This window comes from Acipenser ruthenus, chromosome 47 (genome assembly GCF_902713425.1).
Source record: "Acipenser ruthenus chromosome 47, fAciRut3.2 maternal haplotype, whole genome shotgun sequence".
Taxonomy (NCBI): Eukaryota; Metazoa; Chordata; class Actinopteri; order Acipenseriformes; family Acipenseridae; genus Acipenser; species Acipenser ruthenus.
In genome coordinates this window covers 8,475,929-8,614,563 of record NC_081235.1, presented here as the reverse complement: position 1 = coordinate 8,614,563, position 138,635 = coordinate 8,475,929, and the positions used below count along the sequence as shown (strand labels likewise).

General features: G+C 44.8%; 11 protein-coding genes across 20 annotated transcripts; 3 read left to right on the top strand and 8 right to left on the bottom strand.

Moving 5' to 3' along the window:
- Positions 1–24,206: 24,206 nt before the first annotated feature.
- Positions 24,207–29,114, bottom strand: LOC131721083 (C2 calcium-dependent domain-containing protein 4C-like). The gene is made up of 2 exons (XM_059014309.1): positions 29,000–29,114; positions 24,207–26,880 (listed from the first exon to the last, which is right to left on the bottom strand). Exon 2 carries the CDS (start codon positions 26,842–26,844, stop codon positions 25,552–25,554), a length of 1,293 nt encoding a protein of 430 aa, XP_058870292.1. The 5' UTR covers positions 26,845–26,880; positions 29,000–29,114; the 3' UTR covers positions 24,207–25,551.
- Positions 29,115–35,510: 6,396 nt separating this feature from the next.
- Positions 35,511–43,034, bottom strand: LOC117966197 (ubiquitin-conjugating enzyme E2 R1-like). Its single transcript, XM_059014060.1, has 6 exons — positions 42,862–43,034; positions 42,443–42,641; positions 37,047–37,133; positions 36,767–36,864; positions 35,900–36,034; positions 35,511–35,791 (listed from the first exon to the last, which is right to left on the bottom strand). Exons 2-6 carry the CDS (start codon positions 42,623–42,625, stop codon positions 35,584–35,586), a joined length of 711 nt encoding a protein of 236 aa, XP_058870043.1. The 5' UTR covers positions 42,626–42,641; positions 42,862–43,034; the 3' UTR covers positions 35,511–35,583.
- A 1,311-nt stretch (positions 43,035–44,345) lies between these two features.
- On the bottom strand, positions 44,346–47,684 carry LOC117401284 (tubulin polyglutamylase complex subunit 1). The gene is made up of 2 exons (XM_034912135.2): positions 47,350–47,684; positions 44,346–45,420 (listed from the first exon to the last, which is right to left on the bottom strand). The coding sequence occupies exons 1-2, from the start codon at positions 47,682–47,684 to the stop codon at positions 44,895–44,897; spliced, it is 861 nt and encodes a 286-aa protein (XP_034768026.2). The 3' UTR covers positions 44,346–44,894.
- Positions 47,685–47,915: 231 nt separating this feature from the next.
- On the top strand, positions 47,916–50,108 carry LOC117966304 (putative zinc finger protein 876). Of its 4 annotated transcripts, none has more exons than XM_034912134.2 (3): positions 47,916–48,049; positions 48,648–48,966; positions 49,443–50,108. In XM_034912134.2, the coding sequence occupies exons 2-3, from the start codon at positions 48,664–48,666 to the stop codon at positions 49,983–49,985; spliced, it is 846 nt and encodes a 281-aa protein (XP_034768025.2). In that variant the 5' UTR covers positions 47,916–48,049; positions 48,648–48,663; the 3' UTR covers positions 49,986–50,108. The 4 variants fall into 4 exon arrangements, with proteins under 4 accessions (XP_034768025.2, XP_034768024.2, XP_058870025.1 ...); XM_034912133.2 differs by lacking the exon at positions 47,916–48,049 and adding an exon at positions 48,062–48,208; XM_059014042.1 differs by lacking the exon at positions 47,916–48,049 and adding an exon at positions 48,195–48,273.
- A 36-nt stretch (positions 50,109–50,144) lies between these two features.
- LOC117401420 (SHC-transforming protein 2) lies at positions 50,145–63,762 on the bottom strand. 3 transcript variants are annotated; one of them, XM_059014040.1, is made up of 14 exons: positions 62,878–63,762; positions 60,593–60,871; positions 58,329–58,399; positions 56,394–56,454; positions 56,006–56,125; positions 55,702–55,755; positions 55,217–55,268; positions 54,508–54,634; positions 53,792–53,975; positions 53,615–53,705; positions 52,986–53,168; positions 52,317–52,609; positions 51,832–51,968; positions 50,145–51,420 (listed from the first exon to the last, which is right to left on the bottom strand). In XM_059014040.1, exons 1-13 carry the CDS (start codon positions 62,908–62,910, stop codon positions 51,840–51,842), a joined length of 1,677 nt encoding a protein of 558 aa, XP_058870023.1. In that variant the 5' UTR covers positions 62,911–63,762; the 3' UTR covers positions 50,145–51,420; positions 51,832–51,839. The 3 variants fall into 3 exon arrangements, with proteins under 3 accessions (XP_058870023.1, XP_058870024.1, XP_033858007.3); XM_059014041.1 differs by lacking the exon at positions 62,878–63,762 and adding an exon at positions 62,770–62,871; XM_034002116.3 differs by lacking the exon at positions 62,878–63,762 and having other exon boundaries at positions 60,593–62,728.
- Positions 63,763–64,758: 996 nt separating this feature from the next.
- LOC117962275 (cyclin-dependent kinases regulatory subunit 1-like) lies at positions 64,759–68,405 on the top strand. Its single transcript, XM_034911647.2, has 3 exons — positions 64,759–65,688; positions 66,726–66,853; positions 67,746–68,405. Exons 1-3 carry the CDS (start codon positions 65,630–65,632, stop codon positions 67,787–67,789), a joined length of 231 nt encoding a protein of 76 aa, XP_034767538.1. The 5' UTR covers positions 64,759–65,629; the 3' UTR covers positions 67,790–68,405.
- A 1,270-nt stretch (positions 68,406–69,675) lies between these two features.
- On the bottom strand, positions 69,676–72,702 carry LOC117401205 (outer dense fiber protein 3-like protein 2). The gene is made up of 5 exons (XM_034001725.3): positions 72,600–72,702; positions 72,039–72,141; positions 71,650–71,760; positions 71,029–71,142; positions 69,676–70,557 (listed from the first exon to the last, which is right to left on the bottom strand). The coding sequence occupies exons 2-5, from the start codon at positions 72,085–72,087 to the stop codon at positions 70,058–70,060; spliced, it is 774 nt and encodes a 257-aa protein (XP_033857616.2). The 5' UTR covers positions 72,088–72,141; positions 72,600–72,702; the 3' UTR covers positions 69,676–70,057.
- A 1,244-nt stretch (positions 72,703–73,946) lies between these two features.
- LOC131721045 (C3 and PZP-like alpha-2-macroglobulin domain-containing protein 8) lies at positions 73,947–108,091 on the bottom strand. Its single transcript, XM_059014061.1, has 43 exons — positions 107,543–108,091; positions 105,837–105,988; positions 105,285–105,307; positions 104,859–105,024; positions 104,478–104,530; positions 103,979–103,996; positions 103,672–103,726; positions 103,291–103,404; positions 102,882–102,966; positions 102,559–102,667; positions 102,100–102,327; positions 101,355–101,525; positions 100,966–101,094; positions 100,657–100,846; positions 100,012–100,187; positions 99,710–99,859; positions 99,412–99,573; positions 98,717–98,859; positions 98,263–98,325; positions 96,155–96,386; positions 95,709–95,862; positions 94,689–94,834; positions 94,389–94,440; positions 93,875–94,173; positions 93,502–93,727; positions 92,918–93,094; positions 92,303–92,384; positions 89,613–89,769; positions 89,205–89,279; positions 87,742–87,907; positions 87,386–87,472; positions 87,082–87,218; positions 86,718–86,873; positions 86,423–86,485; positions 85,278–85,525; positions 84,800–84,887; positions 82,978–83,052; positions 82,475–82,580; positions 82,136–82,246; positions 80,857–81,069; positions 79,640–79,708; positions 76,539–76,728; positions 73,947–76,066 (listed from the first exon to the last, which is right to left on the bottom strand). Coding segments are annotated over exons 1-43 (5,586 nt in total). The 5' UTR covers positions 107,632–108,091; the 3' UTR covers positions 73,947–76,065.
- A 1,564-nt stretch (positions 108,092–109,655) lies between these two features.
- On the bottom strand, positions 109,656–113,669 carry LOC117401369 (SAC3 domain-containing protein 1). Of its 3 annotated transcripts, none has more exons than XM_059014242.1 (4): positions 113,541–113,669; positions 112,021–112,345; positions 111,120–111,396; positions 109,656–110,827 (listed from the first exon to the last, which is right to left on the bottom strand). In XM_059014242.1, exons 1-4 carry the CDS (start codon positions 113,600–113,602, stop codon positions 110,367–110,369), a joined length of 1,125 nt encoding a protein of 374 aa, XP_058870225.1. In that variant the 5' UTR covers positions 113,603–113,669; the 3' UTR covers positions 109,656–110,366. The 3 variants fall into 3 exon arrangements, with proteins under 3 accessions (XP_058870225.1, XP_058870226.1, XP_058870224.1); XM_059014243.1 differs by lacking the exon at positions 113,541–113,669 and adding an exon at positions 113,443–113,526; XM_059014241.1 differs by having other exon boundaries at positions 109,657–110,827; positions 112,021–112,348; positions 113,541–113,668.
- Positions 113,670–114,385: 716 nt separating this feature from the next.
- Positions 114,386–118,155, bottom strand: LOC117401492 (HAUS augmin-like complex subunit 8). 2 transcript variants are annotated; one of them, XM_034002254.3, is made up of 10 exons: positions 118,040–118,155; positions 117,521–117,591; positions 117,221–117,282; positions 116,829–116,976; positions 116,464–116,574; positions 116,240–116,334; positions 115,894–116,052; positions 115,428–115,569; positions 114,842–114,983; positions 114,386–114,639 (listed from the first exon to the last, which is right to left on the bottom strand). In XM_034002254.3, exons 1-10 carry the CDS (start codon positions 118,096–118,098, stop codon positions 114,510–114,512), a joined length of 1,119 nt encoding a protein of 372 aa, XP_033858145.3. In that variant the 5' UTR covers positions 118,099–118,155; the 3' UTR covers positions 114,386–114,509. The 2 variants fall into 2 exon arrangements, with proteins under 2 accessions (XP_033858145.3, XP_058870263.1); XM_059014280.1 differs by lacking the exon at positions 117,221–117,282 and having other exon boundaries at positions 118,040–118,132.
- A 943-nt stretch (positions 118,156–119,098) lies between these two features.
- On the top strand, positions 119,099–132,680 carry LOC117401429 (RNA exonuclease 1 homolog). 2 transcript variants are annotated; one of them, XM_059013987.1, is made up of 16 exons: positions 119,099–119,473; positions 120,541–122,207; positions 122,644–122,745; positions 123,237–123,438; positions 124,220–124,377; positions 124,454–124,594; positions 124,782–124,905; positions 125,014–125,133; positions 125,521–125,658; positions 125,876–125,989; positions 126,718–126,791; positions 127,350–127,460; positions 127,886–128,001; positions 128,571–128,709; positions 129,339–129,459; positions 129,795–132,680. In XM_059013987.1, exons 1-16 carry the CDS (start codon positions 119,278–119,280, stop codon positions 129,881–129,883), a joined length of 3,612 nt encoding a protein of 1,203 aa, XP_058869970.1. In that variant the 5' UTR covers positions 119,099–119,277; the 3' UTR covers positions 129,884–132,680. The 2 variants fall into 2 exon arrangements, with proteins under 2 accessions (XP_058869970.1, XP_058869969.1); XM_059013986.1 differs by having other exon boundaries at positions 119,100–119,473; positions 123,237–123,441.
- The last annotated feature ends 5,955 nt before the right edge of the window (positions 132,681–138,635 follow it).

Here is a 138,635-nt window from a genome sequence, read left to right as displayed (position 1 = left end):
AATGAAAGAAACCTTCCTCCTTCCAGAGAAACTGCGAAGGAACAATCTGTCCTTCTCAGTTATCATATGCATGTGAACATATAATACAAATGTGTGCAACTGGAGTCTTTTTTTTTTTTTGGAGCAGCAGCAGCAGGTGATCTGATGTTTACAAGTAATAAAATGGAGCTTGTTCATATTTACGCAGGTGCAGCAGAGAGAGATTTCTAAAAGCAAACAGAACCGGACAGCTTGACACATTTATTACAGCAGCTGGCTTTATCATCCCTTCTCACGTTATCTAACAAGATCAACAAAGCTGGGTTTGGTTTGAAATCCCTCGCCTGCTGCTGTGTTCCTGGATTTTAATTTGCAAATCAGATTCAGTTCAGTGCTTGTTCTTCTTATTTACATGTCTTTGCTGTCTATGGAAGTTCCAAAAAAAAACAACAAAAACAGTCGTTGATTGCATTCCAGTTTGTTTATTCGTCCCACGTGTAAAAAAGACGAAACGTTTGTCATTTCATGTTTTAAATTTCTTATTTGTAAATTGAATTGGTTTTGGCAGTGCTGTATGCCGCTATTGCAGTGGTGGTCAAACAGTTCAATCTGCTGTATTCTGCAAAAGGGACGAGAGACAGGAATATACTCTCCTGTTATTTTCTCATCTCATCGGAATCGTTTTGAAACTTTGTTACCTCCATCCCTTCACACGCTGCTGCTGAGCTGCAGCCCTCTGCTGTCTTTTCATCTTGATTCGAATGCAGAAATCCTGGCTGACATATCGGAGCCCCAGGACAGCAGCTTTTAACACCCCTGAAATGCGCTGACTCAGCCTGGGCAAAGCACCACACCGCCATGCTCTAAATAACACTCGCGGGACAAGCTGACAGCTTTGTTATCGTTCAAAAGACATTAATGAAAATCTAGCTCCCCCCGACTCCAGTATCTCGCTTTGGCAGCTGGCCCCGAGTGAACCGCTTGGCTAGATTATCGCGGGAGGGAAGCAGCAGGATAGACAGCAGACTTGGTTTGATCAAGGCTACTGTTCATCTGTACTGTGTACTGTATTGAAATAGTGACAACTTATTTTTGTATAATTTTTTTTAACGTTGTGTAACACATGGTAGATATTGACATACAAATCCCATTGAAATGTGCATCTCGTTTTATTACTGCAGTATTGCTAATGTAAGTCTTTCGTGGACGGACACGGAGTCCGAGTTGCGGGGAGGGGGGGGGGGGCACTTTCACAACCCTGTTGCTGTAGGGATCGGATTCTGGAAGGTCTGAGTTCGGTTCGACCGACGGCAGACACTTCCAGGAAACTCTCAAAACGCAAACTTCGACCTGCGCTGATGCAGCCACAGGCTGTGAATCAGCAGCGACGGAAAGATGCGCTCAGTCGATCGGTCTGTGCCGCAGCATGCCTGATCAGGCAGGGCAGCCGTGCCTGCAGAGACAGCGCACAGGGGCTGTGTTTAAAATGGGAATCAATCGAAGGTATGGCAGCGTGTCAGCTCAGCTGTCAACCGCAGCTGTAGAGTTAAACCCAGTTACACAACTGGACCCAATGCCAAGCGCTTCCATTAACCGAGGCAGGAATACAATCTGCAAGTTGATGTTTGTGGACGCTAGTTATAAATCTGTGGGGTTTTTTTTCTGAGATGAGATTATTGCATGGCAGTTTTCTTAGTATTCATTAATAAGAAAAAAATAATATGGTAATTAATATGGTAATTAAGCATTTGAATAAAACCAGAGAATACACTCACTGATTAAATACTGACCCCAGATAATTGGAATGAAAAGTCATTCTCATCATAATGCAGCTTCGGATTTGAAAACACAGATTATTGCATATTTATAATAAGCAGTTGGTTAGACAAGCTGGTATGTGGATTCCTGGTGTGGTTACTGAACTTCAGCCAGGATTAGCAACATCATTATGTCTGTGTGTCTGTCAATATTATTTTCTGACTTACGGAGTTCTTGATAAACCATTGGTGATTAAAAAAAAAACAACATTCAACATTGGACTGGAATCCCCTCAGTTTAGATCCACAGCCTCTCATATCTGTCGCTCAAGTTTCTTTTTTGACAAGCAGTCTGTGGGGTGGAATGAATTCGTCAATAACAAGTAATTAGAAAAAGTGCAGCTTTGAAAGAAACACATATTACAGTCATCATTTCTGGCACGAGGTTACAGAAATTTCTCACTTTGCTTGCTTTGCTTGCGGCTGCAAAGGAGGCGGAGGGGAGGAGCTTCAAGAGATTGGGGTAAACCAATGAGGGGAGCAGAGGGGTGCTCATCTGCAAGCCTTTAAAGAGCTTTGAAAACTAGGCAATTCTAGTTATTCTAAAATGCAATTTATAAAGGAGTTCCACTTTTAGTTTCGCAGCCTGAATGGATTTGTGGAAGGGATGCGCTGAGAGGTCATTAAGCACTCACCTCTCCTCCTACATACAGCTGTGAATTCTCTGTTCCTGCTCCAGCACCAGCAGGTGGGTTTGTGAGCCAGGCTTAACTCTACTGCTGTCAACTAATTAGAAAAACACTGCAATATTGGAAAATAATATACAGTATATAAATACACACAGGGATGGAAATAAGACTCTCATTGCACAGCAGTTTGATCCATTCCTGAGTTTAATAAGACACACCTGAGCTTGTTATTATTATTATTATTATTATTATTATTATTATTTATTTCTTAGCTGACGCCCTTATCCAGGGCGACTTACAATTGTTACAAGATATCACATTATTTACATACAATTACCCATTTATACAGTTGGGTTTTTACTGGAGCAATCTAGGTAAAGTACCTTGCTTAAAGGTACAGCAGCAGTGTCCCCACCGGGCATTGAACCCACGACCTTCCGGTCAAGAGTCCAGAGCCCTAACCACTACTCCACACTGCTGCCCTATACTCTCAAGCTCGTAGTAAAACCTGGGTGAAACTGCTATGCAATAGGAGTCTTATTTCCATCCCTTTGATACATATAAAGCTACAAAGTTTTGGCTTCTTCAGGTTGCATGGATGGAATTAAGGTTGCAGGAGGAGCGGTTTTTGAACACAGTGTCTTTCTGTTTATCAGCTACTTCTTATCTGAAATGGTCCTGCTGTGATTGGTTTGCATCCTTTGGGATAGACATGGGATAGACCGTGCTGTTTCTGTGTTTAAATCTTTATTTGCAGACTGCTGATAACACCAGCTCTTCCTTTCCTATATTGAACAAGATTGATTGAGCTTTAAAAAACAAAAACAAAAAAAACAGAAGAAAAAACAGCCGTACTTTTTTTTTGTACAAAATTATAACAAGATACAAAGTAATATAATTGAAAGCGTTTTTAGCTTATTTTTTAGTTGGTGGAATTTTCAACAAAAAAAATTGCAGTTAGTTGAAGACTGGAGGAAACACCTGAAAAAATCTGGGTATTGCTTAGTCCTCTGGTCACCCCGCAACCCAGAAGAAAAGTGAAACCAAATCCTTGACAGGTTCACTGCGCTGCTCTGATGAAATAACAGGTAGATCTGGAGAAGTGACAGCCGCTATAAATACTCAAAACTAAATGTTTAAATGAAACCTTTAAATTTTGCTCTTCGGGGGATCAGCCATAATTACAAAGGCAGAGTCACGCTGCGATGGAGAGCAGTCGGACGCAGTGGGGTGAGGGATTTTGTAAAAAGTTCTCCTCACAGCCAGCGCCGTTTCTAACATATTGATTAAAAAATAAATGAGGCTCCACATGCCATTATAATGATTCTTTTTTCGTCTTTCTCTTACCCTTTGCAATCAAGCGCTTCTCAGTGCTGTTGCTCCTGACTTTGAATTCTCACAATTTTTACAAATTACTCTCCAACTAATGTCAGATAACTCAAGCCTCTTAAGGGGGTGAGGGAGCAGTTCAGTCTCTGCGCCTCAAGCCTGTCCTGGACTGGAGGGAGCACCCTTTCTCTTAGGGGATGAGGGAGGGAGGGAGCAGTTCAGTCTCCATGCCTCAAGCCTGCCCTGGACTGGAGGGAGCACCCTTTCTCTTAGGGGATGAGGTAGGGAGCGAGGGAGCAGTTCAGTCTCCGTGCCTCAAGCCTGCCCTGGACTGGAGGGAGCACCCTTTCTCTTAGGGGATGAGGGAGGGAGGGAGCAGTTCAGTTTCCGTGCCTCAAGCCTGCCCTGGACTGGAGGGAGCCCCCTTTCTCTTAGGGGATGAGGGAGGGAGCGAGGGAGCAGTTCAGTCTCCGTGCCTCAAGCCTGGAGTCTGCATTGAGACCCAATGATGAGGCTCAAGACAGATTTGAAGCCCAGTAAACCCCTTCAACCCCTGTGGTGTTTAGCTCTGCCTGAAACACAAACATTACACTGCAGAATATGCCTGTCCTTACTGCTGTTCCATAAAGCATGATAAATAATACAATTAAAAAATTATACCATTTACTTGATAATTACAACCAAGATAATTGGCAGCGTTTCCAGCGTTTTTCTGATGCGCTTAGTTGCCTCCTAATTAACAGGAGCTCTTTTTCAAAGAAAAAAATGTTTTTTTTCGCCGACGTTGGAAATGTGCCATCAAAAATGAACAGTTCAAACTGAAAACCAAAAAACAAAAACTTGCACTAATGACGATTTGGACGAGCTTTCAGGATCGAGTTACAAAGCTTTGTGAATAGGGAGCAGGTCGATTACATGCAATTCACATATCATTTCTGAGACGGATGTGAATAGGTCACGTAAGATCCGAATGTTGCTTCTACCAGGTTAGAGTATAAATCCAACCCAAGGTTTTATGAAGGAGCTGCACGCTTATTGACAGGAGAGTGACAGGAGATTGACAGGACATTGACAGGAGATTGACAGGACATTGACAGGAGATTGACAGGACATTGACAGGATACAGCCCAGTTCAGAATACCAAGCAACAACAATGGCGACTTCTCTTGACCTTCCTCTAACCGGAAGTTCCGCCTTCAATTAGTTCTCCAGTCGCATTAACCCGAGTGTCACTCATTCATGATTGCGATTACAATACCAGAAGAGGCGCACGGTCTAGTGGAGAAAAATAAGCGATGTTGACTCAACAAAATACAAACCTCCTATTCCGGTAATATTACAGAACTTCTGCTATGGGCAAATAAACAAAATCCTATTTGGTTAATTGGAAACTCTACTTGTAGCGGGATGGATCTGAATTTGGAATCACACACTAACGGGATAAAGGGCAGTCCAGTAAAGTCAACAGGCTTGTCAGGGGAGCTGAAGAACCGCCCCTCTGCCTGCCTCTCTCTTCTGCACAAGGGTCTTTCAAAGCACCCTCATCTTGCAGGCAGGTCGCGTGTTTAACCAATTCAAAGAGCGACTCGGCCCATTTTGATAAGACGTGGATTTTAAATTGATTCTCAAAAGCCTCCTTGACAGTCTTCAGCGGAGAAGGCCGCAGGAGAGATAGATGTTCTGATTGTGTGCGAGGGCCTGGGTTTAATCAATGTGCATTACCTCTTATTAACTCGAGTGACATTATCACTGCGTGTGTGTGTGTGTGTGTGTGTGTGTGTGTGAGCGCTCTGTGCTCTGTGTGTGTGTGTGCATGCTCTGTGCTGTGTGTGTGTGTGTGTGTGTGTGTGAGAGCACTCTGTGCTGTGCGTGTGTGTGTGTGAGCGCTCTGTGCTCTGTGTGTGTGTGTGTGCATGCTCTGTGCTGTGTGTGTGTGCATGCTCTGTGCTGTGCGTGTGTGTGTGAGCGCTCTGTGCTGTGCGTGTGTGTGTGTGCATGCTCTGTGCTGTGTGTGTGTGCATGCTCTGTGCTGTGCGTGTGTGTGTGAGCGCTCTGTGCTGTGCGTGTGTGTGTGTGCATGCTCTGTGCTGTGTGTGTGTGCATGCTCTGTGCTGTGTGTGTGTGTGAGAGCGTGTGTGTGTGTGTGTGAACGCTGTGTGTGTGTGTGTGCATGCTCTGTGCTGTGTGTGTGTGCATGCTCTGTGCTGTGTGTGTGTGTGTGTTTTAAAAGCATCTCAATGCTATTTATTAGATTTTGCTCTGACCAAATGTAATGATACTACTGTCCTATTGAAAGTGTCATTTTAAACATCACTTGTTTCTTTGCATTGCTTAATTAGGCATCCCTGTGGGGTTGGGTTACACGTCAGGGCAGCCTGGGTCCACCAGTGCAGCTGTGTGAACTGCATCTCAGGAAGAGCATTTAATCTAATGAAACATGTTGATCTGTGGAGGAGAGAAGCAAAGGAGAAAGAACAGCTGGGTGTTTGTCTCACCGAGCCGGGACCCAGGGCAGTCGCGGCTCCTGTCTCTCCTCTGCAGTCATTAATTACCGTGAACGCTGGTGGGGAAGTCACCGGAGCACGCGTGAACCAGCATACAGCCGCCCACAGCTACAGCTAACGATGCATCATTTAAAAACAGGAAAGGATTCATTTTCACGAGACACCTGAAGCAGGATCTCTGGCCTCCAGTCGCTAATGAATTTACCAATTCAAACTGGTAAAACAACAGTCACTTCACTTCTTGGGTCCATTATACTTTAGCCTTACCATCTCGATTGGCCAAAAAAAAAAAAAAAAAATCGATTTAAGGTTCTTTTACTTTCTAATTCCAAAGTCACGTGATTGCTATGCATGGTATGTAACGAATGTGATTGACATAGTTCTTAATGCAGCTGGCCAGCCCATTAGGAAACCAGAACGTGTGACATTTAGAAATCCCGTTCGCTCCCAGTTAATGATCTTGACTTGTGATCCACAGGGAGGATCGCTTTACCAGCGTTGCACTGGAATGAAAGTCTGACAGATGAAAATGACGGCGCAGTTAGCCATGAACTAATTAAAGAATGCATACCCAGGTAGGTTAAAAATAAAATCGAGTGGGTAGTTTTACATGGTTTTACAAACTCCAGCTTATCTGACTTGACCTAAGAACTCCGCTCCACAGCAGATACGGACCCTGCGCGGTGGAGTTAGACACGATTAGCCCAGGGGAACGCGCTGCAGCGTGCTCCCTCCATGCTCGCTGTCACTTTGAATTCTTCTCTCATTTGATGCAAAGTTACGAGGTGGGATCCGGAGCGAGAGTCTGTGTTCAGTCCTTTGGCCCCTCTGTGCAGAACCGGTAAGTTTCCCTATTAGAGAGGCTAGCTTTTAGAGAGGCTAGCGAAGGTGGATGTCACCTTTGAGGTGAGTGGGCGCTTCGCTACGCAATGCCGATAATGAACAGATAGTTTGGGGCGTCACGCACACCCAGCGCCGTGCACCGCTCTCCTGAAAAAGATCACAGATTAGGAGAGCCGGTTTTTCCAAGAAATACAAAAAACAAAACAAAAAAAAACAACATCTCTGGTTGAGCCTGTTTGCTGTAAGATTTGAAACGCCTGCCATAGAATTGTTAACAGTACGTTGGTATTAGCGCCTACTGGAAATGAGGGATTTCGTTACAGCTACAGTGGAACGCAGATTCAAATGCAAGGGCAGTTCGATCACAGTTACTTGATCAAACTATGACACATGCTTTATTGTTTTGCCACGCGTGTGTATTTTCCTGAGTCACGACTTGTTGTTCTTCTTCCTCTTAATACGGTTATATTCTGCACCCTTAAGCAGTCTAAAAAAAGCAACGGGAGGTAAAACGCAAGTGCCCTTCCTGCAATGAGCAATAACATTAAAAGTTATAAAAGCATCAAACCGGATAGTCTGTGTTTTTGTTTGTTTACAGTCTGGTACCATCTCCTGCTTTATTGGAATCGTAAAAACGGAAACTCCATCATCCGTCCCTGTTTGCAACAGCTGCCCGCTCGACGCTAGCAATTACACCCAAGCGTGATCCCAATACTGAGGCACGCAGAGACCAGCCTACCCTGTGTGAGCTCCCTTCGAGAGCCTTCCTTCTGCAGCGATATACTCTTGGGTGCAGGGGTGCTGAGGGTGCCGTAGCACCCCTTGACTTTGCATGGCAGTTTTGTTCAACGGCTTTCAGCACCCCCACTTTAAAAATGGTTCCAGCGCCACTGCTTAGGGCCTAATCTGCTCATATCGATTCAAATGTTCAAATCTTAGGCCAGGAGGCAGGTGGAATTGGGCAGTCACTGCGCAAATCTGAGAAATGTAACACCACAACCCTGTCCCCCACCTCCCTGCATGCTGTTGTCTTAACGAGGCACCTGACTGTAGAATCTACAGAGCGCTGATCAAGGCTTGTTCTTGAGATTCTACAACTACAGCGCTGGCCAAAAGCATCACCCAGAATTCTAGGATTGAGACTAAATCTAAAAAAAAATCTATATGAAGACAATTTAGAGATTTTATTTAACATCATGTAATCAAAGAAACTACAAAATGAAATCGCAATTGTAGTACAGTAGTATTTCATGTTAGATTTCGAAATTTTAAAATCGTTGTCATATGGAAAACTACAAAGCGGTGCGTGATTCAATATGTTAAGGTAACATTATTCAGCAGGTTTCATTCGACTTGATGAAGCTAAATGATTTGATTATATAGGGAGATGCTGTAGCTGTACTGCTAATTCACTGCATTCTAATAGATACTTTACAAATGATCCTCACAGCAAACAGACCTAAAGAAACAACATGTTGTATTATCTACAGGATTTTGTTCTGGCTGCAGGCGTACAGACTTGAGGTTTAACACTTTTGGTCTGTTCCCACTGTTAATAGCACTTGGGTAAATGGGTATGAAATATGAGAGTGTTTTTTTCTTATATTCACTGGGGGAGTGTTGCAGGAGGGACAGGTTAATGGTTACACTCTGGTGTACCAGACATGTTTGAGGGACTCTAGAGTCCACAGGGGTTCCATTTGTACTGCATGGAGCACTCAGCTTCTTTCTATTCACCTGCTGTCACTGTGCTACACTTCCTGTTGTGTTTCTGTTTTCATAATGGTATATACCAGCACCCCTCCAAAAAAAAGAAAAGTGAGCCAGTCTGTTTCCAGGGCAACACCCTCCACTTATTTTGCAAATAAATTATGTTCATAAGTTTACACAGGGTTATCTAAATAAGACTAGTTTTAAAAAGTCAGCAGGATGTGAGCAATGTTATACAAAGTGCTTTTAAACAACAAGAGAGAGAAAATCAGCAAAGATATTTTTGTAACAAGTTGCTCTTCAAATCTATGTTTCTTTACAAAATGCACGTCCACATATTTACATATTTTAAACGCAGTATAATTAGGCTGCATACAATGCAATTTTAAATATAAGCATTTCTGATGCTATAATTATATTTATGGCGGGCGGGGGGGGGGGGGGGGAGCACTTAAAAAAACATAACAACCTTCCACTTCAGAAGTCATCTTGTTCTGTTTTTAGATGATTACAGCGCAGCGACACAGCCCGCCTTGCATTCGCTAAATGCCATAACCATGGAAATGCGAGCGTCTTTTTCTCGGCCTCCTCTGCTAACATTGTCGGCTTTTTTTGTTGTGCTAATTACTCTTTATCATTCAGAGCACCCCGCGGGCTCATCAGGAATCTAACCAGCAGCCTGGGAAGCAAATACAAGCATGATAAAAGTACAGCACAGCTTTGAAAAAAAATAATCGTACAATATGTTAAACTGCAAAATTGCACCTTGCATGAACATCAAATCACCTGTCTTTTCATGTTTAACATTCACAGTGGCGTGTCAAATTGAAGATGCTTTTGTGATGGTATAACAGCAGCTATTTCTAGGGAAGTGAACTCAGCGTGAATATGAACGACAAGCTCTGGAATATATAATTCACCTCCACGACGCAATAATAATAATAATAATAATAATAATAATACAAAGAAGCCGTTTACAGCCGTGCATTCAGACTTAATAAGCACAAAGGAAATGAATGTGTCTGCTTTCCGAGTGCAAGGAGAATCAGGCTGTTCAATATCACAGCTGGCTGTTACACAAAGCAAAAAAAAAACTATTTGGATGGGATTTAAACGCTCAAAGAAACAAGGTGTTTTGGGCACAGGTAATCCTCCCAGTGCTTCTGTTTGATTCCTCTGTTGTTTCTGCTGCTCTGAGTGCAGTCGACACGCTCCACTGCAATCTGAAAATCAGGAGGCAAGCACAATTTTCCCATGCTTTTCCTATAGTTAGACTCTGACTCTAGTTTGCCATGTCTTTCCATTTGCTTTACCACACCTCTCTGGTCTTTACAATGCTGACCTCTGCTTTCGCTTGGCATTGCTTCCCTTTTGCTGTGGGTCCTGCCAGCTTCAAAGCGTAATGCTAAAACGTAAAGCCTCTGCTACGGTAATGGGTGAAAGCAAAGTTGGAAAAGACTTTAACGAAGATAGTTTTGTAATGCTTTGCTGGTGCTACCGAGTCCTGGTACTGTAAAGTGCTCTAAAGAAATCAAGCTGTGGGGTAAATCCAACTCGGGCGGGGTAAAAGCTGCTCAGATCAACCCCTAAGACTTCGCCACAGGCTACAGTACTATCTGTCAAGCTGCCAAACAGCTTGATGCATTATTACAAAGTGCCTGCCACACTGAACATAAAGACAAAACAGGAAGGGAACTGGCCTGCACCTCCGCGGTGCCCCGGCCTTTAAGTGTGCAATTGTGAAAGTACAGCAGAGTGTGCTTGCAAAGAAAAGACACAGCAATCACATTCTGGAGCGAGCAGTGGGTTTGCAAAGCCTCTGCTTTCAGCTGCTGCTGTCTGAAGGGCTTCTGCAGCTCCAGCCGAACTGCATTAAGAGACAAAGTGCAAATCCTGATGGGGTGGAATGTCAATCAATGTGTGTGTGTGTGTGTGTGTGTGTGTGTGTGTGTGTCTAAGTCTGTAACTTAGAGCATGGTAAATGTAACTGTTTGTGAAACGTTTCCCTTGAGATTCCCTCGTAACACGGATAAGGCTTTGTTTATGTGATACACTGAAGCATCATTACCGCTGTGTAATTGGATCTTCATATGAAAATTGGTCTGGTAAAAATGTTACGCATTGTTCAGCCTCTACCAGTGCAGAGTATCCTGATACTGGGAGCAAGGGTGCCTCCATCCAGCCCTGTAGTATTTTATTTGAAGTGTTGTTGCTAAACCAATTCAAACACTATTAAACCGCGCTGTAAAATAATTCCTAGCCCGTAAACCGCAGTATACATATTTTGATTAGCTCTGTCTCTTTGGGTTTCACATGCAAATAGAGGAGAATCCTTTTATCTTCCTCTCACAGCTCCCACAGACACCTGCCTGCCAGCTTTTCAAAGACTGTTATGATAATTCCCTTTGAAATGACTTAAAGATGGGCTTTAATTAGAAAAATAAAGCATGGTTGTGCATTGTGTGGCACTGTCTCCTGGCTATCTCTGCCTCTCAGTGATGGATACAGTGGCTCATGCTAATGCACAGGTGTTTGCGTCATCCCGTTACCATGACGACACTTGAAGAATCAGGGGTTATTGATGAGGGAGTTTTATTAGATTTGGAAGGAAAATGCAGACTCCTGTTTCTGTCCCTTTAATTCAACTGGCGAGCTCCAGCTTGGTTTGCTTCTTTGTTTGTTTTGTTGATTAATGTATTTATTCATCAGGGACACATGCAAATATAACATAAGTGTCACTTGCATGACACAAGATGCATTGCATTTTCAATTGAGCTAGGAGGCTCATTTCCATTGACAGTCCCCGGGCAGACATGGATGACAACTCTAATAAATCTCCATATTACATCTACTCTAAACTATAGCAATAACCTCCTATTGCATATTTGATTAAAAATACATACAACATTAAAATCATAAATTACCTATTAAAAGTGCATAACAAAGAATGGCTTACATAATCAAGCTACAGTACAATTTATATAATATAAATATCCAATATACGGAATTCAAATACATCCTGAATAAACGAGTGATTGCATAACTGATTATGTTTCAACCAAGCCTTAAGTTTATTACAAAATATTTTAAGATCCCTTAATAAAGTACCTCTTCTAGAGAGAGCTGTTTGGGCACGTGATGGTTCTATGCCTTTCCACTTTACAATTCCCACATACAGCGTCCCTTGTGAGCCTGTTAGTATCTTCAGAGAGCTTTTTCATGAATTCCTTTCAGGGTGGAGTACGTAATCCATGCACAGTTTTAAATACCATTTTTGCATAAGAAAAGTTGACATAATTATCAAAGCTCAACAAATGGTACTTAGTCAAAATGTTACAGTGACGATATCTCACAGGTTTTTTATCCAAGATTTTTATTATTATTATTTATTTATTAGCAGACGCCCTTATCCAGGGCGACGTACAATTGTTACAAGATATCACATTATTTTTTACATACACGTACCCATTTATACAGTTGGGTTTTTACTGGAGCAATCTAGGTAAAGTACCTTGCTCAAGGGTACAGCAGCAGTGTCCCCCACCTGGGATTGAACCCACGACCCTCCGGTCAAGAGTCCAGCACCCTAACCACTACTCCACAGAGCTTGCTTATAAAGAGAACGGATTGGTTTAATTACTGATTCACTTGAGACCAAGAGGTAATACAACCTGATATGTGAGAGAAGATCAGTGTGCATGAATAGTGTAGCAGCGTTGGTAGTTAAATTACCCCTAATATGTCTGAAAGTTGCTGGTGGTCTGCTGAGTCACCCTGGTAGCCTCGTTGGTATAGATGGAGTTCCTGTTTCTTCATCTCCAGCACTGGGTATGGCAGCAGTGTGTCTTCTCAGGGAAGGGAACCCTGGCTGATACAGTGAGAGGAGACGGCAGCAATGCAAACACACTAAATGCATAGCAACTGGGGCGGCTGAAACGCTCTGCCACTTTCTTCCTTGGTACCAATGAAATGTTAAGTGCATTCGTGTCTGAATGTACAGCTGTGAAGGTTTGGGCTACAGTACCTGTGTTTATACCTGGAGAGATCCGCCGAGAGGAGCTACGGGTCACAGCTGCACTATCAATGTCAACACAATGGACATGGAACCCCAAACGCCGATCCTGATGTGACAACAAGCTGTCATCAAATGAACCCTCGCAGAACCGATAAGACTAGTGGAACTTCCCTTCAGTTCAGCTGTGACCGATAACAGGGGACAAGATTGTTCATTTGATTTTATTTGGCAATTGAAGACAGTTAAGGTTGGCAACATTCTTCTCGTAACAAACACATTCAAACAGTGTGGAGGCTGCATGTCCTGTCTTTCCTTGATGCAATTTCACTTGTTAACCATTTCTCAGAGAAGCAGCTCCTCCTCCCTTAATCTCAACTAATCTTAACTAAATGCTGATTGATCGGCCAACACAGGCCCTTTCTCCAAGGCAAGCAAGTGTAAGACTAGCAAACTGTACTTGGGTATATTAACCTGGAACGCAGAGCTATTGTATATTTTAAGATTATGTAACATTTAAATACTCATTCCAGACAAACGGCACACGCAGGGTTAGGGCATCGTAGGTAACACTCCATTCAGCATTACACTCACAGTACTGAGAAGAGAAGACCTCACTACAATGTTTCTCCATTGGGGTTTGCGTTTACAATCAACCTGGAGAAGTCTGATTCACATAGTGTTCCAGGTAAGTGAATGAATGAACTAAATCAAAGCACACCTGTAACCACACACACACAGAGCAATCACAATGGTCTATTAAATATTGCTCTTTCAGGTGCTGTCGGCACTTGGAATGAGTCCATTTCATTGAGAGCAAATAATTATTTTCAGGGTTTTGTTTTCATTCCTCTCTCTCTCTCTCTCTCTCTCTCTCTCTCTCTCTCTCTCTCTCTCTCTCTCTCTCTCTCTCTCTCTCTCTCTCTCTCTCTCTCTCTCTCTCTCTCTCTCTCTCTCTCTCTCTCTTTCACACACACAGACCAGGCGATTTGCACATGTATAAATAGCAGTTGGTTGATTTGCATGTGAACAGCCGGACACACGTTCAGCTGTGTTTGATGCTGAAATTGCGATTGCTTGGTCGCTGATAAGCCTAACCCTTCCATCTGTGCTCTGGGGCCCGCTTTGATGAGGAGAGCCAGCCAGGAGGGAGTGGGCGGCTCAGGGTGTAAAAAGAGTCCAGGCTGGAAACACAGGGGAGGGACCACTGGAAGAATGGAAGTCTGTTCTGCGCACTGATCAAAGATTAAACAAGTGCTATCTTTAAAAGCCCATTCTCTCACCTCGTGTCTGAGCTCTACTGGGGCAGCAGTGCGGAGTAGTGGTTAGGGCTCTGGATTCTTGACCGGAGGGTCGTGGGTTCAATCCCTGGTGGGGACACTGCTGCTGTACCCTTGAGCAAGGTACTTTACCTAGATTGCTCCAGTAAAAACCCAACTGTATAAATGGGTAATTGTATGTAAAAATAATGTGATATCTTGTAACAATTGTAAGTCGCCCTGGATAAGGGCGTCTGCTAAGAAATAAATAATAATAATATTGGGCTCGGGATCTTTGGGATTTCACTCGTTGTGCTTTTTATGTTCAGAGTTTGCAAATGCATACAGCGCTCCCTCGCTATTTCATGATTCGATAATTGACTCATTTGGGTTATTCGCTGCCAGGCCATGTTGACAGCAAATTGTAAAAGCCCTGTATTTTACTGTGTAAGGGCTCTGCTAATTCACTGCTTCCTCTCCTGAAGAGAGAGAGAGCTCTCTACATGTCATTATTATTATAAACACAACCACCACAGATAAGCTGCAGACACCAGGAACCTGAAGTGTAAAATACAAGCAGCAAACCAACAAGAGGAGGAAGGACGGGCCCGGTAATAATATCGCGGGCGGAACTTTCTTTTGCTTTTTAATGTCTATCTATTCAAGGCACGTATTCGCTCTCCTTTGTGGAGGACCTGAAAGGCAGCCTCCCTTCGTTCAACCGCCAAAGAAATGCCCCTCTGACCCAGTCGGAAATATCTTGTCAGTTTCTTTATGCGAGTCACTATAATTAGCCCCTCGCTTGTCAACTGAAATGTTGAGCTAAATGCTATTAGTCAGGTTTGCAGGGTATTCCTGGAGATCACATTCGCACCCCTGTCGTAACGAACGGCCCGGGAATGATTGGCTCCCTGCGGCACGCTACAAAGCCACGATTCTGTGAGGAAAGATGGATTCGATTGAGTGTGCACCCACACATCAAGGAACCGCTGACCTTCCACAGTACCGGCAGACACTGCCACACAAGAAAGGGAAGCTCTTACTCACAAACCAAACCTCCGGTCTCCCCTTATGAAAGTTTACTGTGGAAAAGCACAGTGGAAGTATGGTAAAGCCGAGGTAAGGTAGAGACGTAAGGTAAAGCATGGCAAACCATGGTAACTGCCTAGTATAAAACTGCAGGAACAGCATGGCTTAGATCAGATTTACAAAAAAATAAATCAAATCTCTGTATGACATCAATAGCAGGGTCTGTGCTATATTACAAGCAGAACACACGAGCAGGATTCTGATAAGCATAAGAAGCTTGAGAAGCTGCTGTGATTGTAAAAATGATATTTCTGTGAGAGGCGGCAGTCTGTCACCGAGGGACAGGAGAAAGATAATGAGCATGAAAACACAAAGGAAATGCAATCACGCAACGCTCCACAGTGCTTCTTTCTTCGTCTCTTTCTCCGGGGCGAGCGACTTGTTCTTTAGATAGATTTAAAAACTCATTAAGGCTTTGCATTCCAGCAGCTTCGTGGTGTAGACTTGACTGCCAGCCATTTCAGCCTCACAATGAAAGAACAGCAGGTTACAGGCGGCCCAGCGTGGCAAGTGTTTCGGTTGGCTGCGTTTGTTGCCCTTTTGTTTTCATGAGCCGGAGTTTATCACGCTTACCAGCGCATTTCGCTACTAAATTAGTCAAGGCAAATGTTTGAACAGCGTTTGCCCGACACGATATTGGCAAATTGATTAGGAAACTGGGGTTTTCATTGCTATATACTGTGACAGTATATTAATTCATACACCAGAATACTATACAATCCTATATACTTTAGCATTATTCTATACAAGTGCATACACTAGAATACTTTGCAACCCTCCTAACACGACTCTGTCTGAATGCTACAGCTGTTTGTTAGTAAGAGCTAGGAATGCTCATCTCAATAGGGAGGTCATTCCATACAGGGTGGTATTTAATCAAGGCTTCACTGGACATTTTGACTAAACCACGGGGGCAGTGATACAATTCCCTGGGATGTTGTGATCAAGTCAGCAGTATTTATTTTTTAATGCTCTTTCTCCCCATGCTGGCACTGTCGGAGCTGAATTTCCATTCTTTGAAGGACTAGAAGAATCTCTCGAGTGTGATTAACCGAGACACACAGGGGCAGGAGCTGCAGTGAAGGATTTCATCAGTGCTCAACGAGATTAGACTCCTGCCTTTCTCTCTGTCACTGTACATACCTGCTAAATCTAGCTGTACTGTAAAACTCCACTTGACTGTTAATGTCCCTTTTTTTTTTTTGGTTTTGTTTAGCAGTGTTGCTTTGCTCCTATGGTGGTGTGGCGGGCAGTGTTGTGCGATGCAGTGCCGTGGCGGATCCTGCCCCCTGTTGGTGGAAAGGGGTAGGGGTTGAAGGCTGTAGGACCACGAATGCAGACGAGCCCGGCTCTTTTACACTGCGGTGTAGACGCTGTCATACAGTATTCAGTAAGATTCAGTATTAAGGCCACCATCAGCATCCCTAAACTTATCAAACCACTGTACACTACCCAGCCCTCTGAAAACTTGGATGCAACACAGTGCAAAACATTTGACTAAAAAAAAACACTAAGAACAAAAACATTAATTGTGTTGACTGCACATTAAACGAAGAGGAATGAGTCAGTGTGGCATCACTCCTGATCACGCCTCCATCACACCTCCTGATTAAAAGCTGTGATGCAAAACCGGTCCCTCGTTGTGACCTCCACCCACTGACCACACAAAGACCTACGGGGGTGCAAGCCATTCTCCCGATGCAGCCGACGCCTTTAACCCCTTCTTTACACCGCTGCTGCCTATTGGCTTTCGCGACAGTAAGAATCAGAATGCCGACCAATGGGAGAGGGTCTGGTATTCAAACATTCAGCTTTTCCAGAGGCATGCTTCTGTATACACAAGCTTGCATTGTAAAGCCCAGAGAGCTGTGGCACACTACAGTAAATGGAGAGCATAACCCTGGGAAATGCATGGGGGGGAAGCTGCAAAATGACATTGCGAATTCACTGTGGTCGCTTCACGCGACGACGCACACTTTTGATTGATAGGAGCCTATTTTTTTGCGTCTATCTGGGTTTTATTTATTTTTTTGAGTTAATGATTTTTAGTATTCCACTCACGCAAACCCTGAACCTGTAAATCATATTAAAAAAAAAAAACAATTTAAAAACCTAATTGCATCCACCCCAGAGTTTAATACTGCACAAGAAGCCTGTGCAGTTACAGGGAAGCAGGTCTCTCCACATGCACACAACCCAATCACCAGCCCTGTGTGCTTTCACCTTGCAAACCAGACTCATTCACTATTAATAGCCAGGGATTACTACACAGATCATACATATCACTATCGGGTGGAAATCACGCCAGAGAAATTGATTCCTATTAAACGTCTACAGTGGCTAATTAATGGAAATGAAGGATCTAGACGTAACAGTTATGATTTTTTTTTTTACACATCCTTTTACACAGAGCCACCGCACATTCCCTTGCAGATCGTGTGATGATCTGCAAACAGAGCGCTTGTGAAGCCCTGCACATTTAAAGAGTATGCTCCTAATTGTAAATGATGGTGTTTCCGCATCAGCCTCTTTCTGAGCGGACACCTGCCCCCTTGCGCGCTGTCCAAATGTTAATACCATTCATCTACTATAGTTTGCCATTGTTTTCAATGATTCCTTACCATACCGCTCTAGGCTTTATAATGCTTATCACTTCTGCTTCCTCTGTGCTTTATTACACTTTGCTAGGATTTTAATATAGTGAACTTTTGTTAGGGATGTATTATTATCCAGGATTAGTGCAAGTGTACAGTATTTATTTCAACTCCTTTTCCAGGAGGATGAACACAGCCAGGAGAGTGGCTGTGCTTATCAGGTAATAGTTTAGGAGCTGATTCATGTCAGCCTGTGTTGATGAGCGAGCGAATCTCTCCCTAGGCCTTTCTTTGTTCATTAAGCACGCAGTCAGAGGCAGTTCTTGGCGCAGGTAATGGTCCTTGACTTTGTTGTTATTCTCTTAAACTCCTCCAGTGCCTGTCAGACCGATCCCCTCCCTGCTGCCCCGGCTCACAAGGGACTAACCCCACTTAGGACTCGGATTTAGAGATCAAAGTGTATCCAAATCGAGACACGGGCCCTGCAATCAGGACAAAAGGGAAGCCAGGCAGGGGCTTAACAAGCGCCACGCGTTGCCAGGGCAACCGAGGGCTATTTCGCCCTGATAAAAGGTCTGCTCCTGTCCACCTCTTCTTGATTGTAAGTGCCTGCACTCTGGGTTTCTTTGTTTGTCAAGTAATTAAATTGTTCCTGAATATAAACCCCCTCTTTGACTCTCTCTTGGTGGTCGACTGCCCCGCATTCCCATCAGTCTGTTATAATGGACCTCAAAGCTCTCCTCTGCCAAAGCTACAACAGGCTCTGCCTTACACAAGTTCTTGAAGCCTTATACATTCTATAAGGTTGTATATTCTATCTAGCATGAGGACCTTCTATATAAAGTTATCATGGCTGACTTGAATGCCAGTTCTCACCTGCTTTTGCCATGCTCATGCTATTCCACGGTTCCATGTCTGGTCTCATTTGCAAGCATTTGCAATGTCTTCATTCAGATGCACCGGTAGCATCTACACTTAGAACTTAGCAGAGAGTGTAGATCTCTCGCTCAGAATGTCCACGACACATTCTAAATGTTCTGTGTTCTGTGTCACCAGATGGAATACGTTAGTTAATTAGGCTTTCTGTCTTTTCTTTTGATCTCGTTTCGTTCGCTGGCCTGAAACAACAAAGCCTGCGCGAGGAGGAGCACACTCTCAGGAGGATTAGAGGTAGCCAGCGAATACTTCGAAACATTCAACGTGACCGCGTCTTTCCATAAGAAAGAGGTTCCACATGGCAGGACAGGCTCGTAAAAACACAGGCAGTGCAGAGAATGGGCCGAGACAAAGGTGACTAGAAACACGAAGACTGACGCAACTGCAGAAGAGCTTTTGTGCGTTTGAACTTCAAACTCATTTCAGAGCGCAGTGGGAGCGCACAGCTTGAGACGCAGTCTAAAAGCAGAACCTTTTCAAGGGGAATGGTTTTGGAAAACCTTCACTTTCACCTGCCTGTGCTTGGGGGTAACTGTTGTCAGTTCCCAGAAATACTAAGTTGGTACGACTGCTTTTATCTTTCTGTTGGTACGACTGCTTTTTTTCTTTCTGCAGTCGCTGCGCGCTGCTCTTTCTCAGCTTTCTGAGCCTCTCTGGTTGAGCAGCCTGTGAATTGAAAAGGTTCATAATAGTGACTCCCCGGCTAGTCATTAGGGGAGTGCCCATGCTCCTACTCGGAATTCATCAGCAGGTATTCAAGGAATCCATTCACTAATGTGTGGAATTCAAACCAAGAAAAGCTGTCCTTCCCTCACCTTTACAACCAAATGCAATCAATGGTGATTAACTTCCACATTGAGAGTTTTAAAAGTGGATTGGAGCTGAAATTTCATTTTACAGCCTCGGTATGGCAGTGAAAATGTCAGGTTTTCAGAACAGTGTACAAGGATATAAAGAAAACGACATCATTATTTTTATTATTATTATTAAATATAGACAGGGTAGATTTTGATCAAGAGCTTTATTTTAATAGGAAGCACGTATAGTACAAACACTTTAACACAATATATGTGCTCTATTTTTTCAGACAAACTGCTATCGCTTTTTGCCATTACCAGTATTACAAATTCAGCATCTATTAAAGTGTGTCCTGTGCTATAAGAAGTTCATTTAAACCAAAAATATAAAACTGTTTTAAAAAAAAAAAAAAAAAAAAGATTTTGCCCCCTCCAGAAGCCAGACTCCTTTGTTTCAGCGCTTATTTCCAGGTAATTGCCCGCGCCACTCTACCATCTGAGAGCGTATATTTTTATCCAAGCAATTGCCCTGGCATTTGCTTTCCCGTGTTTAAAAATAAATAAGGGATGCAATGCGCGCACGAACGCACTTGAAGACAAAGGCTCCTTCGCTGAAATGGTATTGCAGACAGCGCCGTGTGCACTTGAGCAGATTGGTGACTGTGTTATTACAGATGACACACCGCAGTTTAATGTGAGTTTCAAACAGCATCCCGGTCTTCCTGGGATGTTTGCTAACTGTCTGGCTGGCTCTTAGCAGACCAGAATTGGAATTGTGGAATTCGGAGTTAATTGCAATTCCAGTGGTGATTTGCAGCGGAACCTTGGCACACCTGTGGAATTGTAATGATACTGTATAATTGATTGATTACAGTCCCATTACGTCTATTTGCACAACAGATCAAAATGCAAGACACGGGACAATACTCTCAGCTGATGGATCAGAAAAAGGGATAACATGTTAGGAATGCGTTGACCATATGTCTTACATATATGAAAAATGTGTTGGATATTTCAGAATACAAAAACTGCATTGCACGTCAGACACAGACATACATAATGAAGCCTGCAGAGGAATCAAAAAGCTTTCAAATGTTTAACAAGGAGTAGAGCCATTAGTGCTTCTGGAGTACTGCAGGCAAGGAAAGACCTGTTATTGTCTATGAGGTGCAGGGCAGGCGTGGGAGGAGGGGAGAGACTGGTTAACCGTGTCTCAAGGAGCTCATCCAATTAAGAGCCCACCAGCCTGCATGCCTGTCTGCCTGCCTCTGTGAATCCCCCCTCAGAGACCCTGCTGCACACAGTGCTGCTGCTTTATCGGTTTATTGATGACGATGGTTCGGCCCTGATGTTAGTTGTAAAAAGGAAGTCAGCTTTTCAGAATAAATTCTGTTACACAAGAGGTGTTCAATTAGTCCTGGAGGGCCATTATCCCTCTCCGGGTTTAACAGGTACAGTGAGATCATGAACTGCTCCAGGGGCTGGATGAAGCTGTAATCAGTTCAATTAAACAATTTGAACCGATTACAAAGACCAGGAGTGGAGGAGCGAGCTTCGGCTGTCCCTGTGTTACACAATGCCAGAAGACGGCAGCAAAGCAAACAGAGGACTCTGTTTAAAATGTTCACAGCAAAACAGCGTGGCTTTGTAAGAAATGACCAAAAAAAAACCAACTCTTAATTTAGCTCTAAAAGTATCCCGTTAGCGTGACTATTAACAAATAAAACCCACCACACATAAAAAGAAAAGAAAATGCCTTTTGTTTTACAGGAATCCTTTTGGAATATGAGTCCATAATTGGTTCCGCCAATTGACACTAAAAGTGAATCAGCATCAGCCACGAAATCATCAAGTAAGTGCCAAGCAGCCACAATCATGTTTAAAGCAATGCGAAAGACAAGTGCTGTAACTGAGTGCAATTTGTTTTGTGCTTAGACTGAGCTGAAAGATCAAACCCGATCCAAAACCCCCATCAATCGAGTCTTATTGAAAAACATTTCACCCAGCCCTCGCTGATAATAACGATGACGTCATCCTCGCTTTCAACGAAATTGAATGGAAGTAAATGCTTCACCGGATTCACATGAAGAGCCTTTCAGAAAGAGGTGTCTGTAAATCCAACCACAGCGGCAAAGCAACGTGACCACAATGCCCTCACCTGTTATTGTGAGCGTCTCCTCTTAATGCCCTCACCTGTTATTGTGAGCGTCTCCTCTTAATGCCCTCACCTGTTATTGTGAGCGTCTCCTCTTAATGCCCTCACCTGTTATTGTGAGCGTCTCCTCTTAATGCCCTCACCTGTTATTGTGAGCGTCTCCTCTTAATGCCCTCACCTGTTATTGTGAGCGTCTCCTCTTAATGCCCTCACCTGTTATTGTGAGCATCTCCTCTTAATGCCCTCACCTGTTATTGTGAGCGTCTCCTCTTAATGCCCTCACCTGTTATTGTGAGCGTCTCCTCTTAATGCCCTCACCTGTTATTGTGAGCGTCTCCTCTTAATGCCCTCACCTGTTATTGTGAGCGTCTCCTCTTAATGCCCTCACCTGTTATTGTGAGCGTCTCCTCTTAATGCCCTCACCTGTTATTGTGAGCGTCTCCTCTTAATGCCCTCACCTGTTATTGTGAGCTCCTCCTCTTAATGCCCTCACCTGTTATTGTGAGCGTCTCCTCTTAATGCCCTCACCTGTTATTGTGAGCTCCTCCTCTTAATGCCCTCACCTGTTATTGTGAGCGTCTCCTCTTAATGCCCTCACCTGTTATTGTGAGCGTCTCCTCTTAATGCCCTCACCTGTTATTGTGAGCGTCTCCTCTTAATGCCCTCACCTGTTATTGTGAGCGTCTCCTCTTAATGCCCTCACCTGTTATTGTGAGCGTCTCCTCTTAATGCCCTCACCTGTTATTGTGAGCGTCTCCTCTTAATGCCCTCACCTGTTATTGTGAGCTCCTCCTCTTAATGCCCTCACCTGTTATTATGAGCGTCTCCTCTTAATGCCCTCACCTGTTATTGTGAGCGTCTCCTCTTAATGCCCTCACCTGTTATTGTGAGCGTCTCCTCTTAATGCCCTCACCTGTTATTGTGAGCTCCTCCTCTTAATGCCCTCACCTGTTATTGTGAGCTCCTCCTCTTAATGCCCTCACCTGTTATTGTGAGCGTCTCCTCTTAATGCCCTCACCTGTTATTGTGAGCGTCTCCTCTTAATGCCCTCACCTGTTATTGTGAGCTCCTCCTCTTAATGCCCTCACCTGTTATTGTGAGTGTCTCCTCTTAATGCCCTCACCTGTTATTGTGAGCGTCTCCTCTTAATGCCCTCACCTGTTATTGTGAGCGTCTCCTCTTAATGCCCTCACCTGTTATTGTGAGCTCCTCCTCTTAATGCCCTCACCTGTTATTGTGAGTGTCTCCTCTTAATGCCCTCACCTGTTATTGTGAGAGTCTCCTCTTAATGCCCTCACCTGTTATTGTGAGCATCTCCTCTTAATGCCCTCACCTGTTATTGTGAGCGTCTCCTCTTAATGCCCTCACCTGTTATTGTGAGCTCCTCCTCTTAATGCCCTCACCTGTTATTGTGAGCGTCTCCTCTTAATGCCCTCACCTGTTATTGTGAGCGTCTCCTCTTAATGCCCTCACCTGTTATTGTGAGCGTCTCCTCTTAATGCCCTCACCTGTTATTGTGAGCGTCTCCTCTTAATGCCCTCACCTGTTATTGTGAGCGTCTCCTCTTAATGCCCTCACCTGTTATTGTGAGCGTCTCCTCTTAATGCCCTCACCTGTTATTGTGAGCGTCTCCTCTTAATGCCCTCACCTGTTATTGTGAGCGTCTCCTCTTAATGCCCTCACCTGTTATTGTGAGCGTCTCCTCTTAATGCCCTCACCTGTTATTGTGAAGCTCTCCTCTACTAAAGAAATGTGTGTCTAGTCTTTGATGTTGTTGATTCCCTCCCAACTCTAACCTAAAGTGCAATACACCTGCATAAACACAATTGTACATTTCTACAGAAACGGTGACTGGGAGTCTCTGTAATGTGTTTTTTTATCCAACCTGTACCATTTCCTGTTATCACACGGGAGGAACAGGATTTGGAATGAATTATTACTTACAGATTCTAAATAATATCACTGGTCCGGATTGCAAGATTAGAATATGCTTTTTAAATTATTTCTCTTTCTATAAGATGTGATCAGCATTCTACCGGTGTTTCATATATTATTACCTGGTTATAAAGATCTCAGACTCGTTTCCTGTTGTATAACTGTTAGTAGGCCTATTCAATTCATTCAGGGCTTCAGAGGTTCAGAGCTAACAGACTGTCATATACCACAAGTGTTGTTATCTTACAACGATCTCAATTGCTGGGCATGTGCTCACTGTCCACTGAACAAAGCGACAGCAGTGAGCAGCCGCTTGATTTGAACAGCCAGGCTTTATAGAAACACCAATTAGAGATTCGAAGTAAAGCGAGTGCGTTTCTGTTCTAGGAATGCCTGGTTTGAGCTGCCTGGCACAGGGTGTTGGTCTCCGGTCCGGGCTCTTGGGAATTAGCAGTTCGGTTTTGACAGAGTGCTTTCACCTGCTACAGTCACAGCCGATAGAAACAGGTGGGCGGTTTGTCCGTCTGTCCCCGCAGTATTACTCTCCCGGTACCCAGAAAAATGTGAAAACGCATTTATAAATAGAAAACCTAAAACAAAGATTAAAAATACAATGGGTTAATAAGACCCTGCAAATCCACCTTTTTATTGAGGATATCTCTTGTAGACAGACATTTACAAATTCATTCATTATATACATTACAAACAAATACAAAAAAAAAACCAACAAACACATCCCCCCTTTTTTTATATATATTTTTACATACACTGAGAACGTACACCAAAGTTATCAAAACCAAACCGAGAACATTGCTGGGACGTGCTTCGTGTAAAGTGTTGTGTGTGTGTGTGTGTGTATATATAAATTCTTCATGCGCTGACGTGTTCTCCTGCTTGAATGGTTTCGTTTATACGTTTATATTGAAGCGGTATTTCTGATCGAATAATTAGAAACTGACATTTGATATCAGACTAAAGGGAAATGGAATATGATCGCGTCTGTCGTGCTTTAATTGAAGCTGGGACATGAATGGAAACGTTAGCTTTGGTTGACTGAAACTGCAAAGAGGATTCTCTTCCTTATTTACACGTTAATATTGACATGTAATAACCATGTGCGCTTATTTCATTTTCATGAATTCATGACGTGTCATAAATTAATACTCCCCACTCTCAAGGGGGGGGGGGGTAATTAAGACAGATAAAAAAACAAAACCAAAGCTATAGAACCCAACGACGTCGATAGAACCCAATGACGTCTATAGAACCCAATAGTGAATAAAGAGCTTCCTGGACTGTAAGCGTCGTGCATGGTGCGGTATTTCTGATTTACCAGAGACACCAGAGCACAGCGGCTGGTTTTGTTTTTGAAACTCACCCAAAGAAGACAAAACGTTGCACAGTAATTATATCGTATAAACGAAACCATTCAATTACTAATGACACAACACAGGGAGTTAACTTTACCTTTTTTTAAGTGTGTTGACTTTTGTCTTTTGTCAATAATAGTGCTTAGCTTATCATACAAACATTACTGTTTTTTTGTGTGTAAATTTCCCGAATCACTGAGTTAAACAACCAAAATAATTACAATCACCTGCTTCCAATGACTTAAACAGTAAGTGGCAGGATTTTTTTCCCCCTCTTTACAATACTTTTCAGTAATTCTTATCAAAGCGGTTTTCAGTAACTCTTGCGTTTCCTTCACAGGTACCTCCATCACAAGTCCTTCATCACGACAACAGTCCGTTTCCAACAGTAACCATACATCAACACGGGCGCCTTTAAACCAACACATCAATAACGTGTACAAGGAACGTACATGCAGCATATGAGAGGCTATGTAGTCAGATGCTTTCGTTTTAATACATTCAATTGGGTTCAGGAGAGCCATCCGATAAAGGAGATCCTTGGAGGGGGAACCCATCTCCAGAGGGGTCAGTCTTCACAAAGCCAGGTTAGTTTACAACCCAGACAGCAGCTTGGCCAAGGGCAGCTCCCGCTCCCCTAACAAGGTATCCCTCTTGAGGCTGGTGCCCTTGTTGACCACCTTCAGCTTGAGGGAGAGGTTCTTGATCTGCACGGAGGGCACCCCGTCGAAGAAGAAGTCCTCGTTGAAGACGGGGTTGCGGCTGTTCTTGATGATAGTGCTCCTCTGCTTCTGCAGCTTGCCAGGGTTCAGGTAGAGAGCCACGCAGCAGTTGATGCTCTTGATGTCAAAGTGCTTGTCGTAGAGGTCCTCTGCAGCGATCACCCTGATCCGCAGCCGGGCGCTGCCGGCGTCGTACTCAGCGTAGAGCCGGGCGGTGCCGCCCTTGTGGAGGTTGACGGTGTGCTCCTTGAGAAGCCGCTCCTGGCAGTGCTGAAGGTCCGAGCCGCTCGCGCCCCCACCGGCTGACAGAGAGGCCAGACAGCGTACCCTCCGCGGCACGTTGGGGCTGGTGTCCGTGGAGCTGCACTCGTCCGTGGACAGCGAGCTGTGGCGGGCGAAGGGGTGCTTGGCCTTCGCCACCTTGGACTGGGCCTCGTGGGAGAAGATCTTGAGCAGGGAGGCGGAGCGGGAGAGGAGAGGGGAGTTGAAGGGGGATGACTCAGCGGAGGAGCAGGTGTCGCTCTCCCCGCCGCTGAAGTAGCGGTACGGGTTGACCAGGGAGATGTTGAAGTCGGGAGTGTTGAGGTGGTGGCTCTCGCCGTTCACCTTGGCGGTGGATTTCTTCCGCGGGGAGCTGGGAGACTGCACCGGGCTGGTGTGGTCGCTGTGGAAGAGGGACTCTTTCCTCCGGGTGTGGGGGCTCTCCATGAGGGTGGCAAAGCCGTAGGAGGTCTGGGTCTTGGGGATGTAAGGGAGGGACATGGCCGTCTGGGCCTGGGGGTCTGCGTTGGTGTTCAGGTCCCCTGAGTCGCCGTCCACCAGCTCGTCCGCGCTCTCGATCTGGATGATGTGTCTGTTGGCGGCTCTCAGAAGGTTCTTGGTGTCGCCGGCCAGCTTGCTCATGAGTCGCGGGCTGCTCGGGGGCTTCCTGGTGCTCACGTTCTGCTCGGAGCTGGAGGGCTTCAGGTTGGATTTGGGCTTGACGTCCGGAACCTCCGGCTCCGTGGGGATGCAGGTCAGCTTGGGAGGGATGAAGAAGTCGGGGATCTTGTCCGGGGTCAGGACGTTGCTGTACACGGGAGCCTTGCCCTGCTTGTCTGCAGACTCGCCCTGCCGGAGAATGTTCTCCTCCACAGACCCCCGGATCTTCTCCAGCATCCACATGGTTTGCGTTTCGTTCGTAGCGACGTAGCGGATTTCCTTTTAAAGAGAAAACGCAGCTGTTAATTTCCTTCGGCTTATTTTTTTTTTTTTGCTTTTATGATGCAACTTGTTTACAAAGGGGTACCATCCTATGCACATAAAACCAAGATTTAATAAACACCTCAACAAAGATTTATAGAAGCCAAATGTGATACCTAGTCTACAGCCTGAGACCAATTGCCCATTACAAAAGTTAACCATGGTAAATTTGCAAGGTAGTTTTATAGTTTCACCATGCATTTCTCAAGATCATGCTTTGCTTTTACCATAGCTATCTCTGATTTGCCATGTTTTTTTTTAATATGCTATACCTCTCTTGGGCTTACCAGTTTGATAACGGCTATTGAACCAGTACGATTCAGAACATAAAATATTATGAAAACACTGTCTTCAGCAACAAGTGTACAGTGAAACAGGTGGAAAAACCGTATCAGTGTGCCAGCTAGCTGCCTGCTACGTGCTAAAAGGCTTGTGAAAGTGGGTGAAACGGCTCTGATTTGTGTGCGTCTTGTACATCTCAATCCCTGCTGGGCAGCGCTGCTGTCTGCCATCAGACAGGGACTCAGCCTCAGCCAACAGATGGGTCTTTATGGGAAGATAAAACAATGAGGCAGAGCAGACCTCCCTCCCCAGCTCATTAGAGGTAATTGAAGGTCTCGCCTTACCCGTTTATCGAGTGTTTGTTCGCTGGATATTGAAGTGTGGCCGAAATGGAAAAGGGGAATGGGTAAATAGATGACTGCTTGCTATGAAATTTCAAGTATAAAAATATATATATATGTATAATTTCAGATACAGGAGTTGTATTTGTTGGCCCTGTGCTATATACAGTATGATATGCTGCATACAGGAGATGTAATCTCTTCTGGAATGTATTCTTCAAACACATTTAAGACATGTTGTATATGTTCAACTTATTTTAAAAAAATAGAGACACAGAGTGTGAGAATGTGAGTGTTTGCAGAGAGAGAGAGAGAGAGAGAGAGTGAGAGAGAGAGTGAGAGAGAGAGAGAGAGAGAGTGAGAGAGAGAGAGAGTGAGAGAGAGAGAGAGAGAGAGAGAGAGAGATCTATGTGTGTGTTCATAATTATCTTAGAAAATTTGAAAACAATTAGAGAAGTCCCCTTGGAGAAATCACTTTTTTAAAATTTTTATAGGGCTTGTCCGTGCACCACCAACACAGACGAGTCGATATGCGTTTGTCCGTGTTTTTGAAATGACTTAATTGATGTGCAAATTAACATTCCCAGTCAACTGTGTCTTTATTTACAATAGAAACCATGCATGTACTAACAGCATTGTAAGACCTGCACACAATGTATTAATTCTGAGTAATCCTTTTATCCTCTGTATGCATCTACCTCAGTTTTAATGTCTGTTTTGTAATTACTTATTTGATCTTAGGGGGGATTCAGTATTCCATTTTAATTACAACAGGACTTCATGATATTGTACCGTGTATAAATGTAAACATTATCAATAATATTTCTAGTCAAGAAAGCTAAACTTTTTTTAGCAACTGTTACGAGTTCTCTTTCCTATACTTCTAGAGTTATGACACCTAGCTTCATAAAACATTATTATATGTACTGTAAATATTAATATTGAAAATAACTACAGTAAAATGTACCTGTCAGTTTCCAGGAAAACAATTCTTATTATTTACAAGAGATTGCATGTTTGCAGTGGATTGTCATTATTAGCACTCAATAACCACTACAAAATTAACTCAGTGTTATATATTCATGAAAAACACGATACAATGAATACATTTTTCCACATGTAATCTCCAGCTGATCCTAATCTTGCATTATTTTGCCTCTGTACTTTATACAGAGCATTAGAATACATTGCAATTAACTTTACCAGGACAGGCATTAAAAAAAAAAAAAAAGTTATTTAATATAGCTGCAAAAAAAAAAAAGATCTATCGCTTCATTTATTACTAAACCAAGCTAGTAAATAACAAAAAAAACACTTAACAATATGAATAAGATTTGCACTTCAAACCTGTCCCCCTGTGCTGTTGCTGTATACTCTGTATATGATGCTGCAGTGCTGGGTTCATCCCCATTAGGAGGGCTTCAGACATGCCGAGACATCCCTGCTGTACTTACTGTGGTGCAGCTGTGTAGCTTTAGGGTTCAGGCAGATTGAATCAGGAGTCCGTCGCTCTCTGGGCTGTGAGAACTGCTTGACAGAATGACACTCCAGCACCTGCAGTACCTTCATATAGACACGCAAGTACCCCTGTTTGTTAAAAGCAGCCAATGGCAGGCTGCGTCACCACAGCTACCGTATTCCTCCTAATAGTTTTTCTTGCACTTGCTGTGGCATGCTTCGCTAAGCTCGATGGCTTGTGCTTGCTTTCATTGCATGCTGTTTGTTATGGTATGGTTTGGTTGTGTTGATCAGGGAGATAGTGATGCACACTCAGTCGGAGCGAGTATTCACAAATATCATTTCTGGTGCTTTGACTTCGGCATCTCTGGTGCAGATCATTTTGAAGACTTGATACTGTTTATCAGATTAGCTGTGATATACAGTACAATAGACATTTTGCAGGTGTGGAAAATTAAAGAAACAGGTACTGTCAGAACAGGTATGGTCAAATATTTGATTTCCAAAAACCTGACAATTTCTCAATGTTTTGTGCACTGCATATTTTCATAAGGACCATGTCAATAAACAGTTCAGGGTCAAACTGCCAGAGGCTTTATTTCTCATTAATCATGAGGATCAATATGTGCTGTTCTAAAAAAAAAATCATTTAAATATGTGATTGATACAAAGTTTACCTAAAGTGTTTTTAATGACATTCCAAGAAATGTAAAATACATGGCGGGTGAGGCCGTAATCCTTTTCAAATCTATCAAACGCTAAACATACAAGTGCGGTTTTGCTGTTCTCAAAGGATTTTTCCATTCCTTAATCTCTGATTTGACCTGCCATTGGTTTCCACGGAAACCTAGCTAGAGCTATGGCAACAAATCAAATCTTTATATGTATAGTTTCATCAAGCACAGAAGCTGTCTGGGAGACTCCACTCCAAGGGGGCGGTTCTTTCAGAACAGTCAAGCTGAGAGTTCTTTGTGACGTCACAAAGCAGTCACCTGTGCAGGTCTGTGTAGATAAGGGAGCTGAACATGCAGCTGATTGGATGGGACAGCCCTGACACGCCCCGTAAATGATTCTATAAACTGGATGATCGGATGACCATTATGGTAGGCTGGACAGTTTGCCCCCTTGGTGATTGCTGAAGTTCTGTGAAGCTTGCCTCTGTGACTAAATAGTGACTAAGTATGTTCTGAAAAGCACTGTGTCCAGCAGACCCACCACCTCATCTCCTCACCCCTGTGTGGCTGGGTTCATCCCGCAGTCACAGTTCCTTCTTGCTCTGTGAGAACATGGTGTAATCTATGTGAACCATGCTTTCCCCATGGCTATGCATGTACTTGATTACACTATGCTATGCTTTTACTGTGAGGCAATTTTGTATTTGGTAGTAATGGCGTCTAGTCGTTACAGGTATGCAATTATTAATATGAAAAGCATATATATATATATAGATAGATAGATAGATAGATAGATAGATAGATAGATAGATAGATAGATAGATAGATAGATAGATAGATAGATAGATAGATAGATATTAATTAGTATACAGCATTAGCCCAAAGGTGTGTGTGTTCTTGTCTTGGAAGATTTGTCTTGCATGGGTGGACCCACAAGGGATTATTTTCTGTGCCTACCTGTCAATGGGTAGCCATGGCAACCTCACACAAGAGCACCGGCAGACACACGCACGCAGGACTGAGTAAAGTTTACCCTCCCGGATCTCAGAGCAGCTTCTCCGGATCACATGCTTACATACTGACCTGGAAATGCGCAGCGTTGAGATTGACGTTCCTGGCGAGTGAACACAGCCTCATAATCCCTCACACTTGCATGGTCTGGGAAGTGCAGCTTTGAAAGAAACACATATCGAAGCAAAAAAAAAACACGCACACTCGTTTTTAATACAGCTAGAGCTCAGGGGTCTCATTTGTAAACAGACAGCCCGCATTGCGATTTCTGTTTGCACAGGGCTCAGGGTAACATTACAAAAAAAAATACTTTTCATCTTTCCCAGCTCTTAATGCGGACGCTGAAATCGTGTCATCTGTTGTCTTAGTAACATTAAAAAGCCATTAGAAATGATGCGGTGGGCGCTCAGATCTAATTAGCAGGGCGTTCCGCGCTATTGCACAGCTCAGAGATGCTTCGGAGGAAATAGAGAGTTTATAAATATTTTATTTAAACGACGTGTACCTAAAAAAAAAAAAAAAGTGATGTACGTTTTTATGTCGTCTTGTTTAACTGTTTGTTTCTAAGTGTTCGCTTGCGGCACTTTCACAGTGAAAGCAAAGTTAAGCACAGCGCAGCGCAGGCGTGGTGCAGCACAGCAGCGTGTAGCCCTGAGAGCTGTACAATGTGTTTCTGTTCTTAATGTATCCCATCTCTACGAGGCTGCAATGCTTCACTGTGCGGGACGACTCGTGTTGACGTCGGAGTCCTCAGAGGCTTCCGGGACACCAGGACAGAGATGTCTGTACAATGTATACAGCATACCCTGATACTGATGTGACACAGCCATCTGAGATGTCTGTACAATGTGTACAGCAGACCCTGATACTGATGTGACACAGCCATCTGAGATGTCTGTACAATGTATACAGCAGACCCTGATACTGATGTGACACAGCCATCTGAGATGTCTGTACAATGTATACAGCAGACCCTGATACTGATGTGACACAGCCATCTGAGATGTCTGTACAATGTATACAGCAGACCCTGATACTGATGTGACAGCCATCTGAGATGTCTGTACAATGTATACAGCAGACCCTGATACTGATGTGACAGCCATCTGAGATGTCTGTACAATGTATACAGCAGACCCTGATACTGATGTGACACAGCCATCTGAGATGTCTGTACAATGTGTACAGCAGACCCTGATATTGATGTGACACAGCCATCTGAGATGTCTGTACAATGTATACAGCAGACCCTGATACTGATGTGACAGCCATCTGAGATGTCTGTACAATGTGTACAGCAGACCCTGATACTGATGTGACAGCCATCTGAGATGTCTGTACAATGTGTACAGCAGACCCTGATACTGATGTGACAGCCATCTGAGATGTCTGTACAATGTGTACAGCATACACTGATACTGATGTGACATTTTATATATATATATATATATATATATATATATATATATATATATAATGCATCAGAAATTGCACGTTTTCGCTTTGATAAACGACGTTTATCAAAAAACGACTCAGCCTGGACCTCGTTGTTCTCCAGCGCAGTTTCATTTCTACAACGCGGATCGGAAGCTGATCCCACACTGCTACCTGCTGGCCAAACAGCAGCACTGCAATTCTGACCAGGTGGTTGTATTTTTTGGCACTGCATCTTCCAGCACTCTGGAATCAGTTAGTATCGTGTTTACAAGTGGACGAAGGGGTATGTATTAGTGCAGTCACAGAACACCGGAGGAGAAGCCACATGCTTATTCCTATGGTACACACCAGGAAAGTATCTGAAAATCCTTTAAGTCACCACCCCCCTCTCCTCCCCTCAAATCTTGTCATCCCTCTCGTAATCACAGAAGCAGTTAGACCGCACGAGGAAGGGAGGGAATTCATTATTTTCCTCCTTAAAAAAAATAAAATAAAAAAACCATTGTCTGTGTTTGCTGCTAGCCAAGAAAAAACTGCTATGGAAAAATCCTACCTTTTTTTATTTTTTAAAAGCACATCCCTCGTCCCCCAATCGGAAAAGGCAGAGCGTTTGGTCTGCAAGTAACAGATTTGGGGTTCATGAAGGGGGGCAACCCTTGAATCTTGGGTATCCCTAGTAAATAGAGAAATACTCTGACATGTCAATAGAAATTCTCATGCGGGCTATTTAGCCAAACCAGTTTCGCAGCCACCCTGTAATGCACTGGGTGATGTTTTCATCTCTGCTGGTTCAGCGGCCCTGAACTCCTCACAACGCTGGCCGTCCTTCAGTCCACAGGGGAAGAAGATTGTCTTGAATGATAGCCTCATCTTATATACTGTGGACACGGCTTAGAGTGACCCCGAGGTCTTTGTCAGTCTGAGAGACAGGAGAATGCCCCAGGGGTATCACAGCAAACCTGGGTCACTTTGAAGGAAGGGTCCAGTAGAACGTTTCTGAGACTTGTTTAGAGTATTTTTTTTTTTAGATATAGCCCATCTGCTCTGACTTTAAGAAGGTTCAGTAAGATATTTAATCATTTTTTTTATTGTTTTTAAATAGCTTTACAAACAAATAAGAAAATACACACAAAGAAGAGGAAGTGATCATAAAAACAGGTGCATACGAAACAGGACTGGGGTAAACGTCGTTCTTTTCTTATTACAATCCCGTCAAAAGGAACAGGAATTGATTAAAAGGGAATAGGAACTGGAAATTCATTTTGAAAAAGGAAAAGGAATTGAAAATAAAGAAATGAAATCGACCCCAACCCCGCATACAGATGTAAACATGTAAGTTTAAGAGGTGAGAGCTGTGCCTGAATTCTGACAGCCCCCTTACATGTACGAGATCTTTATACATTCAAACACGGTTCATGGTATTGAAAACCAAACAGAAATATAAAAATCATAGAATAAGTCTGCTTAGCAAGTCTTAAACACCAAGAAACACCCCTAAAAAGTGATTGAAGTTTAATTATTTAAATATACTAGGAGCCCTGAATCGTGTTGCCGGCTCTCTGATTTTAAATGCACATTATTGTTGTGTGTTTTTGTACATGTGTTTATTACAAAAAAAAAATAGCAGCACCCACTGCTGATCCAGCACAGTGCACTCACAACTTTACAATATATATACACACACGCACGCACGCACGCACGCACGCACGCACACACGCACGCACACACACACGAGAGAGAGTTAACCATGCCAGCCCCAACACATTCAGAAAGTATTAGTCTTTATACAACTGTGACAAGAAGCAGCTCCCAAAAGCCAAGGGAGCATTGTGTTTAGAATATTTATAAAAACACGTTTTTAGTTTTAGCAATGCTCAAGAAACCCAATTCTGTTATATTATTATTAATAATAATAATAATAATAATAATACAATTCTTCCAGAGTAGCTTGACAATACACCCAGCAGGCTTTGCACAGGATATTTCTCAAACTGAACAGTTCAATGCAGTTCCGTTCCTCACTCAAACACCACCATGAAATTCATGTAGGTTATGAAGTCAAATCTGATTTAAAAAAAAAAAGAGGTGAACACCTCAACAGGAGAGCCAGGAGTGAACACTGATGAACCTGCATGTTAAAAATGATGAAAATAATAATGAAATCCCCAAGCAAGTCATTTCTACAGACCGCCAATTCAAACAGCCTTCACCTGTTGAAGGCTTTAGAAAGTCAAGCTGTGTTTGAACCTGTGAACTGGTGTCCGCTCCTCCCCTCTGTGGAAGTACAGTGAGCCGGAGGTAGCGTTTGTGTTTTGTTTTACTTTGGGGGGTGTTACCATGACCCCTTTGACTTTCTCTATATAGATATATAAAGGGGGGAGGGCACAGAACTCTAGTGGATTATAAAGCGAGCGTGTTTGCAGTCATTTCAGGATTATTAGAGGCTCAGCAGATCCCTCAGTAGCAGGACACAGGCGTTAAGCGTTTAGCTGCACCCCCCAACACACACGGCTTCATTATTATAATTACTGTTATTATTATGAGATGTTAGTTCGTGGTACCGAGGTCAGTTATTTGCTAAAAAAAATAAACAGGAACTTATTTGAGGAATTCTTAATATAATTGTTTTCACTGCAAGAGAAGCAAATTGAACTGTGTTCATGGCAGGAAGGGGGAGAAGAACAAAGAAATAGCAAGGATGACTTCTCAGATAAGAAAACACCATCCCCTTCCACACACACCCAAGCACACAACTTATAAGAGTTACTTATATACAAAACAAGAAGTCAGACAGGTTCGACTGTAAAAGAAAAGTCAGGTCGTCAAATCCCAAAACGTACCCACCGCACCCAGACCGAGCTCCGATGGGCATGAGGGTTATTTCATCTCTGTACCCCCAAAATCCACACACAAAAACTATTTAAACAAAATCGAAGACAAGACAGCATCCCCACATAAAAGCTTACAGTCTGAAGGATAAAAAGGTAGAGACCCACATAACATTCTCAGTATTTCGTGGCTTTGCTGTGGACCACTTAGCAATTAAAGGGCTGAATGTGTGGCAGCTATTGTCAGACTCCCAGGACGACGCGAAAAGAGTGAACACAGTACCACAGTACTGCAGCAACGCCCTCCCCGCAAAATAAATCTCACATCGTTTATAAAAAGGATGTTTCACAGCCTTGGGGTCACCCAGGCATGTGTTTAAATAAACTTAAAAAGAAAACGGCAAGGAGGAGTGGTGACGGGGGGGGGGGGGGGGGGGGGGGGGGGGGAATAAATCAATTAAATAATAAAAAGTGGTTTGTGTTTTTAAATCCAAAATTTGTCGTTTCCTTTTTAAAAAAAAAACCAAAAAAAACATAACAAATAAAAAGGTTGCTGCTGTTTAGTTTTTTTTTTTTGCGTGCGAGTCTGTCCGTTTCAGTTCGTTCTTTTTATTCTAAAGGCGGCCGGCGTCACGACTCCTCCGTTCCGGAGTCGTCCTCGACGTAGCAGCAGTCCTCCTCGTCCTCGTCCATCTCGTCGTCGTAATAATCGTCGTAGAAGAGATCAGAGCCCTCATCCAGCGCCGGTGCCTTCGTCTGCACGCAGTACTCTGCCAGCGTGGTGGGCACCTTCACCCCGTCCCGCTCCGCCTCCGCCTTCGTCGCCAGGACCTGCTTCCTGAATAAAACACACACAGGCGAGGGTTACAGGGGGAGAGTGGGGACTCACGCACATTACCGTGAAGGTCGTACGCTCACAAACACCCCGCTGTGCGTTTCCTCTGACCTGATAATCTCTGCGTATTCCCGGTCCTTCCCCTTGCTGTCCCTCCACTTCCTGTACATGACGGACGCGTCCACGTTGGCTGGGGAGAAGGTGTTGGGCTCGTTGAGGAGGGAGATCACGCTGAGCAGGATGGTCCTGGCAGGGAGGCAGGGAGAACTGAAGTTAGCCAAGTGCCAGCCTGGAGCGCGAAACAGCAGGTTTCAGCGTGAAAGCCTCCAAGCCGAATGTGGAAAAGCAGACCTGCTCTTAACAGTGCACAGCCGGTGCGACCGAGCCAAGGTTTACTAACAAAAACATCCTAGAGAGAATGCGTGGCTTATTGAGGTGGGGGACATTGCACAGAGAAAGATTTACAGGTTTAGTAGCATGATCCAAGATTGAAACACCTCACTGCCTTACTGTTTCTGAACACCCCCTCCCTTACATTGTAACGCTGTTAATGCAAGATGAAGTACAAGGGTAGTACTTAGTTACCCCCCATTCATTTGATGCCTTAATAGATCCTGGAACCTGCAGCTGTACCTCAAAGCAAAGAACTAGCAAACAAGCACGCAGCAGCAGCAGCGAGACACGAATGGACTTGCAATGAACTCCACGGCAACGAGGCAAGGCAAGGAAGAGGGTCTTAAAACCCCTGGTTATAACCATGCCCCCTTTTTTATGCACACTGACAAACACCAGAGAGAGAGTCTATTTCTATTTAGCACTGTTGCCGCGCCGACAGTACAATGCAGTATTTCAATGATGTATGTTACTGGGTCTGAGGTAGTGACAGGGAGAAACAAAACCACGTGACATGCCAGTCAACGCTGCGGGGTTAGACTGGACTCCCGCTCTGAGCCCCTCGCATGCTGCAGCCCCCCTTACCGGACGTTCTGGGTGGGGTTCCATCTCTCCGAAGCCAGCTCTCCGCTCTGAGGGTCGTCCACTGGGGGGTGGAGGATGGAGATGCACACGTCGCCGTTCTGAAGACAAAGGGAAGGAGCGAAAAAAAAAAACGTTAGCACGCTCCGTGAGTTTATTTTTTTTTCCTTTTCAAAATTACATACAGAACTTTGATATTACACCCCCCAAGTTAATGACCCCGTAGTGCTGAAGAGAGTCTTAAAAGAAAGAAATCTTTACTCCCCAAGCAAGCTCGTCTCACCTCGTAGATGTTGGGATGCCACATCTTGGTCAGGAATCTGAAAGCTGGTGGAGAGTAGGGGTAATCAACCGGGAATTTAATACGAGCCTACAGTGGAAAAAAAAAAAATTCACAATTAAGAATCAAAGCAAAATCACTTTAGAGCCATAAAGCCACATTTCTACACCACTTTACAAGGGATGGAAATAAGACTCCCATTGCATAGCAGGTTGATCCACTCCTGCTGAGTTTAATAAGACACACCTGAGCTTGTTACCTACTCACTGTGGCTAATCAATAGTTAAACCTGGAATGGGTGAAGCTGCTATGCAATAGGAGTCTTATCTCCACCCCCCATTATAAGAATCTCAGAACAGTACAATTTCCGTTCACAGTTTTAGCCTTTGCAGGTATTAGTGAACTTGCTCCCCTTTTTCAGTCAATCCGATACTGGGGGACGGTTACAGAAACAGGATATTCATCCTCCCTAACCCAGCGTCAGGAGGAGATCGTCTGTGTACAACAGCTTTGATTCCTGCTGATCTGAAGGAGCTTTAAATATTCATACATACAAGATGATCAGGGAGGGCAGAAAACACAACACTCCCACAGTTTTTTAATTTTTTTTTTAAATGTCACGTTGAATTTTTTTTAAAAAGCTTTGAAGATGCACCAAGGCAGCAGTAGCATGAATTAATATTTATATTTAAATTAATATTTATAAATTCTCGCTTCTGTTGTTGAGGCCTAAAACGTAAAACGGGGCAGTTTGAGAAGAAAGCTTCTGTGGATCAATCAGACCGCAGGATTCATCAAGCAGCTCCTTCGAAAGGTCGATGGGACGTGTGCTGCATTTAGTTATACTCTCTCCATGAAAATACAAACCACACACAGTGAACCGGGAAGCACACAACTTGTAAAGGGCTGTGGCTGGGTTCAATACTTTAATCATCAACCAGAACCATTAAAAAAAAAAAAAAAAAAAAAAAGCACCACGCACAGTCACAGCCCTCTCTCCACTGTATTGGTCTGGTACTGTACATGCATTTGCCAGTGCTACACTATTAAAAGCCCTACCCCTGACCTCTTTGGCGCACACATTTCAACAACGACTGCTAAAACAAGGGTTGCTTGCTTACACTCAAGGTTATAGGATAGCTGCAATGCCACGGCATATTTAACACGTACATTACGAGTCATTCAAACCCCTACACTGAGCCACACTGGACACATTTAGAAGAAACAGGACACTCGGGAGTCACCTGATACTGCACGTTCACATTCGGGTGTCGCTTTGCATACCCACCTGCACTAGACACCATTCAGAAGGGAGCGTAGAGCTGAAGTATTTGTATTGGAGGGTGCAAGTTATACTCATTTGCAACCCATACTAAACTGTCACATATTAAAGACTGGAGCTAATAATCCTGGAGTGCATGTTAGTCCCAGGGCAGGGAGTCTCCCAGCTGGGGTATGGAGTACACCTGGCCGACAGTGCAAACCGAGCCCTGAAACTACAGGATTACCCCAGGCATGAAGGCAGAGGAAACGAGTCCTACTTGTCTAAACACAACAAAACGAACAGCGAGAAAAACAGACGAGAGAGAAAACCACTCGCTGGGGTACCTGGTGTTTTCATTTCTGATTCCAGAGAAACGCAGTGGAATGAAGCTGGTGAGAGACTGTACCTATGAAAGCTAACCGCAGACCTGTGTTTCTACATACTGCACAGAGGTGCAGTGTTTTTCCAGGAATGCATGAGCTTTTGCACAGCAGGGTGCTGCCCTGGGGAATGAGTCACGGCATCAATGGGAGTGATTTCCTGGGAACACCAAACAGGATGTACCGAACAGTTCCTCATCTGCACCTGCTCCAGCCAACACAAAACTCAGACACAGGAGATAAAACCCCTTCCTGCAGTAAGCAAACTGGAAATAGGCAAAGAGGACCTACGGTCTAATAACAGGGACCATATACTCGATTTCATCATGTTTCCATCCCTCTGTCATTTAGAACCACAAACTGATGACCTATAATCTCTTATTTAATCAATTAATGTAACACGCCCATTAAATGCTCAATGACAGGCAAAATAACTGAGGATAAATACATCATTCCAGGAATCACGTTTCACTAGAACAGCAGAGAGCCAAGTCTGGCCACCCCTGATCTAAAAGAAGTGACATTTTCACACCTCACCCTGGTTAAGTTAAAAGTCAGTTACCTCTTAATACAATCTAGTAGCAAAAAACGAAGGACTTACATACTTGCACAGAAAAAAATGATCATTTCTGCAAGAAAACTAGGCAAATTCACTCTGTAGCATTTACCAAAAAGCTACCAGACAGACTACAAGGAATAAAATGACAATAATATTAAACCCCCCCTTCCTTCCGTTTCTCTCACTTTGCAGACTGGCAGGCGCATCCCCAGGCAGTAAACAGACCGGTTAGCTTCCTGCCTGTCCAGCAAATCAAACCCAAACTGCGCTCGCCAGTCTCTACAGTCGAGGACTTGGAGGGATTGCTGTGAAATCCTGCTGCTCTACTCTGCAGAAGCACCGAGCAGGTTTAATTGAGGTTTAATTGAGACAATCCATCAAGCAGGGCTCTCCAATCCAGCCCCTCCAGCTCCTGCTTGAGAAGGGCAAGCCCACAATTACTTTCACTGCCTGATTAATACATTTAGCTGGAGACAGCGGGGGGGGTACACAGGTTTGCAAAGCATCCCAGGAAGATTCGGAGCAAGCTTCTGTTCGGGTCTCCGATTGCAAAAGGAATGCACTTGCTAGCATACCCAAGGTCTGTATGGAAAGGTTTGAACGTAGAGGCCAGAGCTCATGGGTCCTGCAAGACCACATGCTAAGGAATGCCCATACCGCCAAGCACAATTCACAACTGTTCAAACCTAGTGTAAAAACTCTCAGCCAAACGGAATGCGCTGTGAGGTCATAGCTCCAACAGCAAAGCTTTGTGCTTCATAGGCAGATTGCTGGAGTAACAATGTGCTCAAAAAGACGACTGGACAGAACGAGCACGCACACACACACACACACACACACTTTGGTGAATGAATATACTGACACTTCCACGCTTGCTGGCCTAGCTACCCGATACGATTCTGGGCTGCAGTTTTAAAAGACATGACATTAGCCTTTACTTTTTAAACGTGTTGAAAAAAAAAGAAAAAAAAGCTCCCTGGCCTTTTCTCCCAAACCTCACGTCACCAGGAGTTACATTTTCTATGCGTCTTGTTCCCAGATCCCGGATTGAAGCGAACGTGTCAGGTGAACGATGTCCTGCTGTCCAGTCTCTCTTAATAATGTACAGCAGGTCAACTCACAGTGTCGGGTCTTCGGGGTTAAAAGAGGAAAACGGGAATTCACGATGCAGACAATAAAAAAGCCTAACTCAAAGGTCATTAGGACTCACACATTATAACAGAACGTGCAAGAGCCCACCTTCATCCCCACCAGTAATGGAAGACAATAGGCAGCAGTCAGGTTTTAAGCTATTGCTAAAGAGAGATACGGGCCCCTGAATTCACTCAAGCTCCTTGGCTTTGTTTCTGTTTGAATAGTTTTAGTGCACCCTGGTTACCAAATGCAAGGCAATTCCAGCTCAGGAGATGACTTTAGCAGCAGCACCAGTATATACATCATCACTTCATGGCAGACAGATCGACACACGATACATCAGGATTACGTCTGCCACATCCGAGGTACAAAAACAAAAAACAAAAAACAACAACACGGGACCTCAGAACGTTAAGAGGGGGGGGTTGTTAAAAGTGTAACCTCTCTTTAGAAAGCCTACACATCCAATAGGAAGCATTGATAATGTTACTACTACAGACTACATTGACAACCAATTCATACAGCGTGCTTCTACTGCAGTGCCATTGTATCCAGATTTATCCCGCTTGTGCTCAGATGTACGGTCCTGGCATTTAGTGTTCTTGGGAAGGCACGTTGAATTCCCGGGACACATTCCTAAAAACTGGGAAGATCCCAGGAACACAGGGGCAGGTGGCAACCCTAAAACCAGGATATTATGGATCACCTTTATCCATTCTTGGGACAATTCAGAACACCACCTACAGCAGTGTGGAGTAGTGGTTAGGGCTCTGGACTCTTGACCGGAGGGTTGTGGGTTCAATCCCTGGTGGGGGGGCACTGCTGCTGTACCCTTGAGCAAGGTACTTTACCTAGATTGCTGCAGTAAAAGCCCAACTGTATAAATGGGTAATTGTATGTAAAAAATAATGTGATATCTTGTAACAATTGTAAGTCGCCCTGGATAAGGGCGTCTGCTAAGAAATAAATAATAATAATAATAATAATAATAATAGAGGTCCTTACAAGGAAATATCAAAACTAAAGAGGAACAACTCGCATTCTGCCAACATTGAAGTAACTCAGAAACTAAATGCGTCGTCTACAAGGAAGGAGATTTGCATTGACGCGCTGGTGCAACCAGTAAATAGATCAAATTACTGGTTTAAAAAAAAAAAAAAAAAAAAAAAAAAAAAAAAAACTTACTTCTTACGATTGACATCCATGGGGGAAAGCGCCTGTGTTTTAACCCTGCTTATCGACACTTTGTTTTCAACACCACGATTTCCATTGTTGTTTCAAACAAAAGAACTCCCGTTTGGAAACGGAGTCAGGGACCTGTATGTTGGGTTTGTTTGTTTTTCTGGGGGCCTGCAGTGGCATATTTTGGCTTGGAGAAACAGCTCAGCGTATTAGCTGGTATCGAATATTATTCTCTTTTAAATCGTGTTTGGTCTGTAGGCTTACGAGCAAAGGCAAAACCAGACCGTGGGGGTGGAGGGGGAGGGGGGTCGAGAATATTTACAGTACCGAGAATACAGAACCGTTTGTGAAAGTGTTTACCAACACAACACACTGCTAGTCGTACAAATACATACTTCAGTACTGGAAAGTAACAGCGTTGGAACAGAAAATCACTACGAGTAGAATTAGGGAAACAGAGTGACACGTCTAAATATATAATATATAATATATATTGTTGTTCGTGATCCTACTGCTTCCGGTTTTTGTCGGGTGGTAAAGCCGGAAGTTAAAAAAATAAAAACAAAACACGTTTTTAGTTTTATACCGAGACAACAAAGACAAAAAAAAAAAAAAAAACGAGTTCCTGATTCAGTTACTGCGGAAATTAAATACACCGAGTGCTTCGCAGTGTAACGCCTTGGTCACAACAGCCCAGTGTATGCATGCTTCTTTCTACACGTAAAATAATGAATTATTATTTTAATTACTTAAACCTTTTGTGAACATACAAAAAAACAAACACACACACACGTTATATATATATATATATATATATATATATATATATATATATATATATCCAAATGAATAAACTTACGGTACTGTATATTACACTTACCTTAAAGTATCCGCCTTCGTAGTGCGTGTTCGGGGGCCCGAAAATTGCCACTTCCCAGTTATACAAATCCGCTTCATCCACTAAAGTGATTCTGAACCCCTCCACTGGCTCCTCCTGCAGACTCCTCATCTCCAACATCAGGGCTTTCTGAGAACTTGCTACGGACTGTCCGCGGTGAGCCATTGCACTGTTATTATTACTGTTGAATAATAAATACCAACGCGTTTGTATGTTTAAAGAAAACGAGAAAAACAAATAAATAACAAACACGAATAAAATGAAAAGCTTTTTTTTTGTTTGTTTGCAAGTCTACCGTTGTTTCTGTTTGTAATCTACACGGAACAAAAAAAAAGACGAATAAAATGATGGTATTTATATAAAAAAAAAAAAAATCTGTTTCACAGTGGGACGGGCCTTACCCTTTTCCGTTTCACCAGATTTCTAAATAAATGAAACACAACAAAAGAGAGAAGGGCTATCAATTTTGCCAAACACACCGCGGAAACGATCGTGCCTGCCTGAGCCCGTCGCTGCTTCTCCCTTTGAATGCACAGCTGATCAGTGGAGACACAATGTAGCCGCTGCAACAAGAGACACCCCGCCGATAAGCAAGCTCTGGGAGTTCTGGGAACTGTAGTTTTAACCCACGGCGCTGATCAATAGCCACTCTATTTTAGCAACCAAGAAAGAAGACTTACACGGAGAAAAGCCGCTGTGCCATCTGTAAATAAACTCGGGTAGGAGTCTTTTAAATGATTGCAGGGCCCTGGCTTGGTTTAATGTATTTTTTTTTTAAAAAATCCTTCCTTTTTTAAACGTATTTCTTTCTTTGTCAGACTACACTCCCCACACTGCTTTGCGGCAAACCCGCATGACGTAGGAGGGCATTTGTTGTGTCGTTGCGGAGTGGCAAGAGGCACCACGATTGTGCGTCACGGTTTTTAAACGAGTTGTTTTGTGGGGTCTGCAGACCGATGCGATAGAGATGAACTCCTTTTTAAATGATGTATATGTATTTTCCAAATGATAACTCATACGTGTACTTTTTTTTTTATATTCCAATGTAGGTTTCTCACAGGTTCCTTTCAAGGTTTTATTTTTTGAATGTTTTACGTCATGAAGCCTGGGTATGGGGGCAGGGGCTGTGAAGTGTGCTATTGTGTGACATTTATTTGCTCGCCTTTTTTTTTTTGGAACGGGGTAGGGTGTATTATTATTATTATTATTTCTTTCTTAGCAGACGCCCTTATCCAGGGCGACTTACAATCGTAAGCAAATACATTTCAAGTGTTACAATACAAGTAATACAATACAAGCAGTTTGTGGTATATTTCTTTTGACATAATGCTTACCAGAGGCCAACAAAAGGCACCCTAACCCAGAGGGGGGGGGGGGGGGGGGGTCTGTGACCAACCCTGTTTCAAACTGTTTAATTCAACCTCCATCCAGACTGGAGTAGTTAATGGTATCATTCTACTTTACCTGTTAAACCTGGAGGGTAACGTCCCAGCCGAACCCTTTTAGAACACCCCCCCACATCCCTCACAGTAAGTGAAGGACCCCTCCAGTACGTCTTCACTGTGCCTGCTTAGCATCGGCATGAACGATTAGAATTCTCTACACCCTGCCAGCCTCTCCGACCTATACTTACACTCAGCGTAGGAGAGCCCGTACATGACTCAGTGAAACTGCTGCTCTCTTACTGGAAGAGCGGGGTGGAGTGGGGTGGGGTGGGGTGGGGTGGGGTCACAGCATTACTCGTTTCTCTTTGTCTCAACCCTTTCGTGCATGGCGACCTCATCCTGGAACGTGTTCTTGATGACGAATTCTTCTCTTACTGCTTTTTTTTTGTTGGTACATCAACCCCTCCGAGGTTTTTGTCAGTGAGTAGTCAGATGCAATATTCTTTTCACGATAGAAGCACAGAGGCTGTCTGTTTTATTAGCCGCACATTTCGGACCGCGACGTGCAGAATCGTACAGCGTTCATTTATTCACACCACTCTTTTCACTGTGTTTTTTTTTTTAAACTTCTATAGTTAACTTATATTTACATCAGCAAAATAATACAAAAATGTTAAATAAATAACGACCATCAAAAAAAAAATAATAATAATAATTACATAATTTAAAAGGCTTCAAAACGTTGAAGTGCAAGTTTAAATCCTTGCTGTAACATGCGTTTCTTTCAAAACTGCACATTTGGGACCCAGGCAAAAGCTAACAGACATGAAAAAACAGATGATCTAGGGATGGAAATAAGACTCCTGTTGCATAGCAGTTTCACCCCCAATCCAGGTTTTAATTGGCCCCAGTGTAGAGGTAACAAGCTCATGTGCGCCTTATTAAGCTTGTAGTGAAAACCAGGAATGGATCAAACTGCTACGCAGTGGGAGTTTCCATCCCTGGGTTGATGGACTCATTCTGTAATCTTCAAGCACTTTAGCAGGGATTCAGGAGACCAGCTTCACCCTGCTGATGAACAGAGCCGAGGCCTCCTCAATGAACTCCTCCTGGCCCATGAGCGTGCTGGGCGTGCCGCTGGCCAGGGTCTGCGCTCGGTCCATGGCCTGGGCTAGCCTGCCAGGGGTCAGCTTGGCGCTCGCCTCCAGGTACCTGGCCGGGTCGGAGCAGCCCGTCGTCTCCAGGGCGTCCCGCAGCGAGCCCAGCACTGCCCGGCACAGGATCCCGTCTGACGGGGACACGGCCTCGAACAGCGAGCGGGATTTCCGCACGAAGTCCGCGAACACGAAGCAGGTGAGCACGGCGTGGCGGAAGAGGTCGAAGGGCACGGCCTCGTGGTCCTGGCAGTGGAGCTTCTTGATCAGGGGGGCGGAGACAGGCTCGGCCACACCCCCGTCCCTGCAGACGCGCCGCAGCAGCTCCGTGTACATCCTGCCCTTCAGCCCCGGCTTCCTCTTCCTGCCCCCCCGCGAGAGGAGCGAGAACGCCACGGCCACATTGTTGTTGAACGCAGATCTGCCGGGAGACACAGACAGAAAGGTTAGCAGATGTTACTGCCAGCAAGATTGCTTTTACTGGCACTAACTTAGGCAGCTGATTCCACGGCTGCCAGCAGCTGCACAAAACAAATTCTTAACATAACCCCCCATTTCACTTTCTCTTAACTTAAAGTCAGTGAAATACTGTTTCTCTTTGAAAAAGTGTCTTCGGCCCTCATGTTAAACTACTTATATGTGAAATATATTTTTCAATCTGCCCACAACGTGTCTGAACGCACTGCAGAATTGTGAAACTTGTTTACGTCTCTATAAAAAGGTCAGGTACAGTTGTGCTTGAAATGTTGAAATCAAGCAGCTAAATTTAGACACAGGCACCCACCCTCCCTACCTCCCAATCACTACAGGGCTTCATCATTGTGCAAACTCCAGAAAAATAAGGACAGTCTCATGTAATATTCAATGCAAAGAGCGGCAGACAGAGGAAACCGGTTCTACATGTTAACAGAGGGGGGCCGAGATGGAATATGATACTGAATAATGCTAATCTTTGTTTTGTTTCTGTACTGGGTCTTATGCTCACACAACCCTAGGGCACTGTTTCAATTTGAATATCATACTTACTGCACCTGTCTGTGATTCATCCTACTTCTTAGCATTTCACCATCCACACAAAACTGCAGTATATGTGGAAACCCCTGCCATAACAGTGTCAATATACAACCGACATCAGCAAACTGCGAAGCCTAGGACAGAAAAGCATCCGTCAACTGAGCCCTACTACTCAGCAAGATCTGCCACCCTGCCTACCGAGAATAAAACTGAGACACGGGCAGGGAGATGCAGCTTCTGTTTATTACGCGTCATAGACGCTAAAGCTTCTGAACTGTATTTGTTCAGTTTAGTCTCACCCCTGTATTGCAGATGGGCTTGGCTGATTAACACTGTTGTAACCTGCTTCCCAGAGCAGAGATCACACGTAATGCAGAAGTGAAAGGGTTAGAGATCTATCAACCCACAACAGAAAAGCAACTGTCCACTTTGGCACAACAGCCTTGAAACAGGAGGCCCTTGTTCCTTTCTTAACCCCGCCCCCCCCACCAGCAGCAGCAGCAACAGATGGGTCCTGCAGGCTTGCAGAAGGACAGTAAGAAATCGCAGGCTAACACACCTGCTGATGCAAATGCTTTACCTACAGTGCGGACTGACAGATGGGCCGGCTTCCTTAATCCACAGAACCCCCCTCCCTAACTTAAAACAACAGTCCTAACTGTTTCCAAACAAAGACGCACAGCTGCTTTCCACAGGGAGTCTGCCCGGGGCTGCTAATGATTAAAACAGAGACCGAATTACGTTCGTGTCTTTATTTCCTGTAGAAAAGCCCACAGGTTCGCTTGGGAGGCCGCACACAGCACTGGGCTGCAGTTCACGAGGTCACAGGTTCACAGCAGGCCAATCAGGGCGCTCGGCAGATGGCGGGCCGCAGCCGCTCTTGTTATGAGCCATTGTGCCAGGTGTGTAACTGGAAGTATCTGTGTTCCGTCATCACATGCAATGAAACCATCCTGCTCGAGAAATCGAGAGAGACAGAATTCACATGGAGGGGAGGGGGGGCTACTCTACTGTCCTTGTGTTGAATATACTGAAGACATGAAAAAAAAAGTTCCCTACACCCTACACAAAGTCGAAACGTCTGTCATTCAATTGGTTTCTTTTAGTATTTTCAAACTCTGTTGAATATATTAATAATGAACTACTTAAGGGTTTTCTCTTTTTATGTATCAGCGTTATATATTTTATATAGCAGCTTGTATATATTAAAATAACCAATCATGCATTTGAGGGAACCGACTATAAAAGTATGCGTTGCATGTGCCAGGTGCTTATAATAAAGCGAGGTGTTTTCTCATCCCGAAGGAGGGTGCGTGCATGCATGCCTCCCCCGTACCTCTGCGAGTGGTGTGCCTGTGTAAGGTGCCACAGTGCTCTGGCGTGTTGGTTTTGCTCCTCGGACGCCTGCAGCGCTTGCTGCTGATGTTGCTTCTTCTTGTCTCCTTCGACTGCGCTCCCCGAATCGCCGTTTTCCAAACTCTGGGCCAGGTTTCCAAAATGATCCGCCAGGAAACCGATGGGGTCCTCGGACCTGACTTCTAAAAGCTTCAGGAGAGCGCCTCTCAGTACAGCACCGGCGCCCACCTGGGTCAGGAACTCGGTGTCGGTGTCCGGTTTGGAGGATCTCGAATCGGTCACGGCGGCCGCACCAGACTGCAGCGCGTTCGCCATTTTTGTTTGGGGCACCAACGGCGTTCAGTCAATTGTGATTGTGTTTGCCGCCATCTTAACTGCGGGCGCAAGCGTTGAATGGGATCTGAACAAGAGTATGTTAAAATATTTCGATTGTCAACTTTTGCGTATCATATCGGGCGTCATTTTAATTTGGGTTGGCCTTTTGAAAACTGCTAAAATCGTAGATATCATCTCAAAATTGATATAGCAATACGTTAGTTGCCACGGTGATTGAGGTTGCTAAGGACGCTGTCGTTTGACCCCGGATGGCGAATGGAAGAAAGTGACGCTGTGGAACCTGGTGACTCCTCCCACAAACGTCGACGCGCATACAGCTGGTACATTGTCGATCATAATTAAAGGTACGTGTGGTTTTATAAATGTGAACGATGCTCTAAAAATGAAGGTTGGATCGGCTGTTTTAATGGACGTAGCTAAAGCGTAACGCAGATGCACGCAGTAAACACTAAGATGCACGCGAAGTGCGGAGTGAAGTTTGCCTTGGCAAAACAAACCAAACAGTAATCAGCCACGCTAGCTTGCACGTTACTGTGATTTAACGAGGTTCGGTGATTTCGATATCGTGGTTAGTTTTTTACGCATCGAGTCTCCGTTAAGGAGATGATTAAAAATCGAAGTATTTGATTTATGTAATGCACGCTGCTGCACAGTGGTGTTCACTGGCCAGCCTATCCGAGCATTTTGCCGCTTCTGCACATTTGTCTAACCCCACTAACCAACTGTAATGCAGGACACTGTGTGCAAGCAGACGTCTCATCTGATAGTTTTAATGAGAACGTACGAAATGGTGCCGGGCTGGTTATTGATTACTTTAATTATTATTTAAATTACAATAGCAGCATTTCTAATTTACCTGGGACCTCACCATCCTGTGCAAAAAAAAAAAAAAAAAAAAAAAATCTGTTCTAGAAAATCTAGGTCTGCATTTTCCTTTTCCAGAAGGAGGAGAAGAACGATGGATGTGAGAGTGAAGAAGGAAGAGGAGGATGAATGTCCAATATCGCAACTACAAATCATGCCAGGAACGCTGGTGGAAACCGCACCCCCAGACCCAGTCACTGAAACACAGCCAGCAGTCCCAATCAAGATGGAGAGCGCCGAATTACCCCTCAGCACAGGAGAAGCCGAAGCAACGATGCAGGCAGCGGAGAGCAAGACTCCCAAGAGGAGAAAGAAAAGGAAGCCGGTCGCTGCCAGCAAGACCGTGTACAGGTGTGACCTCTGCGAGAAGAACATCAAGCACCTGACCAGCTTCCAGGTAAGGGGGGAGGAGGAGGAGAGGGGGGAGGGAAATAGACAGTATTCAATCCAGGTGTAAAGATTCTTCTAAGATTTTCTGTCTAGTGAACTGCACCTGGTGTTGTACAATGCTCTATAATAATAAACCCAGCTGTGGCTGATCACTGGGTATTAATGGATCACATCAACCCCTCCTCGGTTTCTTGGGTGTTTTACTCTGTAGTGAATTGTACCAAAATTAGAGTCCCATTGCATAGCAGTTTTAACCAGACACCCCTGAGCTTGTTACATACACACTGTGGCTAATCAAGGTTGTAGTAAAAACCTGGAATGGGTGAAACTGCTATGTAATAGGAGTCTTTATTTCCATCCGTGCTGTAGTGTAGTGAAGTAGTGGGTGGCTCCTGGTGCCACTTGCATTTCGCTGAGGTTCCTGGGGAGAGGAGGGAAAGAGTTTTTTGTGGAAGTGGCTCAGCTCGGCTCTTGTTCCCGCAGGATCACCTGAGGATCCACACGGGTGAGCGGCCGTTCACCTGCTCTCAGTGCGGGAAGAGCTTCGTGCGGAGCTCGGACCTGATCAAGCACCGGCTGGTCCACTCGGAGCAGAGACCCCACCCCTGCCCCACCTGCGGCAAGCGCTTCAAACTGCGGGGGGACCTGACCAAACACCAGGCCGTCCACTCCGAGGTCAAGCCCTTCACCTGCCCCTCCTGCGGCAAGACGTTCAAGCGCGCCGCCTGCCTGGTGAAGCACGAGCGCGTCCACGACCCCGAGAGCCCCTTCAGCTGCCCGGAGTGCGGCCGCGGGTTCAAGTGGGAGGCGTCGCTGACCGAACACCGGCGGATTCACAGCGGGGACCGGCCCTTCGTGTGCGGGGCCGACGGCTGCTCCAGGAGCTTCACCCACTTCTCCACCTACCAGCAGCACAAGCGTGCCCACCAGAACCAGCGACAGTTCAAGTGCGGGACCTGCGAGCGCGGCTTCAACCAACGCTCCAACCTGCTCAAGCACGAGAGAACCCACAGCCAGAAGAGCTAGCGCCTGGGCAGGACTGCGCGTCCGTCTGTTCATGTACAGGGCTTAGATAACGGGTGCATCAATTAATCATCTTATTTCCATCCCTGTAATAAGTGGGTTCATGGATCACCTCTGGGGCGGGGGGCGGGGGCGGGGGCGGGGGCGGGGGGGGAACATTACTTGGGTTTCTTGAGCTCTTGTGGGTGTATTTTAAATGACCAGGCGAAAGGGGAATTATATATAGGTGCTGAGATCAGGGGTTGACTGTAGTTACAAGAGGACTTACTAGACAAAGAGAATCATGTTGTTAGATTTGAAAATACTGTAAAATGTACCCAAGGTTGTGATTTTGGATGGTTGTGGTATAAAAAAATAAACAAATACAATATAAAAAACAGCATCAGCAGTTTGAAGCAGTGAGCCAACTGATTAAAATAAAGGGTGATTACTGATGAACTGAAAGAGACACACGGAATTACTGTGAGATGATGAGGAAAAAACTTATACACATACAAAAACAAAAAAACACATCTGAATCCCATTTCAAATAAAAGAAGGTTTCACGTTGCAATCGCAGGGAGCCACACCCACCTTCCCGTCAAACTTCCTTTCTCTCTTTTAACTTCTTATTTTATTTCAAAAGTCCTGATTGAAAAGAACAGCATTTACAAGAACTCATGAGAACATCTTCAAAACTTTACAAAGGACTCGGCACAGTGCAGAACAGTCCATTCTCAGCACCGTGGAGGCAGATTCATTATGATCATGCTTCTCAGGGTGATTCTGACAGCAGCGTGGTACAATCCTCTAGCAGCACTGCAGTAACACTGGCTAACGTGGTTCAGGTCTCCTTGCACGGGCAGAGGGGAACTAAAATGATTTTGTTAGCAGTTCAGAATGCTATTGGAATGTATGGTTTATTACGTGGAAGATCAAGCAGCATTCTTTTTGTAACCCGAGCTTGTGTAAAGAGAGACGGTATCATATATATACTGATGGAGCTGCGTGTGTGTTTTAATGTGCTCTTGATGAATCTGGAGCTCCTAAAATCACTTCAGTGCTACCCCCGCTTACATAATGGAAAGAATCGCTGTGGTTTTGTACAGTAGTGCTTCAGTGTGTTAAACGTCCTCCCCCCCGGGTGCAGAAAGAGTCTGGGGCGGCCGTGTCAACCTCCTGTCTGCTTGTGCTCTCGTAGAAGCCTCGTCCGTTCCCCCAGTGTCTTGTTCAGTCTTTTATTCCTTCAAGCACACAGACAGGACATGGTTTAAGGACGGTGTGCTACCAGCATGCCTTAACAGTTTTTTTTTTTTTTTTTGCAATCTCAGTGTTTAGTCCTTGGTTGGAAAATCCCCATGGTTATAGGAAACAGAGTTTCAGTCTGGCCTGTGCTGCGCGTCTCTCTCTCTCTCTCTGGAATCCAAAGCCATTCCGGAGAGCAGTCCTGCAGACTTATCTACAGATACAAAATACATTGCAGGAATGGGTTTAGAATGGAATACATTTTAAACACATTCAATCTAAAAATACAGAGCTTAGTTAAAAAAATAATGCCTAACTCGTATGTTAACAAGCTCCTATTGAATACAGATACGTACCGCCCGGCTAGAATATTTAATATCCATAGAACAGAGATATTAAGGCTGTTGTAATGTCAATGGTTGTAATGGCTCCTGATTGTAGTGCTATTTAGGGGGAGCACTATTTTGGGGAAAATCCTGATGGAGAAATAAAATAATGGAAAAAAAAAGAAAAATGCACAGGCAAGTTTTGCACCGGTGCCAAACACCAGCACCACCAAGAAACTGAAAATCCATTAATGGTGAACCCCGATGTCAGCGCTAAACTCCCATGATGCCCCACTCACAGCGGCCGTCACTGCTTCCTCCGGACCACCTGCTTCAGGTGCAGCTCGCTCTCCGCAGCCACGATGGGCAGCCCGTCCTGCAGGTGGTAGCTGATCAGGTGACTGATGCTATCGAACAGGACGTCCTTTGTACGCACCTGTGGAGGGGATAACAAAGATGTGAAGGAAGTTTAAAGGTTTTTGGTGTAGCCTACTTTAAATGTGCCATTAAAAAAAGAGGATCTGCTGACCTCTAGTGGTAGCAATTAACTGATGAAATAGTCCAAACTCAAGAGTAACTTAGAGTTCCTTTTTAAATCCCTGTACAAGCGTTAAGGGCGTTCAGTATTTCACGTTTCTTATGTTGTATTCCTTGCACGTATGCACTGGATTAAGCAGGGTTAAGTAACGACAGTCGCCTTAACACCACATGACAATAAACCGTGTCTCGCACTAGGCCCATTCCAGGCGGTGCTGGCAGATTCTCCCCAGGCTCATGGACTCACCACGCCCTCGGGGTCCACCAGCAGCAGGTGTTTGGGCAGCCCGCTGTGCATGCCCGTCAGCACGTACTGCCCCGGGTTCGTCACGCTGTCCCGCACCAGGAAGTCCCCGTCCATGGCTAGCAGCTTCTCGGCGTCGCGTCGGCTCATGCGTCCGTGGTACCAGGGCTCGTGGCGCAGCTGCTCCTCCGTGGGAGCAATGGGGGCGCGCCGGCGTGGCGGGCTGGGCCACGCATCCTCCAGAGCGGGGCTCTCCCCCCCAGCTTCGTGCAGCTTCAGCGCATCCTCGAACGGCCCTGAGGGGCGGGGTGAACGGCAGCCGTTAGTCTGGTGAGAATGCTGGCAGGCAGCTTCAAGACACCCTGCAGTAATATTGTTGTGTTACATTTGTTTATAAAATAATCAATAAATTAATTAATTGTCGTCTCCCACCACCTTAGTGCTGATTGTAATTCACGTTTATGACATGGTTTCACCACTAGGTGGCAGAGTTGATCCATATTTTTCTGCAATATATTTTCAAGCCACAAGGGGGTGCTGTGGATCTATGCACAGTTTGCAAGCCCCAATGGTGTGATACAATTACAGCTGATACTGTGGTTGCCTTTCGCCTCTGGCTGTCCCCATTATGCACACTAACACTGAATGCTCCCCACAATGCAGCACACTCACTCATGTCAAAGAGGTCTTTCTTGGGGCTCTCCTGCGCCCCCTCGCTCCCCGGCTCCCAGTTCTCCAGACTCTGCGTGTTCACGTACAGGTGGTCCTCGTAGTCACGGCAACCAGGAGGGCGCCCGTCCGCACACAGGTAACCGTCGCTGGTCAGGCCTGGGCAGGAAACTGGAAGCAGTTGAACTGCCGTGTACATGAAAGTATTGAAAAGCAACAGATCAGTATCGTTTTAAAACGTGCACCAAGGGATTTCTGATCACGCCTTTCTTGTGCTGGACACGCTGCAGCAGGGGTTTAGTATATACAGAGGATTCAAACACGACACACAGCTCACTATCCCAGGAGAATCAATCAGGATCCAACAGGACACTCATCCATCACTAGAAACCGATAACTTTTGAATAATTCGCTACACTGTTCCGGATCTGTTTAGTTAAGTTCAAGGAGGGAGGAAGCTTGTGTGCAAGAAGCTAAAACTGAAACGAACCGATAAGCCAACCCTGCCTGCGTCTGACGTGTGAACAAAGCTCTGGAGGAAGACTAGTGACGTTACCTGCTCCTAGGACCCCTACTGAGTGCAGCGCTCTACGTGCTTGTGGTGCAGCGCTGCTCCAGGCTGCTGTTCTTACCGGAGCTGCTCTGACTGTCCGTCTCCCAGTGCGTCTCGTAGCAGGGGGGTCCCGAGTTCTGGCACCCCGCTCTTCTGACAGGCGAGCCGAACTGCAACGCAGAGCCACACAAACACACTTTAATCCCGAGTAGAAACGTCCGGCGGATTTGCAAGCACCTCGTTGCGTCTCGCTCACCTGCGGGGTTCTGTTGCCACGGCACGGCTGGGGGTGAACGTGGCCTAGCAGGGCCGCACCAGGCCTGAGCCTGGAGTCTACCAGCCCCCCCACAGGAGGCTCCTTCCCTGGGATGCTGTTGTAGTAATCGTGCTCAGAAGAGTCTTCATCGTCTCCCCACGCCGACTCCTCCACCCCTATAATTCTGGGGGAGAGGATATCAGAACAAACATGTTGCATACATTGTAACAAATTATACTCTGTAGTATTTATGCTGACGGTGTGTCAGGGCTGGAAATAAGACTCTGAATGCATAGCAGTTTCACCCATTCCAGCTTTTAATACGTGCCAGTGTAGAGGTAACAAGCTCAGGTAAAAATAAAAAAAAAAAGGTCTGGATCAAGCTGCAATGCAATGGGAGTCTTACTCTGTGTGGGTATTTATTTTGAATTTCACATTAGTGTTTATTTTAAGTAGCCACAGAGAAAGATGATGTTTCAATATTTTCAGTGCCATGATACAGAAAGATTATTGAAAATGTAATATCAGTTGTGAATTCTAAGCCAATCCTAACTTTCATGATAAAAAGTTTACAAAAGTTCCAGCATGCAATCGGACAGATGACTAAATGCAGGCTGGGGATGGGGCGTTTGGGGACCCACAGTACCCCACCCAGTACCCCTTGCCATGCTGAATAGATAACTCCGGGTGAAAAGGAGAAGGAGGCTGGCTCTTACCGGTCGGGTGCTGAGATGGCTTTGGGAGGGCTGTGGAGGTACTGTTTGAACTGCAGCTCGAAGGCCTGTCCTATCGTACTGATGATACTCTGAGCCAAGCCGTCACAGCACTCCAGTATGTGGCAAGCTAGTGGAAACATAGATACCATTGACATGATAGCACAGGCGTTCCAGGGAGGGCAATAAGACTCCCATTGCACAGCTGTTTGATCCATTCCTGGTTTCACTATGGGTTTAATAAGACACAGCTGAGCTTGTTACCTATACTGTGGCAAATCAGGCTTGTAGCAAAACCTGGAATGGGTAAAACTGCTGTGCAATAGGAGTCTGATTACCATCTCTGGGTTCAGATATAGGGACATGGTAGTGTAGCTTTGCAATGCTTACCTATGCGTTTACCAAGCTTTATTACACTTTGCTGTGCCTTTACTATAGGAAACGTTTATAAAGGGGACAACCAGCTTATCAGGGAAAAAACGCAACAGTGAGTCGACTGTTGTTACGTTATTTCATTTTGGTTGCATGAATGCAGCAACATAATATTTTTTTTCTTGTTAAAATCATTTTCTTCAAACCATGCGTAGAATATCAAACAACGGGTACTGAATCTAATAGGCTGTTTACATATGATACATATCGGAGACGCTGCATGCTGGAGAAGCATTCAAACAGTAGGTTCAGTTAATGCCTCTGAAGGAGCTGCCCTCACCTCTTTGGTTGACGGGGTCCTTAGCCACGTACGCCACGTAGTCTGGAGTGTCCTAAAGGAGACTGCGCGTTAGGAAGAGCATGTCTGCGAGTCTGGACTGTACTGCACAGGGCTGTACTGTGAATGAGCAGGAGGGGTGCGCCGATCCTCACGCTGGTAAATAAATCCATTCACCAACGTGCCGATTTCAAACCAACAAAAGCCTGTCCTTCCCTCACCTTTACAACGCCCAATAGTACTTCACCTCCCGAGTGTTCTAAAAGCCGACTGGAAGATTAGTTTCCTCTCCTCTGGGGGGCGCTGACGTTTCTACCGCCGCACCGAAGCCGTGTTTTCATTGGCAGTGAAAATGTCAACGCCCCGGACGAGAAGAAAATGCTTCCAATTTTTAAAATACTCATAAATATTGAATACCTGCTGATAACTTCTTAAAGGCAATTACAGAGCATCAACACACCCCGAATAGAAAAACAGGTCAGTCTTACCGTGTCTCCCCCCGACGCAAACGAGATGGACTGCATGGGGTGATTGGCGATGACCTGTGACACCGGAACATTATTATTATTATTATTATTATTATTATTATTGTTCTGTATTACTTCTAGAGGACTGTGGTGTGTTACTGCTTGCTACAGCATTCCTCCAGCTTGTGTTGTCCAGTAAGCATGTTTTGCAAAGGGCACAGCAGTGCCCAGCGTGGCAGGATCACTCGGATAGTGTTTCGTTGCATTGTAAGTTGCTGCAGTGTGAAACGCTCTCTTATATCTAGGGCGGTACAGAGACGGTTACCTGCCGCGTCGTTGGCATCATCAGGTTCAGCCCGTCGATGGAAATGTTGACCGCGATGGTCATCCCGGCAAAGCGCAGGTTACTCTTCCCCATGATCTGCAGCAGGGCTTTGTTGGCGGCCTGAAACGATACCAAAGAATGATACTCTTCAAGAACTGCAGTCCGTCCCATAGAAAGAGCACAGCAAAGAGCATCACAGCACGCTGACAGCATGATAAAGCATTATAAAGACCAGCGAGGTATGGTAAAGCATATTCAAGAACCCGGATACAATATGGGGAAAAAGCACGTTGTAACCCTGGGAAATGCATGATAGAACTGCAAAGATACTGTGCAGAAAATAACACAGCAAACATTTTATAAGGGATATGTGCGGACGCCTCCTTACCTTCTTCTTCCACACTCCTTTCACGCCAGGTACTGCTTCATATAATCTGTTAATCGCCTCCCTGGAATCAAGCAAAGAACATGTAACGGAGTAGCAGTGTGCGTGTCACATGAATTGAGCTGCGCTCGCCTCAGTCACTACACATCCTAGTTCAGTCACACCGGTGGAAAAGTGTACTGCTGTACTGGAAGACTCGGCATGGTCTTGCAAAGCACAGTGCAGTGCAGTGCAGGTTCAACAGCTACAGAATCAAGTGCTGCAGAATCAATAGCTGCTGCTGCTGCTGCTGCTTCCTGGTATGGAATCACTGCCTGTGCTATAGTTTCAGTTCAAAGGTCACGCTGTCATTTTAATGACACTGTATCACTGTGTAGCTAGCTAGCTAGTTATGATTCTTAATAACTAGCTACTTTTTTTTTTAAAATAACATCCTTAACTTATTTACTTATTTCTCACGTACCTAAAACTTTATCTCGTGTAAGAAAAAAAAAACTCAGATCTTGTTGTTTTTTTTCTTTGGTCACAGTCTAACGCCAGCTAAGTGATTACAATCAAGCTGCACACAAATAACCTCAAGACTTATTTACTGCGTTGTTCATATTGCTCGCTCATGAACTGTATGCGCACGGTGTGCCTCTAGGTGAAGCATATGTGCTTGTCTTGCCCTGCCATGACCCAGTTAAATGAGCCTCTATCATTATTCCCCTGCTTAATTAAATTCATTCATTACTAGAGTCCCGAAAAGCATATGCAATGCCTTTTCTGCTCCAGCAGGTTACATACTGCAGAGATTTTTTCATGCATGCACAGCCTTCCTCCCCAGGAATTCTGGGTGTTGAATGGGCCAAGCTTCAAGCGTCAAGTTTTAGTTTTTCCAATGCTTTAAACTGACACCATGCATCTGACACCATGGCTTCTGTATGTCTGGTGGGTGCAGGTGATGCATGCTGCCCATGGTATGCACCAGCGAGCTCCTTGTATTGCAATTGGATAGAGACACCTCTGAGTGCTGAACGGCACTGCTAATGGGATCGGTAGAGCTGTTAGGGTGCGTTCCTGACTCGGCAGCCCACGAGGGGTTAACCTGCTCTGTTTTGTTTCTGTGATTTTCCAGCCTGTGTCCATCTGCCTCTCTCTGCTCTACTCCAATGTCATTAGGGAGCAGCATCAATAATACATTGCGGTGCACTTAGCTCTCGCATCGCAGCTCACATTACTCTTATTGATCGCTGTGATCCTTCACTTTCCACACCGGCTCTGGGAGGGAGGGCTGCCCGCACCCGTACCCATCTACAATATAGTAAATAAACCTGGCTCTCACAACATTGGACTTCATCGCTCCCCTAATTCAAAGCCATTGCCAATCAGCATTATTGCAAAGCTAGTTTATTCAGCTATCGATGGGCTAATGGGCTGCATTGACCACATTAACAGGCGACTCGTATTGTGTGATTATGCCATTAACCAGGCTGAAGCACTCTGTTGTGTTCGAGAAGAAACCCAATTACTGTAAGAGAAAGGTTTGTAACAGAAACTTTGTGTATCCAGGAAAGACTAGTGTATTAATATAGGTTAGACTCCTCAGAACACTCACCCACCAATCATCAAGCTCTGTTTGCGGGCACCGCCCACTAGGCTGGACCACTGGTGGCTACAGGAAGTGATTTCATACCAGGAAGCAGCAGGAGTTTCTAGTGCTGTAGCATTGCCATTGAACAAAGTGCATTACAGAAAACATCTTTAACAGAAGAAAGGAGAGGGTTGCTAGTGCTAATAAGAGGTATAGACCTGAAAGAACCTGGTTATTCTTTAAAGGGGTGTAGGTGTTGCTGGTGAGAATGAGAGGCAGGAGGACGCACTTTAAAAGCTGGCCTGGCTCTCCCTCAGTGCGTTTCAAGGTGAACACTGTTACGCCGTGTTCCGTTGTCTGCTCACCTTGTCACCTGGGTCCGAGTGTTGAAGTCCAGGGATCTCATCGATTTCAGCACCTCGATGCAACCCATGTACTGCAAAGAAGACAGAACAGCTTTGAAACATTCGTCTGCCAGGGGGCCGATTCAAACATGTTCGACGGAGCAATTCAATTACAGCAAAGCAGCTCTGTATCCAAGGAGAATCAGGATCCAACAGGATACCCGGCAATGCCACAGAGCAGGGAACAGACACTTTGTACTGATTAAAAGCAACTAACTAATCATCATCATCTTCATCATCTTCATCAAACCTAATCACAATCACAATAACTAATCCCCAGTTAAATCTGCTCTTGTTTTCAGTCTTCTGTATCAGGAAGTGTTATTTCATGTTCTCCACGCTGGCCATCATTTACAAGAAACATCATAATTGACACTTACATGGTCTTAATTGTCCTGTAAAGAGATCACGACGCAGAGAGCTTGCTGTAAGAGTGTGATTAGGAGGAGGGGTGGGGGGGGCACGACAATACTTAGGTTTCATTAGTCTGGCTAAGTGTTCTCAGACTCCTATCAGGGTTCCCTGTGGAGACAGGCCACCTCACTGGCAGCTGTTCAGGGGTCTAAAATCCTCTGCCATTGTCCCTCTCGCTGGTCTCCCTCCCTCTCCAAAATAATAAATCATCTCATTTCTAATGCCCCCTGAATAATTGAAGCACTGATCGGCACCTTACTCAGTACTTTAATGACGTCACACTCAAATCAGGGGCCAAGCAACTCGCTGTGATCAATTAGGAAAATGACTACGTCACACAAGTGGGAGCCAAACAAGCCTGCTCCTGTTACTACTTGCAGCAGTAGGAGGTTATGCACAATGTCCTACGGCTCAGACAGCCAAACAGAAATGACTGAGAATATTTTATTAGAGGAAACACCCATCTGGAGAGCTAGATGTTTTGATGACACACTGCCGAACCGTTCCTATCAAAGCAACTGGAGAGAAAGAGACAAAGGAGGGACTCAGGCAGCAGCAGCAGCAGCAGCAGCCCTGGGAGTGACTGTGGAAGCCAGTGTGATTTAATTTGTGACATCCTGCCTCGTTGCTCTGTCTCCAAGACGCTGCTGCTGTTAATGGGGCCGGATCATAAAAAAAAAGCTGCTTTGTAGCCCTGTTTATACTCCATCTCATGTGATACAAAATGACTTTAATCAAATATAAGCATGAATAAATCTCTCTGTGTAATCCAGTTAGGAAGCGTGCGCTGACACACAGTGTAAGACGTGATGACGTCAAGGGGGCTGCTGAAACTTAGATTTTGAATCGGGTAAAGGTCCTGCCGCACAAAGTCATCGTATTTTCTGTGGTGTTCTCTAAGGACAGCGCCGTCGTCATTTAAATCCCCGGGCTTGCTCCTGACAACCAACAAGATTGTCACGTTAAATAGCCCTGGTGCTGTTTCAGCTGAAGCACAATTGGGGTTCAGTTTCACTGATAACCTTTTGCAAGACACACAGATAGGGCTGGCATTTGTAACATGGGTTTTAAGGCGGTACCCTTTTTAACTGCTGGGGTTTGATTATGCAAACAACAACCACCACAACAATGGACTTCTAACCCCCACAGTGGTAGACATCAAGGATCACAGTACTGTAATCTGCAGGGCATTTCCACAATCAAACAAAGTCTAAAGAATACAATTGTGTTTTTAAACTCTTGCCTGGAACACAAAACGTTCTTTTTAAATCTGTACAGGACCCAGGACTGGCACAGCACTAGAAGGGTCTCAGATAAGCACCAAAGACTGTGGAAGCTGAATTTCCCTGTCTAATTGTCCATGCAGGATTTTAAAGGGACGACGCAGGCATTGTGTGAGTTCACTACGTTGTTTGGGTTTCCACCTGCTTCAGACAGACAATGAGAGCGGCACTGTGACATCCAGCTATGGTGCATTAGCAGTGTGGAGCTTACTGTGTGCCCTGTACATAGATGTGCAGGATATATCTAGTGTTACTATATGGAAAAACACCTGATATAAGAGCATGACTGATGTAATAATGTAAGCAATATAACATCAATAAGGAATACATGCATCACATGAAACGACACAATAGAAAGGCTGGGTGAGTTATGATCAAAACAATCAAATGAATCCAATGCTTTTTTAAACCAGAAGACTAACACAAAAAAACCCCCACTAAGATAAAGACCTTACTCTTACTCAAAGCCTACATAAGCAAATGCACAAACCCTGTAACAAACTGACAAGCAAGCAAACACAGACCTACCCTGACAATGTAGGCAGCCCCTGGTCCCATAATCTTCTTATCTGGGTGCAGCCAGCCCTGGGTCGGCTTGTTAATGAAGCTGCCCTTCTGAGTAACCCCTTCGCTGGCCAGCCTCATCCCCGCCACCCGTCCCCTCCTGCTGGATCCAGGGACTCCCGTGGCTCCCGTGGCTCCCGTGGCTCCTGAGACTCCTGAATCCAAGGCTTGGGCCCCTGGACTCCCGGCACTGCCGCTGGGACCCCCAGCCCCAGCTCCACCGCCCCTCAGCCTGTGCATCGCCTGCAAAGAACAAGGGGTGACACAGATCGGGTCGCAAGAGTTCAGCACGGCTGCCAGGCTAGCCACGGGGCCAGTCGCTGCGCCGTTGGCCCCCGGCCCCACCATTTTCCCCCCTAGGTCCTTGCTGCTGCTGCTGGAGCTGCTTGAGGGGCTCCTGCTGAGGAAGGACGAGGCGTTGGAGAACTTCCACTGAGGAATCCTGGGGATGAGCATGCAGAAGGTGGTGGCGGCGTCCTGTTCGCTCTCCGGGCAGGGGGGCTCAGCCGGGGGGCAGGAGGGGCGCTCCGGCGGGGGCAGAGGAGGGGGTGGGGGCGGGCGGGCTGACGGGGATGCAGAAGGGACCGGCGTGGCTACCACTTTGCCGCTCATGGCTAGGCTCTGCATCAGGTCATCGGAGGAGGTCACAGAGTCGTTGCGGAAGCGGCCATACTTGGGCTTAAGTAGCATGCCCGGGACGGTCTGGAGGAAAAAAAAAGAACCCAAAAAGGCCTCTGCTCCCGGACTGCTCTCTCTCTCTCCCCTCCTCTGACCGTCTCTCTCTGGCTGTCTGCTCCTATTCTCCCACTCTCTCTCTATTAGCTCTGCTCTCTCCGTCCTGCCCCCTCCCAGCTGTGTCTCAGCCCCCCCAAGCTGGGATGATGTCATCATGGTGTTATTGCTGGTCTGTGAGCCCCGCTGCCCTGGAACTGTGTCCGCACGTGAGCATCTTGCTCTCCTTCCCTCCCATTGGAGCAGGCAGGGAGCTAGCGGGCAGCCAGGAGAGAATTCACGTCTTCGCGACGGCGTTATAGTGAGGTTTTAAAGGAACAGGGTCCCTTTTTAAAGCAAGTGCAAAGCCAAGAGGAGGATGAAATCACTGTAGCGTTATGTAACTAGCAAGGGATGACTGAGAACGGTGATGTAACTGTACCAGCCTTCAACTAAGTTGGCATTTTTTGCACTATTACGTTCACCGTATTCCCTTATTGTCTTTATCGTATATATTATATAGGGTCCACAGTGTTGTTTAAAAAAAAAGTTATATCTTTTAATTGGCATGCGTATCGGACTTGACCAGACTAGATTTGCATAGAAATCGTGGCACTCCCTTAAGTAACAAACATGGAAATGCGTAATCAGCGGTGCAGTTGTAATTAGCACGTGCACTAATTAGCTGAGTGCAGGACCCAACAGCTTTACCCTTGTAAAAGTTTCCCACAGTAAATTAGCATCCCCCCCTCCAAGCCACGTATGTTCATTTCCTGGAGCTGTTTGGGTTGGAAGCCGCTGCCCTGAATGCATTACAAGAGCATTTTAAAAAAGAAAACCTCTCGAAAATAACTTTAATAATTGATGCGTTTCAAAAAAAAAATGAATTCAATTAGCAAAATGAGCTCAGTGCTGTACAGCCGAGGCAGACGTAGAGAGCTGAGCTTGTTAGCAACCAGGAGACCCTGAACCTGAAATGCAATCACACAAACTGGGTTTAGCAGGACTCAGAAATGCGAACCTTGACTGTTACACACAGTTTATATATGCACGTGCAGAGTGTGCTCCAAATAAACCCTAAAAAAAACTGTCGAACGCAGTAACTACACATATGGTCAAACCTTTAATAGAAAATGAAACATCTTTTACAATTGGACTTGAATTGCATCTGGTTGTGTGCTGTGGGTTTATAGGCGTTCGGGGGCTATCTCAAGAGGAGAGCGGATTTCTCGCGCACTCTTTGCTGTGTCTAACCCATTAAAATCTAAATAACAAACAACAGAGTAAACAGAGTAAACAACAGATTAAATAATAAAAAGAGCTGTTGTATAATCAAATAGCAAAGTGTAATTTAGCACAGAGAAACACCTGTGCATGTTACAGCGAGTTAAACCGACCCTCCAATACAAAACCACAAACGCATAACTTACTGAACAATCTCGGGTCTGTAGAAAGACTTCAGATCTAAAACGACGTCGCAGTGTCAGGTCTGTTATAGCAAGATGTCGTATAAAACAGTGACAGGTGCAAGTACTTACTTTCTTTCTTTTCGTTTTTATAGGAAGCCACATCGACCACTCGGATCCCACCCTCTCGTCACGCCAGTCACAGACACTTCCTTGTTTCAAAGCACAAGGTGACGCTTTGATGCGTGGAACTGTTGCTTTTTTAAAAGTTATATATAAACTGTTGTTAATGTTTGAAAGAGACGTGACATTTAAAAAAAACAGCCCCCCCTCCCCCCTCAGCTAATAGGCTGGTAATAGGTGGAGGATTGCTGATTCTGCAATGTGTCTCTCTGAACCTTTCACTCACTGAAACATCTCTACCCTGTAGTCAGTCAGGGCACAGTATAGTGCCTGCGCAGTTCTCAGACTTGGGGTGAGGTGGGGGGTCCCCAGATAAAGCGATGATCAGCTGAGGGGTGTCTTGAGAAAAGCTGGGGCTCTCACGTTTCCTGATTTCATCAGGGGTTTTATTTTTTTTTGCTTAATTTTACCATCAACAAAACTTGATAACCTCTCAATATTTCAGTTTTCATAAAATTGGATTTGGTTGCTCATCCGCAGTATTTAGATGCGGTTGCACCGAGCCGTTAATGAGTGCGGTGGGTGAAGAGCAAACAGGATGTCGGTGCAGACCTTCATTCAGCGCTCTGCAAAGAGCACCGAATCGCCCGGCTCACATATCATATTGAGGTCACTCTGCTTAACCACAGACTGACAGCACAGAGGCAATCTAAACATGTAAATAGGACACGCAGTCAGGGGTCTCATTCCCAAAACAGGGACGCTTTGATGCCTTGATTTTGAACCAACCTGGAAGACTGGACGTTGTAAACTAACTGGACTGTCAAGAAGGCAGGGTGTTAAATAATGATTATAGAAAGAAAAAAAAGACAAATAAATTAGTGTATAACGTTACCCCCGCCCTCCCTCCGTCCGTCCGTCCGTCCGTCCGTCCGCCCGCTTGATGATGTTCGTGTGTTTTTCTCTCACGGTTTACAGTCAATGTGTTCCAGTTTGTACAGTGTACTGTCGTGTACCACCTCTCTCAATGGTTTACACAGTGAAAAACAACAACAGAGTAGGAGTCTGGATGTAAAGGTCATTCCGCCCCCTTCCCTTCTGAGCCGCTAACCCACTGCTCCCCCTGCGCTGTTTACAAAAAGACACACAAGGTACAGTCTTGCGACCTCTTTTAGAAAAGTTGCCCCGACGATATTAAAGTTCACCTCAGAGGCTTTAGTTTCCAAAAAGGTAGAGAAACACGGCAAAGGAGCTTTCATTTTTATTTTTGTGTTATTAAAGTAATTTGCTCGTATTGGGCCTTTTTAAGTCATATGGCTGTGTGGTCCAGTGGTTAAAGAAAAGGGCTTGTAACCAGTAGGTCCCCGGTTCAAATCCCACCTCAGTCACTGACTCATTGTGTGACCCTGAGCAAGTCACTTCACCTCCTTGTGCTCTGTCTTTCGGGTGAGACGTAGTTGTAAGTGACTCTGCAGCTGATGCATAGTTCACACACCCTAGTCTCTGTAAGTCGCCTTGGATAACGGCGTCTGATAAATAAACAAATAATAATATATATTTTTTTGTAGGTTATCAGTGCTTTGAAAAACGAGAACAACCTTCAAACTCTTGTAAACTGAACTGCAATTATTAATCAAAATGTCTGTTAAAATACAAAAAAAACAGCCCACAATAAAAACAGGTGTAAAGTTTTGTGGAATAAAACAAGGCATGTTTAAAACAAGCAGGCAGTGAAAAATGGTACTATGACTAATCTTTGTAATTTAGTCATTTTAGCAGCCTGTCATTCCCCACCCCCGCAGCCGCCTTAATAATGTAGGCATCAAATGCCCTGTGTAGAGAAAAGGTTTGCTGTATTGACAAACGAAAAGCAGATGAGTAGGCCTCTACTGCGTGACTGAGTCACCAGTCCCCTCTCACAGCCGCATTTCTACCCACGTGTGCTGATTTTAATATTTTAATACCGCAAGGACTCAGGGAGAAATTAATTTAAACTAAGCGCTCTGACTGAGCTGTGCTGTACCGCACAGATTTTCATCATCAGTGCATTCGAGGATAAAAACGTGCGCTTTCTGAGAATTACAACTTCAGCGACTCAAGTTACTTAAAACGCATGACAATCCCAAAGCACCGCTTTCAATTTAGCAGAGCGAAGACAGAGGACGCAGACGGAAGCAAGTACGTTCAGGGATGAAATGTAGCAACCAGAGTGTTATAAATGCACGAACTAGACAGAGTGCTACGTAGGTATCATATAATTGACTGAAACCCTTTTGTAGAAACAATTAAGAGTCTGTCCTGTTAAATTAGATTAGGGGCGAGCGGCGTGCAAGGAAGGATAGAGCCTTGATGGGTCGAAAGATCTCTGGCCGTTCCCAAATTTTGCATGCGTAAAATATAAACAGCATTGTGTATAAATTTGGAGGTAGACAGATTAATGCCTCGGTCTCTCTCAGTGCAAGGTGCAGAACGCATCGCTAATGTAATGACCGCCCTGGCTGACGCATTCTCCTCAGAGGCGTGGCCTCGGGAAGCCGTTTGTTTTCACCCGGCGCAGCTGGTCGGGTCTCCGCCAATCGGAGCGCAGGAGCGGGCGGTTTAATTTTAAATCTTGTTTCACTGGCAGCGGGCGGATCCAACAGACTGAAAAATACTGTCAAAGTGCACCTGGACAGAAGAGTGTCCACACTAACCGGTCTGTACTTTCTAAAAGCTACGGGTATAACATATACCAACACAGTATAAACACGTTTCTGCGAAGATGTCGAAGAAACAGATTTACTACTCGGATAAATACACGGACGAGGAATTCGAGTACAGGTAAGAGACACGTAAAAACATTGTTGTTGTTGTTTTTTATGTGCAATTCAATATTATCACCTCTAACCTACTGTACATAAATAAATAATGTACATTATTAACTTTAATAATACACACTCGGCTATTTTGCCACTGTTGATAAACATTTTAAAAAAAAAGCAAGTTTTACAAACACATCGCATGTAAGAATAATATACAAACTGAAAACCGTGTACCTGATTAAATCTTCCTAAATTCGAAAGAATGTGCCGTATGCAGGCAGTGAGGTGGTACAGTTGTAGCACTGTGGTGGTAATGAAAGAAGTCCCGCATTTGAAGGTTAATTGCATTGTTTTTGTGTTGTGTAACGGTGATATTTCACACATGAGTGACGCTGCTAGAAACGTGAAGTGGGCCTAAATGTACATTCTGTAGCTTGTTTTTTTGTCTGTAGCAAATATTGAGAATCGGTACCCTGTAGCCACAAGACTTGGCCAACAACAAAAGAAACTCTCATTTTTTAGGCTCTGTTGGTTTCCTGTGCAAAATAAAGTGATGCATATAATTGCAGGAGATTTGGTGGAAATTACCAGTAACTTTATTACACAAATTAACCTGCCACCATCGTCTAAGAACACAATTCAATTGGTTTATTGGGAATGGGTGCAGGCCTTCTTGACAGTCCATTTGTTTACACACGTTTACAGTAGGCTAGTTATGCTTTTACTACTGCATGCAATGATAATATTGGGGCTATGTGATTTAAAGTTGTATCTATTGCAACAACGCCAACGTCACATTTTATATAGCGCCTTTCAAGACCAGAAGTCGTCTCGCGGTGCTTGACATCAGGGTTCGACAGCTGACTTGAGCTTGCTGTTCAGAAAAGGCTTGTTCAAACGAGTGGGTCCTCAGGCTAGATTTAAAAACCAAGACAGAGTCAGCACTGGATGTAAAAAGGAGACCCTATGTTTTTAATGTGTGCAGAGCAAGCTTTACTGGTCTGTTTCTCTTCTGCTTGGTGAATGCGCTGTGATGTGTTCGCTGTCTCCACCCAGGCACGTCCTGCTTCCAAAGCAGCTTGCCAAACTGGTGCCAACATCGCACCTGATGTCCGAGGATGAGTGGCGCAGTCTCGGGGTCCAGCAGAGCCAGGGATGGGTACATTACATGATCCACAAACCAGGTGGGTAACAGCAAAGCCCTTTTCGGGCAAACTCTTACACTCTCAGAGCTTAGAGATCAAATCATGATGGTTATAGTGACCTACCTTTTCTGTGGCACTGCTGACAAATTGCACTGCAATGTAACTGGGTTTAATATGGAGAGCATCTTGTTGCAGGCAGTCACCTTGCATTGAGTAAACCCATATCGCATTGTCTTTTTTTGAATGCCATCTGAGCTCAAGCGACTTCAGTGTGTATTGCCAGATCACTGCCCAATGTACTAATCAGGTTTGGACATAAGACTCCCATTGCATAGCAGTTTGACCCATTCCTGGTTTAACTATGAGTTTAATAAGACACACCTGAGCTTGTTACCGATGCACTGGGGCTAATCAAGCTCAAAGTAAAACCTGGAATGGGTGAAACTGCCCTGCAATAAGAGTCTTATTTCCATCCCTGGCCTTTCTGCAGCTTCACTTTGTTCACTAAACAAAAAACTATTAGGAAATACTAAAAGAAACACAAATTCAATAACAAGCCTTTCAACAAGCTTTTAGTATTTCTTCATTCAGCACTATATGGAGTGTTTAGTAGTTCTGGATCATAGACAAAAACGATCTTGGTTACCCATGTGCAGAGACCTAAATTGAACTGTCGGTTTGTATGGTAAATGCATGTTTGTATGATCAGAATGGTCTGAGAGGTGTAATACGAGTCCAGAGACAGCTGGACCTGATTTCATTGCAAAGTTTTATTTATTGTGCTTTTAGTTTGTTAAGAAAGAAATTGACTTTTGATCTTGGCCGTTACCCTGGCTTGCTCGTAGTTCTTTGCTGATCAGTTCATATTCAAATGCACTCCTTCACAAATATCAGATGCACACGATGACCAGTTTATTCTTTGTTTTGACAGAACCGCATGTGCTGCTGTTCCGAAGACCTCTCCCACAGAACTGAAGGCTGGGGCTGGGGCTGGGGCTGGGGTTGGGGCTGGGGCTGGGGACTGACACTTTTAAGCTTGTTGTTTCTTTTAAAACTGCAGGTTATTTAATCTGAACTGAAAATGATATACAGTACATATTTGAACATGTATGTTACCTATTGTATTATTTATAAACCCTACATAGTTGACCAAACTAGAAAGAAAAAATACTTTTAATTGCATGAGAACAATTAGAAAATTGACCAGGATGAAGAAACTGGAAAAGTACTAACTTTACTTTTATCCTTTCTTTCTGTACGTTTGTTTTTTTGTGGTGTTTTGTTTGTAAAACTGTATGAAACGCAGCAGTCTGCATGGTAAATGACTGCCAGTCCTTTCCTTTGGCTAATGTCTGTCAGTATTCCTGAACAGGCGTGTCATCTGGATGCTTAAAACACAGATAACACTGAAATGACAGCTGAACTGTGGCTAACTCTGGGGTTTGATTCACTTGTTCCGTCAATCCATTGTATTTAGAAAGCACTAGATTTACTGTTGGGTCATTCCACCCTAATTCATCAACGATGCCAAAGTGGTTGCATATCTTTAAAAAAAAAAAAAAAAAAAAGCTAAAATGCTTCTTTGCCTAATTGGTTGAAAATGAAGAGCATTTCAAAAGTCAAACCAGACAGTTTCTGGTATAATTTAAACACTGGAATTCAGGAGGAGGTCTGAATGTATATTTTCCCTTAATAGAAGGCTCTGCACATTATATATATATATATATATATATATATATATATAAGGAATGTGCTCATTGACTGTCAATTTGCTGAAAGTTGAGCATTTTAAATGAAAAATGTGGTGTTTGTGCTAATCATCCATTGGTGAAGAGGGCTAGAACGACTCCCTTGTGTTTTGTTTTTCTTAAGTATGTTTTTAGAATATTTAAAATAAAAGAGGGGGGGGGGTATGGTGCACACGCATGGAATACAGTGACAGTAAATGTTCAAAGCAATTTAATTAAACTGATCTCATCAAAGAAAGTGTGTACAACACATGGTGATACATGGGCACTGATGCACACTTGTAGGATCAGATCTTTAGATGTGGTTTCCACACCTTTCGGTTTTAAATGCAACTTTTCCAAAAGTTTTTCCCCCCCGTCAGACCTGGATCCCTGATTCTGAGGTTTCATGTGTTGTATTCTGTGAATACTGTGCAGGATTCTTTTTGTTAGTTGTATCTCTTGGTGTTTCTCTTCTTCACTCTCCCACAATTTCAATTGTTTTTTTTATTTTTTTTATGCTGTACAATAGATTCATGTTTGTTGTTGTTCCCCGCAGTTCTGATATTTTCCAATGGGTGGTCAAATGCTTTTCCACTGTATTTGCAATCTAATGTGTAAACTTGAGTATTTGCATTGTACTCTTCTGAAAGTTAGCTTAAAGGGGTTGAGTATATGGACAGGAAAGGCTGCTAAAAGCAATGCTTCTTGAGTAGCTAGCCTTTAGATAAGTTTTAGCTCAATGTACACTCTATTTGAAGTATATAATTGCAGTGAATGTTTTCCATACGTGTGTGTGTGTATATATAATTTGCTTTTAGACACTTATCTTACTGTAATTGACACTTGTGCTATTGTATATGTATTGTTCCTGGTATATAAATGTGCATGTTGAGATCTGATGCAGTTCCAAGGCTCCATGAACAATAAAGTTGATCTACATAAGCTGGACAAATAATAATTTGATGTCCTTGGTCTTTTTTGCAGCTGACTTGCTTAGCAGAAACCCTTTCAAGTACTCTATTAAGTTTTGTGTAAAGAGCAGATGTATTCGTGTCCTAAGTGAAAGACATGCTAAGAGGCCGGCTGCAGCACATAGACCCCCCCCCCCCCCCCCTGCAATATAATCTGCCTTTTTGCCAATTAAAGCCTTTTTGTCATTGGATTTTCAGCTCTTGCATATGGTCCGTTTGCACTGCCCGCCGTTTTTCAGAACATGGCTCAGGCAATGGAAACTCGGCTATTTGGCAGGCATTAGAGGATCCATCACACAAATGACGTGGCAGAATATTGTGGTCAGCCTAAAGCATGGAACCAAACGACGTACATTATTAGCTGTTCTGCTGTCAAGAATTTATAGGATTCACAGACCATTTATTAATTCATTCAGGCTCCAATTTGCACCTTTTAAAGTTTCTTACTTGTTAGCAATGAAAGCTTAGTTGTATAGAAACAATATTGAAGAAAAAAAAAACATTTGCACTGGAGGAAAGAGATTAAGTAACTCCGAGCCTTTTTAAATCGGCATTTCTAAATCGGACGTGCCGATAACGAGTGGGGTCACGAACTCGGAATGCCGGACCCCGAGGGAGTAGGCAGGCGGCCGAGGCCTGTGGACCGTGACCTTCTCCGGGCTGTGGGTTCCAGGCCCTGGCTTCTTGGTGGCATCGGAAGGCAACTCGTAGCGGCCCAGCATAGAAAACGCCGGCTGTCTGGGGAGATAGGTGCTGGGGTCCGTGCTGTTGTACCTGCCTGGGCCTGGGGTACGAGACAGGTCCTCCGAGTAGCCCCCTGATTTAGTGCGACCTGACACTGTGTAGCTGGCGCTGGCGGGCTTGGTGGGCACTCTGGACCCCAGCAGGACAGGCAGGGTGTACTTGTTGGGCGCTGGCACCGTGTCCGTCGTGCGGTACCTCGTACGAGAGCCCATGGTGTAAGATGGAGGCCTTTGTTGTCTGTTCAGGTGAGGGGCATTTTCAGGGCTGTAAGCCCCCGGTCCTGGGGTCTGGAAAGCAGCTGTAGTGGACAGACGTTAGCTGCTGTAGCCAGGGTCTGACTAGCACCGCTTATTATGTAGTGAGCCTGCCCTTGCGTCATCTAAAACTGAATTGCATCACTGTATGTTAAAAAAAACGCTTGGCGTAACCACATGTGAACTAACAAAATGATATTTTTGGCTATTTCAAATTAAAAATGCTACTTCTGTAACCCAATAGAACTACAATCTATCAATTGCATTCAGTTAGATTGTTAAAAAAAAAAAAACACAGACCTGCCACCTCCAGCTGCCTGAGAAACAGCCACTTAGGTCTGCCATTGACTTCTGTTCCTGTTATCTGATGCCTACACTAACTGATGCTGTGGCCGTAAGAGCTGTGTTGAAAACTTGCACGGTGGCTCACCTTCCCTTACCCTGGATTTACACGCAAAGGTGCAAATATAAGCCTCTCTGCGTTATTCTAGGTTGAGTATCGCTATTTTACTCACAGGAGTCTCTGATTCTGCCCAGCATTGAGTACGCTGGGGTGCCGTCTCTTCCAAAGCGGGTCACTTTGGCATCAATGTAATACCGGGGTCCGGGGCTCGAATCCACAAAGTACACTAAACAAAGAGGTGAAAAAAACACCCTGTTTAAAACAATGACAAAACTGTCCACACACACACACACAATCATTTCAAATCTAATCAATTCCATTGCAATTTTGTTCGGTTATAATGCAACTGCTGCTGTGTCATTCTGACTCATTTGTGCTATTTTCAATACATGATTAACACAAGATTAGCTGTTCCACTTGCTCCCTCTAGTGGCCGGAGCAGTGTTAACACCCTCCCTTCACTTCTGGTCCTAGTTGTGTTGCTGTGAGGTTTGAAGATCCAGGCATTCGATTCAGGGCCAGTGTCTGCACGTTTCATTCCAGATAGCTGGCACTTTTTAATGTCAGAAATGGCAGGCAGTCATATTCAGAAGCCACGCGTGAGTTCTGGTGCTAACTCAAGTGCGGCAGATAACTGGCTCACGTTGAGCAGGTACACTGGAGTGAGAACTAACATGTTTTGAAAATGAACACTTCTGTCGCCTGCAGTTTTAAATACTCGGCACGCACTTACTTGCGTTACTCATCCTCCCGTGAAAGGAGTATGCTGGGCCGGTGGCTCTCGTGAAATCATGGCCGATGAAGCCGATGGTTGGGGGTAACCCATATCTACCAGGACCTGGTCCTTTTGAAACGGGGAGAACGGACAAACAATAGAGAAGTTTGGGAACAAGAAAATACCTTCATTTACAGCTCATTAATCAAATTATAGTTTGCAATTAGTTTTTTTGCCTGTCTTTGCAATCTGAGTTATACTAGTACTGTAATAATTCTTCCTACAGTATTCTGCAACGTTGGCCAAAGATTCTGCTTGCTGCATGTGCGTGGGAAGCAGAACTATGAATGAATCTAAATAAAAGAAAACAATGGAAATACAAGATCACTGAAGCTGAGCACACATACCTCTCTCACGGGCAGCGATCAGGGGCCTCTTCTTCTCTGTGTCTGCCATTTGCTGCTGCAGAGTTATTGCGCAGGAGGAGTGGGACCCCAAAAGTGACTTGTGCTGTGATGTACAAAAAAAGAGGTCACCCCCCGGCCTGTCAGTGCCTACAAATACAGACAGAGTGGGGCCGCAGCTCCAGAAAAAACTGACAAGACGTCCCGCACCCAGAAGATACTGTTTTTTTTAAACCCTTCTTGAAATGCATTAGTTTATTAGGCTAGTTGGTGTATGATGAAGCCTTCGTGTGATTGTTCTATTCAGATCTCGCATGGTAACAGTTCTCAAGCTTCAGTAAGCTTCATCAGCAATCATGGGTTCCAGTCTTGCTCATGCAATTTGGAAAACTAAACCAAGGCTGCCTGCCGTCTAACAATCCAGCTATGCTCAGCAGTATCAGTAGTGTTGCATAGATAGCTAAGGAACCTCCAATTGAACTAACCCTCCACTGCAGACTGATAAGTAGAAAAGAAGGTCAATATGAAATCAGAGCTCTAACCCAAGTCCACCTGGCTACCAACCTCTCGTGAAAATCCCTCTCGAACTGTCTTCTAGCGAGCCTCCTGCATTGCAACTGGAGGACCTGCTGCTGCCTGTTACTCACAGAGAGTGGCTAGCAGGGAGACAGCGTGTCGGTATCTGGACTGATTCAATGTAATGTTATCTTTGTCAAGCCCTCCCCCTCGCTGGCCGTAGTTACGGATCTCGCACCTCCAACAAGCAGCTGGCTGCCCTGGGAGACGGCTGCATCTTGCTCATCCAGGCATACTGTTACCATGTCCTGCAGTCTCCCACAGTGGGGGCTGCCAGGAACACCGTGGGGGGGTATCACATTCTGATGAGGTCAGCACAGGGGGCAACTTGGATACCCCACAGCGCACGGGCACCTAGACTTATACTGAGGGGCTTTAACACAGCAACTGCAATGCAGCATTTTTAAATCCACTGTTGATGTGCTGAGTCTTAATAATTGAAAATGTTGAGACAGGGACTCTTATTTATTTTATTATGCTATTCTAACTATTGGAGAACTCCCCCCCCCCCCCCCCCTTCAGACTGTGTCTTCAGATCTGGGTCACTTTGATTCTTGGGCATGAGGTTAACTGAACCTTTTTCTAATGTTAATTCAGGTTGGCTCTCAGGTTGGGATCCTTGTATATCATGTATGGATAGCTACCTTCTCTAACGAACAGCATAATACAGTGCATTTCAAATGAACTGAACTAACCCAGTGATTGTTTTGCAAATCATTTCAAGTAAACCATTCAGCTGTTCTCATGGAATAATGACCTGAGGACTGGGTGCTGAATGGTGCCACTGCAATGCTGATAGCAGCTGGCTCTATAGAAATACATGTAGAAAATACATGTCTAAAAGCAGACCAGACCAGGCACTGTTGTATGGCACAATCTCAACAAAAGGTCTGATCCCAGCTGGTCTGGATTAGTGCACTGCAGCAGCGAATGCAACGCTTTGCAGCTTTGCTTGTGTGCTCTTCATCATTGGAGAATGTGCTGACAGAGCAGAAGAATGACTTGCTGAAAAGCAGATAGCGGTCCTGTTTGGAAGTTGCTAGGAGCTCGGGCGAAGCTCTAGGGTAACTGAACACTTAAACTGCAGCGCCGAGCGGCCGGACTATTAAAAATTAACAGGCTCTAAGCAGCTGGTAACAGGTTTCGTAACCCTACTCTCGTTTTAATAAGGTTTATCATTAACAGCCAACAGCACTGTGAGACCCAGCGCAGTGATATTACAGGAAGGAAAAACCACAGAGGACCACGTTAGTGTCGACGAAATCATTGTGGGACGATGATGATGATCAGGTACCCCCCCCCCCAAAGAAACCAAACAAACACACGATCCATGAGTTGTATACAATGTTTTTTTATTACAGTAATATTTAAGTATTTGAAAAAGTTTCAGATCACTTTCTTTACAGTAATTTCAATATAAACTTTTGTTTTGTTTTAAGACACTAGATGTTACTTTAATAAAATAGCTTTCGCAGTAACGAATGGCCGCATGGTAAAGCAGCCTGATGGTCACTGCATGTGGATGTGCTTGAAAATGAGAACCATTATTCTGTTGTCTCTGGGAGATGGGTGGGGGGTTCTGATTAAAAAGAAAAAAACACAAATTGCCCATGTCATACATTTACTCTGGAGTGGGCAATTTGTCTGCAATTTGCCCAGAGTGGCAAATATACACTGCGGTGTCAATGCTTCACTGTAATCAACTGAAAAACCAAACGGGTACATTTCAGGGACAGTCCACATTGCAAACAGTGTTTTCTCAGCAGGGAAACCTACCATGCAATGTAATAGATAAAGTTCTAAATAATATATATATATACACACACACATACACAAGCTTCCTATTACCAGTCAAACATATTTCAAAGCAAATCATTTTTTTAAGCTTTACAAAGCTTACAAACCTGATGATCATGTAAGCAGGGCAGAGAACATGCCTCAGACTTTAAAGGGTTAAGTTTAGGGGGGCAGTGATCGATCATCGCCACAGGGTGGCGCTGGGGGACACGTGCATTGATGTGTTTAACCCTCACAGATTCATACAAATCCCTGCAAGTTATTTGAAACAAGACAAGTCACTGAGCAAAACGAGGGCATGTCTGCAAGTTTCAGGGTGATTGGAACCAGTGGCTTGTATGTCTTAGCATAAGGGTCTTTCAGATACAGTGCACGGTGTTGCATTGCAGCATTTTGAAGTCAGTACAGTGTATCTATCTTTAGGCAAGACTTAAGAGCCAAAATGCACAAAGTTGACCGAAATGACCAGAAGTTAATTAAAACACGTTTTTTTTCTATTTTCAAATGTATTTTTTTATTCTTTTAAAATATAACAACAAAGCAAAACATATCTTTTCATCATTGTTTTTTTTTTTTTTTTAATCCACCACTATGAAAAGAAACACTCCACAGGTCAAAATGTGCAGGTCGGTACAGAGCCTGGCATAGCAGCTAATTTATCGATCGCGTTGTGTCACACGCGGCCTCAGGGGGGAGTCGCCAACGCGTCGCATGGTCAATCGCCATGAAGACTCCGGAACACGTCACAAGTGTTCCACTGGGTCAGCATTCTAACCATGTGAGGTGGTGGCAGCGCCCCCTCTGGCCACATACCCAAATTGCCCTTATTATATCCTGTGTTTTGTACATTAATGCGATCAATACATATGAATATTTACTGTTATTTTTTTATTGGTTACTGCAATGTAATGCACTTTTTTTTATTAGTTCTGGGGATGCCAAACTGAAGTTAAATTCTAATTCTACTATAGTTAGTATAGTATAGTAACACATATCCTAAATAATTAGCTACTAATTTGTTTTCCAAAACCACATTTATGTGTTATGCTTTACATACAGTTTAACATTATAGTTCCAGAGAAAGGTTTGCTGTAAGTCATGATTATCCAATAGGAAGTGGGTTCTGCTGCTAGAGCACACCTAGTGGAAACAAGCGCAACTGCAGCTCATAATTTAGTCAAAATAAAGCTTCTGGAAGCTCAAAAGCCCAGTTTCCACTACATCTATGGGGGGTGTGGTGTAACTTGAGAGAACAAAACAACAAAGCACTGACTAATACAAAATAAATACCACAGTTAGAAATCAAATATTTTTTTGCGATGTAAGTATAATTACAAACATAAATACTCATTGATTTTCTCTAGTGATCCTGATTCATTATATATAATATATATATACTCTCTATATATCACAATGCATCAGAGAGACAGAAGAGGCTATCGCTTTCCTATTTATTGTGAATGAGAATGCATATAAAAAAGGCACAGACAGACAGACAGACAGACAGACAGACAGACAGACCTCGGCTACTTGCTCGCTTGTTCTTTTGTTCACAGCAGTGGTCCTCTTCTTTATTTCAGTCGAGTCAGTTCAATGTATTAACAAACAATATACAATTTATTCACCTTCTTTTTCCATGTTAATTCCAAGGGGATATTCTGGGGAGAGAATGGGAGATATAGTGTTACAATGCTTTACAATGCTTCCCTATGCTTTACCAGACCTCTCTGTGCTTTACAATGCTTCCCTATGCTTTACCAGACCTCTCTGTGCTTTACAATGCTTCCCTATCCTTTACCAGACCTCTCTGTGCTTTACAATGCTTCCCTATGCTTTACCAGACCTTTCTGTGCTTTACAATGCTTGCCTGTGCTTTACCAGACCTCTCTGTGCTTTACAATGCTTCCCTATTTTTTACCAGACCTCTCTGTGCTTTACAATGCTTCCCTATGCTTTACCAGACCTCTCTGTGCTTTACAATGCTTCCCTATGCTTTACCAGACCTCTCTGTGCTTTTTGAATAGGGTCCCATAGCATCTGGAGATCAACTCCAAAAGGGAGTAAAAATCTACAGCTGCCAAACTTCCAAAGCTGCAACAGCTATGATATGAAAGCAGCCTTCAGCAGTACCACTGTGTGACGGTGTCCTCCATCTCCAGTAAGTGCAGCTCGCCCTCCTGCGTCCTGTCTGACTGCGTCACCACCTCGCCCCCCAGATCGAAGGCGTCATCTTCCCCCTCCGACACGTAGGGGTCGCTGTCGTACTCGTAAGAGTAATACGAGACCTCCGCCTGGGGCTCGGGCTCCTCCTCCTCCTCTCCTGAGAACAACAATAACAATACAGCCCTTTAAAGGGGGGTTCACGCCTCAATCCCATCGCATTCACGCCTCAATCCCATCGCATTCACGCCTCAATCCCATCGCATTCACACCTCAATCCCATCGCATTCACATCTCATGTGGAGGGCGATTTATAGACTATTTGGTTGTGCCACTGTCTGTCGATTCAAGGTACCAGGGCTGTCAAACAAAAAGGTATCCGATTTGAGATTCGCTGCGATACGGCATTAAATTAATTTTTTGTGCCATCAAAGACAATCAGATGTAAAACTTATAACAAACATGGTCAAGCAGACAACGTTTTCAGCTAGTGACTTCTACGGTAACATGGTGATACTAAAAAGCTACAATAACTTTACCATAAACATGTAATCCCATATATTTTTTTTATTTTGTATTTTTTAGGACATGTAAAGTATTCATATTTACCCTATCAAAACACTTGCAATAGCCTCGCCTGCCCTGTAGGTGTCTCCCTTTCCTCACAGAAACATGACAGTTTTGCGTGGTCAATGGGAGCTACTGTAACGTACCCTGCTTTAATACACTTATTTACTGTACCATAAACTGCAGTACCGTTCTGTAGTTGTGTATATGTTTGTCGATTTAAAAGAAACACAGCCTTCGCAACTCATTTCGGTTTTAACCTCCTTTATTTTGATAATATTGCACCATTAACGTTGCAGTTTAACTGTTAGCGCCCGAGTTAAATATTACGAGACGGTAATGTCCAGTTCTTGCCTTCATATTACCGGGTTACCTTTCTTTGCAATTGCCTGCTTGGTTCCTTAATCTCTTCTCTGATTGGCAGTTTAATGATTGTTCTGTCCAATTACAGTGCGTGTGTTTTAGCTACGTCATTTGCATTCTGAAGTTATATAGGCGGGAGAGTTGGCGCGCCAATATTAGTTATCGGCGACCTGCGATTCTTATCAGTCGTTATTGGATGTGGCTTGTATAGATGCTAGTGAAGGTAAGTTTTACTACAGTAGGGAGTTTAGCTTAGTTGTTGTCAACACCGATAATTAGCAGGTCTTGCGCTTACTGTGCTATATTAATAAGTACAGTTTAGCTTCAGTGTGCAGTTTGTAAACAAAGAGCCGAGGCCTCCTTCTGAAGCCGGGACCTAAGTTTACCGATCAGCGCCGATCATCTACTCCTCACTTCTGCACACGGAGCTCAGGTAGTAAGCATTACTGAATGTGCGTTTCTGTGCATTATAAACCTTTACAATAACGCTTGTTCTTGCGAAATGCAGAGCCGAAGGGCAGCGTTACTGGATTACCGTTTCTAAATGTTGCTGCTGTTGTCAACAAATCGTTTACGTTAAATGGCTCTGTTCAGAACTGTTGGTGCGGAAGTGTTATTTCTCTCTGCATAAGGGCTGTTTGGTTACTACATGCACTAGTGAGTGTTTAAAGATTAACGTTACTGGGGCCTGCGCTGCTGTTTTATAAAAACATCTACATTGGATCTGAACCTTCTTCAAATAACCGGCCCTTACAGTGGCTGGCTGGGAGTAAGGCAGGGAATGCGTTAGATCCGCGATCTTCTGCGTTTATACTGCTGCGTTGTGCGCTCGAGTTACAATGTTGTATTGGGAATGTGAGTTCAGATTCATTCATTCATTCATTCATTCTACATTAATATGAAACTCTTGGTAAACTATTTCATTCTTATTATTAACCTGAATCGTGCTGGCAGACATTCATTTAAAATGCGCTGTAATTTAATTGAATGTGTTAGGGGCTGATGACAGTAGAGAACACGATCCGGCACAGCTGGGGATCAATTCCATTTGTAATTGTGTAATTTGTAATCCATTCCATTTGTAATTGTATTGGAAGCTTGGCACGCCTGCGTAATTGCAATTACACCACATGATCGATGGATTCCAGTTCGATTACACACCTTTACAAGCCTACCCATGTTGTGTTTTACATTGAACGCACATTGTAAATGTATTTTTCAACCACTTTTAGTGACCCCGCCCCCCATTTGTTTGAAAAAAAATACCAAGTTCAGTAGTATGTTTGTATTTGTACCTGTGATTACTGCTTGGTAGAAAAGGACATGCATGTTGATGTGTGAAGCTGTTTGTTATTTTCTCATCTAATTGTAATTATTACTACATCTACACATTGTAATTATTATTATAATTATTGCAGCATAATTGTAACTGAGCAAAATATCATTGTAATTTTGGAAAACAATGCTACTGTAATTGTAATCATGAATGACTCCAGGTCTGCTGTGCAGTAGAGACCCCGCAGACCCCAGTGTGTGTTCATAGCCTCCAGGCAGCAGCTGTGCTTTGGGTGTCAGGCTGCTGCAGAGGCCTGCATGTCTGAACAGCTCCCTGGTCGCTTCAGAGGTGGGATCATCCTCAGACTGTATAATCAAGGGAAGGGGGGGGGGTGTCCTTGATTTAATATTTGTTTATACACCCACCCCCCCATCCATCCACCCACCCAAAAAAAAATGCGTTTGAAATAAAGTTGTCTTTGTGTCTGAGATATCGTGATTTACGTCTCTTTAATGAAGGTGGAAACGAGAGAGGGAGAACAGAGGCAGATAAAAGCAGGCAGCTGTCCTCCCTCCCTCCTCCACCCTCCTCCGCAGGGGGAATGCTACAAGATTGCCAGATGAGGAGAGGGAACACGCTGTACTGCAAACACCAATTGTGCTGAAAGCACCAAGCTCATTGCCAGCAGCTCTGGTGTGTTCAGAGCACAGCACCAGTTATTTAACTAGGTGCTGGTTCAGTGTGTTCACGGGGACGGGAGGTGAGGTGGGGTGGTGTTAGACGGAGAATAAGGAACAGCTGCAATACGCAAGATGCATCTGTGTAAACGGTCTAAACCTGCTAGGTTTCACTGCTCTGTCGTTACCTGGCGGCACTGGAGGCAGGTCCTGTAGCGCTTCGATTGTCAGCTCCTTTTCTTCAGGCAGATTCTCCACTATAAACCAACACAAAACACAGCCTGGTCAGTCAGAATGTCATCTACAGCGCAAATAATGCAACCAGAGCAGGCTCATTCACGGTCTTCATCAGTCGCATTTATTTTACGAACACTCAGTGTTTGGTGATTTTTATCCCACAGTGATTTACATTACTGCTGAAAGTTTTGGAGTTTTAAATATTGATGCCGGGCAACCTTGTCTAACTTAAGGATGTAGAAGCCATAGGAAAAAATAGATTTAAACCGGGTAAAATGGTCACTTGGAAGAGGGTCAGTTAACAAGATATTACAGCTGTGAAATAGGTCTGTTTAAAAATACAACAGACACACAAAAAAAAACCAGAATACCAGATCAGACTGCAGTGCAATTACCTCGCGTTAGTATCTGCCCAGACAAGCATGATAGGAAAGTTGTTCAACCCTCAAATCAAGTGGAAGAAAGAAAGAAAGAATAACAGTGTGGTTCAGAGCTGTGCAGAAACAGCTGTCCAGGTGAGAGAGGGTTCATTATCAGCTAAGGTTTCTGAGATGGGTCGTTGGTACTGACTATTACAGGGTATCAAATTACAGAGTGCTCTCGTCTCCCTGCTTTGAAGCTCGCTTCAGATTCCTTTCTAACGAAAGCCCAACAACAAAGCCTTACTGTCATACAGGTTAAAAAAAAAAAAAAAAGGTTTTGTAGAAAAGAGACGCTGTGGACTTTTAAAGATGTTTGAATTCTTCTCAAAATGTGAAGCTTGTCATAGGTACATATGTTCATCCACTCTATCCCATTTGTAGAGCATTTTAACTTACTATAAAAATCACAAAAATTAAGTTCTTATTAGACAACGTTTTTTTAAATGTGAGTTCTGTCATGTTATATGGATACACAAGATGTTATGGAAGTTTTTATTTTAACTTTTTACCAATCCTTAACGTTTTATTTCTCCTAACTGATTTATAATATCAAACCCAAGTCCTATACCAGGGATGGAAAAAAAGAATTGCATAGCAGTTTTCTCCCATTTTAGCTTTTAATACAGGTGTGTCTTACTAAACTCGTAGGTAAAACCAGGAATGGATCAAACTGCTATGCAATGGGAGTCTTATTTCAGTCCCTGCTGGTTGATTGCGAGATGCTGTAGGAAGCTGTGCAGACGTACGTGAGGGGCACTGGGACATGGGCACTTGCTTGATGCGGGTGCTGTTGCGGCAGGCTGCCACCTCCATCTGGCACTGGTTCTGGTAGACGATGTTGTCAGAGGCGCAGACGGGCTCTCCGTCGTATCCGCAGTCCCGGTAACAGGTGCACTGCTCGAAGTGTTCCTCCTCCAGGCAGCCGAACACGTTGTTACACTGGCCAGACTGCGCGAAGCCTGCCGGGATACAGACACGTTATAAATCACTGAAAACTGTTGACAGCAACTACACTTTTGTAAATGTCATTGAGAGAGTGTAGATCTAGCATGTGGAATTTCAACAGCAAAGCATTCTAAATGTTCAAATACACAACAGGTTCTACATAAACAGATTAGATACGTGATAAATCAGCATTTTGTCAGTTTTTCATGTTCAGGTTTTGCTTGTGAATTTGTGGAGTGTTTGTTGAACACGGAGGGCAGGCTTTGGGGGCGGGGCTGAGTTGGAATGTGATTGGGTTACAAAACAGAAAAGCAGCGGCAGCTTCCATTCCGACCAGGAAACAGCTTGACCCCGGGCAGGCCTGTCTTGTAAATCATCTCCCCCCTGCTGCTTGGAGACAGGCCCTCTCAGCAGGGCTCAGAACAAAAGCGCACACTGTTGGAGAGGTCAGCGTCTCGGCCTGTGAATTTATAAGAGGCCGGAGAGGCACACAGGGTTCTATTTGGGCAAGGCCTTCAACTCTACACAGCAGGCCGCTGGGGTCTTTGTCTCAGCAAGCAAAAAAAATCAGAACAGCAACAAAAAGTCAACAAGTCACGGTCATTACAAGGTCACCATGGCGACCGCTGGCAAACTTGGGAGTTTGTTGTAGCAACCCAATCCAACCTTAATGACTGTGTGCGTCTCTAAAAAGTACAGGGGCTGCAGCTTCTGCATGGAGCCAGTGGGCTTTTTTTCTATGTCCCCGCCCCCCTGTCTGACATGTTAACTGCTAGGCGAACTGTAATTTTGGGGGGGGGGGGATAAGAAGATTTAAGAGGAGAAAGAAAAGAAAACAGAAAACTTGAAGTCAGTTCCACTTGCTATAAAACCAAACACAGCCATTGCCTAAGAAAAGATGTGATGGCAGAAACAAAGTTTCTCCAAAGTTACTCCGGCCTGCACGCAATGACTTTTTTTTTTTTTATATATATATATATATAGCTTACGGTTTGCACGGATAACGATAGTCCTACAAACCAAAAAAAAAACCAAAAAAAAAACACCCAAAGGTCCCAGATCTCGTTGAAAAGTTCGTACCGATCCACTGGTTGGCTGAACTCTCCACCTCGTTACACGTGGTCCCGTCACACAGCTCCCTCGCCAGCGGGCTGTGCTCGCTCACGTTGTAGAAACGAGTGGCCTCGAATGCTGTGGACAAGAAGACACGGGTTACAGGAGGACAGGGAGTGAGGGACGGGCTGTCTCAACCTGCACTTCCTTAGGATGCCTTCCACTGTGGGCAGATTGTCCGTGCAACACATTTACTATGATGTTATTACTATTACAAAGCTTGTACCTTCAAACAATGTGATCTGATGTACAGTTTGTTTTAAGGCACAGACACTCGCTGCTCGTGTGCCGTTTTCAGACATTCACCTGGTTCGTAGTAGTCATACACCTTGACAGGAACAGGAGCGGTTTTCCCAACAATGTACTCCCGATACGCTTGGAACTTCACACAGGTCCTGCACTGGCTGGGAATCTGGGAAGAGGGAGAGGAAGGAGACAGACTGTAGAACTGTTACAGGATCACGCTGGGGAGCAACAAACAAGCTTGCCGAGTCAGCAGCCTGTTCTGGCAGCTCCCTAGTTTTACCCTGTAATGGAAGGCAGCAAGAATCTGGAAGAAAAGCCCCCCCAAATTTAGAAGCTTTTAATCCGACAACTGCTACAAGCGACGATCGGGAGAAGGGGGAACAAAATGGAGTTTAAGGGCCATTCAAAGGAAGTGGTCTGATTGCTACGCTCGTCGATGGCAGACTAAATCGTAAGCCTCTATTTCCTGAACTCATGGGGACCAGGTGGTGTTCGGATGATCAAATTACAACTGTGATTTGTTTGAAATGACTTGAGAAAAAAAAAAAAAAGACGTCCGCTACCTCGTCAAAGTAAAACAGAACCTTCCTGCCGTCCACCTCGTATCTCTTCAGTCCGATCTTCTTGTCCAGGAGAAGCTGAAAGAGATAAAAGGGTTGGTTTGAAATGCATTTAACTGGTCAACTCAAGCATAGTGCCCATTAGGTCTGGCTTGCTGCTTGAGGACACCCCAGACCAGCCAGCCACAGGGTTAATCTCAGTGCCTCAAACACATTAAAGACTGGCTCACACAAGCCAGGCTCCAACAAGCGTGAACCCACAACAAATGTTCCCTTTTTTACAATCTAATATGTGAACATGTGTTTGAGTTACCCACACCATATAAAAAAGGTTGGGTTTAATTTGTCAGTGTAATTTTGCAGCCCGGGGGTGGTAAGAGAGGGGTCATGTGTTAATACTTCATTAAGAGCTCGGTAGAGGGGCGATGAGGGTTTACGATGTGCTCAAACTGTCTGGCGCCACTGAAACATGTCCGATGCAGCCAGGGGCTGGGGCTACAGACTGGGGGAGGTGGGGACGGATGCCAGCCGAATCTGATCTCCGGACCCTCTTGGAACCCCTGTGCTGGTTTTAAGAGTTCTGTCTACTCTGTTATTTTTAGAAAAGTACATTATTAAAAAAAAAAAAAAAAAAACACACCACCGGGCATAGAAAACAGGCTCGCCAGCTGACAATGTGTTCGTCTCGTTTGAAGGTTTCTTTCAAGGTGCTCCCAGATGTATCCATTGGACTTGTGTTTTTTTTTTTTTTGCGGTCACATTTATTTGCACCAGTGATGTTATTTCTATGATGAATTTCTGTTCGCTATCTGCATTTCACAAATAGTATTTGTGTATTAATTGTCGATACACAATAAGTGGATTCAAAAGGCTTCGTTGAAAGAGTTCAGTGTTGATAGCTGTCTCCAGCCCGGCATGTGCTTTGAACAGTATTTTCAGACGCATTTTTTTTGCTGAAATAACTAAACATTGAGCAATACAAAACACACATAACAGGATAGATATATAAACTAGGAACGATAAGCGTATCTCTTTAACATACAGTGAACCCTCATCAAAGTTTCCCACAATAAAAGCACAGCAAAGTGTAATAAAGCACAGTGAAAGCATGATAAAAACACAGGGGAGCGTAAAGAATGAGGAGGTATGATAAAGCATATTAATAAACATGGCAAACCAGGGGAAACTATGGTAAATGCATAGTAGAACCATGGGAAAAACTGCGAAACTAGCGTGGTAAACTTTTCGAAGGATTTTGGCTGCTTGGTGAGGTCAGGGGTACCTTGTTTACTCCGGTGTATGAGCCACACGCACGCACATTGCAGCCTGTAAGAAAGTGACGGAAGGGCCTGATAAATTCCAAGACACAGCGCCTCCACTCAAATGATCTCCAGATGTGGAAGATGTTCGGGGGGCAGTAAACAGCTCCGGCTTTATCTAGCAGGGAGCAGTTTCCTCCAGCCTCTAGCTGCAGCACAGGATGCGCTATTAACCCATCCGATGAAGGAATTAACGAAGGGGGAATGAGTCAGTTCTTGGAGAACGCAGAGCTATTGCATGCGCCGAGCTCTGTGGCTGTACTGCAAAAGCTTTTTTTTTCATTTCTTTCCTATTTAATAGCCTATTATGTGTTCTGCATGATTCCCTAATGCAAAGGTATTTCAGAAAATTGCTTCTGAAAAGACTCAAAGTTCATGGTGGGGAAGCATATTGGAGTTGCACTGTGCACTGCCTGAAGCGCCCAGGTGAACTATTTTGCACCGAATCCTGTGCAGCAATGCTTCCCCCACAATCAGCCTGTGTAAATGGGTCTCCCGTGTCTTACCTTCTCCAGGCTCTCCAAGTCTGCTCTGAAGCCGGACAGCAGTGGCACCTCGAGCACAGCCATGTTGGAGGAGCCGGCGTGCAGCCACCTGAGGAGAGACCAGAGTCTGAGTAAAACCCCTGGAGAGAGGGGCGGGGCAGCCAGGACCTGCAGCCCTTACATCTTCATTTATAATACATTGCCTGCATGCATCCCTCCGTCTTTACAAGCTCACAGCTTCAACTGCTAGTACAATAATTATTTCCGTCGCTGACATATTTCTAAAGTTTGGAACCAATTCAGAAAGGCCGTCATTAAAAGCCCTCCGATAGAGAAGTACTCCCAACATTTACGCGAGTACATGAATAAGGATGAGATTTATATAAATGCAATTTCCATATTTTTTTTTTTTAAACCTTTAAAAAGTCAAATTTATATTCTGTCCTATGGCTGTGTTGCAGCACGGGAACCCCCTTCCCGGGGCGTGAGACCCACCTACCTGGCACAGGCCTCCAGGCTGACCTGGTACTCTTGGTGGTCCTGGTCCGCAGCGGGGTCTTCATCGTCCGTGGCAGCCCGGCGACGGCGGCTCAGCTCCGAGCGGTTATCGGCGCGGGATTTGGGGCGTGCAGCCGGGGGGCGTTGCTGCTGGGGGTGGTGTCGCCCCAGTTTAGGCTCTTTCAGGGTCACAGTGAGCTGGAACGCCGGCTTGGCTACGGGATCAGGAACGTTGTAGGACACGTCGATCTGAAACACAGGTGTGCCGTCACTGCACTGTACGATACAGCCCCTTGAGAGTGTGCAGCTGGTACTTAGGTCAACCCTTAGATATGTACCATAGCAAAGGCATAGCAGAGTGTGATGAAGCACAGTGAGAGCATGGGAAAGCATAAGTAGGAAACCATGTGAAACTATGGTAAGTGCACGGTATGACAACGGAAATAAAACACAGGAAAACTGCAAAATTAAAAGTGCAAATACATTTAAAAGGATAAATTACTTTTAGCCAAGTGAGTCAATAAATAGTCAAGAAACGCACAAGACAGGTAAAAGTATCTAACCAAACTAAATCGATCAATAATTAAACAATTGTTATAGTAATAATAATACACGTTTTGAGTTTGCTGACAATCTGAAAATGCACTTCAGCAAACAGACCTGCATGCTCTCCTTGTAAGGTAGAAAGCATTTCTTTCTGCTCAGATGTAATCCAGACACCTGCAATATAATAACCGGTCTGCTTTGCTTAATCTGCCTGCCGAGGGCAGAAGAGGAGAGCTGTTGTGTTGTATGATGCTGTCTTACTGAATTGATATTTTAGGGTTGTGCAAAAAGCGTTGTCTTGGAATAACTTAGTCGGCGGCTCACTGTACAAGCACACCTGATGCTGGCTTCATTTCAACTCAGCAGAGCCCCCTTATTAAAGAGAACAGGTGTCTGCAGTCTCTAAACCCAGTCATCTTCACGTTGTTTAAACTGTGAAACGTTAAATGTGCCTCAAGACTCCGTCTGCTCAGGGTTTGAGCTGAGCGGTGGGATTAATGCATCAAGTCCCAGATCGCTTTGCAGAGCACAGAGCCTAAGGGACCATGATTACCTGCTTTCTTTTGTAATTATACTTGCTTGAAATGTTTTGCTCTTTACCTGCATCAGGCAGCACCCTTCCCCCTTGGCGCTGACGAACAGTCCTGTAGGAATACTGGGGATCTGGAAGAGACAGTAAACCATCATCCAGGGATTCCTATCATCTCAGGATCTCTCTTGGCATTTCATTGATAAACCTCTCTATCCGAACCTGCCCTAATCTTTGATGAGATGATCACGCCATCACAACCCTGGTATCAAGTATGGGTCTTATGCTGATGTCTGAATTATGAACTCCTCAGCCGCTAGGAGGAAATCCATTACAACGTGGGGTATTGTTGCTTTGAAAGATTACCAGGGCAGTCTGCAGGATCTTCTTGTTGGCCTTGTTGAGCTCGAAGGTCTCCTGGAAGTCCAGGTTCGTGGAGGCCAGAGAGATGGTGAGGTTGACTCCACCCACGAAGGACAGGATGGCGTACTCAGACAGGGCCTGCAGCGCCACGCATGTGTCCTGGAAAACAACACCACCACAAAGGGTTAATCAGTCGGTATTTAAAAAAAAACACTTGAATTGATGGTAAAATGATCAAATGTCATTAATAGCATACTGAACAGTGCTTCATTTTTGTGTAAACTACTCTACAAATCACTCCGTGGTAGAATATTTAGTAACATTAAAATAAACCTCAAGGAAAAGAGAAGGGCAAAAGGGGGGGTACCTGTGTGGATGAAAAGCCCCCCAGGGCGTTCCTCTTCTGCGAGAGCCACTTGACCACGGGCAGGGCTGTGGCCACATCCCCCAGGAGGGTGTAGGTCAGCAGGGCGTAGGCAGTCATCTCCACCTCTGCTGACACGACTGCCAGAGGAAGACACACACTACACACTGTCAGGATGTAATGAATTGGCATTGCAGCCCATACAATATTATTAACTCATCAGACAAACAGGCTGGCCAATTGCCTTCCTGGTACTTTTTGAAAGGCTAACGTTTCGCTCATCATGACCAGCGTGAAGACCCTTTACCTGACTGCGAGAGGCCGTCGTTGAAGCCCATGAAGGTGTCCTCATCAGTCACTGTGGTTCCAGTCAGGCTCCAGTGAGTAAAACCATCTGGAGGGACGAGAGGAGACACCGAGCAGGGAGGTTAACTTTTATCATTAACTATTGGGAGTTGCACTAATTACTGTTGAGTTTCGATAACGATTGGGAGCTATTGGCAGCTATGGAGGAGAAACCATTTCATTTAACCAGGAGTTCACAGTAGATTTTGCCCGATTTGCTCAAAAGCCTGGCACCTACTGGGTAATTTCAACAGTGCACCCAAGCACACCGCAGAACGGGAGCAGCGTGCCCCATGGCCCTGCTGGTTTGTAACCCACCCTGCGTGATGGCCATGTTGTTGAGCTTGCGGAGCACCACGGGCGCGTAGGTGCTGCGGAGGATCGTCAGGGCGTACGCTGTCAGCGCCGTGGTGTACGGGTCATCGGCGGAGTACACGTTCGTCTCCAGGAAGTGCTTGGCCTTAGCGACCGCCGTCTTCTCTTCCTGTCCGGGAAGGCAGAAGTGTTTAGTGAGAGAACGTCGTCGTGACAGAGCAGTTACACTGCAGCTCTGACCTTCCTGCCTTGCATGTCCTACAGGTCATACATTCAGAGATGGATGCAGCATTGTAAGTATCTGTTTCATCTTGTCTTCCTCATCCTTTGCCATGTTTTAGGTTACAGATCTGTGCAGGGGGTCTCCCACAGTTACTAGAACGAGTGAGTGGAAGGTCAGCGCCTCATAGCCGTTTCCTGACCCCGACATTCCCTCAGACAGGAAATGCCTGGGAATGTGCCCTCCATTCATCTTTCTAATCCCCAGCAGCCTGTCAAAGACACGGGGGACCCCAGCCAGCTGCTGGGACTGCAAGTGCTCCGGGCTCGGGATCACCTTTTAAAACTTTAAAAACGCTCAATAACAATTTCTAAGGCAAAACTTATAAGAAACTTTTTGTCTAATGCCTTTTCTTCTCAGTGAATTGGCACAAGCTTGAACGACCTTTAAACATCCAATGATGCGTCACTCTTTTTCCACTGAAAATTAAAATAATAAAAATATATTTTTTCTAAAAACTACAGTAGCATGAAGCAACTCTAATAAGTCGTTTCTAGTTTTTTTTTTATTCCTTTCCATCCTTCAAAACAATGACCCTTCAGTTTACTGAGGCTCACGCTGGGAACAATGCTGCTCAGGGGAGAGATGGGGTCGTTGCAATGTTTGACGCGCCAGGCAGGCCCCTTCTCTACAGCGAGGGTGTCATTAAAAGAAGTCTGTCAGCACCTGGAGCGAGCGACCCCGTTTTTATTGCGGGCCACATGACTTCACCATGCAGGAACTCGCTGCGGATGGTTTGGAGAGGAGCTCTAATTGAACCTGATGTAATTTAATTTCCTTGTCCCCATGGTGGCCTCAACCTCCTGACCCCCTAACCCCAGTGCACACTTCATTGGAAACAGTTGTTCTGGTGTTCGCTCCGAGCGCGCTGCTCAGATCGAGGTGCGCTGCTTCCCCAGAGGCCAGACTGCCATTCCTGCATTTACTGCTGGAACTAAACCATTATTAAAGAGCGCCCAGGGAATTCTGTTTAAAATAATAATGGTATTTTTTTTAAAGCAATGGGGAGAGTTATTTGACCCGTGTGGGAAATATTTCAGTTAGAATCATTTTGACATTCTGTATTCATGACAATCTGCAATTTTATGTTTTCAATACAACTGTGTCCGATTGAATGAATGCATGATAGCATTTTGCTTATCCAGCGAGTTGAATACAGTTTCCAAGGAGAGTTGAGCTCCCTTACCTCGGATGTTATCCCGGTTTCCAGAAGCGCTGCCACCACATAGGCTGTCAGCGAGATCTTCCCATGGATCCCTCCCTTCAAATAAAAGAGGAAGAACATCAGAACCCAACCAACAGGCGCTTCTCAGGATGACCATGAGCTTGAAACTCGCACTGGCCTTGCTGTTCCCAGTCCTGGGGTTCAGAACTGCCCTTGTTTAGGTTTATTATTGAGGTGCCAGGAGAGTTCCACTCTGAAGAGATGCTTCTCATCAAAGCATGAATGTCACACTCGAGCCTGAAGGTTCACCAACAGGAGTTAATGCAACTACGAGAAAGGATCCATTTATTTGACATAAAATTCCTGGCTCCTGATGAAGGTAGTTCTGAAACCCAGGATTATCGTTCTGTCTCCCAGGACACTCCTCACCTGGATGTCCTTGTTGAGGATGCGCCCCACGGCAGGGAAGGAGCCGTCCTCTTTCTGGTGCTGGATGATCCAGTCCTTGGCCGCGCTCAGCTCCTTTGGGTCGATAAAGATGAAGCCGCGGGACTGAGCGAAGGACTTGAGGACGAACGCAGTCAGCCTGGAGAGACGGAAGAGATGGCGGGAGTGAGACACACACACACACGGCAATACTGTACATAAGAGTAAGTGAGAGACACAGAGACTTCTCAATAGTGTTGCATGTACCTTGAGTTTCAACTTTTTAATCAAGAAAAAACCTTCAAACTAAAGCCCAACTCCTACCTAATGCTAGAAAACATTTTGGCAAAAGAAAAGCGCAAACCGTTGCCTGCATTCTTCAGGGGCTTCTAAAACGCATTGCCGCTTATCCCTTTCATTTAAACCCAGCCTGGAGCCTAATCAGAAAAAGGACTATTTACCGTAACAACCAAAAAAAAACAAAAAAAATTTCCTCGAATGACTCTTAATTGCAGAATTACTCTGCATTACCACATTCCCCTGTTCCCACTGCGTTTCAAACCGATGAGGCAAACAGCAGTAAAAAAAAATGACTTGTGTGGGGCTGAGAAACAGGAGAGGCAGCAGAGCCAAAAACACAGAACCGGACCATTAAATCATGGGGTTTGCAGGGCTGGGGTTATTTCTCCCCGGAGAGTGGTAGGGATGGAGGCTCGATGCCTGAGGAATTTTTATAACCTCAAGTAACATTGTGTCACCGAGTTGAACAGCCCAGGCGCTGGGGTGGGTGGGGGGGTGGGTGCTCCATAAACAGGATTTACAGAATGGACGTTGTGTAATAAGAACTTGATTGATTTATTTATATATTTGTATATATTATGTACGGGGTGGTTGTTATGTCGCTTAGCATCTTTGAACTTCTGCTGAACAAAAAAATACTTCTACCTAAAGGATGAGAAGTGTTGTTTATACCCCTGAGGATGCTGCAGGCATTCACTCTGCAGTTTTTAAAATCCAAAAAGCACAAACCTGCCTCTCTAACATTCAAAACTGCTGCGACTGCCGAACAAAGTTCTGTCATTACCGATCCTGAAATCTGATTTCTCGAACACGGCTAAATTTCGTCTCAGATTACAGTCGAGATTGAGAATGCCAGTCGTCAGTTTGGCAGCTGCGTCGCTTTGCATTCAGCCGTGACGTTGGTTTGTGAGATGCAGTTTTGTTTCCCGCTGCTTGTGTTTTTTTTTCTGCATTGAATCGGCTCGACTGTGGAATTACTAACTGGCCAAGTTAGGAGATGTGGAGAGAGATGCAAAATCAAAACGCAAAAAAAACAAAGGCACTTTTTTTTAATACCTGGTTGGGGATTGGTGTGCAGTTTTGAATCCTAGTAGCAACCCCATCAAATTTTTAAAAAAAGCAGAGGAACACTCTTCTTACTTTACAGTAGAACGTGTGTTATTCATTTCAGATGTCATTCATGCATTGGTTTCTGGCAGTTGTACATTTTGTTATATGAACGAATATGAACATGGACATTTCTGCCACCGAATGCAGTTCAGGCACCGTTTGTTTGAATATCAGGATATTTTTCCCAGTGCTACTATATTGCTGCCTGATTTTATTCCCTCTCAGTTGTGGTTAGAGGCGGTATTGAGTCCAGTGTCTGCTTCCCTGCACTCAGCTGGGATTCCAGATTAGCGTACAGTAGTTCCGCAGATTAGAACGCGATTCCCTTATTAAAAACAGACTAGTCAAGTATGTGGAGTCTCTGTCAAAGAAAAGCGCTGGTGGAGGAGTGCTGCCACATCCAATCTGTGCCTGACACTCAATAGTAGACAGCTCTGAATTTCCTACAAATTACTGCACTTTGTCATCCAATCTGTATTTGGAAGCAACCTAGAACTGACTACTATTTTTTTTTTATTTATACAGGGAATCTCTTGGGCAGTTTATCAGATTCACAGTCATAGATCAAATCGGTACTGATTGCTCCTGGTACTGCGTGCAGCAGTAGGAGGTTATACCCGACCATCAGAACCTATGTGCTTTTTTCTGCTCAGGGTACAAAAAAGAAATTTGCTGGGCTGATATTTTCTACTTATAAGGCTTTACAGGGTAACTTTTGCAATACAGAAAAACTTCCTGTCTCGCAGACCCAAGAAACCAAAAGTGTTTACCTTTTAAAACTTTTTATTTTAGTTTGTAACTGCGATAGCCACAGTAGTAAGCCGGCAGCCAGCGGTAATTGTCTGGACGCAGCCAGTGGTGCCGAGTCTGGTTTTAACCACTGTGTCAAGCAGCTAATTACGAGTTTATGTATAATGCCCCAGAGTTTACTAAACCCAGTATTTTACAGAAAGAACTTCGAGCTAATAAATGGCGCTGCCACAGCCCTGGCGCGTGGCCAGCTGTGTCTCCACAGGGCTCCTGAAGCCTGCCACTCAGAATGCAGACAGCTTTGCTGAGAGACCAGGGGAGAGAGACACTGTATTAGCAAAGTGTAACAAATAGAGCAAAGTGAAAGAATGGTAAAGCACATGCAAGGATTGTAACGCCCACAGAGCCGTGGTAAAGCATATTAAAAAAAAAAAAAAACATGGTAAGTGCAGAGTATAACAATGGGAAAAGCATGGGGGAAACTGCAAGGCCACCAGGTGCGAGTGTCTGGGGTGTCTGCGTCAGTCACTCACCACATGCTGCCAGACGAGTCCCTCTCTCCGAAGGCGCTGTATGAGCCGTCCTGCCTCTTGTAGGTCAGCTGTCTCTGGTATCCTGGACACAAGGACGACGAGACATGTCAAACTCAAGAGTACAGGGACAGAGGAATGGCATGGAAACACAGAGTCCATGTAACTCCATTGCTTTATTGAAGACACTGCAAGGACATCGAGACAGTGGTTCTGGAAACCCCTGGGAGGGTCAACAGATTTTACAAACTTCTTTATACAATTGTATATTTCATGTGTTCTTTCACTGCTGGTGAGAGACAGGGCTTGTGACTAACTTACAGACGGTATGCACGTTAAACATTTAATTTCACACCAGCACATTTTTCTTTCTTGCTTTCTTGTTTGCAACTTGCCATATTGCTCCGTTTATCCCCTCTTTCCAAAAAGAGCTAAATCCCAGTGCAATAAAAATCACAGGTCAATGAAATTCTGTCCTGGATGAACTACCTCCCTGCTGTACCCTGTGTAATTTTTCAGTTCAAGACTTCAGTTCCCCCTCCTCCTGTAAATAAGAGACCGGGCTTTCCTGCAACCGAGATCTGAGCCTCTTTATTAAAACCCATGTGTGTTCGATACCTTGCACCAGGTAGTCTGTGGCCTCCCCCTCCACCTCCGGGTTGAGCTGCTTGGTTTTCTGCAGGTACTTCAGCACAAAGACGTTCGGAGCGAAGTGGATCATGTTCTGTTCCCCGCAGCCGAAGGGCAGCCGCAGCAGATTGTCCAGGTTATTGAGGGTGGGGCCCATGACATCGCCTGCAAAACAGCACGGGCACAGCAAGAGCAAGTTAACAAAGCAGAAGATTTTTGAAGACCACCAGTCGAAATGTTTGTAAAGTAATTTCTATTCTACTACGGTCAGAAGACACCGAAGCGGTAATTCCTGAACTACCTACAAACCTAAAATCACATTTTCCTTATGAAAGTAACCACAGTAAATTTGCAAGGCAATTTTGTAGTTTTCCCCTGCGTTTCCCTTGGTTATACAATGCATTTGCCAGACCTATGCATTACCAGGCTTTCACTGTGCTTTATTACACTTTGCTGAGCTTTTACTGTGATAAACCTAAAATGGACACACCAGGACAATCCTGAAAATGTCGTATGTTAATGAGCTTCCCCAGTCTCTCCGTATGGGCTGCCTGTCTGCTGGTGCAGGTTACCTATCATGGAGGCGGAGGCCCGCTCGCTGCCCAGGACCACGTTGTGTGGGACCCCCAGAGTGAACGCCTCATTGTGGTTCTCATCCGAGTCCTCCTTCCTCCAGATCTTGAACTCGCCCACGGACCCCCAGCCTGTTGAGAAGCCCACGTACTTCACCTGCGGCAGCTTCAGCCCTGCCCACTCTGTGATGACAGACTCGTTAGAGGGGTGCACCCCATGGCCCACCTGTGGAGAACATGCACCTCGCTGTTTACTGCATACGCACATAGTCATGTATGTTTTGTGTGTCTATGAGGACTTAGCATTGACCCCCATACAGTCTAGATTTTCTATTCTAAACTCCAGAGGAGCATACGGGTATTTCGTGCTAACCTGCACCACGCCGTTCCTCCAGCTGACCCAGAAGTTGCGGAATTCGTCCCAGGACAGGATGCCCTCGGTGCCAGCGCTGGCGAGCGGCTCGCCCATCTTGCTGGCCGACACCCAGGTGCGGGAGTTCTGGCGGCCCCCGATCACGATCTCCACCATCCCGGCGGTGTCGTGCGGCCCCGAGGACAGCGCCAGGTGCGCGTCGTTGTGAGCCTTCACCGCCACGTCGAAGTGCGTCATTCGCGACGGCTTCTTCACGTACTGGTACTCGTACTTGTTGGGAGTGGAGATGTGGATTTTCTCTGTGGGGAGCGAGAGCAGAGTCAGAAAGCAGCGTTCACTTTACCCTCATTAACAAAGGCTTTTAACGGACTCGACCATACTTAGCCCATCCGTTACCATATCAGTCTGTGCTTTTATCATGGTCTTTACTCAAAATGAGCCCTCCCCCCCTGCTTCCTTCCTTCCTTCCCTCCCGCCTTCATTCTTTCCCCAATACTCTGTTTGGTACACTCACCATTAGGACAGAAGAACACACTGTAGGTATATTCTCTCGGCAGACCTTCCGGCTGTTGTGTGTGTGTGTGTGGGGGGGGGGCGGGAGAGAAAAAAAAAAAACTTTGAAAATTACAGTTTCCATTAAAAAAAAAAAGAAAGGTTTAGAAAGTGGCGAGATGCATCCTGACGTTCCCTGTTTGAGCACGTTGGTAGTGCAGCGATACTGTTTCGACTGTAATCCATACCTATGAAACAACTCGGTAGATTTTAAACACTGAAAGAAAAGTATGCTGGCGCGGCTCTGTTACGTTCTGCTCACCTGCACCAGGACACTCCGCCGCACGGAGTCCATGCCCACCGCGGTCCTTCTGTCCAGCTCGCTGTCCTCCAGGTGCTTCCCATTCTTAAGGGGAGACTGCACCCCCTCCTCACAGCAGCCCACCTCACTGTAGGCAAACGCCCGAGCTTGGAAGGAGAAAAAAAAAAACAGCTTTGATATTACAAAGCTAAAAAGCATCAGGTAGGAGGAGTTTGTGGGTGGTTAAAATCATTTTAATATAAAAAAAATAGAAGTTCTCTCGGCAGAGGAACACGTTCATTGTTGGGAAGGAAACTTGGCACTTTTAGTATAATACTTCAGTAATCGTTTTTTTGTGATTATTTAAAATACTGGAGTGCTTTTTTTAAGGTTGTTCTTTTGAAGTTCCCTTCGTACTGATCTAGTGACTAGAAAACAATACAAAAGAAACTGAGGACCACACCACCACTTCCAGGATGTTAGACTCACTTGCACACACAGAGACAGACAGACACGCACACAGGGACTGTCCACTCCACTGTAGACGAGCTGCCCCCCCCCCCCCCCCCGTGGAGATACCCAGGCATCAGGAAATGCCTGCTTCTCTTGTGCAAGTCTGCTAATTTGGTCCCTTTGTCCGTGTCTATTGAGAAGAAAAGATTCCGTCCCTGTTGAAGGAATGGGAACGGGGCTGTTTGGCTGCGGTGACCCGTAAGCAGATCCATGGGGCAGAGAGATTCCGAAGCTTTCCTAGCTCCCTGCACTCCTGTGTTTTTATTTAGCTCTGGTTCTATTTGTTTGCAACTGCCTCTCTCCCTCTGTCTTTCCTTCCACTGTCTTTGAACAGATTTTCCTGCATTCCTTGTGCAGTCTCTCGGAAGACAGTCATTCATTCACCTAAACTCAGACGGCACGCTCGCTGCTCAGCCATAACATTTGGACTGCAGAAGGGGAGTGAACCTTTCAACAGGGGCCTGGGTTGTTGGAGTCATGGCCTCACAAGCAAAGCAAGTCTGATTTCCCCACAGGTGTGGGTCTCACCTGTGATGTTGGCCAGTCCCAGCTCACTGAAGGACAGGACAATGGAGGTGGGACGGGCTTCTCCGGACGGCACACACTTCTTCCGGGTCAGGTGGTGCCTGCTGGGGTGACCCACGAACTTGATCCCTTTGGGAACCGAGACCTTGACATGGACCTAGAGATCCAAACACAACAGTGTCATTTTAACTGGACTAACAAGTCTGCAGTCAGAAGAGAGACAGAGGACGACACCTACACTCCTGAAAACACTCTCATGATAATGTAATAAAAAAGAGACGATGTTTGGATTAAGAGAGAACTTCTTTGGGATGGAGTCTGAAACTTCTAATTTAAATATGAACGCTCTGCTTTTAAGAAATCTGCAATGTATAAAAAGTGTCACAGCGTTTGGATGATCTCTAAAGCTCTTCTCGAGGAGCGAGCTGGGGGCAGCAGCAGGCTCTCACCTCCGCGCACACTGGCAGGTAGTTGTACACAGTCAGCAGGATCTTGCTCTGCTCCCCGCGGATCACGCTGTAGGGCAGGGCGAAGTCCACGAAGAACGGTTTGAATGCACGCAGCTCCGTCTGCGCAGCCAGGCCCAGCCCCTTCCCATCAGACAAGCTGACAGCCTCCGTGATCCAGGTGGTGATAGAGTCCGGAACCTCCAGCCGCAGCTCGCCCTCTCCGGTGATGTCACTGCAAAACACAGGGCAGCTTACCAGGGGAGCGTTCGGCCGCTCGCAACGCTTGACAGCGTGTCGATGAACTCTTTCCTTTTGTTGGAGAGTAAAAGGACATTTGCTAAAGTTGAACACAGACCAGAGAAACCGTAGGAATTTGCAAAAAATCACCAGAAAAAGGTGCATTAACAAACAGGCTCATCTCGTTCTCAGAGTTTCTTGTGTTATAAGTTTAAGGTCAGGAGGTGAGCCCTATCATGCCATCTGTCGTCTCCGAAGAAAGGTCTTTAAATGAACGTTAAGTCCTATTGAGTGATCACACTATTGCAGACCAAGGCAACTGGACTACAATATTTTTGCAGCGGCATCATTTTATACATCTATCTCTATCACTAGCTATATAAAACTTAAGAATATATTGCATGTATTTAATAATTGTATTTCTTTTACTGTGTGCACATTCATCAGTTTTCTCTTTTTAAAGGTTTATTATATGTGAAGCCTGGAAGGTCTCGAGTGAATAGAGGTCTCAATGTGATTTATTATTATTTTATAACCTGCCCCCCCCCCTCCCCAGCTCTGGCAGCACTCCAAATCCCACTTACCCGGACAATTTGCGGCAGCTGATTCTCTCTCTAAGCCCCGTTCCACAAGGATTACAGCTCATAACCAGTAATAATGTTTTTATTTTCACAAATGAGAGCATTGACGCCTCTGGGCGCAGGGCCAAGGTATGCAATCATTGTGACCGTTACATTTTCCTTGGCCTTGCATTAAGAGCTTTGAGAGAACACGGAGAAGTTTCTAGGGACGGGGGGGGGGGGACGGGGGGACGGGGTGTTAGAAAAAAAAAACCCAGAGAAAAACTAGCTTTTGAGTTCCTAAAATAATGTGCTGTGGTGTCGCCTTCCTAGGAGAGAATACTTTTCCGAGCTGTCCAAGTGCAGACTGTGGCGCAAGAGTTAAGTAACATTGTGTCCTTTTTATATAATAAGTTTGCAAATCACTAGGACTGTTCTGTCATTGTAGTTCTGTATAAACACCATGGCGGTGCTTTAGTGTTAGCCAGCACAGGGTTTTTTAAATTATTATTTTGCTTTGAATATTGTTCATCATATTAAGTTGAGAAAAGTGAATTAATGAATTAAGCTCCCGTCTCCTTACAGTCTTTCTGCAGTAGCCTGGTGTTATACTCCTCTGGCTACTTCCCAAAGAAATCCGACTTGACTCTGTCCATATGATTCACTCCACAGCTAATAAAAACGGTCTTGTCTCTGGTGTCCGAGTCACACCCAGTGATCAGAGAGATCAGAAAGTTTCCCATAACGACCTCTGCCAAGCTGCGCAATTCGTAGTTACGAAACTGTCATTTTTTAAAAGCAACATTGGTCCCTTTCATGATTAGAGGAAAACATGAACCGTGTGATCTAAGGAGCTCACAGACAGCATGACGGCAACAGTAACATCTGTAATCAGCCCTGTTCCTTGTTTCTCATACCCTGGTGCCTCTCCAAAACTCCACACCGACAATACAAACAGCTCCCTTTCAAACACAGATTCGTTTTAATTTCCTATGTACGGAAGCAGATAACATGTATGACTGATTTCCCAGTTGATTGGAGCAGTTTGTGCAATTGGGTAAATGGTTTCAAATGCAGGGATGGAAATAAGACTCCCCTTGCATAGCAGTTTGACCCATTCCTGGTTTTACTAGTTTAATAAGACACACCTGAGCTTGTTACCTATACACACTGGCTAATCAAGCTCATAGTAAAACCTGGAATGGGGTGAAAAGTGCTGTGCCATTTCCACAGGCCAGGTGTAGTGTTTATACAGTGGGAAGATAAAACAAACTCTCAATAATATCACAGATAATGGGTTATTGTTCCAACCTGACATTGAGGCAGTGCCAAATCCAGGTCTCTGGGAAGAAGGTTCTTCTTCGTTTCTCAGCCCTGGAACAAAGAAACGACAGAAAATGAGGTAAGGAGAGAGATGTAAATCAGTCTGAGATTTGACTTCCCAGGTCATTTCACCTCAGCAGCGTCTTCAGGGGCAAAACATGTCCTTCCATTCAACTCTTCAGTGAAATGAACTGGGGAGTGTAACAGTCCACCCAAAGGCATGCCACACGGACTGGTAAGACTTCTTATCGAAATGTTTGCCTCTGAACTTATTGTGTTTAAGCTTGTCTAATTACCACACTACTGAGTGTGTTTAATAGTAATGGATTAAAAAAAGGAACAAGATCATTATTTTCTCAGGTGTACAGTATTGATGTCGATCCAGCCGTTGGAATTAATTGAACAGTAACGGAGAGGAGAGGAGGTCAGGTCAGGGAGTCACCTTGGCACGGTGCGGGAGTGCACGGCTCCCACCGCGGTCCCGGTGTGTGGCTGGAAGGCGGGCACGGCCTCGTTCGTGTACATGCCCCCGTTCTGCCGGTGATTCAGACTCACCATGTCTGTCATCACCACCAGGCCCGTCTCCTAGGCAACCAACAAAAAACACACAGGTCAGGACAGAGCACCTAGAACAGTAAGCACTGTGCTTATCCAGGCAGCTTGCTGAGCTCTACAGTCCCCGGGTACATTTAGGAAAAACACTCTCGACACTTGACAGATGAAAAAGGTGAAGACGTTGAGCAGTGCAGTTCCACCCAATAACAGAATATCAATACAGATAAACGTTGCATCGGGTGAGAGAGAAGCCTCGTTCGAAGTGCGCACTAGGGTTTTCCAAACATCTGCTCCGTTCTTTGTTATGTTTTGATATTTTTTTTTGTATATCTGCTTGGATTTGAATTTGAGACAGAGAGAGAGAGAGAGAGAGAGAGAGAGAGAGAGAGAGAGAGAGAGAGACTGGTCCTGTGCGTCTGGCTGACAGCTGTACTCAGCAGGATCTCCTGAATACGATGATGTCATTGAACTAAGCGCTGGTGGGCAGAGGATAGTTTGATCACGACATCAGCACGGATAGCACTTCTTTCAAAATAATCTGGAGCTCTTAAAGGTGTAGCCCCCCCCCCCCCATCCACTCACAGTGAAGGCGAAGCGGGCATCCTTGGTGATATCCCAGTGCCAGGGGAAAACCGAGGAGCGTCTCCGTCGGTGTGACGACAGGCCCGGCCACCAGAAGTGACCATCGTCCTTGGGTATCCCAAAGGCGTCCGAAACGTCGAAGTCCGCCAGGTCCTGAAAAATCTGTCCCGAGTGAACGATAAAGAAAGTTTAGATGAGTTACACATGTAGGAACAACAAATCTCACAGCGTGGTGCCAGATAGCTGGCCAGGTGCCCTCTCTGTGTACCCCTCCCCTCCACCCACCCCAGCCCCTCACCTTGTCAGTAGTGAGCTGGAAGCCTGGCTTCAGCAGATATAGGCTCTTGTCGACGGTCGCCACGCACACACAGGAACCCCTCTCCGCTCTGACCCGCATGTTAACCACGTCCCCGGGCATGGACTCGTTAGAGGACAGGGCTATGGACACCTGGACAGAGAAATGCAACAGGAAATGCTTAGGTTTGCATTAGCAATAAACATTGCCAAAAATGATTAAAAGCAATAAAGGGGAGTTGTGAAACCCAGGACTGGGCACAGCAGAGCTGTGGAAGTTTCTAACCCTGTTGTATGGATCGGTACCTGGTTCTCGTAAGCCGGCTGCACTGGGAGCTGGATGCTGTCAGTCACCCCCTCCCCGTTCTCCCTCACGTAGTAGACCAGCAGGCGGCTGAGTGGAGCCATGTTGTAGGTCACAGGGAAGTGCAGGATCGTCACGCAGACGTCTGTCTCCGCTGGAGATGGGGGCTTGGGAGCACCTGGGGGAAGGAGAGAGAAACACACAGCACTGAAGAGTCAACTGGGTCTATTCGAATCTTCTCAGTACTGCTCTTCAGATCTATCGTATTAATCCTCCTGGTGTTTCCCCCCACGAGTGATTTATTGATTGATTTATTGACCCGATTCTCACATGTGATAAAAGGTGAACAAAAAAAATAATTGATCCATAACTACAAAGTAGTGCTAAATTTAGAACATACGAAAATAACTTACGTTCAATGGCAAAAGTTTCGGCAACCGGAAGTCTTTCTCAATGTCAGAAGACTTTGAGAAAGACTTCTAATTGAAACATTTGCCATTAAACATATTAAGTTTCTTTTGGTATTTCTAAATGCCTAGACCTTGTAGAAATGTTAGACTGCATATATACACACAGCGGGCTGGCTCTGGGTGTTTGATATTAAATGTGTAAGTCTGGCTGGGCGGCAGCTCGCCACAGTTGCTCACCTGGTCTAACGGGGGCGCTGGTGCGGACGTTCTTGTCGAAGGTGATGGTGGCTCTCTTGCTCCGCTGCAGGGTGACATTGGAGGGCTGGTAGCCGGACTGCACGATGTTCCCCCGGGAGGCGAGCTCGTAGTGCAGGGTGAAATCACATGGGCACGTGGACTTCAAGGACACCTGAGCCTCCACACCCACCTGAAAACAGCACAGGAGTGACTGAAATATTCATGCTGTGATCAGTTAATTCAGAGCAGATTTAATCCTGGTCTCCCTGTTTGCCCGGTTCTCTTTGCATGGCTGATTGGATGGCTGACCTGCAGAGGAGCGCTGGGGCCCTGCAGCTGGACGTGGCACTTGCTGGGAGAGTACCAGCTGCTGATGGACAGGTAGTTGGGAAGGTACTGGTCTCCTGCCGGCCTGCCGTCGATCGCCGTCACTTTGGTCTGAAGCAGATGAGGAGAAAACAGTTACACTCCAGCTCCGGAACGTCTTCTGTAATTTGAACCTCTGACAATTACATCCCAGATAGAAAAACTGCTTTGTAAAAATGACAGAAAACCTACGAGTATTTCCATGTAGTACTACAAAAGAACTGACAAGTTTTACTAAAGTGCTACACAAAATTTGAGTACAGAGGCCTCAGTCCGTGTTGTTCGCAGTACAGTTCACAGCTCTGGTCATCCTCCCACTCTCTCAGTCTCACCTCCAGCCACACGTACTGGGCAGCAGTGGGGATGGAGGGGATCTCGAACTCCACCAGCCCCCCGCGGGAGCGCAGCTCGCTGGTGTACACGTTGTCCTTCGGGGTCAGCTCTGCCTTGATCCGAATGGTCACTCCGTCCGCGGGGCTGCCATCAGGGTACGTCACCTCCACCTGGAGCAGGGTCAGGGGTCAGGGTGGGCTCGCTATAACTGCGGTGGCATGTGCGTCTTAACAAGAGTTTTCACAAGTGCTGGGACAACTATTCCAATATTGGAACAAACACTGCTTGAAATGACCAGGTTCGTGTTTGATCATAAGAGAGAATTTATAAGTGTTCCACAGTACAGAAGTGTGCTCTCACCTTTGCATTTATAGGTAATTTGATGAGATACTGGGTTTGCTTTACTCCTGAGAGATTTTTTTTTATTACTGTAATACGGTACAAATAATACTGTTTTCCAGCTAATTCAAAATTAAAGGAACATTTGTTTAAATTTTGAAAAAAGCAGTTTCGTATCAGCACTAGTTCTATAGGCTGGTCTGTTTCCACCAATCAGATTGGTTCCTGAGCTGTAGCACAGCTTTGCAACATCATTTATAACCTCCTGCTGTTAAAAAAGGAATGCCTATTCTGCTCACTAAGCGACGTGGAGGCGAGAAGGTTTCAAAGAGAGTAAGCTTGGTTTCCTGCAGCTAAAACTAGAGCAGACTGCGGACTGGGCAGCAGTGAGGAGGGCTGGGTTACCTTGCCTCTGTACGGAAGGCCTGGTTTGAACTGCTTCCTGGTGTCCTTGGAGTACTTTATATCAATGAGCTGCTTGTGGATGGGCGTGGAGTCGTCGAACATGACCTGCCGACTGCCGTCCACGCTGCTGACCGCCGCCCAGATGTTCACCGCACCACGGAAGTGGTCCGCCACGTCCGCCGGCATCATGTCCTTCACGCACAGATTGAAGGTTGCAGAGCCGTCGATCTAAAGGTATAAGATAAGAAGACGGAAAATTGTTCGCTATGAGAACTGTGGATCCAGCACTTCTGTGCAACTTAAAATATTTTTCATTGAACTGAAATCCCAAAACAATAAAATGCAGCGTTACGACTTTGTAGTAGACAAAATAAGAACTTGAGCCGGGTTCTTTGAATTACACCGCCTTCGCAGTAAAGCACCAAAGGTTTAATCTGCAAGCCTAAACATCTCGCTTACGTCCATGGTCTTCACCACCGGCTGCCCCACTTCGTGCCTGTAGTAGCCCACTCCGTTCACGGTCATGTTGACGGTGAGCTTTCCCGTCACGGGCTTCCCGAACGTGTACCTGGGGAGGAATGAGAGCGCATGGGAGTGATCGACGGGATGATGCACCTTACTGCGAACAATAGAACAACACCCGGACAGAGATCAGCGGCTGGTTCATTCTGCGGTAGGAGGAGATTCATTACAAGGGCAGGGATCTTGTCAAGTGCATTACACCAGTGTCCTCTGGGGGTCCAAGCTGGACCTGAAGGTGAAAGGTGAAAGGTTCTGCTTACCTGGCGTGCACAGATCCCTTCTCGCACGAGGCCAGGTCACGGATGAACCTGGGAGGCTCGATGATCAGTTCGAACTTTGGCAGGACTGGAGGAAAGGAGACAGAGAAGGAGGAGCCGTTAAGGGGGGGGGGAGGAGGAGGTTGAAGGCTCAAAAGGAACAAGCAGGTTTGGTTTTGATCTCCCTTTTTCTGGCTTTGAGAAGCCTGGTGCATAACCACACCAGAACCTGACAATGAACTTGGTGAGAATTCCAACGGCAGCTCTGTATTGTCTAGTTCTCTCTATAAAACACAGCAAAACAATTCACCAAAGTCTATGGCACCAGTAGATTATTATTATTGAGTCCCAGAATTTTTTTATGAAGCTCAAAGTGTACTCCAAATCTTTAGTTTGCCAGGGGTAGACTCACCGTACTTCTGCACCTCGAAGGACTTGTTGTAGGTGTGGCCCTGCATGTCAACGAAGACGAGCCACTCCCCCAGCACTGGCTGGTCTGACAGAGGGAAGCTCATGTTCACAATCCCTGGGAAGAGAAACGAGAACCGGGGCCTTGAAACAGCTCAACAGTGGAGCAGAAGCTTTCACAAAAAACTCTCTCAGTAAATTTGCAGGATCATTTTACAATTTTTTGTCATGCATTTACCATAGTTAACCATGCTTTTCCATGTTTTTTGATATGCTTTACCATACCTCTCTGGGCTTTACAATGCTGTACCATGCTTTCACTGTGCTTTATTACACTTTGCTATAGAATTGTGTCTGAGACAATGTGACAGGCTGATATACGTACCACAGCAGATGGGCTTCAGGTCAGACCACTGGATCATCCTAGACCCCCTTGGATCCTGTGATGAATAGAACCAAGTCACTAAGTTCACGTTTGTACTTGAACTTATAGCTAAAACTCCCTCTGGTGAGGGGGTGATGTACATAAACTGGACTGTCAACCATGCCTGTTTTCTAGGGCGCACTGAACGTTGAACTATAGAATGAAGTAAGTAGACACCAGTGCAGGTTTCGGGAGGTAATAAGCACAGTGAGAATATATTTACTATATATCATAATTTAGGACAACCTTTAAAAAAAGTTTTACTTACCACGATGTAGGCTTCAATCTGCAAAGAAAACAAACAAATACATATATTCGTAAGTAATAAACAGGAACACATTAGAGGCAGTGTAAGTATGATTTCAGAGCCCAACAGCCCTACAATCAGCTGTCTGTGCGAGTGTCACTGCAGCTGCCAGTGCCCAGGCTTTAGTACAGCGTGATCAATAGCGCTCTGTCTGTAGCCAGCCTGTACTGGGCATGTACTTAGAAATGCAGTAAGAAACTCCAACAGAGCTCAAGCAGGTTTTGTTGATATGACTTCCCTTCCTATCCCCAGCTCTTCCACCTCTCTGCCACTCCCAGAGCCAGTCCACGGGCTGTTCTTTTAGACAATGCACGGTTCTGAAATACTTTATTTTGGAGTACAAACTAATTAGCCAAAACATTTTCCTACTGGACCCGTCTCCCTTGCTTTCTGCGTTGAGAAAAATGAGCTGTAAACTCCTTCAGTAAGACAGACAGACAGACAGACAAGTCTGCTTTACCTTCTCATTGGCAGGCCTCAGGTCAGGTGTGACTGAAAACACATTGATCAGCACTGCGGAGAAACACGAAGAGAAAACAGTTTAGTGCTCAGCCATCATCTGAGCATTTTAACCGAGACGGGGCGTCTTTCTAAGTGCAACTTCAACCAACGGGAATGTAAGCAAGTTGGCTGTTGGCACTGCGGTGGATTGGCGTCTCAGCCCATTGAATGGGAAGCCAAGGCCTGGATGTGAGCCGCACACCATACGGTTCAGAGACGAGCGTCTTACCATTCAGTTAAACAGCAAGCTCTGTAGTCGAGAGGCGAGTACGTGTCTTATGCTGAAGTTAGCATTATTAACTGATCAACAGCTAAGAGGAGCCGATGCATTACAGCAAACCTTTCTGCTTGGGTTTGTAGACGGGCTTGTCAGTCTGGATGAAGACAGAGGAGCCCTTGGCGTCGACGGTCACAGTGGTGTAGTTGTGGAAGATGTAGCCCTCGTCCGCCAGGTGCCGATTCCCCCACACCTTCAGGTGAGCTTGCCCGCGCAGGCCGGAGGGAACCTGGGAGGGAGAGAGAGGAAAGAACCACCTGAGTCATTCATGGGGGAGCATTAAAAAAAAAAGTCTACCTCTTAATAACTTTTTTGCAAGTCGATTGTTTTAGCTTCCCCACACACATTTATCCTGACACCACTCTGCAGATTCGCGTCCTGTGCAACGTGCATTGGGCCCCCCACCTTGGCCAGGTGTGAAGCTCAGAATCCATCCATGCACCTCTGTGTTTCACCCTGCAGGCTTGCAATTAAACACCTGTCACTCACCTTTAACTTGATCGTTCCTTTCTCTGAAAAATAAAGAGACACAGGAAAACATTACATCGAGAATGCTCACAGACAATATGAAAAGTGCATCTGTGTGTAGCATTTAATTGTACATGGAAAATACTGAACGGGAACTAAATTGCCCTGAACTATACACTTAACCTTAAGTAAAAGTGAAGGCTAACTCCTGTATGCAGCTTGCATGTATTTAGGCAAAATTGTAAATGTTTAACATTTGGCTAGAATTAAAGAGGTTTAAGTTCCTCTTATAAAGGCTGACCATGGTATTTTTTGTAATCCCCCCCCCCACCATGGTTATACTATGCATTTACCATAGTTTATCCTGCTTTGCAATGTTTACTAATATGCTTTACCACACCTTGCATTTCTTTACCATGCTTCCCTATGCTTTACCATGCTTTCACTGTGCTTTATTACACTTTGCTGTGCTTTTACTGTGGTAAACTTTTAAAAGGGTCTAAACTTCCAACCGTAATTTTTTTATTGGATCTAACTGCTGGCAGAGTATCAATGAATGCGGGAGACACGTACCCAGCACCGTGCCGTGGCTGTGTGCCACCGTCTCCCCCTTGACTGCGAGCTGGACCTGCACGGTGGTCTCCTTGACGGGGTTGAAAATGGTCACGCTGACAGCTTCCTCCACCCCGGCACGGAACACAGAGGGGGCCGCTATCAAGTAGCCTCTGAGGAACACGGAAGAGAAACAGCTGTTCATTGTCCTTTTTACAATGGCTGGGCTACAAGAGACCCAGCTGGAGGTTCCTTCACTCACAGCGCCCTTGACAGGTTAGATGCTGCAGTAAACTAAAATGGACACGCATTCGATTCAGGTGAAACTGAAACCGGTTTCACTACTTTTGTTCAAGATTCAAAATGCATGCCATAAGCTGCAGAGCACAGCCCTACACAAGCACACCCGCATATCATATATCCTGCAAACACCAGGGCTGCAGAGCACAGCCCTACACAAGCACACCCGCATATTATATATCCTGCAAACACCAGGGATGCAGAGCACAGCCCTACACAAGCACACCCGCATATTATATATCCTGCAAACACCAGGGCTGCAGAGCACAGCCCTACACAAGCACACCCGCATATTATATATCCTGCAAACACCAGGGATGCAGAGCACAGCCCTACACAAGCACACCCGCATATTATATATCCTGCAAACACCAGGGATGCAGAGCACAGCCCTACACAAGCACACTCGCATATCATATATCCTGCAAACACTGGATGGTGGTCTCTGTAAAATGTCAGTGGTAAGCATCCATGTGCGTTTCTACAGATTACAAAGCATAGCTTTCCTTTTGATCACACAGTACATAACAGCTACTTGGTAAAAATAAAAAGCCTTAATTCCTTTTAAACCTTCATTAAGCTCCCACCCCGGTGTTTCTATTGTCCTCATGAGGAGCAGATGAAAAGGCTCTGGGCTTTTAGAGCTTATCTGACAAGAGCCACAGTAGGGCATGCAAGCTTCATCCACAAAGACACTACAGACTCAATGACCCTTGAACGGGCACAGACAAGATGTAGCATCCATCCACACAGCCAATAATCTAAATTAATAAAGTTTAGAATGTCATCTACAACCAGAACAACGCAACGACGTGGACGGCATTCTATGAACAATAATATGCAAATGATTGCATTAATTAATAAATTGATTGAAAACTAAACGTCAGCCTTCGCGAATACACTGCCTCGGGGGTCTTGCTGTTTTTAGACACCTTGACCCCTTACTTGGGAGACACCTTTAATACCAGTGCTGGCCGCTGTATGTTAATTATAGCCCGAGTTTTTTGTCTTTTAAGTTGGTTGTCAAACACGTCTTCGGTTTGGGCTGGATGTGAATTTATAAACGATCCAATATAAAAACACTTAGCCTACAGCTACCGCTTCATAGACGCGTGAATCATCATTATTATTATTATTATTATTATTATTATTATTATTATTATTATTATTTGGGGGCCAAGCGCTTCTTACGGACAGTTCTGTTCTTTTAAACGATCACCGCAGCGAAGCAGATCGTGCAATTCCCAGCAAAAATCTGAAAGAAATAACCTCCATCTATAACAAAAATAAATCAATGGACTTGAAAGTTAGAGCATGGCATACTTTTAAATCCTCCAAATCCATTTATATTTATCTGTAGCTCAATGTGAACCCCGGGCTGCCCTTAACAGTACAAACACCCCCAGTCCCTCCAAAAGAATACTTACTGTCTTCCACGGGCATAGCTGGACTGAACCAGTAACACCGACACAACACAGCTTATCCAAAGCGTGCGGTATTTCTCCTGCATTTTCATACAAGTCCAGAGCGGGCGGGTTTCTTATTTTAAATTGAAATCCAAAAGGAATTCCTTCCCCGGAAAACTTAAAAAGTAACCCGTCATGGATTTCTTCGCTTCAGGCCACACAATCCATCGAGTTTTTTGGTAAGTGGTACAAGCGGTATTTTCTCAAACGCGCCCGATTCTGTCGCTTCAGCACCGCTCGCTCACATTTTTCAGCATTGAGCCTTGTTTATTCTCTGGGAAAGTTTCTTTTTCCTCTCTGTATTTTCTTTTATTTTCACCCCTTATGGTTTTTTCCCTCTCCGCTCTCCCTCTCGTCTACTCGCTCCTCTCCTCTCCTTTGATGTTCGCTTTTGTCTCTATGCCTGCCTGCGCGCGTCCCTCAGCCAGATCCTTGATAAGCACAGCAAGCCCCGTTCTGTGCGCTATTCCGTTTTCCCCACCCATAAATTACAGTGTAGCCACACCAACTAACAAGCCCGCTTAAGCACAGAGAGAGAGAGAGAGAGAGAGAGAGAGAGAGAGAGAGAGAGAGAGAGAGATCGTTTTTTTCAAAGCAGTACAACTCCTGCGCTAAGAAAGCGATTCCCAGTTTTGTGATTTGCGTGTGGTTATGCGGTTTCAGCGGTTAAGGGTCCCCCCGGTAATAAAGGGTTTCACGCTTAAGTGAATCCTGCGGTACTGGCACGCACTGTAGTATTGTGAACGCCGTCACTTTCAAGTATGGGTACAGTAGTGCAATACGCACGCAGAAGCGCTGCAATGTTTTAATCCAAAACCACTCATTACATCGCGCTTTATTGATATGTTTTTGTAAAGGATATAGGGTGTAGTAGTTCTATTATAGGTACTAGCCCTTAAAAAACACTAGATTTATCTTTGAAAATATATATATATAGATCACTAAAGATTCTGAAAGTTGTTTTGCTTTTTTCCTAGGTATAGGAATTGATCACACCCGTTTCTATAATATTTCTATTGTTTTCTATAGAGATCAATTGCTCTAATTGATTAATTCTGCGGATTTCTATAAATATCTATGTAAATTTTTTTTTTATCAATGGGTTTTTATATAAGTAGTCCATTGTTCCCAGAACTGTAAAGGATCCCAGTGATTCAGCATCAACAACATGGCTAGGTAACCCATTCCATCACCTCACCACTCTGTAAAAACGTGTCTCCAACCCTCTGTCCTAAGTCTGTCTACACTTAATTTCCAGCTGTGTCCTCAGGTCCTGCTTTTGTGCTATGCTTGCAAACAAGATCACGTAATTGGCAATATAAGCAAAGCAAGGGTGACCGAACATGTCTACGTGTAACTTAATACCGAACTTTTAATAATTAAAAAACCCCAAAAAACTGCATTTTCCGACAAGTACGGGGCTCACTATCTCGCTGGGAAATAATTCGTTAATTGGTGTATTTTAACTTATGTACACCCTGTCAATGTTTAGTTTTGTTGACACTCTGATGTAAAGGGAAGCAGACGTTGGTGTTAGTCCAGTTTGTGAAAATTCTCCCCCTTTCCCCAGTGGTTGGTTTAACTGTAAGGAGATAGAGCTTCATTTCTCCTTCGTGTAATATGCATGCTGCTCTGAAAGCCAAATCAAATGCGTTTTTTTTTTAACCCTGTATTTTATTATTAGAAACAACTGTAGATTCAAAACCGCCTTCAGGGGTGCATTATAAAGAAGAACGTCTCCTAACATATGTATGATTAGCACATGCGGATATGTATACTGTATGGAATGCCGCATTGTGAAGCTATAGCATCCTCTGCTGGCATTTAGAGGTATTGCATCTTATATTTTGCATTTTGTGGTCTATTTGTAGGTGTGCAATCAAACGCCTTTAAAGATGGTATTTGTATTGAATGTCATCAGGGTTCTTGTATTTTCAATGCTTGCCAAATGCACAGATATTTCAGCGACGATTCTTCAGGGATATATACCATAGACAAAACACGTGCTTGGTTATTTATTTATTTATTTATTTATTTATTTATTTATTATAAAAACAGTATAGATATATACATGTTTTATTAAAAGGCATTTTTTTGCCCAAGAAAAAATATATAAAACACACAAGCATATCAAAATACATCTGAAAACAACGAAACACGAGATGTACTGTACAATAGTTCAGAAAGAAAATTGTGTAATATTACAAATTAACTAAATGAGAAGCACCACATATATATATACACACACACTGTATAACTGTAATTCCTGAGTAAGATGATAAGGTACTATATTTCCTAACACCAAACAAACATAAGTTAGAAAAAAAAGACCCACACATAATGTAAACCCCATAAAAATGTTGGCCTTTGAAGATGGCCTGTAAAAACAATAGGCAAATTGCCCATGTAACACATTTTCTATGGATTGGAAGCAGTTTACCTGCAATTTGTCCATAGGCAAAAACATACGTCCTAATGCAGGGATGGAAATAAGACTCCTATTGCACAGCAGTTCCACCCCATTCCAGGTTTTAATACGAGCTTGATTAGACACCTTGTATAGGTAACAAGCTCAGGTGAGTCTTACTAAACCTAAAGTAAAACCAGGAATGGATCAAACCGCTATGCAACGGGAGTCTTACTTCCATCCCTGTAATGCTTCAGAAGTGGCAAAGAAGAATTGTTGCTACATCAATGGGCACTACAGGGTTAAATATCTCCGTCCCACCCCCAGCAGTAAATTAGAGATCACATTAACACAGCAAATGTGTTGGCAGCGCGGAGGCTAGGAGTAGCCGTGGATAACGTCCGCGATGCTTCTGTCTCCCTGTTTCCTGTCCACCAGCTCATAGGAGTGTCTGCTAACGAGCGCCGGCGGGTATCTGAAGGCCGTCTTTAGGAACGCCACGGTGTCACCGCTCACCGTGATGCCGTGCTCCCGGCACAGCTCTGCCGCCTCGCCAGGGCCCGCCAGGGCCAGGAGCTCGGCCAGCAGCGGCAGGGGGTAGCGGCAGTTCCTGCTGCTGTACCCGTGGCTGTAGAAGAGCAGCATCTCCTGCCGGCAGCGTGGGAGGTGCCGGTGCACGGCGCAGCTCTGCAGGAACGTCAGGCTCCGCAGCAGCCGGAAGAACCGCACCAAGTTGCCCTCCAGGTACGCCCGGCTCACAGACGCTGCCAGCCTGACCGGCGCGGAGCTCCTCACCGGCTCGGGGAGCTGCAGGGTGTGGTGCAGCGCGTGGAGGGAGCCTGAGAACAAACCCAATAGATGTTAGTGCTGCCCACACAAAAAACGTGGGTTATTCGCTCTTCAATATTCTTTCATTTCAGGCGCAGATCCACTCCAGGTTTAACAGGTACAATCGTATACTGAACTGCTTCAAGGTCTGGGTGGAGGTTCACTTAAAACATTTAGAACAGGGTTGGAACAAAGACCAGGAGTGGAAGGGACCACTTTATGGACACCCCTGTTCTAAACCAAGACAACCCAGCGAACAGGTCCATGTGCATCCCCAGTCCGTGCCAGGCCTGGGCTACTCACCTAGATTATAGAGCAGAGCCAGGGCCTGGACCTCGGGCTCGTTGTCGTGGATCCCCTCCTGGTAGCAGTCCAGCAGCCAGCTGAAGCACTCCTGGACGTGCGTGTCGTTTATCTTGGGGTCGAAGCAGCGCAGCGGCTCCTGGCACAGCCTGTAGGAGGCGTAGACGAGAAAGCGCAGAGTCCGCTCCAGCACAGCCACGCACGGCCTCCCGCTCACCCGCTGGATCGTCAGGTCCTGCCGTGCGCTCCGCAGACGGTCGAACACGAAACCGTAAACCTGCGGGCGAGGTAGAACAGAAACTTCGACTCGTCTTACAACTGCACAAACCCATCTTCAGGACAATAACACCGCATTGGTGTCAATTGAGCTGAGTTACCGTTCCCATGTGAAGCAGCTGAAGAAACAGCCACTCGGAGTTGTGTGGGTCGCTGTTCTCCACAAAGCAGCAACCATCACAAATCCACAAAGCTGTTTCTTCACTGGGGTTGGTAAATTAGCTTGATCGACACCAATGACCCTCGCCTGATATCAGTGGAGAGCTCAATCCCATTAATCGGATAGTTGTTTCTTTCCTGCAACACCTTTAACATCTTCAAGAAACACCAAAGGGAAAAAAAATGTAACTGTAGGTGTCAGATGCACCTAGCCATAGGGCCTTAAAAGGGTGCGGTTTTATATTCCAGGGATGGAAATAAGACTCCCGTTGCACAGCAGTTTGATCCATTCCGGGTTTTGTCTAATACCTGACACACCTGAGCTTGTTATCTAGAGACTGTGGCTGATCGAGCTCACAGTAAAACCTGGGAATGGGTGAAAGTGCTATGCAATAGGAGCCTTATTTCCATCCCTGCTGCAGACTTCCGTTTCTGACTTTTAAAATGTAAAGCGAAACAAACCAACCTCTGTCCAGGGTGCCCCGGTCTGCCCTGATGCGATCTCGTCTATCAGGTAGCAGACGGTTTTGAGCAGGACCGCTGGCGGGCGCAGCTCGCTGGGGCAGGTGGAATCCTTGCCCGCGGCTGGCCGGCTGTACTCCTTCACAGCCCGGCCGGGGTCAGCGCTGGGCAGCCTGTCCCGCTCGGTGCCCTGCAGGATCTCGAAGCGGTGCAGCCGCTTCTGTCTCTGGCGCTCCAGACGCTCCCTCTCGGAACACATCCCTGCACACGTGCCCATCGGCGCCGCCCCCTCCTCATCCACCCGCACCGTTCCCCGTCTGGGCTTCCAGCTGCTGAAACACCAACACAAGCGGGGTTCAGACCTGCGGCGTCCCACCAGCTCCACGTGGTTAGCGGTTAGTGCCGGGATGAGCATTCAAACGTTCGAATGTTCTTTTGAAATACAAAAGAAAGCCCTTTACTTTTGCATTACAGGGATGGAAATAAAGACTCCTATCGCATAGCGCGTTCACCCATTCCCAGGTTTTACTGTGAGCTCGATCAGCCACAGTGTACAGGTAACAAGCTCAGGTGTGTCTTATTAAACATACAGCAAAACCAGGAATGGATCAAACTGCTATGTAATGGGAGTCTTATTTCCATCCCTGCCTGATTCTGGAGAGCAAAGGTATATTCTTACTAACTATATTAATAAAAAAATAAACCCATAAAGCATGGTGTACAGTGGAATGGATGTTTATATGACGATTAAGAGCATGGTCATTTTTTTGCAGTTTATGAATATTCGTCCCAGAGAGACCGAGCCAAAGCAGCCTTTGCATTACGTCACGGTTACGTCACGGTGAGATGCAATAGCTCCATACTGCTAGTTGGCTATCTCTGTGACGGCAATTTTGAATCCTGTACTGTTCCATATATTGATGTAGGTTGGAAATTGGGAGATTAAGACCACACCATTATCAAGCTGTGTTCAATTTCACAAACAAATACGGAACAACATTAAACATTAAAAAAAAGCTAGCCTAATCTAGTTGATGGTAAGCAGAAGAGACCGCTACAGCGTGTCACTGAACTAATCGCAGATAACCTAATAGGGAGAAAATAAAGCCACGCTCTTGTACGGTGCTGTATTAAAATATCATGCTGTAGTATTGTTTATTATTGTAATTATCCCCTGTCGCACAATCACATCGTTTCAATACAAAAAACAGCATCTGTAAAAGTGAAGCCATAGTGTATGTGAAAGCTGACTGCTTGCATTGTTTATTATGTTACACGGCAAAGCAGCGTGCCATGAAACGAGTTAGGAAACAATCAATACTTGATCGTGTGATTCTACATTTTATAAACCTCAATCTTCTGGAGTCCTACGAAAAGTATCTTAATAACAAAACAAACACAAAAATCCATGCAAACGGAACCGTACTCCACTGCCAAATACGGTGTACCCCTAGAAACAGCAACACAAAACTAAAAAACGCGTTTTTAACAACGACAACAGCACAGTTAATACGGCGTACTCACATGGACACATTCGCTCTCTTGTTCATTTTCAGCTGGCTTGAGTTCGGCGTCACGCAGGGCATTGCCCAATCAGCGCCGACGCATTGAACTATCGTTTTTTTGGAGGTGGGGTTTAGGTCAACGTTCACTCATAGTCGCCGTATTTATTAAGGGCGGAAGTATCCCCATCTAAGCTTGCAACCTGACAGCTAGCCAATTAACAGCGGGAATGTGTTGAGAGAGACAGGCTTCCTAGCCAATAGGAAAGTGACCAGGAGAGGCTTTACTTCGAGATGTATTTAACACATCTAAGTTCATGCCAAAGCCTAAACGTGCTTGACCTGTTTCGCATGGGACTCTTCACTAAGTTTTAAGGAAACGGGACCACAAGACAAGAAAAGGATTTTTGTGACTTTGAACCATGAAAGATATATTGCAGTGTATTGCAAGTTGCAGTGTGGACAGGACGTTCGTGTCTGCTTGCTTACTACAGCCTAGCAGAAAGAATAAAAGAATGCCTTATTGATGGTCCGTTTTGTTTACATTCCCCAAAGGTAGGATGCAACAGGTTTTATTTTGAAGTGTCGCTGTGGTCCAGGAAGTTGGGAATTGCTGGGGCTGCATTACAATTGTGAAGTTTAAAAAAAGAAAAAAAGAAAATAAAAACTGTTAACTATATTGCAGCTCATGATAATAAACCTGCAATAAGCTTAATCTCATTACATGCATGCATGTGCATTTGTCATGATGTTTGCAAAGCATGCAGTGCCATCTGTGGTGAAATGCAGTAAGCTTGGCTTCTTTTTCCCTTTTAACATAGTACCACCGAGTGACAAAAGAACCAGTAAATCTGAAGACAACAACAGTTTTTGAAAAAAAACACTGAAACTTTATTTAACAAACATTATAAAACAGTAATAGGAAAACATTGCAGCTGTTTTTGCAGGTAGTGGAAACACAGCTCCAGACACCCTCACATTCAGTTTTATGTTAACAGTCCTTCGGGAAATACAGATCCCGTGCTACTGCCAGGCCCGTCGATTCTTCGGCGCTCCTCTGATGAATCAAAACAGTCTCCCGGCTGACCAACGAGGACAACTCCAACACCTCAGTAAAAACTCTGCAAGGAGGGAGAATCACTCATTTAATATAAAGCGCAAAAGACATATGAGCTGCAATCCCTTTTGTTTTATCATGTGGTTTTAGGGTCACACTCATTTCACGTGTGAGACGAGCTGGACTGGACCACAGGCGAAGGCTGGGTGCGTGATAATAAATCATTCCACATCTTTCCTTACTCCTCTCGCTGTCAGCAGACTCACCTTCCTAGTTCCTCGTCCACGCTCTGAGTTGTATCTTTGACAGCCTTCAGTAGCTCACAGGCTCTGTCGCTCTCCTCAGCAGCCGCAGGGTTTAACTCTGACAGTAGCTTTTCCGTTTCCTTAAGACAGACTGCAGCTTTATCTATATATAAAAAAAAAAAAAACACATTTAAAAAATACAGAAAGCTATTAGGAATGCACCTGTGCCAGCAGCAATACTACTCCACTCTTATATAGCACTGGGCACATTGTCAAAGTCTTTACCCGAGTCTGTGAATATGAGAACAAACATGAGAGACTGTGCTACACACTGCATGTAGAGAACATCCCTCTCCACACCACAACACTAGTATGGGAAACCCCTTCTACTGCACCTCACGACACAGCGATGATGTAATAGCGTTACATTCTGATTCCATTCCGGAATGCCGCTGTTTCCATGTCAGCCGATGATTAAAAATATTTGCCGTAGGTTAATTAACTTTAAATAATAAAATCACAGCACTAAAAAAAAACATCCATTTACAGACTTAACACAAACACGTCTGCCATTACAAATATATACTGCAGTCTAGAGAAATAATACCAAGAAAGGCTTGTCTGTCCCCCTCTATGTGTATGTTCTTCACAGGCAGCTCATGTCTCGTGGTATCCAAAGCCGTTGCAAAGGTCTTGTACTCCTGTTTAAACTTTTCAGCTGCTGCAGCCAGGGGTGTTAATGCTGCGATCTGCAACGAAAGGCAAAATCGGAAGAAACACCAATTCAAATACTGAAAAACAAATTCAAATCAAACGAGGTTTAACTGGGACCTGCAGCAGGTTGATCTTCTCCTCGCGTTGTATTGGCTGCCTGTATAGGGCCACACAAGCGCAGCAAACGTGCGTGTGCAGTGCTGAACCCATCCTAACAACGGTGGAGTTTGTCTAACCTCACGTTTATGTCTATAAACCAATACTGCCATCCACAGCTTTTACAGCCAGGGCTAGGTATCCATTCTGCCTGGCGAGAGGGAGAGACACAGAGAGAGGGAGAGAGTTTATCTACAAAGCACCTGCAGATCCAACAGGCTGTCCAGCTCCTTCTCTTTCTGCCACAGTTTCAGCTGCCGTTTCTGCTCCTGCACTTTCCTTCGGAGATTCTCCTCCTCTTCCATCACCGCTAATAAACTCCTCTCTGCTTCCTCCTTCAGCCTGGTCGTGTTTCTTTCCATCTACCAAATAAGAAACACAACACATGTTTTAAGTTACATACCCATCCCCCTGCCACAAATACACTGTATATGTGATCTAAATAAAATACACGAGGTAGCCTCTCTGCTATATGCTTTCGTTGGGATAAAACTATGTGTTTTTTTTGTTTTTTTTTTAATTCACATACTTCACTGTCATTGTACTTACCAGCACTGTTAGGCAAGTTAGCAGCCAGGTTTGATTGTCAATGGCGTGCTCCAGATCCATATCCTGTGGCTCGGAGGGCTTATGCACAGTCTTATCTGCAACGTGAAACACATGTTCAGAAATGTACTGCGTCTGCCAGGTGCTCTAGAGTGCATTGTGTTCTAACAGCAGTATTCATAATAGTTTGGCCGCGTGTGCATGTACCACACACGATAGGGTATTACCATTAATAACAGAGATGTCCAGTTCAGGAAGGATAGAATGACCTTCAAGCAACGTTGACTGCAGTTCGTTTTTTCCAATCCGCGTAGCATCCAGGACGTTTGACTGCAGCTCTAAATGAAGATATTAAAATTATATATGTATATCTCAAATACAAGCCTTCCACAGGCAGCAGATCTTTCTCTTTGCTAACAGGTAAGATCACTTGGATTTACCTCTACCAAAATGTTTTTCATTCGGTGATTCACTAATTTGTTTAATTCACTGTAAGGCCATGCTGGCAGCGAATTATAAAAGTCCTATATTATTTCTAATCGATCACCGCTGTACTGCAGGGACCCGCTGCACAGGAATCAGGTGAACTTACTTGACGGTATTTTGTATAAACGAGGGGGCTCGGACCTCCTGCTTGGTGTGGTTGGCTTTGTGGGGGTCCCCAGTTTAGTTGGGGTCCCCAGCTTCGTAGGTGTGCCTGGTCTGTTTGGGACACAGATGGACTGGTTCATCACAGCGTTCTGTGAACACAAAGCAAATACGCTCCGTTAAAAAGGTAAGCAGCTCAAAAAAGTCATTTCTTTTTTTCTTTACGTTTCTTTTAATATCTTATTTCTGTTCGCAGTCTCTCCGAGCGGTTCTGGGTTCTGTTGCCCCCTGGTGGTGTCGCTGTTCATCTTCCGTGACGTGGACCGCAATCTGTACAGAGACTGCAGTGAACAGAAAGATCAGGCGTAGGGTTGACAAAAAGAGCTTTCTGCATACCTTTGCTGCTGGTTTCTTATCTGGTACCATCATATATCGAGATTTCACAACTTTACCTTTTGCTGTAATAAAAAAAAAAAAAAAAAACTAATTAGGAAGTACACCTCCAATGCACCCCCTTCTCCTCTGCACTGCAAGCTTTGGTATCTTTGGTATACTAAAAAAAAAAAAAAAAAAAACTACACAAAATCAGGATTTCTTTTATTACTATTCACAGAAAAGAGATACAGTTTGGAGTAAGCACTAGCTCGTATTAATGAACTATAACAAAGTTAAAAGTGCGTGATGTCTTCAATTTACGTTTGGGTTTTTTTGTGGGGGCACCACTACTGTTCCCAGCGCTCGTGTTGCTGCCATCGCTAGACGTCGACCTAGTGAAGAGAGGAGGGAGAGAGGGAGAGAGGAAGAGAGGAGGGAGAGAGGGATGAAGCAACAACATTTCAGTATCTGAGCCGCTGAGCCCCCCAGTTACTTCAATACGATACAAGGGACATGTGTGTCCCACAAATACAATGATGCAAACCTTCTCATGTTTGCAAAGAGGTGCATGCAAAGGGGGTTAATATTAACTGATTCACTTAATGTGTTTTAAGAAGAACCCGTTTGAACAACCTAATAATGCAAAATACTGTATTTAGTGTAAACTTGAACACGAACTGCATATTATTTAAATCGTGAAAAAAAACGTCATTATTCTTACAGTGTGTCTAGACATTATACTAAATGTGTAATCAAAAAGGTGCATATCTTTCTTAACTTTTGCAAACCCGTAATCGAATGACAAAGATAAGAATTTTCGTATTTATTGTTATAACTTACTGTGTTGCATCTCCCGAAACACACACCTTCCGTGGCTTGGGCGGCGCTGCAGACGCCATTATTACAGTGACGTATTATTGTTTTTGAACGAACCCGCCGGGCATGCGCAATAGAGCACAACCGCCAAATACAGTTAAGAGAAAGAAGAAATGGGCCAGTCCTTTCAAATATAGGGGTGGACTACTTTCTAAAATATTGTATTCCTAAACTAATAGTCCACTGTTGAGTTATAAAAAAAGATATAATATTTAAATAACATAAAACTGCTGCATTAGTTCGTTAAACACCACTACAAAATAATCCAAAACATTTAAACAGTTGAGTTTTGAAAGAAAACTCCCCCTCCGAATGTGTCAAAATGGACCGCGTACTGTACCCTACTTTCGCGAATATAAGCGCATCCCTGCAGGATTTTGGCTGGGCCTGGGACCCATAGACAGTGAGACAAGTCCCCGTTATATGAAATGTTTTCAGTGAGAAAGACGTTATCTTTGCATACAAGATCGTTCTAAAAACAAAACAAACAAACCCCCATCTCAAAGCTCTTATTTTCAGTTTATAAATTCGTGACCCCAGCACCTGTAGAACTCAGTTTTTCCCCTGGGACACTTATCAACCTTCCTTAAATGCGCTTTACTTGCTCTTATCTGCCCCCTATTTCACTGCATTTAATCCTGTACTTCAGAATACTGTAATCTGACAAGTGTTTAACCTGCAGTATTTTGTATTTAATCATATCCTGATGTAACTATCACTATTTAATCATATCCTGATGTAACTATCACTATTATCTGCTGTATTATTGAATTGTATTTTGTCACACTTGTACTTGCTTGAACCAAAGTCATTGTATTTATCTTGCTCTTAATTGTATTATTACTTGTACTGTGATACTTGAAATGTATTTGCTACGATTGTAAGTCGCCCGGGATAAGGGCGTCTGCTAAGAAATTAATAATAATAATAATAATAATAATAATAATAATAATAATAATAATAATAATAATAACCTAACAGGAACAGGCAGTTCCACGGCGCGCCCGCTGACGCAATGGTCCGCGCCGGCCGGCCCTTTTTGTCGGCGTTTGTTTTTTTTTCTTGTTAAATATGGCGGCGCGGGTGGATGTGTTATTGTTGTCGTTTCTCTAGCGGAAAAAGCGAGACACAAAAAAAAACAAAAAATATCAAAACAGCCGTCAGTTTCTCACAACGGGTATGAAACGGGGGGGAGGAGGAGGATGCTGAGAACCACGGGCTTCTTTCGAGGGATTGACTGTCCATTTATTAACAGCCCCGGGAGTTGCGTTAATAACAACAACAACAATGCAAAGAACGGAGGAGAGCTCTGCAGCAGACCTTACTGTCACTTCAGACACAGCAAACCGAGGAGGGCGTCCTGTAAGGAGAGCAAGGCACGGAGCTCGACGCAGCAGGGTACGAGTGCGCGTCTTTGACTTTTTTTTAACGTCTCTATACAGTACGTGTTTGCATGATTTATTTTTTAGAAGAACGCTCTTTGTGGGCGGTGAAAGGACGGTGCTGTGAAAGGACGTTTCTTTTCGTTCTTTTATCGTGCTTTTGTTTGACAAAAACGTTCTGATCAGTTGCGTTTGTATATTTGCCCAATTCTGTAGATCCGTGTCTGCGGAATGTACTGTATTCAATAGTCGTCTTAATTCATACTCTCTGTTTTTATGAGAGATCCCAGAATCAAAACATCCAAGTGATGCTGGACCGGAAATAAGTGGAGGATTGTGTTCATGCCAAATCGACCTGCAAAACATCTGTGCGCTACTAGTTCGGTTTATACTTTAATTGCGCCCATATTATTCTGTGTAATAAATAAATAAATACATACATACATACATACAGATAAAACAGTTGCACCTTGGTTATGTTGTGCTTGCAGATAGTTAAAAAAAAAACTCGCTATAATTATTTTAATACATTTGTAAATTGTACTATTGTAGCGCGAAATATAGTCATAACAAGCAACACAAACTTAAAGGGTCAATTTGTTATTTTCCTTGTAAACAGCATTGTGTGTATTAATTGTACTGCGCTGTTATGTTAAGATAAATCTGCCCCTTGGTGCAAACCAGCACCGAGGAGACAACCCCCAGAGCCAAGCCGAATGAAGGTGCTTGCTTAGGTAGACTGTGGGAGTGTGTAAACAACGAGGGGCCCTTGCGACTGCAGGAGATACCAGCTGTACATCTCTTTTAACATCTGTCTAAAAGACCTGGCTATTTCAGAGCAGCTGTGGTATCCTGTGTGCCAGCCACTTATACGATTTGAGTGGATTGTCGATTTTATGACCTCAGAATTGCCCACATAAAACTTTAGCCACTTTAGGAGCAATTGTGAATGTACACCCCCACCCCACCCCCTTTTCTCAGCAGGGACTGACCGAACTTTGTGGTGAAGTAGTATGTGTCACCAACATTTTCACAAGCTCCGAAATAAACAAACGCATTGCTGAAATTCTCAATTCTTTACAGAGCAAGGCTGCGACCCGTACAGCCCTGAAGTCACGAGGCCGGCGGGACAGAATGGAGAGGAGTCGACCCGGAGCGACTCCGTGGAGCTGGAGCCCAGCAACCTGGAGCTGGAGCTGGTCAACCGGGCCATTGAGGCTGTCAAGAGCGAGGTGGAGCGGGAGCAGAAGAAACTGTCCTGGCTCGAGGACGTGGCTGAGGTCAAAGGCGACGCCTACAGTTCCCTTGAGTACGACCCCAGTAGCTATCAGATCAGTGCGGTCAGGGACTACAACCCCACCCCACACTCCAGCAAGTACACGTTGGACCCTGATAGTAAGTCTAAAGGCAACTCGCTGGAATACGTTCCTGCGGTCGTATCCAAGGCAGCAATCAAAAAGGCAGCACCCTCAGCATTGACTTGTAATAAATACACTATTGACAAAACGAAACCCACAACCGATCTGGAGTATGACCCTTTGTCTAACTACTCGGCGAGGCACTTGAATAAAAAGAATGCCAAGGACCAGAAAAGAGGCAGGAGGAATCAAGAAGTGAAAGAAGAGGAAGGCTACGTCCCCACCGCCAAGAAACCCCGCCGCCAAACGGACTTCCAGAAGTATGAAGTGGGGGCCGACTTTTCTGAATCGGATGATGAAAATGGGACAGGATATCGTCCCAGTCCCATCAGCCGCCTGCAGCGCGGGAGCTTCTCGGACGACGAAACGGGCGACAGCGGGAATCGGGAGGGGAAGGAGAGAGCCGCGCAGCACGACCCGGAAGATACCGATAGTGCGAAGCTTGGGGAGCAGGAGGGAAAAAGCAGAGAGAAGAAGGAGAGCAGTAAAGCGTCTGACAAAAAGATGAAAGCGGAGAAAGTCAAGAATGGAGAGAAGGAACCCTCTGGCAAAAAGAACAAGGAAGGTTTAAAGGAGAGGGGAGGGAAGAAGGGGGAGGAAGTGAAGTCGTCCAGTTCTAAAGAGGCAGCCAAGAAGGACAGAAACGATGGGAAGAAGGAGAACAAAAGCAAAGGCGGAGACAAAGTGAATGACAAAGACAAAAGCGAAGAGAAGGAAGTTAAACAGGAGAAGGGTCAGGGAGGCAGCAGCGGCAAGAAGGAGAAGCACGCGCCGGAGGGGGCGAGAAAGGAGAAGCCGAAGGTCTCGGACAGCAGCTGTGGAAAGAAGGGCGACGGGACAAGCAAAGCAGCGGGGAGGGGAGACAGGAGCAAGAAGGACCCCTCAGGATCCAAGGATCTGAAGAACGGGAAGCAGGGGAGCAAAGAAAAGAAAACAGGGAGCAAAGAATCGGTAAAGGAAGGGCAAAAGAGCAGCTCAACAAAGGAAGAAGGAAAGAGGCCCCAGAAAATAAAACTGAAACAGAGGACGCTGAGTCACGTGGATCTGTTTGGTGACGAGAGCGGTGATGAAGACCACCCGGGTCAGGCCAGCAGCTCCAGCAAAGGGGATTCCTTCCAGGGAAAGCGTAAAACCAGCAAGCGGAAAGCCTCTGCGTTCTCCTCTTCAGAGGACGAGATCGAGGAGGCGGAGGAGGAGGAGGAGGATGACCGGGATTACTCCAGCTTGCAGAATGAACTGGATTACGAGGAGGACCCAATGGAAGAGTGCCTGAGGATATTTAATGAATCAAATGATGTGAAAACGGAGGACAAGGGGAGGCAAGCGAAACAGGTAGAGCAGCAATGTGCACTTCTTCATTTAAATAAAAATATATATTCAAATGTATGGTTTTTGCATGTCGCATGAATCCAAAATGATTTAATGAAATTCATTTCCCAGTAGTGTGTGTGTGTGTGTGTGTGTGTATATATTTAATAAATATAGAGCTGAAGAGCGGAGGTATGTGTATGTTCTGCTGTTTAGATCATTAAACCAGACCTAAGCAGTAGAATGCTCTGTTTGCTTGTTCCTAAGAGCTCCATTCTAAGTGTTTATAATGGAAGTATTTGAAAGGGTGCTAATCGACTACCCTGCTATGGGATTGCTGTACCCTATTCACGCTACCTAAATAATGTGTGTTAAAGAAAAGGGTTTGTATGACAGTATTTACAGAGGACAGGACAGCTGCTCCCGTTGTAACGCTGAGTGGTCGTTTTCGTTCTCGCAGGCACCCAGCGAGCCCCCCGAGAACGGAAGCACAGACGACACTTTAACAACGCTCTTCCCGGGACAGAAGAAGAGAGTTTCCCACTTTGCATGCAAAGGAGACGTAAGTGAGGAGAGCTGCATGACCCTATTACCAGGCTTGTTGAGTAGCCAACGACTTTCTGCACGAGTTCCCCACTGCAGGTTAAAGGCATGACCCTGGAGGATGTATAATTCCCCGACGAAACAACTGAAGTGCAGGTGTTTGAATTTGCATTGGTTATCCCACACGGAGAGATGCTAAGAAAAGCTGCGATTTTCTTTTTTTTTCTTTTTTAATTTAAATTTTTGTTTTGTTTTTGTCTTAAGTGAGCATGGTCCTTTCTCCACACAAATGCAGGTTGTCTGGATTAAATCAATTGAATAGTGAATGCAAAATATGTGATTTGACTATATAACTAGACTTTAGAAATGGGGGTATTTTTTTAGCAATGTGTGTGGCTTGGGTGGGTAAAACGCTGGGACTTGAAGGGTGTAGAATTTTGTAGTGTGGAAATTAGTGGCGAGGTGGAAATCCAGTCAAAACAAATGTAACAAGTCAACCCTGCTCTTTAGGTGGAAGCAGCCCCGAAGCAGCCCGTCCGACCCTACAGAAGGGCCACTGCCCAGGAGACCTGCTACAAGCGCATCCAGATGGCACAGCAGCAGGCAGTACAGCTGGCTGCGGCAGCAAAAACCGCTGCAACCACCGCGGCATACGCAGGAGAGAAGAAGAGGATTGCTCATCGGCCAACCCTGGCTGCACCAGCTGCGAAATGTGGTGCGACCACACAAGCACTTTTTTTTTTTTTTATTTAATTAAATTTTTTTTATATGAATGCTCTGGTACCTTAGTGATCCGTGTTTCATGAAACTCAAACCAGCCCTGCACCCGTTCCTGGGTTTCAGAACTACCTTCAGTATGTTGTTTGACTCATCAGGGGCTAGGAACTTGATGCTTAAATATAATAAAAGATCCCTCTCTTATAGCCACATGAACGCCAAGTAAATTGTAGAACGCCAAGTAGAAGATTGACCAGTTTTTGCTTATTTCAATAATATACCTAAACAAGGGAGGTTTTTTTAAACCCAGGAGTGGGTGCCGGGCTAGTGCGAGTTTCAAGCACTGGAGTTTAGAAGAGAAAGTGGCTTTTCAAAAGTGTTCTTTCACTGGTTTAACAATTGCTGACAGTTTGTGCGCCATACAGAAAACTAAAAAACGTCAAGAGTACAGTTGGATCGCTCTGGCTACTGAGTATCTATATGTGATCGGACTCTGGGGGTATATGGTGTAAGTTATATCCATCAGTCTGAATGCACGTCACACTTTTCATACATTCAGCGTGATCCTGATGGCACTAATTGTGTGTTTGCAGCTGTGGTATGGTACAGATATGCTGCTAAAGGGACATTTGCACAGCCAATAATTTTGCTGGAAGCATCTGCAAGGGGGGAGAAATCTGAATTGCCTGTCCATTTCCAGACATTGTTATTTGTCAAAAGTGTGAATTTGAGGGTGCTTCAAACTGTCAAGCAAAGTCCCATTCCTATTTCTTCAGGCCCAGTGGAAGGAAGGAAGGCTGGCAGCAACGTGGCCTCACCCAGCAGGTCTGGATCCAGTTCCCTGACTCTCAAAGCTCACACGTCCGCTTCCTTCCCATCAAAGACCACCAGCACTGCAGTGCAGAGGAGAATAGCGCACACCCCTACTTTAAAGGTAAGTAGGGGAGGGAGGAAGGCTTTTCCACGTCTTGCTTTAGGCTATTGGACTAAAACATATCTACCCCCCACAGAACTTTTCTTCTTTAAAGAGGCCCATCATTCCGACCGAGTTTGGTGCCAAAGTCCCGACTAATGTCCGTCAGAGGTATCTCAATCTCTTCATTGATGAGTGCCTCAAGTTTTGCTCATCCGAAGAGGGTGCTTTTGAGAAGGTGAGTGAAAACTAGCTGGTGGAGGACTTTCGCCAACAAGTGAATGCCAAAAAATGTTTACTAGGGGAGTTGTTTCGCCTCTAATGGAACTAGGTTTTTTTTTTCCATGTGTATTGAAAAAACAAAGGTAGCTGATTTAAAATAGCTGCATATATGAGAGAACCCTGTATTTGTTTTCTCCTTGCAGGCCCTGGCGGAAGAGAAGGTGGTGTATGACAGAAGCAGCAACCGCAATATCTACTTGAATGTGGCCGTGAACACGCTGAAAAAGCTCCGGGGCCAAAGCACTGTCCCCACGTCCCCTACCAACAGTGCGTTTCAATACAGCTTTGAATTGCGTTCCTCTCTGTATACTTGACATGGATGCATCGGTTCTGCATAGCACCTCAAGCATAAAACCGTTTGCCCTTTTCTTTCAGAGCCTCCCAGTGTGAATAAGAAGAGTCTCTCCCACGAGGAGCTGCTGGGAGGGAGGCTGGCAGCCAAGACCAGCTTCACACTGAACCTCCTGGGGAAACCACAGGAGGAGGAGCTCACAGGTGAAGAGCAAACTCGAATGATTAACTTTATATCTGCACGCTGTCCCAGTCCCAAGTCACAGCCTGCAGTCTTTTGGTATATTATTGTCATGAGCAGGTGCCAGAAATTTGAGTGATCGGGTCCCTGCTGAATCTGCTCTGGACTGATTGCACTGATCACTGCATGCACAAGCCTCACCCGAGAATGTTTGTTTGCTATCAGAAGTAGTTCCTGCAGCAATAATATAACTTGATTGAGGATAGTTTTGAAAGCCCAGGACTGGATGCAGGAGTTTTTTTGCTTTCATAAATTATTAGTTTTTTTTCATCTTTTAAAATTTTGTATTTAGTTAGTGGTTGAAATGTTTTAAATGAAGATTCATGAAATGGCTTTTTTTTATTTACCAGGCGCCACACTGTACAGGAAAATGAGAGAGTACCTCATGACTGAAGAGCAGCTTCAGGAGCATGGATACCCCCGACCAAACCCTGACAGACCAGGGGGAGCGATCGTCCACACGGCCGCTGAGAAGAAAGTCCTCGATCGTGAGTACAGCCCCTTAGAGAATTCTATCTAAACGAGCTTCATGAAGTTCAAATGAAACCTGCTGAATAATGTTCCGATAACATACTGACATAACGACTTTATCCAACTCCTTTAATTCTGGAGCTTCAAAATGTGTTGATGTGTAAATACAAAGGGAGTGCTGGCTGAGTAAACTTCAGAATTGAAACATTTTAAAATGTTTTTCTCTCTCTTTAGCCTTCACCAAAGTGTGTTGCCGCTGTGGGTCCGAGTACACAGTCTCTGCGAATGGGAACTGCGTTCGAAGGGAGGAGTGTACCTTCCACTGGGGGAGACTGCGGAGACAGAGAGGTGCGTATTGGAGAATGAAAGAGCTTTATACTGCGCTACTGAGATCCTTTACAATCCTGCTCAGAAGAGACCTGCAGCAATGAAGAGTGGGGATTGGGAGAGGACTGCATGAGACTGAGGACCCTGTTTATCCAAGACTTGATAAAAAACAAAGTGTTTCTCTAATTGTGAAATTTAAAATTACACAAAACAACTGGGAAATTTAATTTAAGGTTTCCGCATAGCGTTTAAATCTTTCTTTTATTGAGTTACAAAACATTTACAGTTTGATTTTATTTTTTTTACCTTAACAGCACGTTGGTGTACAGACCTTGGATAAATCACAGGGTTTGTGTTTCAGTCGAGCAGTCCTGATTTTTAGTTCCAGTCAAACCTGTATAAAAGGCCACCTTTTATAGACGGTCTAACTGTCTACAGCAGGGATCCCCAACCCTGGTCCTGGAGAGCCTCAGTCCTGCAGGTTTGCTAGGTGTCTTTATATCGTCAGTGACTAAAGATCTAGAACACGTGTTAATCTTGACTAATTAAGCCAATAATTGGTGCAGTTAAGTAACTGAGAGCTCGGTTGAAATGTAAACCAGAAGACCCTGTGCTCTCCAGGACCAGGGTTGGAGACCCTGGCTCTACAGTAACTACTTGCACAGTTCCTTGTTAAATGAACCCCGGACAGTTTTACGACGCTCCCCTGAGCGATCGAATGGTTTAAAGGTTTGCCTGTTCTCTCCCAGCTCCTGATGGATGGGAAACTCAGTACAGCTGCTGCTCTGGAGCGGTGGGGTCCACAGGCTGTCAGGTATCCAAGGTAGGTGGAGGAGATCTTCACAGTGCGGGCAGCATGATCACTACTGTGGGGAAACTGCTGCTGTTACATGGCTTTGAAGGTCAAAATCGAATAGAAAAAAAGCTGTGATCTTCAATACAGGAAGACACAGAAATATCCAAAGGCCTGTTATTACATGCAGTTAAAAAAAATGAATACATTCATGAGAATTTAATTTTAAAACTGAAAAATGAAACGATATGCTACTAAGGTTGAAGGATCTGCCCGTTAAATATGTTGATTTTTTTTTTTAATTGGTTCTTGATTTGGTTTGCCTTTTTATGTAGGCTTAGTTCCACAAAGGATCACAAGGGGGCAGTGCAGCTATGCAATACACAAAATGTTTTCTCCCAATATAGAAAACCTCATACATTCACTTACTGTGGACCTGCTGGGTTTTAGAGCATTTTACATTGCTTGCAGTGTACAAACCTGGTACACATAACTGTGCAAATATCACAGGCACCATACCCCACGTGCTTTTGTAATGTTGTTTTGGTGGGTCTGTAAACGAAAGTAAACCCAATCTCCTTGTTTCAGCAACACGTCCAGGACGCGCGCAAAGAGAATCTGGACGGGTATGTGCAGACGTTCGACAAGCCCGCCTCACAAGAGGGGAACCCTGGGGTCTACGCTCTGGACTGTGAGATGGTGAGCATCTTCTTCTCTCGGGATAATTCAGTGTCATACGGTGCTTATAATTTGTGTCTAAATCCTCTGACATGACTGGTTATCTGGAGGTAAGCTAGTCAGACCCCTGATACGACATTCAGATTTGTTTATATGGCAGATTCAATATATATACATACACAGACACTCAATCCAGTTTTGTATTCAGGAGCTAGTATGCATTTTTCTTAGTTTGATTGAATGAGACCAAAGTAGATCATAAAGTAACTCAAAAATTCTATGTATTTTTATTTATTGAATCAACCAACATTTTTTTTTTTTTTTAAACTGGATAGATCAGCTGTTCCTATAGCTTTCCCTTGGAGCTTGCATAACTGCTAGTGCTCGACAGTGTATTCTGTGTCGTGTTTAGGCTCTTTTCGTCACTCTAGCCTTTCCCTTTGCAGTGCTACACAAAGCAAGGTCTGGAGCTTACCAGGGTCACGGTGATCAACTCCGATCTGAAAGTGATCTACGACACGTTTGTCAAACCTGACAGCAAAGTCGTGGATTACAACACCAGGTAACAACCAGCCTGTCTCGCACTCTGTGGTTTGTAATGTTTAGTTGCAATGCTCTAGGCTCTGTTATCAAAACCATTTTATTCACACCAATTTTGCTTAACTAGAAATGTACGCACTTTTAAAGGGGAGGCTAACTTCAGGGCTTAAAACTTTCTGTTTGTCAGTCCTGGGTTTCAAAACAAAGTACATTAAAGTAATCGATGCAAGATCCAATTAAACGGTACATTTTTGGTCAAACGTTTAGTAAAATGCTATAGGAGGCTGTGTGATGCAGTGGTTAAAGAAAAGAGCTTGTAACCAGGAGGTCCCTGGTTCAAATCCCACCTTGGCCACTGACTCACTGTGTCACCTTGAGCAAGTCACTTCCTCAACCTCCTTGTGCTCCGTCTTTCGGGTGAGACGTAGTTGTAAGTGACTCTGCAGCTGATGCATAGTTCACACACCCTAGTCTCTGTAAGTCGCCTTGGATAAAGGCGTCTGCTAAATAAACAAATAATAATAATATGCCGTTAAGGATTTAATGTTTTAAGCTTTAACAGCCAATGGCAAAATGTGCGTGTGTTGGCAGGTTTTCAGGGGTGACTGAAGAGGATCTTGAAAACACCACCATAACAATCCGCGATGTCCAGGCCGTGCTGCTCAGCATGTTCAGCGCTGACTCCATCCTGATTGGACACAGTCTGGAGAGCGACCTGCTTGCACTGAAGGTAGCGCCCACGAGTCATAGAGGAGGGGCAGGCTGAGGGTTTGTCAGGGGAGTCTTGCATGCTTTTGAAACTTCGTACTGTTAAAGACAAAATCCTATCGTAGCAAGCCACAGTGTGAAATAACACATGGAGTGTAACTGGATCTTTTAAGCAGTCTACCTCTGGAATTTGAGTCGGGGGTGGGGGGAGCTGTTGTGTGTAATCGCATAAAACTCAGGTTTGCTTTTTGAGAGAGCCGTGTCTCTTATACCTTCACCTGGTGAGCTTAACAGGGGGAACGGGAGGGGCCAGCTATCGGTGACAGAGCCTAAGCACATAATCCCCCCTCCTATTGTTTTGGGGTAAGAGCTGGCGATTGACAAAACCTGAGAATGGGGAAATTAAGCTGCTTTGCAGTCGAGCTAATCTGGCAGATTACTGTGTAGCAGGGACTGGTGTTCAGAGAAGCTGCATACCTGCTCTGACGACCGTTCCAGAGGGCTGGAGGCACTTTTGGACCAGGTTTGCTAAGCTTTTGCTCCCAGTGCATCGTAATAAAGAACCTGTTAATGCTGCAGATCTACAAGGAACTGTCCTCTGTACACATGCAGGTGTCCTTTTATGGTGTTAATAATTGTCTTTCTCTGTAGCTGATCCACAGCAGGGTGGTGGACACTGCAATAGTCTTCCCTCACCGGTTGGGATTGCCATACAAGCGAGCCCTTAGAACTGTCATGGCAGACTACCTCAAGCGCATCATTCAGGACAACGGTAAAGTTGCATGACTTTAGGGGGGATACTTGCTTTCAGAATGTTGTTCAGGGGTTCTTGTTCAAGGCGTTGTCCAAACACAGCTGCTTGGATTTCTCCCACTTTGGTTTCCAGATTAGCTCCAGGTTTTTTTGTCTTCAGAGCACTTAAGGAATCTTGAGTTATCTGACCCTTAAACACACAACATGTGCCACACACACCTGTTTTTTTTTTTTGCACACTAGATTTAGCTTTGACGGGAGGGCTGAAGGACTTTTCATGATGGTGTGTTAATTTGCTATGTTTGTAGCGTTGTGCGATGACTCATTTAACCCAGTTTGCTCTTTATTGAACAGTGGAAGGACACGATTCCAGCGAAGACGCCTCCGCTTGCATGGAACTCATGATCTGGAAAATCAAAGAAGATGCTAAAGTTAAGAGATGACCCTCCTTTACTTTAAAAAGAAAATATAAAAAAACTAAAAAAAAAAGACACACACACGCAAGTAAAGGACCTAATTCATGTAGGCTAAGCAGGAACTATAACTGCTGCTGAAGAGGCACTTAATAATGGATCATGAAGATGGGCCACCTTGGGACAGGATGATACTGCATCTGCTCTGAAGAGACGGGGCCCACTGATGAGAACCACCGCTCCACCCAGAGTCTAGCGGCCCGCCAGAGAGCAGGAGATGATGTCATGAGTGGTCATCCTGAATGAGGAGGCTGATCAGAGACAGTATTATTATTATTATTATTATTATTATTATTATTATTATTATTATTTAAATCCCAGGCTGAGATTCCATGTCTTATTTCCATGGGTGTTACAGAATTGTCCCCAGTTTAGATGGATTGAGAAACTAAGCCAGGAAAGCCTAATGCCCAGAGTTCTAACCTCTTTCATTCTGCAATACCGCAGTTTAATATCCCATCCCGCCATCGTGTCTGCTTGCATCAGGAATTCTGTTCCCGGTCCTGTTTTTAAAACGACTGTAAAGTATTGCTGCACAAGGCAAGGCACGGAAGGTGGATGCAGAATGCTTTGTGGATCAGTGGCTTTTTCTTGATGTTGCTTGGTTGTGTCAGAATCATTCTTTTAAAGGCTTGGACCCAACATGAGTTGCTGAGGCTGGTTCAGAGCCCTGTCCTAACTCCGGAAAGACCTCCCATGTTTAAAAAAAAAAAAAAAAAAAAAAAAAAGGAAGTTTTGAAATATTTATGCAGGCTTGTCCGTTGAATCTTTTTTTCCCCTAAAAATGTCAGTTTTCTCAGTTCAGTGATATGGTTTGTTCAAGTAGCCTGTATTTACGCAGGTGTTTTCCTTTGACCTTTTTTTTGTGCGTCTTTGCAGTAAATGCTTGATACAGGGTGTCCAAGTCACTCGAGTCCCTCCTTGCAATGAAATCTCACCTACTAGAAATGGGGCGCCTCCGCTGGGCCTGTCCCAGAGCATGCTGTGGCTGCAGGGATCCAGGCTGCTGTTACAGTTTCTGGCCAGCCACTCTATTTCTAAACTAGAGCTGACTTCAGCTTATCTAAGCGGCAGACAATTCACTCAACGATTATACTCCCACATTTTTAAACCGCTTTTGTTATTTCCGTACGTTTTTAGAACTACCTGTTATTAAAATGATCAGGCGCCAGCAACAACCCTGCCTGCATTTAAAGCTGCTCTTAACTGATTTAAGGTAAATCAATTAAAGACTTAAGCTTTCAATTGGTTGGCTGAATCATCCGTTCACAGAAGACTTATCGAGAACTTTATTGCTAGCCCCTGATCATTTTAGTAAAACATCTCGGGTAGTTCTATAGAACAGAACTGTGGATTCCACCCCCCCTGGTCACATGCACACATATCCAGATACTCCGAATAGTGTCATGCCTACAGCATTATGGGCATCCATGCTAGTTTTCCTCAAGAGATCCTCAGACTTTACATTAGTTACAGAACAGATAGCAACAGTAATAATATACTTCATGTTAGCAGTCCAGGGTTTCGCTTGAGCCATTTTTCTGATGATGCACGTAGAATAATCGAAGCAACTGAGTGGTAAAAACCATTTAGACCCTGTTTGAAACAAACCTTGGTCTACAGTATTGCTGGCCTTTCGAGGGCCTGAGTTTTGAACAACAGGGCAAAAGCATTGCTGAGCTGACTGGCAGATCAGATACAACGTGCAGAGAAAGGAAATTTGACTGACCTGTGCTGTAGTGTGACTGCAGTTGCTTTTACAGGGAATTTTGCCTTCATTTTAGCAAATGCATCTCGCCCTGTTTGACGTTGACCGCACAGCACCTGCACTCTTCTATAAAGGCAATTAAACAGCATTCATTTTATATAGCACCATGGAGGGCTATACAATGCAGATAATAGCAGTGCTGACAGCAATAATTAAAAGTTTTCACTCGGGGCTAACGAGGGGTTAGATGACTGCTTTAACAGTCTTGCGGTATCGCTGTAAGCAAAGGCCCTTTTAACCATTCGTACACAGGCTGATCCTAGGAAAATCCAGCCAGCTTGCTAAAATGGGTAGTGTGCATTGGAACATACGACCGTAGAAATAGATGCTGTACCATTTACAACCTTAAGCTGATTTGCAGTTCAAATGTAGGCTCCCCCTCCCCAGGTCCTCTGTGCATGCCATGCTATCGCAGGAGGCTGTAGGTCCACTTTTATAAGTAGATTCAAAGTCATTCTGCCCCAGCGTTGCAATATGTTACCCGCTTCAGTCTTTGGGGACAATCAGGTTAATGTGTTAATCGGCACTTAAATGTTCATTTTAAATCTGAGCTCTCCTGTCGTGATTACTCTGTGTGTGTCATCAGGCTTGTTTATTAAGACGCTGTTTAATAAAGACCAGGCTGCTGCATGAAGCTGGACTGTTTGTGATCCGCAGTGGCCAGGACTGGGGACCACGAACTTGCTGAAATCAACACTTTCATTCTTCTTTTTGTTTTTGCCGTCACTTACGTTAAGTTTAAAACCCACGGGTAGTGCCGATGTACTCTTACTTTGCATGGATATTGCAAACCCATTGTGAATTAGCCTGGGGTAGTTCCCTTTATGGATATCCTCCCTGCCCTCCACACCTCGTCCGATAAACCGCTTCACATTTATCTAGCTAGGTAGACATGCAATAACTAGTCATTTAAATAATATTTAAAAAAGTAGTCCAGATTATCTGAAACAACGTTATGTAAAAAAAAAAAAAAAAAAAAGTAATGACTCAAGATGTAAATACTCTGTAATATGTTCAGTTTTTTTTGTATTAATTGTTTTTTTTTTTTTATTAAAAAGAAAACAATGGTTAATCAGTGTGTGTGTGTGTGTGCGTGTGCCAACTGTTTCATTTGCTCAACCCAGTAATTTATAGTGAAATACTTATGGCAGAAAGTGGGTATTTAATAATTGAATGTGAAAGGATAAATTGTTCTTTATATTAAGTTTTTAAGAGGACAAGATTCTGCCTGCAGTCCCATCTTCTGCCCTTAGAGGCGAATGGACGCTTTTAGTTAGGATGAGTGGTGCTGTAGGCAGCAGTCAGGTTCAAAGGGAGCTGAGATTAGGCAGCCCCAGCCGTGCCTGTGGACTTAACACCTCTATGAAGCCCCCTTTAGCAGGTGTGGAGGCCAACAGTTCATTTTAACAGATGTTTCATTAACCAGCCTCATTCTTCTTCTCAAGCAACCAACTCTCATTGACTTGCTCTCATCACTTGTCAGGATGCATTCTGGAGGTCTGGGCTAGGACCCCAGGTTTTAAAGAGTAACTAACTGGAGATCAATACGGACACAATGTAGTGGGAGGGGGTTATATCGGGGGGTTTAGGAACGGACATGTGGGGCTTTGTAAAAGCAGGACAAAAAAAAAAAAAAGACTTAATTGCCAAAATCGATCAACTCTGATCAGCCTTGACTGTCTGGGGACAGGGAAGACCGAGGGACACGAGCGTTCGTTGAAAGCTTTGCAGTGCGGCTCTGGCCTCATGCTGTGAGAACTTCAGCATCAGCTCCTGATCCTAATCTAAATGCTCATCTGAGAGATGCATCAGGTTTTTCACTTCTAACTTACATGTAGACCTACTCAAGTTGAATGTCTCGAGGAGGTACATTGCAGGAATGGGTTGCAGGGTTTAGTGTAAGGTGTCGGGCTGCAATATTATTTTCACTTGCTTACCAGCTAAACTCAGGAACAGATTTCCTTGAAATAACAGCCAGTTGCCTTTAAAGAGTCCAATGACCAAGACATTCTCAAAAGCCCCATTATCATTTTGCTCAAGTTTTCCAGACTTGTTTTTACCTGTCCCCAAACATTACATTGGTTTTAGGGCCGTGTTGGAACAAAACTGGACCGTGAATTCCAATGGCGTCCCTCCAAAACTCCATGTCTCCATGTAGGCCTTTGAGATCCATGCCACCATTGACTTTGCCAAGGGCCCTCCGGCAGTGCACCCAGTCAAGCGTCCAGCTCACGCTGTGTTCATTTTACTCGCCTGTCCTTCCATTTGACTCCTGCGGTGTGCCAGTGACCTCTGGTGTCAAAGGTGGTCAGAGCTGATCGATTGTGTTATCATTATCAAGTCTTTATCCTCCACCCAGAACCACCTGGTACCAGCTCCTTTGCATTGTGCAAACCGTGTTCTCCAATTAACGCACATTTAATCTGCTTCCTCCTTTGTTAAAGTGATCAGCCTGGTCCCCTTTCAAGAGGTGCTCAAAGGTCATGTTACAATGTTGTCATGCCAATCTCTATATATATCATCAAACCAGGCTCACTGGTAAATCGTTTGTTTCTATTTTGGTGGGGGGGGTGAACATATATTTTTCAAGACTAAATAGATTCAGCATCTCCTACTGAAAAATAAGTACAAATGGGCACATATATATATATATATATATATATATATATATATATATATATATATATATATATACACACATATATATATTGTCTATTAGATTACTTTAACTGGTCTACAGTGTTGAGTTTCCTATACTACTAGAGCGCTCTGGAGTGTTGAGTGGAGTTCTCTTTCCTATACTACTAGAGCACTCTGCAGGGTTGAGTGGAGTTCTCTTTCCTATACTACTAGAGCACTCTGCAGTGTGGAGTGGAGTTCTCTTTCCTATACTACTAGAGCGCTCTGGAGTGTTGAGTGGAGTTCTCTTTCCTATACTACTAGAGCACTCTGCAGTGTTGAGTGGAGTTCTCTTTCCTATACTACTAGAGCACTCTGCAGTGTGGAGTGGAGTTCTCTTTCCTATACTACTAGAGCGCTCTGCAGTGTGGAGTGGAGTTCTCTTTCCTATACTACTAGAGCGCTCTGCAGTGTGGAGTGGAGTTCTCTTTCCTATACTACTAGAGTGCTCTGCAGTGTGGAGTGGAGTTCTCTTTCCTATACTGCTAGAGCACTCTGCAGTGTTGAGTGGCGTTCTCTCTCCTATATTACTAGAGCGCTCTGCAGTGTGGAGTGGAGTTCTCTTTCCTATACTACTAGAGCACTCTGCAGTGTTGAGTGGAGTTCTCTTTCCTATACTACTAGAGCACTCTGCAGTGTGGAGTGGAGTTCTCTTTCCTATACTACTAGAGCGCTCTGCAGTGTGGAGTGGAGTTCTCTTTCCTATACTACTAGAGCGCTCTGCAGTGTGGAGTGGAGTTCTCTTTCCTATACTGCTAGAGCACTCTGCAGTGTTGAGTGGCGTTCTCTCTCCTATATTACTAGAGCGCTCTGCAGTTTTGAGTGGAGTCTCTTTCCCAGGTCTGCTGTGTAAAAAGTTTTCAATTTTTGATCAGTTAAATTACAAGTAGGACATAATTGCTCTCTGATGACATTAACCAGAACATAGTTGCTTCATATCCATTGTGCAGCTTCTTGCTGGTAATGCTTGGGTAAAACAGTGTAATGGGATTCTAAAGATAGTTCTGCCTCATTTCTGTAAGGGTAGCCTGGTCCAGCTTTAAAAGTAATTACAAAGGGCTGGATTGACTGAGCTCATATAAAACAAGGCACATTTGGAGGGCATGATGTTTTGAGGACTATTCATAAAGGTTACTGGTGTGTATTTAACTGCTCTAAACGGTATTGTCCTGTTTAGATCAGAACACATGCCCAAGTCTAAGCCGTCAAAGGCCCTTTGAATTCCTGGTGTAAAGTTGCCTGTCAGCTCCACTCTGGCAGGCTGAATGCACTCAGCGTGATACTCGTCCCTCGCTGCGTCTCTCTCACGAGCGACCGCCGCTGCTGACCCCCAGGACAATCTCCGTGACACGGGCAGGTCAGAGGTGAGCCGAGCTGATCGATTCCTCCCAAATGAAGAAGTCTTTAACTTCTCCTGAGCCTTCCTGGCATGGGGTCCCTTAAAGACGGCCAATTGTGTGAGTTATCGGTCACGGGTGAGGCAGGGCCCCTGTGAGGCGGCCGTGTTGGTGGATAACTGACACTAAAAAAGCTCCTTGCTGGCAGGCGCTTGTCAATACAAATTTGCACTATTGATAAGCAATTATAAGGGGCGTGCACTGACACAGCTGTTCTAGGAGAAAAACAAAATGGTCCCTTTTAAAGGGCTGTAGGCCCCAGGCGTATTTACTTGAAAGAGGTTTGCTACACTTTCAGTGACAAACTAAAGAGGGAAATACATCAAAACACACATACGTTCAAATTAATTAAAACTGTTACCAAATATAGTGAAAGGAATATGAATTGTAATTCACAAAACATTGCATTATCCCGATCCTCAGCTCTAACCACTAGGCCACACTTCCTCCCAGTCCCACAGCTCTAACCACTAGGCCACACTTCCTCCCAGTCCCACATCCCTAACCACTAGGCCACACTTCCTCCCAGTCCCACAGCCCTAACCACTAGGCCACACTCCCTCCCAGTCCCACAGCCCTAACCACTAGGCCACACTCCCTCCCAGTCCCACAGCCCTAACCACTAGGCAAAACATGCAAAGATATGTATTTAATGATATCTATGTACTATACTTGTGATACAAGCATCTATCACCAGTTGTTATATCATTTTAGAGCGCATACTGACGTGATTTAAGCAAGCACCCGTTTAGTTTTGAGTTTGATAAGCTTGTCGAGTTTCAACGTGCAATGCAAAGTTGCTCAGTTTTCCTCTGCAGCGCATGCATAGAAAGGGAAAAGTAAAGAAATATGTTGCTGGGCTCCCAAACAAACCTCAAGGTGGACTGTCACAGTGGGAAAGATCAGGAAAGACATCTCTCATTTACAGCAAAACCAAAGTGTTTGAGCGTCGGGGCCGGCTCGCACAAGGAGGGGCTTTGTGTGTCCTTAATCCTCCCGGCCAACACAGCTTTAGCCAAGTCGCAGGATGAAAGTGCCGTTGAAATAACTACTTTTTAGCAGCAAATCTCTCCTAATCCTGCTAGGTGGGGAGACAAAGGCATCTCGGCACTAATCCTTCTGCTTTAAATGGGCTCAGGGATCTTGGCAAAAGGCTTCATCTAAATTACTTATTTTTGTTGGACACTAATATAGTTTGACAGCCAACAAAAAAGGACGAAAAAAACGAGAAAGTGGTCAGTGCTTCCTTGTGCTTATCACCAACGTTACAACGTGTTAGACGCTGTGCGGAGTTATTCAGACTCCATTATCTCCATATTATTTCCCTGCGTAGCAGGCTTTAAAAGTTGGGCTTGGATACAGTAAAACAAATTTTGTGGAAACTTTAAGGTTGGTCCGTGACCCAGTAAATCAGTTTTAAATCCAATCGGAAAACATCAAAAATCCCATCATGCTGGCACCAGTGCATTACCCTGACAAAACCCTTGGCAGCACTGTCCGCAACAGCAGCACAGTTCACATATTGTGGTCCTGATATGGGAGCAGGCTGTCTATAGTGCTGCAGTGTGTAGTGGTTCGTTCTATTGAGTAGGTACCATTCTACCATACCACTGTAGCTGCCCTTGAACAGCCCTTTGCCCTTTCACAATAGACACAATTGTAGAGGAGGGAGGTTGGTGAGCAACAGAAACACAAAGAATTTACTTCAGATTTTCCCCGGTGCAAAAAGCTGGTTGACGCTAAGCAGTCAATGAGCTGTAATGAAGAATGAAGTTTCTCCAGATACCTTTTTAATAGGATCACCCTTTTGAACTGTCTAATTAGACTGCTGGGAGTTAGCAAGTTGGCTGAATTGGAATACTTGATCTGCCAAATTTAGTTTAACTGATTTTTTTTTTTTTTTAATTTATTTTTGGTTTCAGAAATAACAGTGTTCAGCTACGAAGTTCTCAATCGAAGCTTCAGTAGACCAAAAAGCTGCGTGCATTTCTTCTGAATCACAGTGACCAGCTTTACAGCAGCCCGGATCTCCCTTTCCCCATCTCTTATTCTCTCTCCTGCTACAGTATTCTCTCCTAGTTCCGTATCAAAATGTGAAGGTGACCAGTTTAATGCTGGCCCATGTACCCCCCTCCCTTCCCTCTCCCAGCCCCCCATCACCCTGAGCTCGGTCCCTGCCTGTGCTGCTCGCTGTAAAAACCCAGGATCTCCTGGTTCCAGCTAATGCTCGTGGGAAACTTAATCCGCGGCTGCCAGCGTTTAAGCACAGATCTGGCAGATCTGTAATTTACATCGCTAAACCCCTGAGCTGAAGGCTTACCCTGATAGCGTACGGTACGGCTGTGAGGATGCGTCGGTGCCAGTGAGGCTCAGATTGAAACCTTTCCTCTGCTATCGACACACTGCACAGACCCAACTGAGGATGCTACAGAGGACTAGGGGGGGACCCTAAGAGAAATGACAGTGCATTTGCACAGTCATTTTGCAGATTTCCCATGTTTCCCCCCATAGTTATACTACGCATTTACCACAGTTTACCAAGGTTTGCCATGTTTATTAATATGCTTTAGCATACCTGTCTGGGCTGTGCAATGCTATACTTTACCATGCTGTCACTGTGCTTCATTAGACTGTGTTGTGCCTTTACTATAATAAACCTTTAGGGCTTGCACACAAGAGACGGATGAGACACTGGGAAATACCACAGATACTGTGGACAGTTTAAACCTGTCTTCATATAATCTGTGTTTTCAGAGTACCGCACTCCCATTTCATATTTCACCATTTCACCACTGCTCACAGTAAATTGTGCAAATAATCTATTATACTGTTTAATGTCTTCATTAATTGGCCGTGTTTTTTCATGTGCTATACCTAT

What these genes read in the sequence shown, in the direction of transcription:
- LOC131721083 (XM_059014309.1), bottom strand. Translation starts at nt 26,844, where the DNA reads ATGTGGATGCTGGAGAAGATCCGGGGGTCTGTGGAGGAGAACATTCTC.
- LOC117966197 (XM_059014060.1), bottom strand. Translation starts at nt 42,625, where the DNA reads ATGGCTCACCGCGGACAGTCCGTAGCAAGTTCTCAGAAAGCCCTGATG. An exon ending in GGCATCCCAACATCTACGAG is followed by an intron (nt 36,865 to 37,046) that starts GTGAGACGAGCT and finishes CTTTGTCTTCAG; the next exon opens with AACGGCGACGTGTGCATCTC. An exon ending in AACCCCACCCAGAACGTCCG is followed by an intron (nt 36,035 to 36,766) that starts GTAAGGGGGGCT and finishes CCTCCCTGCCAG; the next exon opens with GACCATCCTGCTCAGCGTGA.
- LOC117401284 (XM_034912135.2), bottom strand. Translation starts at nt 47,684, where the DNA reads ATGGCGAACGCGCTGCAGTCTGGTGCGGCCGCCGTGACCGATTCGAGA. An exon ending in CAGGCACACCACTCGCAGAG is followed by an intron (nt 45,421 to 47,349) that starts GTACGGGGGAGG and finishes GTCTCCCGGCAG; the next exon opens with ATCTGCGTTCAACAACAATG.
- LOC117966304 (XM_034912133.2), top strand. Translation starts at nt 48,138, where the DNA reads ATGCACGCAGTAAACACTAAGATGCACGCGAAGTGCGGAGTGAAGTTT. An exon ending in TTGGCAAAACAAACCAAACA is followed by an intron (nt 48,209 to 48,647) that starts GTAATCAGCCAC and finishes TTCCTTTTCCAG; the next exon opens with AAGGAGGAGAAGAACGATGG. An exon ending in AGCACCTGACCAGCTTCCAG is followed by an intron (nt 48,967 to 49,442) that starts GTAAGGGGGGAG and finishes TTGTTCCCGCAG; the next exon opens with GATCACCTGAGGATCCACAC.
- LOC117401420 (XM_034002116.3), bottom strand. Translation starts at nt 61,519, where the DNA reads ATGATGACATCATCCCAGCTTGGGGGGGCTGAGACACAGCTGGGAGGG. An exon ending in GGACAGTCAGAGCAGCTCCG is followed by an intron (nt 53,169 to 53,614) that starts GTAAGAACAGCA and finishes TGTACACGGCAG; the next exon opens with TTCAACTGCTTCCAGTTTCC. An exon ending in GAAAGACCTCTTTGACATGA is followed by an intron (nt 52,610 to 52,985) that starts GTGAGTGTGCTG and finishes CCCGCCCCTCAG; the next exon opens with GGCCGTTCGAGGATGCGCTG.
- LOC117962275 (XM_034911647.2), top strand. Translation starts at nt 65,630, where the DNA reads ATGTCGAAGAAACAGATTTACTACTCGGATAAATACACGGACGAGGAA. An exon ending in GACGAGGAATTCGAGTACAG is followed by an intron (nt 65,689 to 66,725) that starts GTAAGAGACACG and finishes GTCTCCACCCAG; the next exon opens with GCACGTCCTGCTTCCAAAGC. An exon ending in TTACATGATCCACAAACCAG is followed by an intron (nt 66,854 to 67,745) that starts GTGGGTAACAGC and finishes TTGTTTTGACAG; the next exon opens with AACCGCATGTGCTGCTGTTC.
- LOC117401205 (XM_034001725.3), bottom strand. Translation starts at nt 72,087, where the DNA reads ATGGCAGACACAGAGAAGAAGAGGCCCCTGATCGCTGCCCGTGAGAGA. An exon ending in CGGGAGGATGAGTAACGCAA is followed by an intron (nt 71,143 to 71,649) that starts GTAAGTGCGTGC and finishes CTCTTTGTTTAG; the next exon opens with TGTACTTTGTGGATTCGAGC. An exon ending in GGGCAGAATCAGAGACTCCT is followed by an intron (nt 70,558 to 71,028) that starts GTGAGTAAAATA and finishes TGTCCACTACAG; the next exon opens with CTGCTTTCCAGACCCCAGGA.
- LOC131721045 (XM_059014061.1), bottom strand. Translation starts at nt 107,631, where the DNA reads ATGAAAATGCAGGAGAAATACCGCACGCTTTGGATAAGCTGTGTTGTG. An exon ending in CCTGAAGCCCATCTGCTGTG is followed by an intron (nt 103,405 to 103,671) that starts GTACGTATATCA and finishes TTCTCTTCCCAG; the next exon opens with GGATTGTGAACATGAGCTTC. An exon ending in CGGTGGTGAAGACCATGGAC is followed by an intron (nt 102,328 to 102,558) that starts GTAAGCGAGATG and finishes TTATACCTTTAG; the next exon opens with ATCGACGGCTCTGCAACCTT.
- LOC117401369 (XM_059014241.1), bottom strand. Translation starts at nt 113,602, where the DNA reads ATGCCCTGCGTGACGCCGAACTCAAGCCAGCTGAAAATGAACAAGAGA. An exon ending in CCGGGGCACCCTGGACAGAG is followed by an intron (nt 111,397 to 112,020) that starts GTTGGTTTGTTT and finishes CCTCGCCCGCAG; the next exon opens with GTTTACGGTTTCGTGTTCGA. An exon ending in GGCTCTGCTCTATAATCTAG is followed by an intron (nt 110,828 to 111,119) that starts GTGAGTAGCCCA and finishes GTTTGTTCTCAG; the next exon opens with GCTCCCTCCACGCGCTGCAC.
- LOC117401492 (XM_034002254.3), bottom strand. Translation starts at nt 118,098, where the DNA reads ATGGCGTCTGCAGCGCCGCCCAAGCCACGGAAGGTGTGTGTTTCGGGA. An exon ending in ATAAGAAACCAGCAGCAAAG is followed by an intron (nt 116,977 to 117,220) that starts GTATGCAGAAAG and finishes TTGTGTTCACAG; the next exon opens with AACGCTGTGATGAACCAGTC. An exon ending in GGACATCTCTGTTATTAATG is followed by an intron (nt 116,335 to 116,463) that starts GTAATACCCTAT and finishes TTCACGTTGCAG; the next exon opens with ATAAGACTGTGCATAAGCCC.
- LOC117401429 (XM_059013986.1), top strand. Translation starts at nt 119,278, where the DNA reads ATGCTGAGAACCACGGGCTTCTTTCGAGGGATTGACTGTCCATTTATT. An exon ending in CCCCACGTCCCCTACCAACA is followed by an intron (nt 124,906 to 125,013) that starts GTGCGTTTCAAT and finishes CTTTTCTTTCAG; the next exon opens with AGCCTCCCAGTGTGAATAAG. An exon ending in CAGGCTGTCAGGTATCCAAG is followed by an intron (nt 126,792 to 127,349) that starts GTAGGTGGAGGA and finishes TCCTTGTTTCAG; the next exon opens with CAACACGTCCAGGACGCGCG.